Genomic DNA, 144,179 nt, shown 5'->3' with positions numbered 1-144,179 from the left:
CCCTTGCCCCTAAATAAACTACCACCTTTTTCTAACTGCTTTTGTGTGCAAGAGGGTATAATTCTTTAAAGAGGAATTCCTAAGAACCCCACCCCTAACCCAAAGCCCATATCCCATTTCCCCCATAACATTTCCTTCCTTCCTTCCTTCCTTCCTTTTTTTCCTTCCTACAAGAGCTAGACTTTGAACCAAAGTTTTCCAACTCCAAGTTTGGTGGACACTTTATACTGTGCTGCCAATAAATATACATTTATTTCAGTTAAATGGATAACAATAATAGTAATAATAACTAGCATTTATATGGTGTTTAAAGGTTTGTAAAATACTTTACAAACATCAACTCATTTTATCCTCACAAGAATCCCCATTTAACAGATGAGGAAACTGTAGCAGAATGAGGTGAAGTGATTTGCCCAGAGTCACACAACTAGTAAATATTTGGAGCCAGATTTGACCTCAGGTCTTCCTGACTCTAGGCCCAGTGGTCTGTCCACTGCACCACCTAGCTGCCTAAAAAAATAGGAAGTTACCAGGTCATAAAAGATCTTAGCCACTAGACTGAGAATATTAGCCTTTTTGGGGGAGGCCATAAGGTGTTAGTTATTGAATGAGTTCTAGTGTTAGAATGAAATGATTGGATCCATGCATAAGGAAGGTTAATTTGGCAGAGATGTGAAGGATGGGTTGGAGGGAAGAGAGAGTAAATAGAAGCTCAATAAACACTTGCTGGTTAGTTAGTTGTTTGATTTGATGATGGATTTTGCTTTTCAACTTATCAGCTCCACAAGGCCTGATTATTGCATGTTAGTATCTCTGTCAGTATGTGGCATTTAAATCCCCCACTATGGGAAACATGTCAGATGTTCATGCTGCTGTGATAGATTTGTCTGGATCTATAAAACATCTCTTCTTCCTCATCAGTATTTCTCATGGTCTGGTAAAGCTGGGAAAACTCCTAGAATCAAACATGATTAGTTAGAAAATGTATAGAATATCTGCTAGAAGAGGATATCTTTAAAAAATTAATTTAATTTACTCTTAGCACCTGCTTCCCTACTTCTGCTGAACATATTGATCATATCCCTCATTTTCTATCTTCTTTCCATATTATTTTTCTTACCCCTGCACTACCTTTTTTTAAAAAAAAAGTTTTAATGCTGATCATAAATTGACTGGCTTCCTTTCCTCTTCCTCATATAATTCTGACTTTTTATATTTTAACATTAAATCTCTTCCCAAGTCCACCATGGGCAGCTTCTCAGATTTCACCTTCTTTCATTGTTGCAAATCATCTCATCTCATCGATCCTTTTCCAGATATGCTATTTCAACCTTTTTATGTAGCGACACAAGTGTATTTCATGAAAGTGAAACCAACTCTTTTATCACCTTCAAATCCATTCTTTAATACCCACTATCTTCATTAAAAGTATGTAGCAAATATACTAATATACCCTCTTCTTTTCCTTTCTATTTGGGCATGGGATTTTTCTACTACCTCTTACCATAAGAAGTAAACTATCTTAGTTTGTTAAAGATAAAGTGAATTATTTACCTGAGGAGCATTATTTTATGGTTGGTTGGTTAAAGGTATTATAGCACCAGAGGATTTTGGAGTTGAAAAAGATCTTAGAGATCACCTAGTCAAATCCCCCCAACTTTATATATTAAAATTTTTTAAAGTTTTCCGGGGTTCCACCAGGGGTATGCTGATAAATATTTAACAACAATCTCTCTGGGGGGGGGAAAGGGACTTAGTTTTAAGTTAACTTTGCATTATTAATAATTTCTTAAGTCCAGACAATTGACAAAATAATAAATCAAGTTGATTGTACCATGAATGTTTTTCTCCTTTTTTTTTTTTTTGGTAGGGCAACAAGGTTAAGTGACTTGCCCAGGGTCACACAGCTAGTAAGTGTTAAGTGTCTGAGGCCAGATTTGAACTTAGGTCCTCCTGAATCCAGGGCTGGTGCTCTATCCACTGTGCCACTTAGCTGCCCCTTCACCATGAATATTTAACAATAAGCTCTCTAGATGTTTGTTAGTGTTGACTTCATCACACCCCTAGGTCTCATATTTTAGGAGTAACACTGTCAACATGAAGCACATCTAAACAAGAGTGATCAGACTAGAGATGGGTCCACAAACACCTTTTTAGGGGTCCTTTAGAGGTTGTTTTTTTAGGACCAGTTGAAAGAATTGAGGATGTTGGAGGAGAGTAGACTATGGGAAGATGTGATAACTCTTTTCAAGTATCTGCAATATTGTAACATGGCTTTGGTAGTGTAACAATTGGAATGACGCCACCTGCTGGAGACTAACTGTAGAAGAGCTCCACCCATGAGGTGAAGGTCTTTGAGGGCAAGACCATGCGCCTTTTCTTTGGCATCAGGAAGTGACGTCTGCTTGTGGGAGGAAGAAGGGGGAGCCTGGTGCTCTGACTCACTCTTTTCCTGTGGACTCTGGTGGGGAGCGGAGCAAGAAATGCACTCTCCCTTTAATAGATAGATGAATCTAGGCCTTTCTTTCTCTCTTTACCAAATTCTTATCCTCCTTAATAAATGCTTAAAAGTCTAACTCTTGCTAAAGCTTATAATTTATTGGCGACCACTCATTAGATATTTTAGACAGACTAGCTAGAAATTTAGCCTTTAACAGTAGTATACTTGCTAGAGGGCAGAATGAGTAAGTACAAACGGGTAGAAGTTACCAAAAAAGAGTTTTTGGTTCCCTGTAATTAAGAGCTTTGTATAACAGGACTAGCCAATAGTCAATAGGCTGCTTCATGACATGATGAGCTTCCCATTACATCATCCCTGCCAGCTTTCTTCATTTACACTACAACCAACCCTAGTTATGAGCTTTGTCTCCTCCTGGACTACAACAATTGCCTGCTAGATGATTTCCCTGCCTCAAGTCTCTCACAACTCCTATTCCATCTTCCATGAAGTTGCCAAAGCAAGATTTCTAAAGTACAGGGCTTCCCTGCACAGGTCTTCTCCTGACCCTACACCTCTGCCTCTTGAACATCCTAATTTCTTTCAAGGCTCAGTTTAAGGGTCATTCCTCCCTCTCCCCTCCCCTGTTCCCCCCAAATGTAGGCTCTCTGAGGGAAAAAGACTATTTTAGTTTTTGTCTGTACATCCCCCAATCTTAGCAATGTCACTGGCACATGATAGTAGGCCCTTGATATTTGTTGAATTGAATAAGCAGAATTTAGGGAGAGGCTAGATCACTCACTGTCTTTTGGTGAGGTTATAGAGAGGACTCTAGCACTTGAGTGGGTGTACTTAATAACATCTAAGGTTCATCTTCACTCTTCTAAGGGTGCCTTATATATAGTAGGTGCCTAATAAATGTTTGTGGATTAATAAAATTCTTTGATAATTACGATTAGAGCTACTTTAAATCAAGTCAGATAAACAAGCCTTTTCTCTTGCGTGAATTGTTGGCTTTCAAAGTTCTCAAAGCATAAACGTCTTATTATTGTCCTTAGGTAAAGTCATAAATGACTTGACATTTGCATTTCTCATTGTTCTCTTTTAAAGTATACTGACACTTTGGTTGTTTCCCAAGGTCCTAAGTGGACTTTGGAATCTGGACAGATCCCATCTCTTCAGGTTTCCCATAGGAACAATAACACTAATAAATTTTAGTAAGAAGGGAGGCAGGCAGATGGCATTTTGATATGCATTGTTCAAGTTATTTTCTTAATGTATTCACAGTTATATTGTGCTTTATCATTTCTACAGTTCTGCCCTTGCAGCAATGCTGTGAGGTGGGTAATGTGAGTTTGGTATGAGTGCTAGAACTAGCCATTTCTGTAGCCAAGGTAAGCAGCATCAATTGTAAAAAAATAACACAGGGCAGCTAGGTAGTGCAGTGGATAAAGCACTGGCCCTGGATTCAGGAGTACCTGAGTTCAAATCCGGCCTCAGACACTTAACACTTACTAGCTGTGTGACCCTGGGCAAGTCACTTAACCCCAATTGCCTTACTGAAAAAAAAAAACAAAAACAAAACAAAAAAAATAACACAAATTGTGCCCACAAATCAATTTTGGAATTCATAATGTGCCAATAATATGAGGATTAATATAAATGCAGTTGAGTGAGAGGAAGAATTCCTTACTTATGTTGCTCAGGGAATCAATTGAATCTCAGAATTGGAAAGAATCTTGGAATCCATTTATTGTCCCATGCTCATTCTTCCACACCACAGATACCCAGGTGAGGTTCCTTCCTCTATAGTCTGTAGGTGGGAAGGTAGCAGTAGGACTAACTTGGCTTCACTAGAGGATAAGTATCCTTGTAATGGGAGGATAGGCAGGAGCAAGGCTAGCATCCCTGCAAAGGAGAAAGGTAAGGAGAAGCCCTGGGGAGTGAATGGGGGATGAGCTGATTGAGATATTTTGTGAATTGGGAGAACCAGCCCCAAACCTATGTTCTCCAAAGCATATGAAGACTTTCTCCAAGGGAATGAGGGGATAAGAACAGGGGAAATAGGTGGTGGGGGTCCTTAGGTATTCCTCTGTAAAGAATTACAACTCTTGTAACACAGTCCAGTTAGAATCAAATGACCTTTTTTGGGCACTAGAGAAAGTGACCAAGAGGGAAGTCAAAGACTTTGCCTCAAGGGGAGGAGATGGCTTAGAGACATCTTTCTCCCCAAACAGAAGAAAGGCCAAAGATTTTATAGAGGATAAATGGGGTGGCCACCTGAAAATGGAAAGTTCCTTTTCGGGATGGGGTAGGGAAAGATTACTGAGTCAGGAGGATTTGTCTTTTGGAATGATAGTCCTGACCTCTGGAGTTATCTCTGTCTCTTAGATCAGTTAGTAGCCACATCTAACTGATTTTGCTGCCATGGAATTTAATCTCCCCTAACTTCTTAGGTGTGTGCCTTCTGGTATCTAGTTGGCAAGTTTAAACTTTAATAGTCCCTTAATTCCTCGATATGTTTCAAGCCCCATGTCAATTCCAACGACCATGAAGGTGGCCGAAGCAATACTGTGGAGTGTTTAGAGCTTGGTCAGACATGGAAGATGCCAAGGTCACCCACTGCACCCCAGGTTGTCAACAGTCTTGACTTTTCTCCTGCTACTGGAAGAAAGAATAAGGTAGATGACTTTGCCACAACTCTGCCTCACTGAAATCCAATTCACTGGCAAGTCAAGACATTACCTATGATATCACTGGTCCTTTTGGAAAATGGAGGACAAACAACATAAGCTACACACAGAGAAAGAGGGAAAGAGAATAAATGTTGCAAAACCTGAACCTCCTCTTTTCTTTCATACCTCTGAGTGTGATTAAAGTCTGATCCCCTATTCCCCTCAGCTCTTTCTGCCCTGCTAAAGTACTGAATCTTTAATGTTTAATTCAATTAATTTGGATTGAAGTGCTAAAAGTTTATGTTCTATACATTTGTTGTAGTGAGGTAAAACTACAGTGGCACCACACCAGTTCAATCAATCAAGAATGCTTATTGATTAAACATTTATTAAGCACTTACTATACGCCAGGCACTGTGCTAAGTGCTGAGAATACACAAAGAAGCAAGGCAGTTCCTGGTCTTAAGGCGTTTACAACCTACTGGGGGAGAAAACCTGCAAACAAATATATACAAAGCAAGTTATATTCAGGATAAATAGGAAATAATGAACAGAGAGAAGGCACTGGAACTGAAGGGCTAAGGAAGGCTTGTATTAGCATTCCCATTTTAAAGATAAAGAAACAGAGGTTCAGAGAAGTGATGATGTCCAGGGTATCAGAGCTAGTAAGTATTAGGACTCAAACCAGGTCTTTTGACTCCTTGTCCAATTCCCACTATATACCTCAATGCCTTCTTTCCTGAGGGGTTTGTGCATGGTTTTGCTGGTTGGCTCTATTGGTTGAAAATCCTCAAAGGGCTATTGTCTTGTTGAGAGCTCCTTGCCCAAAGAAACAAACAGGAAATGGTTCCCACAGTGGTAACCCCTCTCTGTTTTGAATGGGGCTCCTTCTTGCATTCTGCCACAGGTGACTGAACAGTGTTTAATTTGCTACTGGCACTGAAAGACTGACAGTTCCTTTGAGGGAGGGGAGAGAAGAAGAAGGAAAGATCAAAGGGGCATTTCCTTTAGGTGTCGGAAAAATCAAAACAAAAAACCTTTTTGTTTTGAAGCCAGGTTCTCTCCTACTGCCTCGTGTTTCCTTGTACAGATGGAATGACCCTCATAGTCCTGCTCCCCATGACAACCCAATTTCTTTGTGGTTCTGTCTTACTAGTGAGGAAAATATCAGGTGGAAGTGTATACTTCAAAACCCAGTTGTTGTCTTTTTTTCGGTTGTATCTGACTCTTCCTGACCCCTTTTGGGGTTTTCTTGGCAAAGATACTGGAGTGGTCTGCCATTTCCTTCTCCAGCTCATTTTACAGATGAATAAACTGAGGCTAACAGTTAACTTACTTGCCCAGGGTCATACATTTAGTAAGTGTCTAAGGCTAGGAGAAGTCTTCTTGCCTCCATATCCAGTACTCTAGACATTGTAACACCCAGCTTCCCTGGGCTGTTCCAGCCTACAGAAATTTCTCTTCGGTTTGCCTTTTAGACTTAAGGCATTTACCATTCAGTTAAGTACTTTATGATGGTCTTTCTTTAATTGTACCGGCCAATTATCACTTTACTTAGTTGGTAGATAATGCTGTTATAGAATACTATCTTGTTATCATTACAGGTGTGTCTACCTCCCTGAAACACGGTAAATTCCTTCTGGGCAATGACCACACCTCTTACTTTCTTGTATTCCAGGATATCAAGAACGAGGACATAATTTGTACGGAATAAACATTTTTTGTTTGAGATAATAATCCCCAAAGAAGTTGACTGTCTTTCTCTTTCTTCCTTCCTTCCTTCCTTCCTTCCTTCCTTCCTTCCTTCCTTCCTTCCTTCCTTCCTTCCTTCCTTCCTTCCTTCCTTCTTTCCTTCCTTCCTTCCTTCCTTCCTTCCTTCCTTCCTTCCTTCCTTCCTTCCTTCCTTCCTTCCTTCCTTCCTTCCTTCCTTCCTTCCTTCCTTCCTTCCTTCCTTCCTTCCTTCCTTCCTTCCTTCCTTCCTTCTTTTCTTTCTTTCTTTCTTTCTTTCTTTCTTTCTTTCTTTCTTTCTTTCTTTCTTTCTTTCTTTCTTTCTTTCTCTCTGTCTCTCTGCCTTCCCCCCCCCCCCCCACCTTGTCTTGGTTTCTTTCTTGGTTTCTTTCTCCCTTCCTTGCCCCCCCCCCCCCCATTTTCCGGGGATAATTTTTTTTTAACTATCACAGCCATTTTCTGACATATTGTCCCCTCACTCTACTAAAACCAGCCCTGTAGAACAGAGAAAGAATTAAGCAGATAAAGTGGAAAAGAAAGCAAGTCTGACAGTGGATATGTCATGTTCTGCAACTGTAGTTCCCCACCCATTTGAGAGGATGTATGTTTCATCCTCTGTTATCTGGAACCAATCTTATTCATTACAATTAATTAGAGCTGACTTTTAGTGATTTACATTATCACAATCAATCCTATGTTCTTTTCAGTTCCAAATTCTCTTCTCAACCCACTGAGGTGGCAAGAGGAACAAAACTCATTACAAATATGTATAGTTATATAAAACAAATTTCTGTATTAGCTCTGTTAAAAAAAGGGGGGGGCAAAAAAAGAGAGAAACATATGATTCAAAATGGATGCTGAGTCTATCATTTCTCTATCTGGAGGGAGTGAGCATTTTTCATCATGAGTCCTTTGGAATTATAATACAAATACACACATTTTCAATATTCAGAAATGTATGCCTCTTTTCTGCACCTTGAGTCTATTACCCTCTGTCAGGATATTGGCTAGTGTGCTTCATTATCCATCTTCTGGATTCATGGTTGGTTACTACATTTGCAATGTTACATATTGATCAAAGTTTAAGTCTTTTGAAGTTGTTTTTCCTTACAATGTAGTTACACAGGGTGGCTAGGTGGTGCAGTGGATAGAGCACCAGCCCTGGAGTCAGGAGTACCTGAGTTTAAATCTGGCCTCAGACACATAACACTTACTAGCTGTGTGACCCTGGGCAAGTCACTTAACCCATAGTTACACTATAAATTTTTCTCTTGGTTCTGTTCACTTTATTCTGCCTCAGTTCATATAATTCTTCTCAGGTTTCTCTTAAAAATTCCATTTTATAATTTCTTGCAGTATAATAACATTCTATTCCATTTATATACTATAATTTGTTCAGTCATTTCCTAATTGATAGGTACCCCCTTCCCCCACACCCCTAATTCTTTGGTATAACAAAAAGAGCTGCTATAAATATTTTTGTATATTTGAGTTCTTTTCCTCTTTCTTTGATCTCTTTGGGATATAGACCTTATAATTGGTTTAGTGACATTTGGGGTACAGTTCAAAATGGTTCTTCAGGATGACCCAACCAATTCACAGCTCCACCAACAATGTACTCATCTTCCTATAGCCCTTCCAACAATTGTAATTTTTCTTTTTTGTCATCTTTGCCAATCTGATAAATATGAAGTTAATCCTTGAGGTTATTTTAATTTCAGTTTCTCAAATTATTAAAGATTTGGGGCATTTATTAAAATATGACTGTTAATAGTTTGGATTTCTTCCTTTTATTTCGCTTGACATTATATCTATTAGAGAATGGCTCTTATTCTTATAAATTTGAATTCATTCGTTATATAGCCTTAATGACCTTTAGAGACCTTTCTTGAAGGAATTTGCTATAAAGATTCCTCCCTCCCCAATTATATTTCACTTCTAATTTTAATGGTATTGTTTTGATTGTGTAAAAACTTTTCAATTTAAATAATTTTCAATTTAAGCAATCAAAATGATCATTTTATCTTCCATGTTAATGGATGTCTCCATCTGATCATGAACCCTTTCCTCTTTCCATTGTTGTCACAGGTATTTTCTTCCTTGATCTTTTATATCTAGGTCTGTTTCTCAGTTTCCCCAGTAGTTTTGCTATCTTTGGGTTTATTGAATACTGTGATACTATTTTTGTATAGTCTGTTCCACTGGTTGAATTTTTTAGTTTTAATGAATTACTAGATAGTTTTAAATAATTATTGCTTTGTAATATAGTTTGAGATATGATAATGCTAAGCCTCTCCTCAGTTACCTTTTATTTTTTCCCTTGGAAACATAAACATTTTGTTCCTACAGATGAATTTTTTTTTATAGTTTTCTAATGTAATTCTTTGGTAGTTAGATTAGTATGAGACTAAATAAACAAATGAATTAAGTAATGTCATTTTTATTATATTGGTATAGCCAACCATGAATAATCAATATCTTTCCACTTAGGTCTGTATTTCTATAGAGTATTTTGTAGTTTTAAGTCATATAATTTCAGTTTGTGTCTTGGTAGGTGCACTCCTAAATGTTTTATGCATTCTATAGTTATTTTAAGTGAGATTTCTCTTTCTATATCTTCCTGCTGGGATTTTTTAATAATATAAATTCTAATGATTTATGTGGATTATTTTATACCCTGAAACTTTCCTGGTTATCATTTCAATTAATTTTTAGGGACTCAGAAGAGGTCTCTAAGTAAACCATCATGTATCATTTACAAAAACTGATCATTTTGTTTCCTCTCTGTCTATGCTTATTTCCTCAATTTCTTTTTATTGTCATATTGTTAAAGCTAACACTCTCTAGCACCATATCAAATAGAAGTTGTGAAAACAAACATCTTCATTTTGTCTGTAAACCTTTTAGAAAAGCTCTAATTCCCAACCCCTCAATTCCTCCTCATTCCTGTTGAATACAATACTTGCTCTTGATTTTAGTTAGGTACTGTTTACTATTCTATGCTTGTGCATGTGTGTGTTTTAGGAGATACAAAGTTTAATTAGCATCAGCTGATGGGAAGTTGCCAGGTGGCTAGCACTCAGCAAATGAAGAGAGATAAATATATACATATATGCACGCATACACACATACATGCACATGTGTATACACATATGTGTATACATACACGCATGCATGTGTATATGCGTGCGTGCATACATGCATATGGGCATGATTTTACACAGCCTAAAGACAGCCAGAGAAAAGAGCCTAAGATAGGTTCAGCACTTTGCTTATTTAGGAAGTTGAGAAATAGGGACAGGATGTCAAGTGATTTAGGAGGAGAATGTCTTAACCTTGGGGTTGTAATTTGTTAATCTTGGTGTCTGGGTTTGTAACTTGTTAACCTTGGGTGTTACAAAATATCAGGTCTGTTCCAGTGGGGAAGTTACTCTGTAGTTAATCTCATCAGATTATTTTGATGGAGCAGGAGCTCTCTAGTTAATTTCATTAGCATGTCTAGGTGAGACCAATGGGCTGAGTGTGGAGGCCTGCCTTAGAGGGTTTAAAAAACACCACCACAGAAATGGTTGTTACATTTTATTAGAAGTTTTTTTCTGCTGTTATTAATTGCGTGCTCTTTGGTATTCTTTTTAAATAACATGGTCTATTATGTTGACAGTTTTATTAACATTGAGAATTTTCTTAATATTATAATTCTTAATATTGCATACTTGGTATAAAGTCTACTTGGTTATAGTATACAATATTGTGATGATGTGTTGCTGTAGTTTTTTTCAATAATATTTCATTAAGAGGGCAGCTAGGTGGCACAGTGGATAAAGTACCCACCCTGGATTCAGAAGGACCTGAGTTCAAATCCAGTCTCAGACACTTGACACTTACTAGCTTTGTGACCCTGGGCAAGTCACTTAACCCTCATTGCCCTGCCCAAAAAAAATAATATTTCATTAAAATTTTTGTATCAGTTAGGGACATTAGTCTACAGTATACTTTGTTTTGTCTTTCCCTGGTTTAAGTATTAAAACCATATTTGTATTATAGAAATAATTTGGTAAGATCCCCTTTTTCCTAGTGTACACATTTCCTATATTTACATTATTTATATGATTTTGGAATTCATTATTCTTTGAATATTTGATAGAGTTCATATCTTTTTCTGAGCTTGGATTATTTAAATTTTACATTTCTTATTTTGTTCATTTAGATATGTTGTGGTAAAAAGTTTTAACAGTCGGTTAGATAATGGAGAGACGCCAGTTTTTGGGGAGGAGACCAACAGAATTGCCTGCTGAGCACTCGACTTCTGACTTCCGGGGTGCGAGCTTAAAAGGCAAGGAGAGAACGGAAGTGGGAGCTTTTTCCTGCTCCGCTGGTCTCCTGGCTGTGCTGCACAGACAGACGCGGACTGGAGTTTGACTCGGCCCGGCTCTCGGTTAACAGCACGTGCTTGACTCGGTCTCTCTCCCCAAAAGTGGCCTTGGGTTTTGGTGAGTTTTATACAGAATATAGACTAAGCCTAGACTTAAGACAATTTGTATTGTATTTCTACTTTCCTATCCTTCTAATCAACATCACCTTGTGACTACCATACAATAAAGGCTCTATCTAGAAAAGCAGAAGCTTCTTCCATTTACTAGTCTGGGAGATAAATTAAGGGAAAGGTTAAGTAGGGGAGATTTATGATCTAATATCCAATTTTAATCTCACAGTTTGGCGACCCCTGAAGGGATCTTAAGGACCCTCCCACCCTCCCTAGTTTGGCCATGAGCCACCTAATTTAGTGGACTTTCTCTTAAATATTTTTTATTAAATATATTTTTTTTCATACACACATATATGTATAACACATTCATTTATTCCATTTAAATTGCAAACTTGTTGGCACAGAAGTGAGCAAAATGATTTCTAATAATTTCCTTTTTCTCCTTTGTTGTGAATTCTCCTTTTTTCATTTTTTTATACCAGCAATTTGGTTTTTCTCTCTTTAAAAAGCCATTTTAGCTAATTGTTTATTTATTTTATTTAAAAAAAAAACAACTTCTACATTAACATCAGTTCAGTGGGTGTATGTGTTTGCTTTCAATTTTGTGACCTCTTTGTTTTTTAAATTTCTGTTTAATTGTATAGTTGAGATTTTAACATTTGTTGGTTTATTATTTTAGCTGCATTCCCCTTTATTGAACCGTTTTTTCTCCTTTTTATTGATAAAATTATTTAATAGAGACTACTTTAATTGCATTTCTCCAGTTTTTGTGTGGTATTTTGTCTCATTGTTGTCATTTCCTTGGATGAAATTCTCTATTGTTTTTATAATTTGTTCTTTAACCCACCATTTCTTTAGTGTTAAATTATTTAGTTTCCAATTAATTTTTTTTTTTGCGGGGCAATGAGGGTTAAGTGACTTGCCCAGGGTCACACAGCTAGTGTCAAGTGTCTGAGAGTAGATTTGAACTTGGGTCCTTCTGAATCCAGGGCCAGTGCTTTATCCACTGCGCCACCTAGCTGCCCCCCTTCCAATTTTTTTTTTTTTGCGGGGCAATGGGGGTTAAGTGACTTGCCCAGGGTCACACAGCTAGTAAGTGTCAAGTGTCTGAGGCCAGATTTGAACTCAGGTACTCCTGAATCCAGGGCCGGTGCTTTATCCACTGCGCCACCTAGCCACCCCCTCCAATTAATTTTTAATCCTTTATTCAATTGATCCTTTCTTCAATTAATCCTTTCTTCACTTCTTCATTGAATGCAATTTTAATTCCTTTTGTGCTTGGTAAAATATGTATTTAATATTACTGTGGCTTTGTACTTGTTTGTGAGGTTTTTATGCCCTAGAACATGGTCAATTGTTGTAAAGGTGCCATGCATAGATGAGACTATGTATACTTCTTTCTGTTCCCTTTAGTAATTGCAAGAGATCTTCATGTCCAACTTTTCTAAAATTCTTTTCATGTCCCTACTTTCTTTCTTGTTTATTTTTTGGTTAGATGTTCCTAAGTCTGAGAGAGATGCTTAAATTCCCCACTATTGCAGTTTTATTGTCTAAATCTTCTTGTACATTAACTAACTTTTCCTCTAAGCAGTTAGCTGCTATGTCATTTGGTACATTTATATTAAGCACTAATATTAATTCATTGTCTATGGGGCCTTTAAGTCATATGTAATTTCCCTGTTTATCTCTCTCAACCAAGTCTATTTTTCCTGTTGTCTGAAATCATGATCACTAGTCCTGCTTTTCTGAGATCACCTAAGCATAATAGATTTCCTTCCAGACACTTCGTTTAAATCAATTTCAAGTATGTTTCTTAAAAACAATATATACTGAATTTTGCTTTCCAATCTATTCTGCCACTCTCCTCCATATTATGGGTAAATTCACCCCATTCACATTAACACTTATTATTCTTAATTGTATATTTAGCTTCATCCCATCCTGTTATACCTTTCCCTTCCTTACATTAAAACTGTGACTCATTGGTACTTGAAATTTTTCTTTCTGGATGTTTGGAATTTTAAAAAAGAAATTTACCCAGAAGCTCTAAATTTTGGCTATGAAATTTTTAATTTTAACTTTGAAGTTACTTTCAAGGGATGGCTGGTAGATTCTTTTTATTTTCATTTTTCTCTTTGGTTTTAATAGGTCTGAGCAGTTTTCCTTCATGAGTTCTTTAAATATGGTATCTAGTCTTTTTTTTGTGGACTAAGTTTTCAGGGAGTCTGACGAATGTGTCCTCTCTTCTGCACTTGAGTGCACAGCTACAGGCTTTGGGCTTCCCTGTTGTTGTTGTTCATTTATTTTCAGTCATGCCTGACTCTTCAAGACTGTATTTGGAGTTTTCTTGGCAAAGATACTGTAGTGGTTTGCCATTTCCTCCTCCAGCTCATTTTACAGATGAGGAAACTGAAGCAAACAGGGTTAAGTGACTTGCCCAGCATCACACAGCTAGTGTTTGAAGCCAGATTTGAATTTAGGAAGATTCATCTTCCTGACTTTAGGCCTGGCATTCTCTACTGTGCCACATAGCTGTCCTTGAGCCTTCCCTGACTTGCCCCAATCCCCAAATTGGTAGGCTTTTGTAAGCTGAATTCTTGACCTTGACTTGGACTGATCAATGTGCACTGGAATGGTCCTCAAAGCTATGTGGAGGAGGTAGGATTTGATCTGAGCTGAGAAGGATGCTGATGACTTTTGTGTCTAGACTCCTTTCCAGTGCCCACAAGCTTGTGGCTATCTGTTTGTGCTGATTGGGGCTGGAAAAATACACCTACTGTAGTTTGTTCTTGAATTCCTTGATCATGGCTCAGTCTGGAGCCTTTTTTTTTTCATCCTATGCATTATCATGAGAGAACTGGGCTGTCCATGCTCACTTTGACATCTTGAAAAGAATCCTCTAGAAGGTTATATTATGAAGAAGAATTGAAAATAGGATAGGTCAAAGCTGAGGCAGCTGGGTGGTATAGTGAATAGAGCACTGGGCTTGGAGTCAGGAAGACCCAAGTTAAAATTCAGCCTCGGAACCTTCTGAGCTGTGTGACCTTGGGCAAGTCACTTAACCTCTGTTTTCCACTGGACACAGCAATAGCAAACCACTCCAGTATTTTTGCAAAGAAAACCTCATGGACAGTATTGGTGTGCTATGGTTCACAGGGTCATGAAGAGTTGGACGTGACTGAAATGACTGAATAACAACAACAACGAAGGGCAAAGTAATATAGGATACAAATTGATAAGACCCCTTCAGTTTCTCAGTCCCAGGATCCTCTGAGGCAGCATCTCAAAACTATGGATAGTATTTCATGATAAATGGGCCAGTTGGGCCAGGTGGGAAGACTCAGCCTCTATGAAGCATTAGGGCAGGCCTTATGGATACAGAGTAGAAAGGCTAAGTTTTGTTCTTTCAGAGGGTTGCAAGAAAGTCTTGCCTGGTGTCTTCTACTATACCTGAGATTTTGTCATTGAACTTTTTGTTCTTATCAATTAATCAATGATTTTTACTCTTCCTTTTCCTGTTTTAAACAACTATTTCTGGTAGGAGTGAAATAAAAATAGTAGCTTAGAGTTTATAAATAGCTTTCCTTGTAATCACCCTGTGCAGTAGTTTATACGAGCAGTGGGATTTCAGGAGACTAAAGTTCAAGTTTCTGCTCTGCTTAGTCAAGGATTGTGTCTTTGGATATTACTCTTCACCTTGCTGAGACACAGTTTCCAACTCTAAAAAGTGAAGGAGTTTGGGGCGGCTAGGTGGCACAGTGGATAGAGCACCGGCCCTGGATTCAGGAGGACCTGAGTTCAAATCCGGCCTCAGACACTTAACACACTTACTAGCTGTGTGACCCTGCCCAAGTCACTTAACCCTAATTGCCTCACCAAAAATTAAAAAAAAAAAGTGAAGGAGTTTGACACTGATCTCTAAGGTCCTTCCAACTCAGAATCTCTGATTCCTTGAGGAGGGCCCCAGGGCTGGTTAATTCTGCTGGGTCATGGAGCAGTAATATTAGGTAGCACTGAATGAAATGATTGATTAAAAGTGCGTGTTCATAGAGGGTGGGGTCAAGAATGTTGTGGAATAATGGGTTGGACACTACGTGATTAGATTTACAACTTGTTTCCTGTCTCTCCCAGTGCAAAACAATCAAACCATGTTCTCCAACTATCTGTAGATACATCCTACTGATAAAAGTGGTTGCATTTGCATTTGCTAGTATCTCCATAAAACTCCTACAACTATAATTGCTAGTCAAGGATCTCCTCTAAGATAATTTACAATAGATTCAGTTTATTAGTAGCTTTATATCTGAGAAGTCTTCTCTAGATCTTAATCAAAAGTGAACTCCACCTCAAACCCAGGGCATCCTCTCCATACGTGATTCTGGGCTGCCTATTGAGGAAGGAGCCAAGTGGGAGCCCATGTCCAAGGCCAGGCTTTTCTCCTCTGTACCCTTGTGTTCAGATGAAAGCCTAGGGGAAAGACATTAAAGGGATAAATGAAAAAGGGCAGCTTGGTGTAGGTGATAGCCTAGGTTTGGAGTCAGGAAGATTGAGATTCAAGTCATTTCTCTGCTCCATATTGCCTTTGTGACCAGAGGCTACTCACTTAACTTGTTAATCCTCCAAGCTACTGTTTAACACGATAAAATACAGAGGATGCTGCCTAGGGTGGGTAGAATTTCCAAACCAACTATTCTTCATAGGTGAAAAACAGGTGAGAAAAAAAAGGAAAAGAGGAAGAAAAAGGTACTCCACGACCTTTATCTGTCAAGGAGACTCCATGTTTTGGAGAATTGATACAGTTTAGCAGAGTGCCCAGCACATAATAGGATATGGTAATAAATGTTTACTGACTGAGCTTGAGCTGAGAAACCACAGAAGTCCCAGTCCTCCTAAAGATGCTATATAATGGTAGTATCTTATAATGGTGTTCTCTTCTAACACCAATAGTGATGACAGCTAATGAAATCTTTCCCCATAGCCTTTCTCACTGATTCTCATGATTAGCAGATAGTATAATTATTACTATTCCTTGTTTACAGATGGGAAAGTTGTAGTTCACTGTGTTGGGATATAAGCGATTTCCTAGGAAACCAGGATATAACCCAATGGACATCATCATTATTCATTAGTATAGAACTTTACACTTCTTAAGTGCTGTAATAATTATGAATTTGTCCAGACAGCAGCCCAGTAATGTAGCCTATTAATATTGTTCTCCCTTGGCACCAAAAGGGTAAATAGGAACAGTTAAGGAAGAAGTGTTATGACTGGGAATGGAACCTAGGCTTTCGGATTCCCAGTGGATCACAGTGTCCCCTTCCCTCAAAAGTGCCTGCTCCCACATACACACAAGAAGTTCCTTTCATCTAAGGAATTCAGAGATCTTTACAAATATTTATGACTCTCAATAGCATTCTTTTGCCATGAGGGAGTTTAAATATAATTAAAATTTCTGAGTGGCATTAGCAAGAAGGGTTAGATATCTCTGATTTTTACTAATCTGACTTGAATTTCTTCAGCTAAATTTCTAAATATTTGGGGGGGGGGCAAGGAGAAACTTTTCGAATGTGGTTTTTACTGGGTCCAGAAATTAAGGAAGAAGTTTCCTTTGAAAGTCTCTCACATTGAATATGTTGCCTCAGCGACTTGCATGGTCCATCAGGCAGTCAATCAACAACATTTATGTCCTTACTACCAGCAGGTCATATAATATGGGAAAAGCAGAAGTAATTTTCTCTCCTGCTGATCCAATGTTCATTAAGATGTTGGAAACAGTAGAGGCTTTGTTAACAGCAGGTTTCATCTGATACAGGAGCTTCCTAGAAAGATTAATGTACTCTTAAATGGGGAAAAAATCCCTTCCAGGGATGAAACCAGAAGAACCATGGAGAATTTTTTTTTTGCTTCTGCCAGTCTGTCTGAAGACAAGAATTTCTAGTTCTTACCTGAATCCTTGTGCATGCTGGGTAACCTGGGGGCACAGAGGGCAGTATTGTAGTTGCTTCCTAAACTCTTTTTGAAGTAACTAAGTCACACATCCAACAGACCATAAATGAGGAGTCTAAATTCCACTGTTTAGTTGGATTAGGTGCTGAGTAGCTGTGTTAGATCCTAAGGAGGTCTAATCAAAGAAGTGGAAGAGTAGACCCTACCTGAAAGGAGTTAACTAATTTAGACGGGGAGATAAGGTAACCTTATTAAACACTTAAATGACAGAGCAGAGAGAGCTTGTGAGTAAATGTCAAAATGAGTGGTAAGGATAATTGTTGAAGGGCTTCAGCAGAGGGAGAGATCAGTGTGGACTGGAGTGCTTCTAAAAACTACCTGGAGGAGGCAAGATTGGAGCTGGACTGAGGATGCTGCGGAGGGCTTTAGATTGGTAAAGAGAAGAGGGTGAATAGGGAAGGGAGGCGAGTGGGAAGGATCATTGGGGGACAGTGAGGGGACTTGTCGAGCTGAAGCCATGTTCAGATAGGAAGAAGACTGTTGAATTAGAGCTGGAAGGCTATCTGGATGCAAACTCCTTGTTTTACAAATGAGGTAGCTGATACCTAGAGAGGTAAATGTGATTCTAGTCTGAGAGGCTACCAGTTGCAAACTGGGACTCAAGCAGTGGATAGAATGGAAAGATGAGCTTGGATAGCTAGGGGAAGGTCATTGTTGATATGCTTTTTTTTTTTTAGTGAGGCAATTGGGCTTAAGTGACTTGCCCAGGGTCACACAGCTAGTAAGTGTTAAGTGTCTGAGGCCGGATTTGAACTCAGGTCCTCCTGAATCCAGGACCAGTGCTCTATCCATTGCGTCACCTAGCTGCCCCTGACATGCTTTTTTAATGTATCTTTTCCTAATTGTGGTTTCATGCTTAGCTCCAGATTCTGCTTTGCCACTCCATGTCTTGTGGGCTGGTACAATTATGCCTGGAGCAATCTAAATTATATTAATCTATAAATATAATATAAATCTATAAATGGGTGGATGGGCAAGTCTTAGAATATCCCTTTTAAGATTAATGAATTTGCAAGCTGGAGGACCCTTTATAGATCTGATGCCCTCATTTCATAGAAGAGGAAGCTAAAACTGATAGATTTGACCTGGGTCAAACAAGTGGTATAGCTGGGATTTGAACCCGTGTCCTCTGAATCCAGCTCTCATCCCATTGTTCTTGTAGTACAGGGAAAAGAGAACTGGGTTTGGAGCCAGGTTTGTATATTGGCTCCAACAGTGACTAACTGATGTATTCTTTTTTTTTTTTGAGGACAATGAGGGTTAAGTGACTTGCCCAGGGTCACACAACTAGTAAGTGTCAAGTGTCTGAGGATGGATTTGAACTCAGGTCCTCCTGAATCCAGGGCCAGTGCTTTATCCACTGTACCACCTAGCTGCCCCCTAACCTATGTATTCTTGCCCAAGTTGTTTATCTGTAGAATGGAGATAACCCTTCTTGTACTTCCTGCCTCACAGTGATGCTATGAGAGAAATATACAGAGCCGGGTGCAGCATCTATAGAAAAGAGCCTGGGATAAAGTCTTTTGTGAGGTGAATATTCTATGATCTCATCGATTTGGGAGTAAAGTGAATGACTACTAGCAAATACTCAGTTTAGGCATCTTTCAGTTGTGTCTGATTCTTCATGACCCTATTTGGGATTTTCTTGACAAAGATACTGGAGTCCTTTGTCATTTCCTTCTCCAACTAATTTTACAAATGAGGAAACTGAGGCAAACAGGGTTAAGTGATTTGCCCAGGGTCACACAAGTGTCTGAGGCCACGAAGATGAGTCTTCCTGATTCCAAGTCCAGTGCTCTATCCCCTGTGCCACTTAGCTGCCTGGTATTAGCAAATATACCTGTTGGTGAAACCTGCTTTTCATAGAGTGTCCTTTGCTTCTTCAATAGGCTACACCTGCAGTAATGGGCATCACAGCCCCCCTTCCTCCAAGAACGGCTTCTGGCAGTGGAGGCTGCTAGGCCACTTTCAGTAAGAAACTCAGAGGCCTTCATTCTGTGCTGGGCTTGACTCAGGCCAGTGTCCTGTAGTATAGGTTTGATACTGGAACAAAGGGAGATATCATTTGACAAAAGGAGATTGACTTAGCCAGAGCAGAAGAAAGATACTTAACAAGGATCAGCATTAAGGACACCCTGAATTGATTCTAATGAGCAAAGCTCCTTTGCCTGAGTGGTCCAGCATTTTCAACCAGCCAAGCATCAGAGAGGGAGACTCAGGCAATGATGAAGTGATATCAACACTGAACTGAGTCTTAAGAATCTCAATATCTTTTAAGGAGCCTACTTTGAATGGGGGCAGGAATAGTATGTTGCTCCTACCATAGAGGCCCTGTCCTGGCCATGCTATCCTGACACTTTTCCCCTGCCTGGCTGGGTGTTGTACATAATGCTACTCCATTAGCCCCTCCCCCTGCATCAGCTCCCCATCCTTCATTAGCTACAGAGCCCCTGCATTGTAACAAGACTTTCCTGGGGAGAAATGATTATCTGTACAAAGATTCCTAGCTCCTCTGCTTTCAACTCTACCCCTTCCCCCAGTTCAGGGATCAGATGCATCTCTCCCAAAACAAAACAAATGGTGTTGTCTGGGAAGCCGGGCCTTGCTGGTGCCTCTCTGGTTCTTGGCCTCATCAGGGAAGTAATAGAGACAAATAGAAGGACTCAGGCGCCTGGACAAGGTCATCTCGGGGAACCTTCTACATAACAGAAGCACTGGGGTAGAATAAGATCTTTCTTCGAAGTCTTATTGTGGTGAGACGCCTTTTCAAAGGCTCATTCCTTAGCCTCTTTGCCAGAAAATCAATTGTTAAATTATTCATTGGCTCAGATCGGCTCATTCTGAGAGCGGTCTTCATTGCCAGCGATGTTTTATCAGAGTCGACATTATTCCAGTTATCAGAACAGATTAGGTTTATAATTTAATACTTAATCTGCCCTCCAAACACTGTGATGAAGTAGATGTGGCTGCTACCCTTGGCTATCCAGGGAATTGAAGATCTTCTTGGTTCTTATTCCCTCTTTAACTTATCAAGTGAATAAAACATGAAAGTAATAAAATAGACTCATAAAAATGATGCTCATTTTGGTTTACAGTTCTAATCCCTTAATTATCTCTGGCTCAGCTGCTGCCCCAAATTTGCCTTTCCTATTTCATTTTAAACCACACCATATAGTTCTAGAGTTTTATACCCAGAAAGCACAATACAGATCTTTCAATCCAACCCTCTCATTTTACAGATGAAGAAACTGAGACTTAGTGGGGGGAAGTAAGTACCTTGTCAAAGCTACTGGCAGAACTGGAAACCAGGTATCCTGACTCTTTTTCCCATAAAAAAAGCACACTTATGGGGCAGCTAGGTGGCTCAGTGGATAGAGCACGGGCCCTGGAGTCAGGAGTACCTGAGTTCAAATCTGGCCTCAGACACTTAACGCTTACTAGCTGTGTGACCCTGGGCAAGTCAGTTAGCCCCACTCGCTTCCCCCCCCCCCCCAAAGGAACTGGTTTCTCTTTACACTGTCTCCATTACTCCTCTTTACACCATTCATCTGGATTGTAGCTTCAAGTAAATCAGAGATAATTCATCTGTCACCCATTCATAAAGTCAAAGCATTAAAAAGGTTGGGGTTTTTTTTGAGGGGGGGATGGAGAAATACAGCTTTCTTTTTTTAAATCATAAAAGTATTTTATTATTTCCTAGTTATATATAGATATAGTTTTCAACATTTGTTTTTAATAAGATTTCTACTTCCAAATTTTTCTCCCTCTCCTCCCTCTCCCCTCCCCAAGACAGCAAGCAATCTGATATAGGTTTTATATATATATATATATATATATATATATATATAGAGAGAGAGAGAGAGAGAGAGAGAGAGAGAGAGAGAGAGAGAGAGAGAGATCTCAGAACAAAAGAGAAAAACCTCAAAAAAGAAAAACAAAAAAAGTAGAAATAGTATGGTTCAATCCACATCCAGATTCCACAGTTCTTTTTTTCTGGATTTGGAGAGCATAAAAAAGGGTTTACTTGCAGCTCACGGTAAGTGTGTGTTTGTGTGTGTGTTAACACACCTGTGAACTTTCTTCTTTTTGTTGCCTCAGGAATTTTCCTTGCTAACCTTGGGGTGGTGGTTGGCAGGCCTATTCTGGTGAGCTATAAGATAGGGAATCCAGTTAACTTAGAGCCTGGCCTGTCCCACATCTCACCCTTAATTTGGACAGTTAGAGGAGATGAGAGAAAATTTGTGTCTGTAAGAAAGCTAATTAAAGCGAAATGGAAAAGGCTTTAATGATCTGCAGTAATTCTGTGTTCTGTGGGCAGAGTTAAGTCTCAAATAGCTCACCTTCCCTCAACTGAAGCACTATTTACCAACTTCCTGTATTTTTGTAATAGGTTTTGGGCTGAAGTTGAAGCTCTTGGTAAAATAGTGACCACGTTCATTTGGTCCTTTATTCAGAGAATTCTTCCTGGCAATTACTTTCATGAATGAGAGAAGTCTAGGAGTTCCTATTCTGCCCTGTTAACCCCACTGGTTTTTACCTGGGTGGAAAAAAGACAGGATTCTCTTCGGAGTTGTTGCTAACACAAAGTGATTAGTGACTTCTAGTCAAGAGAGTATTGAACTTGGAGCCAAGAAGACCTGGGTTCAAATCCAACCTCTGTCACTTATACCTGTGTGAGAATAGATAAATCAGGCAAACTCTTCAAGCTTCTGCTTCCTCCTCTGTGAATGATGATTATAATACCTTTCATACTTAACCCACAGAAATGTTGTGAGGTTCAAATAAGCTCTATGTAAAACACTTTGCTAACTGGAAAGGACAACATGGAGGCCAGTTATGATGCTGAGATGTAGTCAAACTGAAATGATCAGGAGGCCAGCAGCTAGCCCCCTGGATCCTCCCTACCCTTGGTTGAAAGGGAAGTCTCTCTCCTTGTTTCTTATACTCCTAAACTCCTTGAGTACTGTTTCTTTTTTGTATTTGAATCTCTAGTACCTTGGCACAGTACTTGGAGCTAAGTAGGAGATGAATAAATGGCTATTGATTTCTTAGTTATCTCACTCTCTCTTGTATTGTAGTTATTTGTACATGTCTTCTCCTTCTCTCCACTTTCCCCTCATTATTGGAGTGTAAACTCTGTGAGAATAATGTCAATGGTATAATGCATTCCCAGTGACTAGCATATCACTTATGAATTTATGAATTCCAAAGCCCAACATAAATGATTTTTAAATTATCTACGCTATTAGTGCAGATGATTTGGGAATGGTAAGCTCTAGAATATAAAAGTAATGAAATTTCTTCTTCTCCTTCTCCTTCTCCTCCTCCTCCTCCTCCTTCATCTTCTTCGTAAATGCACTTGAACTTATAAAACCAAGAAGTCCCCTTGGGAGGCCATCTATTTATTTGAGTGGTAATGTCATGACTCAAAACATTTTTTGGAGCTCCTTTTTGGGAGTCATCTTTAGAAATGACATTATTTTAAGTAACATCAATAGGGACGAGTCTTTTTCCTTTGACATTGCATTTGACTTTTTTTCTTTTTTTTTTCGAAAATAGACAAAAGTAATTTGGAGTCAAGTCTAACCAGATAATATAATCTGGGGTTCAAAATAAGCTGTGGCTATCAAATGGAGAGACTGTTTTTCTTGGATGATTGTTGACCTTGTTCTGAATGCTGTTCCATGTTTTGAATCAAGTTGTTGAAATTATTGGATTAAACTGTTGAAATAAGCACATAGTTCCTGGCAGAGTGGAAAACCTGCTCTGCCTCAAAACCCACCTCTGTCATTCGCCAGCTCTGTGACTATAGCAAGCCCCCAACCACTCTGAAACGCAATGTCTGTGTTTGTAAAATGAGAATAATAATGTTGGCAAAAATTGTTGTGGGGCATAATTGAGAAAATATACATAAACTGCTTTGCAAACCTTAAAAAACTATTTAAACATTAGCTACAAATGCCTATGAAGTTTATAAAAGTATATAAAGGAGGGGCAGCTAGGTGGCGCAGTGGATAAAACACTGGCCCTGGATTCAGGAGGACCTGAGTTCAAATCCGGCCTCAGACACTTAACACTTATTAGCTGTGTGACCCTGGGCAAGTCACTTAACCCCACTTGCCTCACTAAAAAAAAAAGTATATAAAGGGTCTGATATTGTTATTATTGCTTTAAACAATAGCATGTATTTGCATAAAATTCATTCTCCTTACTTTAGAGACATTCCCTTTTTATCTAGATAAGTAGAGATACTTATTTTTGGCTTTGGACTTCATTTTTAAAGTCCTCTTAACAACTAATTAAGCAAATAATTGCTCTGCCGTAGGGGACTTCAAAGCAATTGGTTGAACTTCCACTTCTACTTTCTGGGCCTCAGTATTCTCATTTCTGAGTTTACAGAATCTCAGAGTTAGAAAGGATCTCAGATGCCATCCATCCAACTTGTGCCTGTACAAGCAATCCTGTCTATAATGGTACTCCTGAGATGTGGTCATCCAGCCTTGTCTAATTTTGAAATGACTTAGGTGGGAGCTAGGTGGCACAGTGGATAAATCACCAGCCCTGGATTCAGGAGGACCTGAGTTCAAATATGACCTCAGACACTTGAAACTTACTAGCTGTGTGACCTTGGGCAAGTCACTTAACCCTCATTGCCCCACAAAAAAAAAAAAAGAAGAGTTAGTGGTAAAGATTGGAAAAGGATTAATAACTTTGTGTATAAAGTAGGGCAGGACTTGAGTCACGCTGGTCAGCTCCAAGATGTAGGCCGCAGCCAAACAGAGTCCTGAGGTCTGTATTACAGAGGGATATCTTATGCTGCTGTCATTTTTTTTAATGAACCATAAGAAAATCGTAGAGTGCTGACTTTTATGTTATAGCTGGAACGGACTCTAGCATTGACTTTGAGGCAGAGTCCAAATTAGGAACTCTGGCACTCAAAGATCAAACCAGAAAACATGTTCTGAGTAGGCAAGTGGGATGGAAAGAGCTTATAGAGAAGCTTCAGGCTTTTGGGCCCATGGACCTGTGGGCAGAGAGATGCTAGTGTCCTCCTTTGGGATGGGAAGAAAGGGGATCGAGGATGCTGGTAGGCTGGAGTGAGGGGTAGCTATGGCCCCAGAGAGAGGAAACACATAGGCAACAAATCAGACTACCACCACTCCCTCTCCTCACGTGGAGACAGCCTAGAACCCTGAGCCCCCAAACCATGAGAATAGCAGTGATCCCTAGACTGTGGGCAGGCCTTGCTTTCAGCCCAGCCCTTGCAGCCATCATCCAAACCCTTGTGAAGATGTTACCTGGAAACTGTCTTCTCAGTAGCCGTAGGTACTGAAGACGCCCAAAAGAAAGCTCTCAACACCAAAGTCCTCAATCCAAAAGTCCAAAGTCCTCAACACCAATGACACCAAAGTGTCAAATGGCTCAACCACATTAGAAACAAATATCATTGGATCAGTTAAAGTACCATCAAAGAAGATGCATTAGCATCTGCTTTGCTACTGGACCCTAAGTCTTTCTATCTGACTTGAAGCTTAAGTTTCTGGTATATGTTGTTTTCCCTTGTTAGAATGTGAACTCTTTGAGAGGAGAGATTGTATCTGTTCTCTTTGTACCCTAGTACTTAGCACAGGGCTTATCATATAGTAAGTGCTTGATAAATATTTTTCATCCCTTTACCTGGTAGCGGCTCATATTGACTTATAGTTCACAATAACTAAGTGGTAAACTCAGGTGTTACTACTTTATGAAGGAATACAAATGCTCAGGCTAACTAGGTGCTAAACTCAGTTGTTTCTATCTCATGAAGGAATATAACTGCTGTCAACACCAAGGGACAAATGCTAGTCACCTTGCCCTAGTTATGTTCTACCTTAAGAATTCCTACATCTGGGGCAGCTAGGTGGTGCAGTGGATAAAGTACCAGCCCTGGATTCAGGAGGACCTGAGTTCAAATCCGGCCTCAGACACTTAACACTTACTGGCTGTGTGACCCTGGGCAAGTCACTTAACCCCAATTGCCTCACACCAAAAAAAAAAAAAAAAAAGAAAGAAAGAAATGCATCCCCTTTGACCCAGCAATAACACTATTATGTCTGTATGCCAAGAGATCTCTTCCTATAAACATTTCTTAAGCACCTACTATTTTTGTTTTCTTTTGGTTTTTGCAGGGCAATGGGGGTTAAGTGACTTGCCCAGGGTCACACAGCTAGCAAGTGTCAAGTGTCCTGAATCCAGGGCCGGTGCTTTATCCACTGCGCCACCTAGCTGCCTCTTAAGCACCTACTATAATCCAGCACTGTGCTGAATTCTAGAAATAGAAACAAGAAAAATAAAGCTTTCAAGGACTTAAAATATAATGGAGGAAGACAACAGAACACAGAAGGAAGCTGGAAAGGGGGTGGGGGTGGGGGTGGGGCAGGGAAGTAAGGTACCAGTGGGGAGAAGGAAGAAGCTGGAGTCCAGGCCAAGAGGTACAGCTGGTAGGAAATGAAGAGTTGGCTGACCTGAGAGCACTCCTTTAATGGAATCTTTGGGAGAAGTTCTTTGCTTTGACTTCCAGTTCTCTAATCAGAGGGGCAGAGGGTATTGATGAGGTATGGATCTGATCTCCTAGAACAAAGGGACTTCCTACCTACAATCAGCATCTCAATCCTGAAGATAAGCAGTTGGTTCACAAATGAGACAGTACCTAAGCTGAGCCTTGAAGGAAAAGAAAGATTTCTGAAGGAAAGGAGGCTGAGTTCAGGGAAAAGCCAGTAGTCCAGTTTGCCTGGAATAGAGAATACTATGAAAGGTCTGCAAAGGTTAGCTTGGAACCAGATTGTGGAGAACTATAAATGGCAGGCTGAGGAGTTTGTATTTTATTCTAGGGATGCTACTTATTTCTACACAGAGGAGTACCTTAGGAAGAGTATTTTTGTGGCTTCTGGAGGTTGGATTAGAGAGAAAAGAAACTGGACATAAAGAGAACCATTAGGAAACTCTTGCAAGAATTTAGGCAGGAGGTAAAAGTTTGAATTAGAGTGAATGTATAGAAGGAAGATGGAAATGTGAAGTATTGTGTGTTTGGGCCTTACTCATGACAGTCCCCTGAGAGTTTCTGTTTGGTACTGAAATGAGACATTCAAATGAGATCCTTCAACAGTTACCAAAAAGAGATTTACCTAGCCATAGCAAGAGAAGGAGATTTGACAAGGAGGTGACTCAACAAGGATGCGCCCATTCTGGGATTGCCCATCATGACCCATGAGCCAGGCTCCAGAGAGTTTGGACCTGGAGCTCTTTGCACAGTTTTATATTCAGGTTACCAGGAAGTGGTCTTAGGGTTTAGTTTTCCTAGCCTAGACTTAAATATAGTTTAAATATCTTTAAAGGAAAACTAGTTAACTTTGCAGGGGGAAAGGGTAGGCTATTGCTCCCACCACAGGGTAGAATTAAAAAGATTTGGCAAATAATTGGATAGGATACATAAAGGAAAGGGAAGAAATTCAAGAGGCGACAACCTTGAATAGATAGTGATAGAGGTAGGGAAGATTGGATAATGGACAAGTTTGAAAGGGGATGGGGAGGATAATATAATGTTTTGTACAGCTTAAATTTATGCTGCCAACAAGGCATCCAAGTAGGTATATCCAGAATGCTACTGGCAAAGTTATAAAGGTCGGAGATGGTAACATTTACAAGGAAGAAAGTAGAGAGAGAATGTAGAAAAGAGAATTCAGGCTTGAATCTTTATGGGGGCACCCATGCTCAGCATGTGGGAGTTGAATGATGATCCAGCAAAAATAAAGGATCAGTTAGATAGGCAGAACAGGAGCAGGTATTATGAAAATCAAAGGAAGAGATTACTCACTAGGAGGAGGTGGCCAACATCATGAAATGTTTCAGAGAGGTCAAGGAGGATGAAGAATGAGTGAAGCTGTAATGTGTAAATTGTAGCAGGCTAACCAACCTGGTAAAGACGTGGCAAAGTCTCATTTTATTCAAAGACGATTCCTTCTTCTGAATTTTTGCCTGCTTCATGCTTTTTCTAAAACTTTCTGCTCACCTTTAGGCTGGCTTTTAAATTCTCCATTCCTCACTCCCAAAGAGAACTTACTTTGCTTAAGCTGTGACTGGGAATGAGTTACCTTTCTACCCACCTAGGAAATGTGTTGGGAGACAGTGAACTTTGAATTCTGTTCAAGAGGGATAGGAAGGATGGAGTCAACAGAGAAGGAGATTTAAACAAATTGAAAAAAATCTTGCTGACTCTAAGGTCAGCTCTCCATGCATTATGTCAGACTGCCTTCCAGTGCTAATAACACATTTTAAAATGACCTTAACCTTAATTTTGTGAAAACCAGCAACATTGTGATTTGTCTGTTCACCAGAAGTCAATCTAGTTCTGCTCACTTTCTTCTTGCTCCATCCCATCCCACCTTCTAGCCTGGGCTGCCCCAACTGCTTTGTTTCTAGCAACCTAGCATTCCCTACATATTCCACTTACACCCCATCTGCCCCTACTCCCCACCCCTGCCTCATTTGTCATGGCTTTCCTGGGACTCCTGTGCCTAGATCTTCAATAGTTGCTTTGTGTTCCTGACTGTCCTCTCCTCCTTTTCATGCCTAGAGTTGTTCTGCCTTGTGTCAATGCCTCTGGTTACCCAATCCTTGGTTCCAACTCTTTCAGTTTCATACTTTCCCTAAGGTTCCCCAGTGCCCAGGGCTACACAGATCCTTTACCCAAGTATCTGATGACTTTTGTTTTCTTCTCTGTTCTCCCTCTCAGGAACACATCTCCTATTTATAACATTATTTTTATATATTTGCAATTTTTCTATTCCTATATCTTTGTAATATTTCTAAGTTGCATTATTGCTGATACTGATATTCATTTAAGGTAATCAAGAGTGCTTCTTAGTAGCTAGAGGATATGGGGCAGCTAGGGAGTGGAGTGGACAGAACACTGGCCCTAGAGTCAGGAGGACCTGAGTTCAAATCTGGCCTCAGACACTTACAAGCTGTGTGATTGTGGGTAAATCATTTAGCCCCAATTACAGGGAGGGAAGGGGGGGGGAGAGAAAGAGAGAGAGAGAGAGAGAGAGAGAGAGAGAGAGAGAGAGAGAGAGAGAGGGGAAATGAATAAGCTTTGGAATCAAGGAATCTTAAGTTCGAGTCCTACCTCTGACACAAACTGACTGTATGACTGTGGGCAAATCACTTAACCTCTCAGTGTCCTGGGAAGCTCTCTAAGAATATAGGTTGCAAAGCAAGTCTTGATCAATGTTGGTTGAGGGGGTTTCCTTACTGGCAATTCCCTAAATCAATGGTCTCCAAAGTGGAGGCTGTACACATAGCTGCCAAAGTGATTTTCCTAATAGGTCTGGTCATGTCACTCCCCTACTCAATCAACTCCCCATTGTCTTTATAATCAAGTATTATTCCCCCTTTAAATCTCATCCTTTAAAAATGTCTCTTTTTAAAGTTGGTCAATGTACCCAATTGAGTATAGTTGTACACGCATATTTTTATTAACAAGTACATAAATACACGCTCAAAAATTTTTTGCTAATGGGGATATACAATGAAAAAACTTTAGAAACCATTATCATTACCCTCGACTAATGAAATCATAATTCTTAACCCAAAGAAAAAGTTTTTGAGCTTTTCATGCATTATTTATTTGATCCTTACAACAACTTTGTGAAGTTAGTACCCTTATCCCCAACACCTGACACATAGTAGCATTTATTAAATGCTTGCTGATTTTTATCTGTGTTTTACAGATAAGGAAACTGAGTCTTAGAGAGGTGAATGACTTGCTCATAGTCATGTAGCTAATAAGTGGCTAAGGCAAGATTTGAACCCAGGTCTTCCTAACTCTAAACCTGAAGTTCTAGACCCCCAGGTTAAGAGTAGAAAATGAGAAAGGTCAAGGTTAGAGTGAGACACTGAAAAACTTGATTTTATAGAATTTTTTTAAAGTGACCAATAAAATGTCTTCTATCATTTGACTTGGTCAGTCCCTCGTCCTCACTTAAACCTAGAACTTATTTTGTGTCTTCTAGAAGGAATCAAATGAATGGTTTTGAACAAAACTTGTTCATCTCCCTAATTTGTCCTCAGTGAAATCTCATCAATAGCTCAATAGCCAGTGAGCAGATTCCTCCTTTCAATAGTGTTCTGCTTCTATTCTGACCCCTTTTCTGTCCCATCCTGCTATTACCTTGAGATTGACCTTGGGGCTGAGTTCACAGTTTGCTTCTGGCATGTAATCCTCAGTAACCTTTAGGCCCCAGCCTACAAGCCCAGGGTAAGCTTTTCTTAGACTTTGCCAGTAATAGTTCCAGTTTCTTTATCACTAGGAACTTTGTACTGCACCTGATGACTTCTCCAAACATTTCTAAATTTCCTTTTCCTCTTGAATAATCATTGAACTTCTTTGAACAAATACAAGGGAGCACTGAAGAATTCAAAATGACCCTTTAGCATTGGCAAACTAGAATGGGCATCAGGCAGCATTAAGTGTGGGTTCAATAAACACATAAAGTTATAATCCACTTACTTATAATAGCTACAATACTTTTCAAGTTCACTAATTTTTTTTGTGTGTGAGGCAATTGGGGTTAAGTGACTTGCCCAGGGTCACATAGCTAGTAAGTGTTAAGTGTCTGAGGCTGGATTTGAACTCAGGTCCTCCTGACTCCAGGGCTGCTGCTCTATCCACTGCACTACCTAGCTGTCCCACTAATTTTTTTTTAAAGGTATTAGGGGGCAGCTAGGTGGCGCAGTAAATAAAGCACTGGCCCTGGATTCAGGAGGACCTGAGTTCAAATTTGACCTTGGACACTTGACACTTACTAGCTGTATGACCCTGGACAAGTCACTTAACCCTCATTGCCCTGCCAAAAAAAAAAAAGGTATTAGGGGGCAGCTAGGTGGCACAGTGGATAAAGCACCGACCCTGTATTCAGGGGGACCTGAATTCAAATTTGACCTCAGACACTTGATACTTACTAGCTGTGTGACCCTGGGCAAGTCATTTAACCCTCATTGCCCTGCAAAAAAAAAAAAGTATATGGATTGTGGGAGGGCACTAAGAGCTGAGAGAATAAGAATAGACTTCTAAATGGAGGAGGCATTTGAAATGAATTTGGAAAGAAGCTAGTGTAGCACATCTAGCAACTTCCCAAATCCTTGGAGGGTAACTTAATAATAATAGTTAATATTTATATAGCGCTTAGTGTGCCAGGCACTCTGCTAAGTGATTTACAGATGTGATCTCATTTGATCCTCACAACAACCCTCGTAGAGTCTTAAAGCTGCCTTTCCTTAACATGTCTAGTTTGTCCTTGGCTTCCACACCATGTCAGCTGTTCCAGGGACTCTGCTTGGACTAGGGCACTGACAGCAAGTCCAAAATCCTCCACTCTTCTAAAGTTCATAAAGGTTTTGAGGTGGGGTAATGGGGAGGGGAGGACATGCAAAGCTAAGGCTTTTTCCTCCTCCATCTTCAAGTGATTCCTTTTCAGGAGCTCTAAATGGAATAATTCTCCTCTGTGTTGGTAGATATTTGAATCCTAATTCCAAATAATTGATGGTTTTATATATATCCGACAGGGCATGACCTAAAATAGTCCAAAAGACTTCTTCTTAGACCCAATTGAAGAAAAAAAAATCTCAATTGAAACACCTTTGATTGATTCAGTGTTGATGTTCTCATTTGATAAAAATATTGAAGCTAGGTGGGGTGGGTGATTGATTGACTCAGTTGACCCCCATCCTTACAGTAGGTATTTTATGAGGCAATGGTGAAAGGGGAGTAAATTTCAGGCATGGGGACAGATAGGCAGCTAGGTGATATAATTGATAGGACTGTGGACTTTGAGACAGGAAAAACTGAGTACAAATGTCTCAGAAACTTACTGTGTGGGCCTGGACAAGTCACTTGACTTTGTGTACCTCAGTTTCTTCATCTATAAAATGGAGAAAAAATAGCACCCACATCCCAAGGATATTGGGAGGGTCAATGAGATAACTTCTATACTGCACCTTCCAAATCTCAAAGCACTATGTAGATCATAGCTATATAGGAAACAGCCTTTGCAGAGTACAGGGAGCAGACTAGTTTGGCTGGAACCAAGTTTGTGAAGACAGATAATGTGCAATAAATTCAGAGAAGGAGACAAGAGCAAGAGTGTGCATAAACCCCTCCAAGGCTGCTTCTTTTGTAAAGAAAATAAAGGCGCTGGATCATTGGCTTCAAAAATCCCTTGCAGCTGCACAATACTTTAACCATATGATGCCATGAAATTCAAATGTTTCTATTTTTCATTTAGGTTCATTTTATTCAGTATTTTCTTCATGAACCAAAATGTTCCAGAATTTTAGAAGAATGAAGAAGAGAATACAAGAGCAAATCAAAATATACTTGACTCATCAATTAAAATGCCAAAGTTTCCTTTCAACGTGAAATGGGCTTTTTTTTTTAAAACTTCTATACTATTCTTTGCAAGGAGGAAGCTCTATGATCTTCAAGAAAGGTGGCCTCTTCTGAAAGGAAATTGGAACCTTTGAAAGGTCAGCTCAGGGGCAGCTAGATGGCGCAGTGGATAGAGCACCAGCCCTGTAGTCAGGAGTACCTGAGTTCAAATCTGGCCTCAGACACTTAACACTTACTAGCTGTGTGACCCTGGGCAAGTCGCTTAACCCCAATTGCCTCACTAAAAAAAAAAAAAAAAAAAAAGAGATATGAAAGGTCAGCTCAGCTCTTTCCATGCATGCAGAATTTTAAGAGCAGATGGTATCATATTATTCTGTCATCCCCCCCCCCCCCCCCCCCCCCCCCCCCCGCCGCCTATAGATAGCAGTCAACCTCACTTAGTCATCTATGATTAAGTGAGCTCAAAACATGGAGTTTGCCTGAGTGAATTTGTCGAGATTAATTTCCCATTGACTGATTTATCCCCAGAGTAAATCTACAGCAAAAGCAATAATAACAGCTAACATTTGCACAGGGTTTTTTTTTTAGGGTTTGCAAAACTCTTTGCATATATTAACTCATTTGATCCTCATAACAGTTCTAGAAAGTAGGCATTATTATTGTCCTCATTTTACAGATAAGGAGACTGAGACTTGCTAAGTGGATTGCCCAGGGCCACACAACTAATGAATGTCTGAGCAGCAGCCCAACTCAGGTCTTCTAGACTCCAAGTCCAACCCCCTATGTAAAATGCTACCTAGTTCTGTCTATGTGAGAAGAACCAGCCCCAACTTCCTCCTTCACAGAAGTATGAGGTCCATGGGCTCTATATGCTGTCAGATTTTATTTTAATATATCAACTGGATTAGTTTTGCTGATAGTTTTTTTCTCTTTTTCACTTCTTTAAAGCCTGATACTCCAGGAGGGAAAGAGAGAAAAAATACAGGAAGAAATTTAGGCAATGTCAAAATAAAGGATGTCAATATAATTTGTCTTTGAAAAACCTCTTTTGCATGTTGATGTCTTTTCATAATGTAGTGCTTCTACATACCTGTGCTATAACCAAGAGATTTTTAATTTCAGCAGCAAATGATTTTAACATACTTGGTTAATGCCTATATTCATAATGTGTTAAGATGAATAGGCATGATGAAAATTAAATAGCAATAATAAATGGTAGTGATAATCTACTGTATTTATATGGCTTGTTTCTGCTGGGGAGAATGAAAGACTCTATAGACATTTTTTAGCAGTTCTCTCAATACCTTGGTGAGGTAGCCAGCTGGTGAGTGCAAACATGGGTTCTTTGAATACATGATCTCATTGATGCATATTGGTGTGAATTTGCCCTTCTGGTATAGGGTGAAACCCATTCATAGTTTCTTAGCCTATGTGATTCATGCTCCTTTCTTCCTATAAGTCCTTTGTCAAGGACCTACCCCAAAAGCTAAAAGACCTTCTTCTAGATCTTTAAATCTTTTAGATAAGCCTTTGTAACACTTGAGCTGTCCCTCAGTTATCCTGATTTCTAATTATGGACCTGACTTCTCTCCCTTTACAGGTATTCATACCCTTGTGATGTAACTTGCATATAAGTTGTTGCTGGTAATAAACTGTAGCCTTTGTTTACTCATCTCCAAAATGGTGGTGATAGTGGATGAGAGGTTAGACTAATCTCTAAAGTTTTATGGGGAAAAGTTGTCTTCTGCTAAGCTTTTGAATCCCTCCACAACCTAGTTATCTTTCCAGTCTTATTGAATATTATTATCCTTCCAGAAGATGAGGTCTAGCCAAATGGCCTTCTCTCTGTTCCTTAATACCTGGTACTTTATTTTTCTTCTCCATCTTCATCTCTTCACCTTTGCACAGGTTGTTCCTTATACCTAGAACGTACTCTCTCCTTAACTCTTTCTCATAGAGTCTCTTTCTGCCTCTATGTTGAAGCTCAAGCATCATCTTTTAATTAAAGTCTTGCCTAATCTGCCCCCCCCCCAAATACTGGAATCCTTCCTCCCAAACTCTATATAGCTATTTTGTATATATTTGTCTTTCTTAAGTTTATGTTTACATTTATGCTGCACGTGTTTACATATATACTGGTTTAGAATGTGAGCTCTGTGGCAAGCAGGGATTATATCATTGCAACCTCTCTACACCTTCTCATCCAACCAATCAACAAGTATTTATTAATTGCCTACTCTGTGCCAGGCACTGTGCTAGGTGCCAATCATATAACTCACCTAAAGTTAATTCAATCAATCTTAAATCCAATCAATCGTGTGTGTGTGTGTGTGTGTGTGGGGGGGGGGGGGGAGGCTTTGGGTGTTCCCCAAATCCTATTATTTTCTCACAGTACTTATATCATTAGCACCTAGCACAGTAGTAATACTCTAGTAATAATATATTATAATAGAAAGAGCACTGAATCTGTAGTTATTAATCTTGGGTTCAAATCCTGCTATGTATCCTCCATATTATTTGAATGTTTTACTTTACTCTGAATCTCAGTTTTCTTTTTTCTAGATTTAAGGGATCAGACAGAATGATTTCTAAAGTCCCTCCTATAGAAATGCTATGGAATATTAGAGTTCATATCAACATAATGACCAACCAGGATTCCAGGGTACTAATGATGAAATGTGCTACATACCTCATGATAGAAAAGTAAAGGGCCCAAAATGCAGAATGAGACAATTAAAAAAAATATATGATCAATGTGGAAATTGGGGCAGGCAAGTGGCAAAGTGGATAGAGTGCCAGACCTAGTATCAGGAAGACTCATCTTCCTGAGTTAAAATCTGGCCTCAGACTAGCTGTGTGACCCAGGGCAAGTCATTTGTAAAGTGAGCTAAAAAAGGCAATGGCAAACCACTCGAGTATCTTTGCCAAGAAAACCCCAAACGACATCACAAAGAGTTGGACACAACAGAGAAATGACTAAAAAGCAACAAATGTGGAAATTGGTTTTGATTGTATGTTTGTAATGGGCTTTGTTTTTCTCATGCTTTCAATATGGGGGGGGGTTGGGGGTTCAAGTGAGAGAAGGTGGATCTTAACTGATTTAGAGAAAGAATATTTAAATAAAAATAAAGTTCCTCCTAGCTTTCAGTTCTATGTGACCTTTTAAAATATCAAAACACAATGTGCCCAGATTGAAGCTAGGAGCTATAAGGAATTCAAAAGCATTAAATAGTCTCTGGTCTTGGTGGATGCAAAGGGAACATATAGATTTCTCCATTGCCTGTACCTATGAGTCAGTTCTCTCATGGCTCTTAAAAATTTGACTTTTATATAGTGGATAGAGTGTTGGGCTTAGAGACAGGAAGACCTGATTTTGAATCTTGGCTCAAATGCTTACTAGCTGTTTTATACTGGGCAAGTCAATTAACCTCTCTCACCTTCAGTTATATCTGTAAAATGAAGATAATAATACCACTTACCTCACGGGGTTGTTATAAAAGACAAATGAAATAATATATGTAAAACATTTTGTCAACCTTAAAATGCTATATAAATATTAGCTATTATAACCAAGTTGCCATGCAGAGAGTCCTCTGAGGCCCCTCATGAGTTGGATCAGAGGTTCCAGGGCAAAGGTAATCATGGGACATTAAGGAAGACTCAAGGAAGACCTCATAGAATCCCAAGGCTGGAAGGGACCTGAAAGGCCATTTAGTTCCAACTGTGCTTGAACAAGAATCCTGTTGATCCCATCTCTGACAAGTATTTATCTAGCTCCTGTGCCAATCTTGCTAGTGATGAAGTCCAAGGTCACAGAGCTAGTTAGTGGTAAGAGTAGGGACAAGAAAGAAATCATGTCTGTGGCCATGCTGGGACTATGTTTCTGCTCACGTGGTGCTGCCTCCTTCTTGTTCAGCCCTTAGATTATTTAGGCTCTCATGGTAAACCTGAAAAAAAAGGGGGGGGAGTGGATTGGAGCTTTCCAAAATCTGGGTCCAGCTTTGTCTCTTTTTCCATCCTTATTTTATATGACTCCCTTTAGGTTTACTATGTTCCATCCAAACCGATGGTTTCCTGGTTTTGTCCTGACAACTTTCACCTCCAGGTATCATTAATAAAGGCCATCCCTCGTGCCTGGAATCTACTTTCTCATCATCTGTACTGTTGGAATTGGGATTTTCCCCCCTTGAAAGACCCATCTTGGAAGTGCTTCCTCCTCCATGAAGTTTCTGATTTCTCTAGGTAAAAATGTTCTCTCCAACCTCAAATTTTCTTAGAGCACTTTGTCTGAATGTCTCCTTTGCCCCATCACAATTCTATTTGGTATTGTGCTGTTTCCAGGACATACTGCATTCCCATAGTAGACTGCCAATTCCTTGAGGGCAAGGGTTCTATGCTCACATCACATTGCCTTAGGCATAATAGGTACTTTAAAATGTGGCATTGACTTTCTGAAGGTACCCTGAGGCTGGTCCAAATTCAAAGGTGGTAAAGGGGAGTCCAAGGACCAGGCTTATCTTGTACCAAATCCTTCAGATCTATATGTAGTGTGTTTGTTACACATAGGTGTGTAATGAATGCTTTTTAAATGGAATTGAATGTGTTGCTTCAAAAGCTGGATGACAGGCAGAAATTAAGCTACTAAGACCTACTGAGAGGGTGGACTTTAGTACTGGCTAATTCCTTGGGTAGAAAGGGATATAACTAGGCAGAGTGGTGATTGGGAGATTAAGGAGGTTAAGGAGGTTTCTAAGGAATAAGACCTTACCTAAGGTACAAGAAAAGGAAAATTCAGTCTTATCTGGGGGGTTTGATAGGAGGAAATATAAAGAAGCAACAGAAAAGGGAGAGGGAAGAGAGATTGTGAATAGGTTTTATTCACTCTCCAGAGGGGAGTGGGTGTGATGGAGAATGCCAATTTACAGTGTGGGAGTTAATAAGAGAGAGAATGGACACTATGCTGGACACGGGCACTCAATAAATACTTGTTTATTGATTAAATGGCTTTTCCCCAAGGGCATGCAGAAAGTCAGTAGCAGAGTTATAAATTAAACCATGAATACCTGACTACTGGATCTCTTTTTGGGAAGAAAGAAGAAGCTTGGGAACTGGTGTGCTTAGACACTGGGTGGAGAGCAACTGGAGGTTTCAGAACTTGGAGCAAGCCAAGTCCCAGTGATAATATTGATTGACATAGATACTAGACTTGTGATCTCACTGACATAGGAAACTCCCAGATGAGAAAACTCATTCTTATCAGTTCAGGTCATAATCTTCTCAGTAACTTACCTTCCTAGAGAGTTGCTGATATCCCCTAGAAGTGAAATCACTTGCCCAGGGCCTCATAGGATGTGTCAGAAGCAGTGACATAGGCTTAGGATGACATGGGCTTGGAATCAATTAGAGGGGGCTTCTCCTGTGAGAAGGGGACTCAAAGATGACCAGATAGCAGGACAGACATGCTGAGGAAGTAAGGGGGGGAGATAAAGGTTTGTAGCAGGAATGTTGGCATGGGTATGTCTACAAACTTGGCTGGAGCCAGGAGACAGAGATAACCTCAAAGGTCAGGACCATCATTTAAAAAAAATCCCCCTTGACTCTCAGGAATATGACAAGCATCCAAGCTTCTCCCAGTCCACCCCAAAAGGGAACTTTCCAGTTTTCAAGTGGACATCCCATCTATCCTCTATAAAAAGCTTTGTCCTTCCCTTTGTCTTGGAGGAACAATCCTTTTCTTCCCTGAGAGACTGTTTCTGACTTCCCTCTCAGTCACCTTCCCTAGCCCCAAATAGAGATTACTTTAATTCTGATTGGACTGTGTGCTAGAGTGTCATTCTTGTTTTGTTTTGTTTTTGTGGGGCAATGAGGGCTAAGTGACTTGCCCAGGGTCACACAGCTAGTAAGTGACAAGTGTCTGAGTGAGATTTGAACTCAGGTTTTCCTGATTCCAGGGCCCATGCTCTTGTTAACCTGGAAATTAAGGAAACAATCAATAGAGGAGAAATAAGGTCTTTAATCGGGGCAGAGGAACTATAGTTCGTGGTATAGCAAAGCTCGGAAGCTAGGAATACCCAAAGATGGGAACTGAGGACTGGGTTTTTAATGGGGTAACAGAACAAAAAGGGAACCAAAAGATCGCTCCAGAGTGACATATAGCTAATTAATGTAAATGAACCTTTGACAAAAGAAATAATAGAACTGCTCCCAAGTATAGGCATTACTGACTCTGAATAGAAATCCTTTTTACATAATAACATAAAGTCCAGGGAGTAAGGTGGGGAACATTGGGAGGGGACAAGTTGCTTGGGTCCATAAGTCCATCAAGAGTCTGGAAATGACAAAGACAGGCAGTCCCAGGCAATTCACCTGCCTGGGAAAGAGGGGACTGGGCGGGGAATCAGTTCTTAGTAAATTTTGTAGTTCTCACTCTTATCTACTGCACCACCTAGCTACCCCTAGAGTGTAATTCTAATTCTCTAATGACAAATATCCAAGAACTGCAACCCTACCCCCCACCCCCACCCAAGCAGGAATTCAACCTAGGTCTTATTGCACCATGTTGCTTCTCTCACAATAGTTGATACTTTTGTAGGTTTTCAGACTACTTTAGGAATATTATTAATTTAAGCCAACAACAACCCCATCGGGTAATAACTAGCTGCAATACTTACCATCATCATCATCATTCCCACTTTACAGATGAAGAAACTGAGGATCAGAATGATCCTATGACTGACTCAGTTGAATGTCAGAGGTAGGATTCAAACCTTGTTCTTTCTGACTCTGAATCCAGAACTCCATGGGTTGTGGGAATGCAGTGTGATCCCCAAGAAAACTAAGGATTCCAACCCCCAAGGAGTCCTTAAGACTTTGCCAAGGGAAGAGCAGCTCAGTTTCCCCCGCCTCAGGAATGGGTGTTGCTGGTATGCTGATGATAATGCAAACTATGGATGGATGCTGCAATCTACTGATTTGTAATTTCCTTCTCTTTGTTTTGTAAAGTCCCCAACAGACCGGGTCTTCTCAGATTCCAGAGGGACAGTCACTGTAGTGATCTATCCCCTGGCCATATATTCCTCTCTCCTAATAAATCTCTTTTTATTTTACAAGATTTGTGATGAGCCTCCAATTCTTGGGTGAGCTGGCCCCCCCTCCCCTAATCCTGGTTGCAAGTCCTCCCAACACATCCACTGTGCCACTCTTCAGATGAGTCTCCCTGAGCATGTTTTTTTTCCCCCTCATTTATAATCATGATAGCTGCTATTCAGATAGCGCTTCAAAGTCTGTGAAGCACTTCACAAATATTTCATTTGTTGGGAGGTAGGCGGTGTTATTGTTCCCATTTTACAGTTGGGAAAACTGAGGCAGACAGACTAACTTGTGCAGGGTCACAGCTGGTAAGTGTCTGAGGCTATATCTGAACTCTGGTATCCCTGACTTCAGATCCAGAACTCCATCCCCTCTACCAATTAGCTGACTGTAATACTTAGTTATCACAGCCCATGATGAAGGAAACATCTTCACTTGAGGTACTTTTCTGCCCCAAATTCCCAGGCTCTTCAGTGGTTTCTGTTGATGTCAATCAATGCTAGTGTAGTTTACCCAGGACCTGCAAGATAGGAATAAATCATTGGAAACACCTGGTCAGGTGGGTAGTGTGTGGGGAGGCAGAGGAAGTGCCCCAGGTTATAGTAGATGAATCCTGATAGTAAGTCACACCTGTGATACTTTGCCCCACATTTGTCCTGTGTTACCTTTTGAGCAGGGGTGCCTAAGGTCCAGTGACTGTTTTTTTTTAAACATTTTGATCATTATATTTCCATAGAATTGGTTTCCTTTGTAATCTTACATATTTATTTATTTGTTTGGGTTTTTTTTGTAGGGCAATGAGGGTTAAATGACTAGCTATTAAGTAACAAGTGTCTGAGGTTGGATTTGAACTCAGGTCCTCCTGAATCCAGGGCTGGTGCTCTATCCACTGTGCCACCTAGCTGCCACCATGTAGGCTTTTTGAGGTTTACAAACACTTTCTTCTTCAGAAAACCCTTTTGAGGTAGGTAGTTTGAGGATTTGGGGCAGTTAGGTGACACAGTGCATAGAGTGCTAGGCCTGAAGTCAGTATTACTCCTCTTCTTGATATTAGGGAGGAAATGGGTGGTGGGGGTCCTTAGGTATTCTTCCACAAAGAATTACAGCTCTAACACACAGTCCAATTAGCATAAAATGGTGTTTATTTGGGGATAGAGAAAGGGACCAAAAGAGAAGTGAAGACTCAGCCTCAAGGAATGGCAGGAAGGCCAAAGCTTTTATAGAGGATAGATGGGGTGACCACCTGACACTGGAAAGTTCCCTTTGGGAGTGGAGTGGGGAAAGCTTGAATGAGGGCTGGTGGCCCTGACTTCGGGAGTTATCTCTGTCCCCAGCAGCCCCAGGTAGTAGCCACACCTAAATGACTTTCTTACGTCTTGGGTGTGTCTGTCCTGATATCTAGTTAGCCAGTTTAAACTTTAATAGTTTCTTAATTCCTCGAAATGTCCTGAGCCCCATGTCACTGAGTTCAAATCCAACCTCAGACACTAGCTCTGTGACCCTGGGCAAGTCATTTAACCCTGTTTAGCTCACTTTCTGCATGTGTAAAATGAGCTGGAGGAGGAAATGACAAACCGCTCCAGTAACTTTGCCAAGAAAATCCCAAAGGGGGTCATGAAGAATTGGACACAACTGAAAAAAAGACTGAACACTACTTACTACCAAAAGAATTTACCTTTTGGGTAGCTAAGTGGCACAGAGGATAGAGCACTAAGCCTGGAGTCAGAATGACTTGAGTTCAAATCTAACCTCAGACAGTTGACACTAGCTGTGTGACCCTGGGCAAGTCACCTAACCCTGTTTGCCTCAGTTTCCTCACCTGTAAAATGAGTTAGAGAAAGAAATGGCAGGCCAATGCAGTATCTCTGCCAAGAAAACCCTAAATGGGGTCACGAAGAGTCAGAAATGACTGACTGAACAACAAAGTGTGAGGATTATAAAGAGAATCGTTGTAGTTGGGTGCCACTTGTCAGGTACGGGAAGGCCTGTCATGTACAGGGAATAGCAAGCAGAACAACAACCAAAGTAATGCTCTATAGAGCGCTAGATACCAGGAGCTGTCCTAGGTGCTTTAAAAATTACTGTCTCATTTAATCCTCACAACAACCCTAGGAGGCTGTTATGCCCTTATGAGTAAATGGAGGCAGAGGTTAATGGAGGTAAACAGGACTAAGTGACTTGCCCAGGGTCACACAATCAGTGCCTGAAGCTAGCTTTGAGCTTCCTGACTCCAGGCCAAGTGCTCTCTATCCACCACACCACTTAGGGGGCAGTGTGAAGTCAAACTGGAAAGGTCAAAGTAGGAACCAGAATCTAGAAAGGTTTGCATTTTTTATATTATTCCCACTTTACAGATGAGAAAACTGAAACTAAGAAAGAGAAAGGGCCGTGTTTAGGTTTTTGGTTGTTCAGTTCTATTTGACTCTTTGCGACTCCTTTTGGGGTTTTCTTTCTGGAACAGTTTTGCCATTTCCTTCTCCAACTCATTTTACAGTTGAAGAAACTGAGGCAAAGTGACTTGTGGAGGGTCAAACAGCTGGTAAGTGTCTGAGGCCAGATTTGAACTCAGGAAGGTGAACCTTCCTTAGTCCAGACCTGGCACTCTGTCCACTTCGCCACCTGGCTACCCCATTTAGGTTTAGGCACAGAGAATAAATGGCTGAACCAGGGTCCTGGCTGCTGGTTAGGAGGCAGCTTAGTGGAGGCTCAGTGCCCTGGACCAAGGAGTCAAGAAGATCTGAAATCAAGTACAGCTTCAATCGCTTAACTAGTTGAATGACGCTGGGCAAGTCACTGAACCCTTCTGCCTCATTTTTCTTATCTGTAAAATGAGGCACAATACCTCCCAGGGTTGCTATGTGACTCAAATCACATAATAAATGTAAAGTGCAGGGGCAGCTAGGTGGCACAGTGGATAAAGCACTGGCCCTGGATTCAGGAGGACCTGAGTTCAAATCCTGCCTCAGACACTTGACACTTACTAGCTGTGTGACCCTGGGCAAGTCACTTAACCCTCATTGCCCTGCAAAAATTAAAAAAAAAATGTAAAGTGCTTTGTAAATCTTAAAATTATATAGATATTGGGTATTATTACCATCAGACAACACTTTTTACATGCCAAAGATCTGTAAATAGCCCTGAATAAAGCAAAGATAGTACATCAGTTTAAAAAAACAAACAAAAAAATAAAGCACAAGCAAATGAAAAATTTGTCAGTTTTATAATTAGCCCTGAGTAAAATTCTGAATTGCAAATAGTGAATAGGATTTTTTTCTTTAAGGCAAGAAATCCAAAGCCCTTGGTAAAGTTTCTTTCTTATCTTGTTATCATCAAGGTTTTTATCCTCCTCAGTCTTGAGAACTTCATATATTTCAAGACCTTGTGTAAAGGCTAAATTAGTTACTCATTAGTCAATATTTCCAAAGCAGGTATAACTAGCAAAACCAAGAAGCACCAACTTCCTCCTCGAAAGAGCCAGAAACAACAGCTTAAGGAAACTTAACCTCCTTCCTCAGATGGAGGAAAATGTCAAGTCTAAACTTCTTACCAGTTCAGTTGAGTGATGTAAAAATATTAAAGGGCCAGAGTAGTAATCAAGGTGGTTCAGCTGTTGTATGTATCCTGTCATTAGGAAAACAGGTGTTTATACATTCAAGTGTCTTTCCCCTCTTCTTGCTTTCTGTTCAAACAAGTATTTTTTTTCTCTCCTGTTTGAGAGTGTAATCTAAGGAAAGTTGCATTCAATTCACTTATCATTTAGGGTTTGGGAAGATGCATTATGCTTTCCCTATTGTGTTAATGTGACTTAGTCAAAAGTGACCTGTGTGAGTCTCAGCAAGCTGCTTCCCTTCTCTGAGATTGTTTTCTTCATCTGCAAAATGAGGGGGATTGAACTAAATGATCTCTAAATTTGACTGTCCTGTGAAATACTTTTGTTGTTAAGTCGTTTCAGTTGAATCTGGCTCTTTGTGATTCCATTTGGGGTTTTCTTGGCCAGAATACTAGAGTAGTCTACCATTTTATTCTACAGCTCATTTTACAGATGAGAAAATGAAGACAAACAGGGTTAAGCGACTTTCCCAGGGTCACACAGCTAGTAAGTATAACTCTCGAGGATGTCTTCCTGATTCCAAACTCAGTGCCACCCAGCTGCCCCCATGAACTACCTAGACATTAATTTAAAGAGCTATGCCAGTCTCAAAGTAGGAATTAGATTTGCCAGTCAGTTAACAAGTACTTACCATGCCTAGATGAGACCATTCCATTTTTAGCTTGGCTGAGTAGATATATCCTTTGGACACAGGTCATTCATTCATCAAATATTTATGGTGTCTTTCCTATGCAGGGCATTGTGGGGGATACGAAGAAGAGTAAGACAGAAGCCCTGTCCTTACGGAGTTTACAATCCAGTCTCTTAATTGATACCCTGCAATACCATGGTTTTATTAGTCAAATAAATTTAGCTGTAAAACAGTTTTTTAAAATGTTTTTAAGTTTTCTGAGGTGTCCTGGCAAATAATAATTCATTCATTTCCTCCCTGGCTGTGGATGAAGCCATGACAGCTGTCCCACAGAGAGATCACAGCTTTTCCACCCTGCCTGCCTTGAAGGCAAAGGAACTGGATACAACCCTCTCCAATTGTAATGAGGATCAAATGAGATCACATTTGTGCACTTAGCATGGTGCCTGGGTACATGGTAGACTTATTAAATTCTTATTCCCTCCTCTTTCCCTCCCGCCTCTTCCCAGTAGAATGGAAAGATCATTGGACTTGGAAGCAGAAGAAATCTGGTTTCAAATCTCACCTTTGACACTTATCCAATGTCATGGGGTTGTTAACTTAAACTCCCTGACCCTCAGTTCTAGGTGGCACAGTGGATAGAGTGCCGAGCCTAGTATCAGAAAGAGTCATCTTCCTGAGTTCACATCTGTCCTCAGACACTTCATAGCTGTGTGACTCTGGGCAAATCATTTAACCCTGTTTGCCTCAGTTTCCTTTCTCAGCTGTAAAAAAAATACTCTGGAGAAGGAAATGCCAAACCACTTCAGTATCTTTGCTAAGAAAACAACAAATGGGTCTTGAGGAGTTGGACATGACTGAAATGATTCAATAACAAAAACAACAGCAACAAAAATGAGGACACATACCTACAGAAGAATTGGGTTTAGGATTAAATTGAATAATGTATGAAAAGTGCTTTGTAAGCATTTAAGTGTTATCTAGTTATCTATCTTTTTGGTCCAGCAGTACCTGGGCATTGAGAAATTTGGTGACTTGTTCAAGGTCACACAGCTAGTGTGTATGAAGGGCAAAACTTGAACCCAGATCTTACTAACTCCACCATGCCATGGTATTCATCTCTTTATTTAAATGCTATATAGGGGGGCAGCAAAGTGGCACAGCAGATAAAGCACCAGCCCTGGATTCAGGAGGACCTGAATTCAAATCTGGCCTCATACACTTGACATTTGCTAGCTGTGTGACCCTGGGCAAATCACTTAACCCTCATTGCCCTGCAAAAAAGAAAAAAAAATCTATATAAGTATTAACTATTAAGCATATTGGGATAGTTACACTATTCCCATCCTCTCACCCCCCCACCCCAATCTACAACTCAAATTTTCTTCAGGAAAGTGGGCATAGTACTTATACAAACTAGGGTTGTTGTGAGGGATAAAACGCCTTGCAAATCTTAAAGTATTGGTGAGGAGGGAAATATGAGTTGTCATTATGCTTATTTTCTTGTTTTGTTATTTTGTTTTTTTGGTGAGGCAATTGGGGTTAAGTGACTTGCCCAAGGTCACACAGCTAGTAAGTGTTAAGTGTCTGAGGTCAGATTTGAACTCAGGTACTCCTGACTCCATGACCAGTTCTCTATCCACTTCGCCACCTAGCTGCCCCATTATGCTTATATTCTTTACTAACTCAGACTAATTTTACCCCTAGCTAACTTAAAGCTTAGTTGTTCCATCATCATTGTTTACTTTATCTATTTTGTGGATTATTCAACAAATGTTTAATCTCCTGCTACTCAGGGGGCAAACTTTACTTAATATACCTTCCAGGGATTGTAGCCTTTTTAAATATTAGCTATAAGCCATCCATCCTGGGATCCAGGTCACATTCACTTAATGCATTTTTAATATATGTAAATTTCTCTATTTTATTTTTTATTGTTTTGCAGGGCAATGAGGGTTAAGTGACTTGCCCAGGGTCACACAGCTAGTAAGCACCAAGTGTCTGAGGCCAAATTTGAACTCAGGTCCTCCTGAATCCAGAGCCCCTGCTTTATGCACTGCGCCACCTAGCTGCCCCATGTAAATTTCTCTAAGTGGATGTAACTAATTATATCTTTGATCAGGAGTGGCCCTAAACAACAATGTAAAAGCAGCAAAGTTGTCTTTCAGAAATGCTTCCTTTTCAGTATTCTCTCCTGACCCCTTAATTTTCAGAACTGTCCCTGAGGACTGTCTTCCTGGATTTGTGTCCCATATTCTCTTCTCATGATCCAGGATTTGTCCTTTTAAAAAGGCCTTTCAAACCAATTAGGACTATTAGCTCTGACTTGACCTAAACATACCAAGTCAGCACTTTATCATTATAAAGTGATATTCATCCCTTCTTTCTCTGTCTACCCCCTGCAATTTCCAAAGTAAATAAAACAAATAAGAACAACCTGCAGGCACTCAGCTATAAGAAATGGTTCGGTCCTTAAAGACTATATTTAGGAGAATATTAGTTCACATGTATATGGGTCTTTAAGGTTTACAAAGCACTTGACATACATCATCTCATTTCATCCTTAAAACAAACCTGGAAAGTAGGTATTATTATCCCCATCTTACAGATGATAAGGCTGAAACTCAGAGTTTTAGTAACCTATTCAATATGACATGCTGATTTATGAGTGGCTCAAAATGAGTTTAGAGGAGAAAGAGATTACATGACTTTGCTTTTTTACCTTGTCTTTCTTTGTGCTGACTTGGTACTGAAGGAAGGATATTGGAGAGATTCCTATTCAGGTATGAGAAAGAATAGACCACCACTGAAGCTCTTTTCATATCGGGGATCCTATGATAGGGAGATGGTACAGTACTGTGCTTTCAGTATAGTATTTTGTTATTGGCTCTTTTGTTAGCTTTGTTTAAAAGTTCTGATTTTCTTTTCTTTTCTTTCTGTTCTTTTTTTTTTTTTGCGGGGCAATGGGGGTTAAGTGACTTGCCCAGGGTCACACAGCTAGTAAGTGTCAAATGTCTGAGGCCGGATTTGAACTCAGGTCCTCCTGAATCCAGGGCCAGTGCTCTATCCACTGCACCACCTAGCTGCCCCAAAAGTTCTGATTTTCTATTAAATGTATGATGCAAAAGTTTTTTTTAAAAGTGTGGTGGGGGAGCAGCTAGGTGGCACAGTGGATAGAGCACTGGCCCTGGAGTCAGGAGTACCTGAGTTCAAATCGGGCCTAAGACACTTAACACTTACTAGCTGTGTGACACTGGGCAAGTCACTTAACCCCAATTGCCTCACTAAAAAAAAAAAAAAGGCTTAAAAGTGTGGTGGGGTTTTTCCCCCCGCTTTGTGGACTGATTTCAGGAGAACCTTTTTCCCCCTAGAGGAACACAGACCTACAATCATAGTGTTAATTAAAGGAAAAATAAAATTTGATTTCTGAAAAATTGTTATATACACTCTTTTGCAACATTTAATACCTCCCCTCCTCTTATTGCTCTTGTACTCCCTCCTAACCCCCTTGTAAATGACTCTGCCTTTTGAGATAATGTCATCTTCTATATGGGGTAATTAGGAAAACTACATGATAGTTTAGGGTAAGTCATCTTAAACTTTTTGGTTCTTGAGTTACCTTATATTGCCTCATATTTGACAATATTTATGTAGCTTCAGAGCCACTTTCTTAGAATAAAAGGACATATTCTGAGCGCCACAAGGAAATGTGAAGCCGAAACCAGTTTTTTGGGTTTTAATCACATTTTTGGATTATGGACAGCAGGTGGTGCTATCAGGGAGAAAGAGGGACTGCCTCAGAAAGAAGACTTCTCCAATGGGGACCGTAGCAGCCAGGGCTTGGATTGCCAATCCCCCCTCTAGCTAGGGGTGTATTGGAGTCAACCTAACCCAGTCACCTGCTTGTTAAATTTTCACAGTGAGCATTTGTACCTCGCAAATCCACAAACACTAAGAATGTGGGTTTGACTGTTTTGTTGATTTGCCTAGACCAAAGAAAATGTTAATAATTCAAGTTAAGTTTCTTTTTCTTTTTTTTAAGTGAGGCAATTGGGGTTAATTGACTTGCCCAGGGTCACACAGCTAGTAAGTGTCTGAGGCTCTATTTGAACTCAGGTACTCCTGAATCCAGGGCCAGTGCTCTATCCACTGCACCACCTAGCTGTCCCTCAGGTTAAGTTTAAAAAGTGTGTCTTATGGGAGCAGCTAGGGGATGCAGTGGATAGAGCACCGGCCCTGGATTCAAGAGTACCTGAGTTCAAATCCGGCCTCAGACACTTAACACTTACTAGCTGTGTGACCCTGGGCAAGTCAATTAACCCCAATTGCCTCACTAAAAAAAAGGGAAAAAAAAGAATAATAATAAAAAAAAAGAGTACCTGAATTCAAATTAGGCTTCCAGATACCACTTGACTCTTACTAGCTATGTGACCCTGGGCAAGTCACTTAACTCCCATTGCCCCACAAAAAACCCAAAACAAAACAAAAAAAAAGTGTCTTACGTGCAGTTTTCCCCCCTCAGAGAGACAGTTGTTAAATATTTACCAGCACACCATTGTAGGAACCAGTAACTATCCTCCACATAAACATTAACAAGAGGAAGAACTCTCTGCTAGTGAATTATTGATTGAAGGCTACACTTTTCTGGATTTCCAAAGAGAATTATTGATTGCTTCCATGTGTTCAGAAGGTGTGACAGTCACTTGGAATTGTGGACCCAGGAAATTCCTATTAATTACAATTTTCTTGAGGTTCCCTTCTTGTGTTTCTTTTTATATCAGTTCCTTGTGATTCCTTGAGAGTCTGTACAGCCAGGCAGTGCCCAGGCCACTCAGGGAAAGATGGTTGCCTCTAATATTTCCTTAGTTCTGTTGGAGACAGTAAATAGCTTCCAAACAAGGTTTTGATCATTAAAAACCAGTCTGTGTATGGCAAGGGATGGAATAGAGATTGAGAACATGTATTGTGGTAGAGTAGGCTTGAAGCACTTGTCTGGCCCAGTGAGGTTTTATGGACAGAGTGAATAACTGGATGAGTTAGAGTGAGAGCACAGTGTTGTGAGGGAGTTTAGTGTGAGAGGAATTCAGTGTGTCAAGTGAAGCCATGCTTAAGGGACCTTGGAAAGTGTGAGTAGAAAGTGGTGTCAGGGGAGAGGGTTTAGTTGGTATAGAGCAGAAGAAGAATATGGATTTCTGGAGTTAGGAAGGCCTGAGTTCAAATATGGCCTCAGACACTTACTAGTTGTGTGACCCTGGGCAAGTCACTTAACCTCTGTTTGCCTTAGTTTTATCCACTGTGAAATGGGGTTAATAATAGCACCTAACTCCTGTGGTTGTTATAAGGCCCAAATGAGATAATATTTATGAAGCATTTAGCACTGTACCTAGCAGAGCAGGTGCCATATAAATACTTATTCCCTTTCCCCATCTTTCCTCCTGATGTTCTCTACTCCAGGAAAAGAATTACATTTCTATTGGAGCTATTGTTTTGTTTATATTTTCCATATATATTAATAAAATGTTGGCATTCATTATCATCTTGTCCTGAGGTTCCTTGGTTTCCCTCATTAAGCATTTATTCACTATGATAAGCTAGGGCTACAAAGACCAAAAAAAAAAAGTTTCTGACTTCAGAGAACTTGTATTCTTCTGCTAACATCACTCAGTTCTTTATTTCATCTCATGATATTTCTTCCCCTAATTTCATTTCTTTTCTTAATCCCTCAGAGAAGTTATTATCCAATTTTTTCTCTTCTTTCTTTCTGCAGGGCAATGAGGGTTAAGTGACTTGCCCGGGGTCACACAGCTAGTAAGTGTCAAGTGTCTGAGGTTGGATTTGAACTCAGGTCCTCCTGAATCCTGGGCTGGTGCTCTATCCACTATGCTACCTAGCTGCCCCTCTATTATCCATTTTCTTGTACCTTGAAAAAACTGTAGTTTTATTTTTAGTCTTACTTTACTATATTTTTTCTTCTGGTGTTTCTGCCTCAACTTCTTTTCATACATTTTTTACAATTGTATTAGGGCTTGTCTTGGTTCATTCTCTTTTCTGAGTGGTTTTTAAAGGAAAATTTCTTATGAAGATTTATAGTTTTACTTCTCTTTGGGAATTTCTACTGCTCTTTTTTTGTGGGGGTGGGGCGTTGTGAGGCAGTTGGGGTTAAGTGACTTGCCCAGGGTCACACAGCTAGTAAGTGTTAAGTGTCTGAGGCTGGATTTGAACTCAGGTCCTCCTGAATCCAAGGCTGGTTCTCCATCCACTGCGCCACCTAGCTGCCCCCTTACTGCTCTTTTTGAGAGGGCTAGTGAGGAGATAGGCTCCCTTATGACATCTCACTCAGAAACCTTCCTGGAACAATGTGATCACTTTTCTTATTCTGAGAAGTCTACCTTGGAATCCTTTCAGATGGTCAACAGTATTATTATTAATTACTGAGCATTCAAAGGGTTCCTGGGTACTCTGCATCATTTGGAGCAGTATGTCAATACAGTTGAGCCCCAGTTAGTGTCAATAATGAATCCCCTGAGGGGTTTACATGTATTTGAAAGTACACTATTTGAAGTTGTACTTATGTATGGTGTCGTAATTAGTTCCAACCCAACTGAAATATGCAGTAAGAATTCAAATAATAATACCACTTCATACAATTCATTATTTGCACTAATGGGGACATAGCTGTACATCAAGAATGGGTGATTTGGGGCCAGCTAGGTGGCACAGTGGACAAAGCACTGGCCTTGGATTCAAGAGGACCTGAGTTCAAATCCAGCCTCAGACATTTGACACTTAACTAACTGTGTGACCCTGGGCAAGTCACTTAACCCTCATTGCCCTGAAAAAAAAAAAGAATTGGTGATTTTATCAGTGTTGAAACTCCTTATGCATATCAAGGATTTCAATACATCACGTGTCATTTAGTGGATTAATTTTAGGGAGTTACCTGAGACTTAGATACATCATAATTTATCATCTCACATCTAGTAAGAATAAGAAGCAGGCTTTGAACCCAGAACTTCCCTATTCCAAGTCTATCTACTGTATGACTAATTATGGAGAATATATTAATCCTGTCTTTGAAGTGCTCATAATCTGGTTCAGGGAAAGTAGTAGATTTATATTATGTGTATTACTGGGAGGGGCAGCTAGTGTCACAGTGTGGGGCCTGGAGTCAGGAAGACCTGAGTTCAAATCCAGCCTCAGAAATTTTATAGCTGTGTGACCTGGGGCAAGTCACTTAACCCTATTTGCCTCTGTTCCTCATCTGTAAAATGAGCTGGAGAAGGAAATGACAGCTCTAACCACTTCACTTTAGCTTCCCTAGAGGTACAATGACCAAAAAAAAAGTCTCTTGCTTATAGAATTTACATTGTAAGAGGAGATGACATATATAGTATGAATACCAAATAAACACCAAGTAATTGGGGGTGGGAAGGTGGTGTGTTTCTGGAGAATGCTGGTAAATTATTAACAACTGGCTCTCTGGAAAAAAAAATACACACAATACATTTTATTTATTTATTTACTTTTTTGGTGAGGCAATTGGGGTTAAGTGACTTGCCTAGAGTCACACAGCTAGTGTGACTTTATTAGAGGCTGAATTTGAACTCAAGTCCTCCTGAATCCAGGGCCAGTGCTCTATCCACTGCACCACCTAGCTTCCCTGCCACACAATACATTTAAAATTTAATCTACATTATTCACATTTCTCCATCATTTTCTTAAGTCTAGACAATCAACAGAATGATTAATCAAGGCTTTATTTGTACTGTGGGAAATTTTAACAACTGGCTCTCCTGAGCCGGTTACAGCTGGCTCCAGTACACTCAAATTGGGCAGCAGCACTTTGGGAAGGTCAGAAAGGCTTCCAGTAGAAAGTGGCCCTTGAGGTGGATAATAATATTTGGGGTCAAATACACCCAAAAAGAGTTAGAATTCCTTGTGGAGATGATCAGTGGGCCCCAAAGGAGACAAAAATCAGGTTTATTACTTTATAGTTGTACTTTGTAAAGCTGGGATAGATGAAATAGAACATTATGTAACATACCTCTAACCATCATGCTTAATAAGTAGACATGGAGAGATAGTGAGCTAAATTTCCTTATTGCAAAAGACAGATGTATTTACTTTATAATTCAAAAAAGTTCTTTAAAAACGGGAGTGTGGCCTTGCAGACATTTCATTTTCCTCTTACATTTTCCATTCCAATTCAATTTATCTTCAAGTTCAAATCAAATATTTGGTGTTAGGAGAGTCAGAAGTATAAAATCCTTCATTGAAAATTCTCTGAAAGAAAAAGTTCCCTAAAGTGCTTTGAAGGACCTAGAAAAGGCAAAATAAAGAACCCATATAGGACTTTCCTTTTAGGCTTGTTAATCTGTCTAAGAGGCTAAACTAAGGGAAAGTGGCAGCATATAACTAGCAAGCCACTTAAGGTAGTTCAAAGAATGATTTCTTCTGAGATATTTGATTCATTTGTGCCACAGATGGGAAAGTAGAATTCCAATCATTTCCCCTGTATATTTTCTTCTATCCTCTGACACTGACACCACCTTAGTGTAGACCCTCATTACTATGTCTTTAGAAGATTATAATAGCCTGCTGGTTGACCTTCATGCTTCAAGTCTCTCCCCATTGCAGTCTATTGTCCACTCTGCTATCAAACTGAATTTCTTAAAGTACAGGTTTGATCCATATCAGCCTTCTATTCAATGAACTCCAGCCCTTCCCTAAAGGGCTTCTGCTAGAGTATGCAGCCCTGGATAAAACTTTTTTGTGTGCATATAAACAACTTGGTTAAAAAATATATTATGGGGTCAGCTAGGTGGCCCAGTGGATAAAGCATCGGCCCTGGAGTCAGGAGTACCTGAGTTCAAATCCAACCTCAGACACTTGACACTAGCTGTGTGACCCTGGGCAAGTCACTTAACCCTCATTGCCCCCCCCCCCAATATATATATATATTAAAAAATTCATGGGCCCATGTGAGGCACACTGATTTGTTGATGAATATTTAGAATAATTAGATTATAGCATTCACCTCTTCATAAGAAGTATTCTGATTTAAAACACTGAACTGTACAGAACCAAAATTTGGATTACTATTGTATTCCCCCCATCAAACCACTTGTGCTACAATTCCGTGAAGCTTGAGTGACCACTGATGGTTCAAGATAGAATCCCCCTGCCAAACCTCCCAGCTATTTGCAACAATATTTGTCAGATATTCAAGGAAAATTACAGGAAAATGGTTTATATCACAGTGACTCACCTCATTCATACTCTGTCTGCAATTGCTGAATAACTCAGTCACAACTAGCCATAGCTTAATTTTCAGAAAGTATTTTCAACACTATTTGATAGCTGATACCTGGAAGTGAGAAGTCAGAATACATCAAACAGCCCACTATTATTTCCCAATAATATATATTTCAAGGAAAACCCCAACAGTTTATGTCAAAGAATCCAACACAGTGAATAAAAGCTTTATTGTAGAATTGGAACTCTGTTTAAGTGTGTTTCATGTGAAAAGCAGCCCTTTATAGAAGGCCCTGATAATATTTGTTTTCGTGAAATAAATAATTTTGAGTATAATTTTTGTTGACCTTTATACCAAAGTTTAAATTTTTATTTTTAAAAAATAGCATTTGTTGCATTGATAGTGGAAATGTGGGAATGCTTTGCATGACGACACATGTATAACTTACATTGAATTGCTTGAGTTCTTAAGGAGGGGTTGGCAAGGGAGGGAGGGAGAGACTTTGGAACACAAAGTTTTTTAAAAAATTGATGTAAATATTTGTCTTTAAATGTAATTTGGGAAAATAAAAGTCTAAATTGTTAGTACAAATAAACCAGAGAATGAAGTGTTGGTACTATCTATACATTTCATGGTGCTCTTTTAAAAAAACCTCAGATATAATAATCCTCAAACTTAAAATAATTACTTTGTATTAAACACACAAAACACATCAATGTTATTGTTTAAGAAAATGAAATTTAGTGGAACTTATGTTTTTCTTGTCGATATAAACTCATAATATTTTTATATTAAAAATTTCACTACACCTTGGGTAGTTTTTGCATTTCATTTGCAACAGTCTAAACACACATCAACATGAAAAGTGCAAAATTAAAATATTTTGGTCCATATACAAACTATCCAGCCTTTAACATAACATTATATGACATAATTCACCAACCTCTGCAATATGATGAGCTAATATACAACCATCAATCTGTCCCTTCTTTAGACTGGAGAATCCTAACAATTTAATTTATTATCATTATTTATTATAACGTTATAGCCATAACATTTATGATAACAATATATTTTTTGAAAAATGGTGACTTCTTTTGTCAATCATTAAGGATTGAGGTAAAGCACCCAATGTTCTTAAGCAGCCAATGAGGGACATATTAGGAATTCTGAGAAGCAAAGAGGACATTAAAAGCAATCAACTTCTTAGAACAGAGAATATTCTACTAATATATTTAAAGATTAATATTTTCCAGGGGGCAGCTAGGTGGTACAGTGGATAAAGCACTGGCCCTGGATTCAGGAGGACCTGAGTTCAAATTCAGCCTCTTACACTTGACACTAGCTGTGTGACTCTAGGCAAGTCACTTGACCCTTCTTGCCCTGCCCCCCCCCCCATATATACATATATTTTCCGGTGACAGTGTAACATGATATCCCATCTCCTTTCTCTCTGCTTTTGCATAGGCTGACCTCTATGCCTAGAATTAGTTCACTCCTAGGCATAGCTCCAGACCAACCTCCTTCAAAGACTATCCTGATTCTCCCAGTTAGTACCATTCCAAATCGAATGACACAAAATGTACATAACGATAATAACATAAATATATAGATATCTTGATAGTTGTATTTAACCTTGTATATAATCTGCTGGCTATATTTACTCCTCTGTGAACAAGTTGCCTCTCCACAGTAAAATGTGAGTTTCTTGAGGGCAGCAACTGTATCACTTTAGTAGTAGTTCTCTTCAGCATAGCAGCATAGCAGGCTTAGGACCTGCTTACGGATCCATCCCTGACACTACAAAGATCAAGTTACAATCCCTGCCCTCACAGGATATGCGCACACGTGTCATGTGTAGGTTACATCTGCAGGGTTGGTTGTGTTGAGGGTGAGGTTGAGATACAAAGAGTTGAAGAAAAATTTGGGTGTGAGCAAATGCAGCTGGGAAGATTAGAAAAGAGGTGGCACCTAAACTGAACCTTGAGGGGAAAACAGGCTTTTGTAAGGTTTCAGTTCCGTGAAGGGAGAGGAGGACTTGGGGAAAAACCGACATGCGGAAGAGCTGGTGAATATTTCACACAGGGGGATGAGTGTAATGGGCTCTGCTGTGCAAACTCAGATCTCCTAGGATGGCAGCACCTGTCTGAGAAACTGCAGGAGCTGCCTCTGGATGAAGAAATCCTGGTCTCTCCTACCACATGGATGGGAGCGACCTCTTTTTGTTGACTTTGTAACCAGAATAGGTCTTTACAACTACCAGACTGGGACAATCTCTTTCTCTCTTTACATGGGTGTTCACCTGAAGTGCAGGCATCATGCACTGAGCTATGTGTAGGGGGAGGACTGGTGTTTGGCTTTGCTTTGTCCTTTTTGGTTCTAGTCTCAGGTAATGGGATACTAGGACCCAGGAGCTTGAGCCATAACGTGACCTTAAAGGCAGGATTCCAGACTGGATGTTGCTGCCACATCATCAGGAAGTCCCAAAGAGTCAAGGTGTTGGGGCAGCTAGATGGCGCGGTGGATAGAGCACCGGCCCTGGAGTCAGGAGGACCTGAGTTCAAATCGAGCCTCAGACACTTAACACTTATTGGCTGTGTGACCCTGGGCAAGTCACTTAACCCCAATTGCCACACACACACACACACACACACACACACACACACACAAAAGAGTCAAGGTGTTGAAACTCAAGTGCAGGAGGGCTTTGGATTTGGAACTTGTTGAGACCATGCTATATAGGGACTGAGTAAAGCTGGGAACCTAATCTCCTCCCTAGATTGAGTTGGGGGGTGTGTGTGTGTGTGGGGGGGAATTATACCCCCAGGTGTTGGGAGTGAGGTGTTTGCATGTTTGGTCTTGCTTTATCTTTGAAATGGGGCAGCTAGGTGGCACAATGAATAGAACACTGGCCCTGAGGTTGGGAAGATCTGAGTTCAAATTTGACCTCAGACACTTATTAGCTGTATGACTGTGGGCAAATCACTTAACCCAATTGCCTCAAACATCCAGGGCCATCTCCAGTTGTGCTGATGTATATCTTGCCACTAGACCCAGATGGCTCTGGAGAAGAGAGTGAGGTTGGTGACTTTGAACAGCCCTCCCTCACTTAAATCCAATTTAGTTCAAGTCATGACATCACCCCAATGTCATGGTCCTCTTGGGGAACAAAGGACAAACAACAATAAAACAACAATCTTTGAAGTAAACACTCCTTTGTAAAAGTAGTTAAGTGGAACTGAAGTGCAGGGAACCGCTAAAGTAGGAGGGATGATTTAATTGGTAGGAGCTTGAGTCAATGACACAGACTAGACACCCCCAAACTCTCTTCAGGGTACTGTAGAACCCTGGGAGAGGAATGAAATGTAACATACCTGGTTTAGGCAGTAAGGCCCAAGGTAGGTAATTGTCATATCTTGGAGCCAGTGACAAGGGCTTCCTTGCTATTCTTCCCACAAGATACTCTACCTCCTGGCTCCAGGCATCTTCACTAGGGGTTCCCCATGCTGAGAATTATCTTTCTCCTTATCTCTGTCTCCTGGCTTCCTTTGAATCCCAGATAAAATTGTGCCTTCTACAAGAAAGCTTTTCTGATTCCCTTTAATTCTAGTCCTTCCCCCTGAGATTATCTCCAATTTATCTTGTACATATCTTGTTTGTATACAGTGCTTTCCATGTAATCTCCCCCATTCTACTGTTGGTTCCTTGAGGGCTGACTCTTTGCCTTTCCTGGTATGCTGGGTACTTAGTATAATGGTTGGCACATAGTAGGTGCTTAATTAATGTTTGTTACCTAGTTCTTTTTTTTTTCTTTTCTTTTTGCCAGGCAGTTGGGGTTAAGTGACTTGCCTCAGGCCACACAGCTAGTAAGTGTCAAGTGTCTGAGGTCAGATTTGAACTCAGGTCCTTCTGACTCTAGGGCCAGTGATCTATCCACTGTGCTACCTGGCAGTCCCTTAATTAGTTCTTGATGATAGTGACTGTGACTTGAAGCAATTAGAATTTTAAAGCTGTGTTTGGGGGTTACAGGCCCTGGATTTAAACCCTGACTTTGCTTTGTCCTGTGTGACCTTGGGCAAGTCACTTGACCTCTCTATGCCTCAGCTTCTCCACCTACTAAATGAAGGGGCCATTGTACATATATGTGTATTGTGTATATATACACACATACACACACACACACATATACACACACATCCCTTCCATCTCCAAATGCTATAATTCTAAATTATAGTCTTCATTCAGAAGACAACCTTTCAGCTACTTAAAGACAGTTCTTCTGTGTCTTCATCCCATCAAATTATAGGTTTAGGGCACTTTTGATGGCCACGTTACACTTTTGATTCATATTAGCCACAGTCCACTGACCCGCCCCCCTCCCCCAGGCCCTTTTTCACATGAACTTATTGTCTAATAGCATTTTTCCATTCTGTATTTGTGGAGTTGACCTTTTGAATGGAGTACTGGACTTTACATTTATGCCTATGAAATTTCTTAATCCTATTTGTTTCAATCCATTGTTTATAGCCTGTCAAAATTTTTATGATTCTTGATTATTTTATCTCACATGATAGCAATTTTTCTTAGCTTTTCATCATTCACCAGTTAGATAAGTATACTTTCTTTTATCTCTGTCCTAGTAATTAATAAAAAAAAAATTGAACAAAGTTAAGGATAGGTCCACCATCATTTGTCTTTTAGGTTGACAATAATCCTTGAATTAGCACTTTCTAAATACAGTCATTCAGGCCACTTCCAGATTCATTTAATGAGTCTATCATCCAGTTTATGTCTCTTCATGTTGCCTGCAAAGCTATCACAGAATATTTGATTGATAATCACTGCTCAATAAACATTTATTAAGTGCCTACTATATTCCAGATATTGTGCTAAGCTTTGGGGATACAAAAAGAGGCAAAAAATAGTCCCTGACCTCAAGGAGTTCACAATCTAATGAGGGGAGAAGCCAACAAATATAGACAAACAAATTAAATACAGGATAAACAGGAAATAATCAAGAGAGTAGAGGCACTAAAATTAAGGATTGGGAAAGGTTTCCTGGGGAAGATAGGAGTTTAGTTAGAACTTAAAGAAGGGCAAGGAAGGCAGTAGGTGGACATGGCTAAGGGGGGAGAACATTCCAGGCATGGGGGACAGCCAGAGAAAATACCTAGAGCCAAGAGATGGAGTGTTTGTGTAAAAACCAGGAGGCCAGTGTTGTTGGATTGTAGAGTATATGGTGGAGAGGAAGATGTAAGAACACTGGAAATGTAGCAGGGGCCTAGGTTATGAATAGCATTGAGAAAGAAGATGGATGACGCCAACCTCACTTCAGATTGGGAAGAAGCTAATGTGAAATGAACTGGAAGTCTCCATTATATCCCTGTTCCCAGTTTGCTACACCAAAGACTGCAGGGAATATTTGAGACAACACACATGGGGGAATAGGGCTAAGAGGGGCACTTTGGTCCAGAAAGTTAGATATTGTGAGTGAGGAAACAAGGAAGAAGACCCAGTGGATCTTCCTGCCTCTACTCTCTTCTCTTTCTAAGTCATCCTTTGTCCAGTGTTACATTTACCTTTCTGGCTATGTCACACTAAAGGTAAAGAACACCAGATTTGTAGTCAGAAGAGCTCACTTCGAGTACAATCTCATCCGTAAAATGAGGATAGTAATACCCATGTAGCCTATCTCACATATTTGTTATGAAGTGTAAAAGAGATGCAGTTTGGACACCTTGGGCAAGCAGTACAGCAAGAACCTTCATAATTAATTATACTTAAATAAATACTTATTGAATTGAATTGGGTCATGAAACTGAGTGGAAGCCTGATAGATGGAGACCTTCTTTAGAGAAAACTCTAGAGTTTTATAGGGAAGTCAAAAATGGTATATGGCAGGTGAGGTTAGATCAAGAGGAGGAAAAGAACTGTTGGCAAAGAAAGTTCAAGGTAGCTTATAGTTGTCAGCAGCAGAGGTCCTGGATTCCAATCCTGGATTTACTTTTTGCTGCCTGTGTGACCTTGGACAAATTGAGTAGAAAGCTTAGAATATGACTTTCTGAAAAGATAGTAGTTACAAGGGGCAGCTAGATGGCGCAGTGGTTAAAGCACCGGCCTTGGATTCAGGAGTACCTGAGTTCAAATCCGGCCTCAGACACTTGACACTTACTAGCTGTGTGACTCTGGGCAAGTCACTTAACCCCCATTGCCTAAAAAAAAAAAAAAAAAAAAAAAAAAAAAAAAGATAGTAGTTACATTAATAGCTTGCGGATTGAAAAGTTATTTAGTATAAACTTCACCCCCATAACCACTTATTAATTGCCTGCATGTTACTGAGCTAATAAGCATTGTATAAAATGAATTAAACATATATAATTCCTATTTTCTAGTAGTTTATAATTGAAGGCAGGCACATTGATGTATAGTCATGAATTATGCCCAGTAGCATATGGATTGACAACTGCAGTCACATAAGAAAACCCTTCTCGATCTTTGAGAGGAAGAGACAAGAGGAAGTGACCCCACTGCACCAGGAGTATCTAGTAGATCATTTTATTTCTTAATACAGTGAAAAGAGCATTTACTTTAGAGTTGGAAGACCTGAGTTATAATCCCCTCTCTCTCACTATACTATCTGTGTAACCTTGAGTTTACCCCTGTGTGTCTTAGTTTCTTCTTCCTTAAAATGAGAGAGTTGGGGTGCAGCTAGGTGGTGCAGAGGATAAGGCACAGGCCCTGGATTCAGGATGACCTGAGTTCACTTACTAGCTGTGTGACCCTGGGCAAGTCACTTAACCCCCATTGCCCTGCAAAAAAAAAAAAAATGAGAGAGTTGGGCTAGATGGCTTGTATGGGCCCTTTGAGTTGTAACCCTGCTCTGGAAGGCTGACCTTCATTATACAATCCAAGGTATGAGTTCATATTGATAAGTGGGCTGTGATGGAGGCAGCTATTGGAATCATGTGATTAGTCAAGATTTGACCAAAGGAAATGAAAGGTGATGGGGAAACCAATCTAACTTAGATGGTTGCTCTAGATCTCGGGTTCTTAACCTGGGATCCAGGAACTTAAAAAAATATATACTTATTTAATCAAGCTTTACTTTGATGTGACTGGTTTCCTTTGTCATCTCCTGTATTTAATTATTTTAAAACCATTATTCTGAGAAGGAGTCTGTGGACTTCACTGGACAGCTAAACGGGTCCATGACACCAAAAAGGTTAAGAACCCTTACTCTAGATAGTTCTGAAGAAAAGTTCTTTTGCTCAAATAATTTGCTTTTTGATCCTTTATTGGGCTCCTGCAAACTACTTAGGAGTCCCCTTTTTCACTGGAGAAGTTGTGGAGACTTCACAGTTTTACAAAAGTAAAGACTCAAGTCTAAGTAGTCTCAAGGATTTAGGATGATCTACCTCTTAATTAAATAGCACCATGACTCAATGTTGGGACAAAATTAAGATAGCAACCCTGCTGTGAGTCTGTGGAGGGAAGAATGGCTTCTGAGGGACACTTGACAAACTTGAGAATCTCTAAAGTGAACCAAGAGCTAAAGGTACCTGAAATCTCCCAAGAGTAAAATAAATACTGGTATTTATTTTTCCTTAAAATATTGGTACAAAATGACTAAGGGTCAACATTCAGAAGTGGTAGTTTTTCCTGTTATTTATTAATTTTTTAAAAAGTCTTTGGATGGGAGAGCTGAAGAGATTTCTTAGGCCTCTTTTTGGTTTTCGAAATGTTTAAGTGGTCTATAAACAGTGAAACAATATCCTTTTTGCATTTTCCAGAAATTTCTGGCTAGAACTCAAACTTATTTTTTCTGCACAAGGCCGGGTATACTTTTTTGGCTTCAGTTTACTTTGATAGCTAAAACTTCTTGAACTGGTAGAATTCTTTTCTTGAAACACAAATTTGGAGTAACCCTCCTAGTAAAAATCTTTTAAAATGACTTTTTAACATGTCTCCTATTATTCTCACTAAATATTTAGGTTTAAGTGAGATTAGTAGGAGATTTTTGGAAAGACTTTATTTATCATAATTGAACATTAGCACTCCCTTACCTTGCTTATAACAATGAAAACCCCAAAGGGTCAAGGACACAAGTAGAGGGTTTAATGCTGGCAGGGAGAAAGGCTACATTTTCCTCTGAGCAAAAGGGGAGATTTGGAGAGATAGAACTAAGAATTTGTGGGGATAACTCCTCTTCTGAATCCTACTTTTTATCTTAAGCTCTAGATTACAATAACAAAAGTTTATGGCTAGAATGTCAGGCAGTAATGATCATAATCTTCATAGTTTAATTGAGCTCTGTCCCTTCTTTGTTTCTTCCTTTGTTCTTTCCTTCCTTCCTTCCTTCCTTCCTTCCTTCCTTCCTTCCTTCCTTCCTTCCTTCCTTCCTTCCTTCCTTCCTTCCTTCCTTCCTTCCTTCCTTCCTTCCTTTCCTTCTTTCTTGTCTGGGACCCTGTGTCTAGCAGGAGCTTGGGGTAAAATGATCTTTAGAACAATAAAAAACTACAAGGCTCCTGAACACCAGGTTCCCCAAACCCCAACCTTAATTGTGGTAGCAGGACCACTTGGCAGGGAAAGAGTGACACAGAGGTAAAATAGATGGGTTTTCTATATGTGCTTATTTAACATTCTGGTTTTTTAAAATTGCTTTGGAGATCTAGTAGAAGCTCTGTTCCAGTGTGTTACTGTTGAAGGTTTTGATCATAATTTTCTAACTGGGCATCCCAAGAGAATCTCAGATAGTTACACGTGTGTGTGTGTGTGTGTGTGTGTGTTGCTTGATGGATGATGCAGCCTGGAATTTGTTCCCTCCTCATCTCTGCCTCTTGACTTTCTTCAAGACTTAACTTTCACACTAAAAAAAAAAAAAGACAACTTGAATCCCACCTTCTACAGAAGACCTTTACAAGTGTCCTCCTCACCTTCCTTTCTTCTGGAGATTATCTCCTATTTTCTCTGCATACATTTTATACTTATTTATTTATTTCATGTTGTCTTCCCCATTAGAATGTAAGCTCCTTGAGAATAGTGACTATGTTTTTGCTTAGCACAGTGCCTGGCACAAATATGCCCTATAAAAATGTTAACTTTTAGTATAGCTATCATTAGTATAGCTGAGATGAGGTTATGTTAAGATACTTCCAGCTTTAAACTCCATGATCCTATGAACTTTTAATTAATTTAATTTTTTTTTGCAGGGTAATGGGGGCTAAATGACTTGCCCAGGGTCACACAGCTAGTAAGTGTCAAGTGTCTGAGGCTGGATTTGAACTCAGGTACTCCTGAATCCAGGGCCAGTGCTTTATCCACTGTGCCACCTAGCCGCCTCCATCCTATGAACTTTTAGATAAGAGAAAAAGGGAGCCACAACAATCTCACATGACAGTTCCCTCACTATGAGCTTTCCATACCCTCTTAATTTTTTTAAGTGATCCATAGGTGTGTTGAACTTAGAATTTATCTAGATCCATCCCCTCATTTTATAGATCAGGAAACTGAGGCCCAGAGAGAGGAAGTGACTTGTTTGAGATAAAACTGGTAATAAGTGGAAGAGCCAAGGCTAATTCTGTTTTTCTTCCATACTTTTTTGTTTGTTTGTTTGTTTGTTTTGCAGGGCAATGAGGGTTAAGTGACTTGCCCAGGGTCACACAGCTAGTTAAGTGTCAAGTGTCTGAGGCTGGATTTGAACTCAGGTCCTCCTGAATCCAAGGCCAGTGCTTTATTCACTGCGCCATCTAGCTGCCCCCTCCTTCCATACTTTTTTGTACTTCTTTTTTACCAAGCTGTTAATTTTCTTTTCATGATTTTTTTCATCATTCTCATTTCTTTTCCCAATTTTTCCTCTTCCACTTTTATCTCTTTCTTGAACTCTTCTAGGAATTCTTGCTGGGCTTGGGTCCAATTAGAGTTTTTATTTCAGGCTATTTTGATAACTGTTTCCACATTGTTGTCTTCTTCAAAGTTTATGTCTTAGTCTTCCCTGCCACCCTTGTAGCTTTTTGTGGTCAAATTCTTTTTGTTATTGTTTGCTCATTTTCCCAGTCTATTTCTTGACTTTGAACTTTATTTTTAAGTTGGGCTCTGCTCACTTGGGGGTGGGGGGGGGCATTGTCCCAAGCTTCAGGCTTTTTCTTGCTGCTGTTTTCAGAGCTAATTGTGGGAATATGCAAGTTGGAAGGGTATGGTCACTGTTCTTTTGGTCTATGCTCTGGTCTTTATCCAGGAAGAGCCCTTAGTCCTCTGAAGCCACAAGCCCTACTATTCTCTTTGCCTCAGAATTCTGACCAGGGCCACTGTATCCTAGTGACCAACTCCCAGTACTCCTCTCTGCCCTGAAACTGCAACCCAGAACTGTGTATGGATTAGAGTTGCCAATAAATGCCAGCTGTACCCAGTGATAGCAAAGGGTTCTCTATGATCCAGTGGTCTCTGGGTTGAGAATTCCCCAAGCTGCCATGACTGTTTGTTGACACTGCTGCATGTGTAGGTTCTGGACTGGCCTCTACCTCTCTGTCATAAGCTTCTTCGGCTGACTTTTTAAGTTTTCTTAGGCTGGAAAAATGTTTCACTCCAACCTTTTGTTGGGTCTGCCACTGCAAAATTTGATTTGAGGTATTATTAAAGTTGTTTGAAAGGAAATGTTGGGAGAGTTCAGTGGGATCGCTACCCCATATCCACCATTTTGTCTCCACTGGCAGAGCCAAGCTTTTAACTGGAGTCTTCTGATTTCAAATTCAAAATTATTTTAGCTGCATATTTTCAAAAGGAAAAATGCTATATGGTTTTGGCTTTCTGTTCAGGGCTTCCAGAGCCTAGCAAATATACACCAACTTCATTAGTTATACCCAAACTTCTTCTGGTGAGCTCCATCTGCTCCCAAATTCCTTCTCAAGGAGGAAAACTGCCAGTGCAGAGGTCTCCTGACATATCCCCCCTTCCCATCATCATAAATGTCAGTGTCGAATATTTATTGAACTACTAGTAGACTAGGTAGAGCTGTAAAGAAGGATAATAATACTTATCTCCAACAGAAGCTTGAAGATCAATGAGATAATTTATGTGAAATAGTTTTGGCTCCTTGGGGGGAAAATGCAACATAAATTCAGAATCTTTTCTGGGCTGACACTATCCCAATAACTCATACTGGCTAATGAAAAATTCACTTTGACTGTATAGACAGTAGGTTATTATTAGAATCTGGGAAGGTATTATTTGGCCAAGTAAAAACACAGCCCAACTGTAAAATCCTTTGCCTGAGACTTGTAACAGTTATTAAGAATTAATGACCACTAGAAGGATACCCGAGATAGCCTTTTATTTTGAAATTTGCTCATGGACTTATGTAATATTGGGCTATATAGTTGTCTGTATTATACATATATAACCTATATCAGATTGCTGTTAAGGGTTAAAATTCTAGCTAAACTGTCTAAAATATCTAATGAGTGGTCGCCAATCAATTACAAGCTTTAGCAAGAGTTAGACTTTTAAGCATTTATTAAGGAGAATAAGAATTTGGTAAAGAGAGAGAGAAAGGCCTAGATTCCTATCTATTAAAGGGAGAGCACATTTCTAGCTCCCTTCTCCGCCAGCGTCCAAAGGAAAGAGCACGAGAGCGAGCGCCAGTCTCTTCCTTCCTCCTCCCACTAGCCCGCGTCACTTCCTGACTCCTGGTCTTGCCCTCAAAGACCTTCGCTTCATGGGCAGAACTCTTCTACAGTTAAGTCTCCAGCAGGTGGCGTCATTCCAATCATTACAGTCCCCCCTGTTGTTCCTCAAGAAACAAAATGTTTCCTTGACGGAACAGTAAAAACAATATAATAACTATTGCTAACTAATAATATGTGAACAACAATATAGAAAAGGAAGAGAGGAAAGTTTTGTCCAGAGGGGCGATTTTTTTTTGTCCTCATGAACCGACGCTTTGACATTAGTCTTGCAAAGGGAGGGCCTCTGCAGAGAATACATGTTACAGATGGTGTATATTATAACAGAAAGAGAAAAAAAAACAACAAAAACAACAAATCAAAACTGTTCATTTAAAGTCTCTGAAAGTCTTTTCTCAGATGTCCTCTAGGTGTAGTCGTAGAATGGAAGTCTCTTCAGGGGTTGATGTGTGGATGCTGGTAATCAGCCAGGAAAATTTCCTACAAAATTGAGCTTAACACAACTTTAAAATAGCTTTATCAATAATCAAATCAAACAATGAAAGTTCTCAAAAACATGTCTAAGGGAATACAGAATCTTAGTTGTTACACATGAAACATATAATAAAACAAAAATTGAAACATTCTTTAAAATTATAATATTACTATAGTCCCCCCCTTATGGAGGGTAATTGAGAAGACAAGTGCTGCAATATTAATTATTAAAAATAATTTTTATCTGTTTCATCACTTTTTGCATCATCTGCCTAATTATCCTCATGCCATTATGAGAAATTTTAAAATCTAATATAATTGGTAATAGATGTCAAGGCCAAATTCAACACTGTATTTATCATGACACCTGAGATAATTATGGGGGTTACCATAAAAGAACAGAGAAATGATGGGATATGAGCATTCCCACACTTGAGCAATATGTACTGCCCATACAGTATGCCAGGCTTAAAATAGGTGGATGGAATATATGTCCATGCCACCGAACATATTGGAAGAAACTGAGTCAGACTTAATCAGATGCATGGGATTGAGATGTCCATGGCATCAGGCATATAGGAGGGAGCATAGAAGCCAGGTGTAAAAGTGAGATGGGTGGGATCAATGCTTCCAGCCATCTGTACAATATTGTGGGGAAAAATAAAATAAAATATTAAACCAAGAGAATCCAACCTCAACATTTGTCAAAAGCCGTTCCCTCAGCCATACCTTAACTTCGTGCATGTCTCCCCTCATGTAACAGTTCAATGTCTGCTCTTTGCATGTATTCCTCTTGTGATTGGATGGCATCTTGGCCAACTGGCATCTGATAACTCAGAATAAAGGCAATTAATGTCTTAAATGATAAGTTCCCATAATCCAAGTCTCATATGGATTTAAAAATTGAGGATAATAAATGATTGCAAAAAATGTGAATACATCTTGACTCAGAACACAATATATAATTATGCAACAATTTCAAATAATACCCCTTTTTTAAAAACTTAGTATACAATTACTTTTGTGAAAAATCTGAACATATTTAAATACAAGTTAAAGCACAACAGAATCTCAAAGAAAACTTTTTTTTTTTGAAAAAAGAAAACTTTTACAAATGTTCCCCTCTTTTTTTTTTTGAATATGCTTATCAAAAATAATACTTCTTTACACTTGCCATGGCAACCAATTTGCCAGGGAAATGCTTCAAAGAGTTTGATCAAATAATCAGTTGAGAAAAAATAACAAAAACAAACAACTCAGAATATGGGAGCACAATACTCCTAGAATTAACATTGTATTATGAAATCAAAACCATCTTGCAATGTTTCAAAATTAGATAGACAAATGAATAGAAGAAAATACACATGGAACAATAAAAGACAATGAAATTCAAACTAAGGAAATCTAAATGAATATGAACTTAATATTAATAAGACTATTATAAAATATAAACTTGATCACATGACTATAAAAAGCTTTTACAAATATTCTCCTTGTTTTAGAAACTAAGTATAAAACACAATCTCAAATGCATGAAAATCTCTACGAAAATAAACCCATACCATTAATTTCAAAATGTATATATAATAGCATAGAAATCCTATGTAACCTCTGAACTGATACTATTACTCTGAGTGAATTCAGAACACTTTTGATTCCGATATCTAAAATCCCCAATACTCATATCAATACCTTGCTGTTTACTTCTACATTTCTGTAAAATATATACCCTTCCATGGCAAAAGAAGCGGAGTCTTGAACTATGGTGATGATTGTCATTCTTATTCAGCTTAAGTTTTTCTTCTTTAACCCCTTTATATTGTCTGTCAGTCTTTTCACCATACAAATGCTTTATAAGATTACTAATTAAAGACAAAAGCAGGTTAGCAAAATTATGAACAAAACAAGCATATCTGGAATTTAAAGAGTTTTCTAAGATTGTCTCAAAAGCACAGCCAGGATGGGGAAGGGCTGAGCCTGAAGCTGCAAATGCAGGTAGAAAAAGTTGAGCATGCGCATCAGATCTCTGGACTTCCCAGGCAGGGGAAGCAATGGGCTTGGCCATGTGAGGAGTAGAGGGTGGGGTCTGGAGAGGAGGGGAGGGACCAGAGCAATTTGAATCAGACTTGATTTTGAACTCAGGCCTGGATTCCTCTTCCCCCACTTTGCCTCCAGGTGCTAGGGGATTAAAAGCTTCTAGAGGGTGGGTCATTGCCTCCAGGCATGCAAAATTAAAGCAACAATTACTGTTAGAACTGGGAAAAGCTGCGGGAATCTCTTCAGGCTTCTCTGAAAAAGCATGGTTGGGAGAGGGAGAGATATTTCCTTGTGTGAGTAAGTTGCTGGCTCTTTTAACAAAAATAAAAAGAAAAAAAGAAAGTCCACAAAAACAAAGCATTAACATGATCTTATCTCCCATTTGTCTGGTTAAACAGACTAAAATCAAAAATAGGGTAATTAGGGAGTTTAAAAGGTCCATTCGAAAAAATTTAAAGGAAAACACAGCCAGTACGCCAGTACTTAGCAGTTAAAGGGAGAGGGAGGGGAAATTTCTTACCCAACCAGAAGATCAGAAGACTGAGGGTTAGCTTTCCTCTTCGTGGTCAGCCATCTGTTAAGGGTTAAAATTCTAGCTAAACTGTCTAAAATATCTAATGAGTGGTCGCCAATCAATTACAAGCTTTAGCAAGAGTTAGACTTTTAAGCATTTATTAAGGAGAATAAGAATTTGGTAAAGAGAGAGAGAAAGGCCTAGATTCCTATCTATTAAAGGGAGAGCACATTTCTAGCTCCCTTCTCCGCCAGCGTCCAAAGGAAAGAGCACGAGAGCGAGCGCCAGTCTCTTCCTTCCTCCTCCCACTAGCCCGCGTCACTTCCTGACTCCTGGTCTTGCCCTCAAAGACCTTCGCTTCATGGGCAGAACTCTTCTACAGTTAAGTCTCCAGCAGGTGGCGTCATTCCAATCATTACATTGCTTTCCGTCTTGGGGAGGGGGAAGGGAAGGGAAGGAGGGAGAAAAATTTGGAACTAAAAATCTTACAAAAAACAAATGTTGAAAACTATCTTTACATGTAACAGGAAAATAATAAAATACTTTTATGATTAAAAAATATTAAAAAATAAAATAAATAAAATATAGTTATCTGTAGGTAGACTGTGAGCTCTATGAGGGAAGGGACCATGTGTTGACCATATTTGGTACTTCTCTAGTGCCTCACAAAGCATTCTACTCATTAAGGACGCAATAAACATTTGTTGTGTGAATGAATGAAGTTCATTTCACTAAAGGAAATCCCCTCTTTATTGTAGCCATTGTTTTTGGAATTTATATAATTGCTTTCTATGCTATTTTTCTCCAGTTCTCAAAACTGATTTGTGGCTGACTAATGGGTTAGAGAATTTCTCAAATCTTCCCTATTGCTTTCCACCTCTCAGTGGTTTATTACCAGTTGAGAAGGTCTGCCATCTAATAATTCACTTGGGGTCCCAAGTTTTTTGCTTGGCTCTAGAGTCAAAATAACTACAGGTTATTCATAAACAGTGAAAATGCACAGTTAATGCCCCTGGGTACTTTTCAACCAACAAGAACTGTTGTTGGGTATTTTCAAGTAAATCCAGTCCCAGCAACCTGGATTAACATTCCAGGTGCAGGTGAAGTACAACTTTACATATACTTATACATACAACACTTCTTGCCTACTGTGAACAGAACACTATGCTAAGCTCTGGGGATATAAAAATTTTTAGATAGTGTATGTTCTCTTCCTCAGGAATCTTATTGTTTAGTAGAGCAAGGGTTAAGATACCAACTGTAATAAATGATATTATGTACATTCATTAAAAAGAACAAAATAAATAAATAGATATAGATAAATGAATGAATAGATAAATAAATAGATAGATGGATGAATAGATAGATAGATAGATAGATAGATAGATAGATAGATAGATAGATAGATAGATAGATAGATAGATAGATAGATAGATAGATAAAGGGGGCAGCTAGGTGGCCCAGTGGATAAAAGCACTGGCACTGGATTCAGGAGGACCTGAGTTCAAATCTAGTCTCGGACACTTGACACTTACTGGCTGTGTGACTCTCGAGAAGTCACTTAACCTTCATTGCCCTGCAACAAATGAATGAATGAACGAATGAATAAATAAATGAATGAATAGATAAATAGATAAATAAATGGATGAATAGATAGATAGTTAAATGAATAAATAGATAAACGAATGAATGAATAAAATGAAATAAAAAGTTAAAAAGAAAATCTGACATGTGGTCTTATTAAAAAAAGGCATTGGCAACCAGGAAGATCAGGGGAGGCATCCTGAAGGAGAAAATGTTTGTGTTGAACTCTGAAGGATCAATATGAATTCAACAGGTAAAGAGCAATAATTTGGCAGGCATCTTAAGTAGAAGGAGCAAGGTGAAAAAAAAGACCTGGAGGAAAGAGAGCACAGAAAAGGTTTTAGGGGCAGAGAATTGTCCAGTTTGGCTGGAGTGCAGAGTGGGTGGAACAGAAAGGACTATGTGAATAGGCTGGAAATGGAAGGTGTTTCTGGGCTGCGGAGGACCTTAAATGGCTACCATAAAGGCTTGAGCTTTACATGGGAGACCACAGAAAATCACTAGAGATTTTCCAGCCAAGCTGTGACATCACCAGATCTGTACATAAGAAAATAATCAACTCATATTTGTTAAATGCCTACCATCTGCCAGGCACTGTGCCTGTTGTATGTGAGGAACAAAGAAAAAGGCAGTTTTTCTATCTTTGAGGGAGAGTAACATCAGATGAGGTTGGAAAGATAGGTGGAGGTCAAGCTGTGAAAAGCTTTAAAAAATAAACAAAAAAAAAATCAATTTGTAATTATGCAAATAAAGTGACTGCAAAAGTGTCTATGCCCTTTGACCTAGGGATTCCAGAAGTAGGTATATACCCCAAGGAGGTCATTGACAAAAAGGCGGGCAGCATAAACATGAAAATATTTATAGCAGCACTTTTTGTGTTAGCAAATGGAAACAAAGGAGATACCCATCAATTTTGGAATGGTTGAACTAAGATACATGAATGTGATGGAATATTATTGTGCCATAAGAAGTAATGAACATGAGGAATACAAAGAAGTATGGAAATACCTTCATGAACTAACATAAAGAGAAATATGCAGAATGAGGAAAATAGCATGCACAATGTCTACAACAATGCAAATGGAAAGATCAATCGCCACAATACAATGGAAGTTGGATGTTGCAAAATTACAAAGAACAAATTTGGCTCTAAAGAAGAGATATGAAAGAGACTTCATCTCCACCTCCTTGCCCCTTTCTTTGGATATATGGAACTATGAGTCATCTGCATAGAGATGGTAGGTAGGCCCACTGAAGATAATGAAGTTATCATGAGGGAGGGTTTATAAAGAGAAGACAAGCGGGCTTAGGACTAGGTGAACACTCACAATTATGTTATGTAATGTCGATGATGATCTAGCAAAAGAAAATGAGTAGGGGCAGCTAGGTGGCACAGTGGATGAAGCACCAGCCTTGGATTCAGGAGGACCTGGGTTCAAATTCGGCCTCAGACACTTGACACTTACTAGCTGTGTGACCCTGGGCAATTCACTTAACCCCCATTGCCCCGAAAAAAAAAAGTATTGCTAACTTTGGAAAAAGTAAATGTGGTTGACTTAAAGTCAGAAGCTAGACTGCAAAGGATTGAGAAGTGAGAGGAGAGGAAATAGTAAGTGAAAACCTTTTTTTTCTATTAGTTTGGATGAGAAAGGGAGGAAAGATATAGGATGACAGCTTCAGGAAAGAGAGTCTAGGGAAGGTTGTCTAAGGATATAAGAAACTTAACATGTTTGAAAGTAGTAGGGATGAAACAAGTCAATATGAAGAGATTGAAGTTCTAAGGGAAAGGAAGGATATTTGAGATTGCAAAGGTCTAGAAACATTAAGTGAATTGTCAGAAATTTCAGAGACAGAGTTCTGGTCTTTTTTTCTGACATTGACTATTTGCATAGTCTGGCAAGTAGCTTACTCTCTCTGGAACTCATATATATGAAAATGAGGATAATATCTTAATATCTAGCTTACCTAAATGTAGGTGACAAGGCTGGACTGCCTGTTATCATCTTTTTTTTTTTTGAGGCAATTGGGGTTAAATGACTTGCTCAGGGTCACACAGCCAGTAAGTGTTAAGTGTCTGAGGCTGGATTTGAACTCAGGTACTCCTGACTCCAAGGCCGGTGCTCTATTCACTGAGTCATCTAGCTACCCCCTGTTATCATCTTTAAACCTGTAATTCTAATAAACACACACATATATTCACGTAACTGTCATTTTATTTCTCCCCTTTTGCACCCCAGAATTCCCTCTGCTACTTTGTATGGCACACCTGACAACTATGCTTCTTTTGTCCTCTTCTTCCTCAATTCACATTCCATTGAGCATGAAGCATATATTAGGCACCCTTGTCTCAGGTCCTGCGCTAGATGCTGGAGATACAAATACAAAAGTGAGACAGATCTTTCCCTCGCGGAGCTGACATACTTCCTCCATCCTAGCCTATCCTTGACACAGCCTCTTCCTCTTGCCTCTTTGCTTTTCCCTTTAATCAAGCACTAAAGTTTAGGCATCCAGCTGTCTTATGTTTGTGAAGCCAACCAGTGACTGTGTGTCTATGAACTAGGCTGTCAGCTTTGGATGAAGCCAAACCTGTAACCTTGTTAGCACAGCTCCTTAAGGGAATAATAAACTACCAGCAGTGATAGTAAGTTTAGTACTAATAGCTGCATGTGGCATAATATTGATTCTTCCATGCTCTCTTTCATCTGAGAATCTCTATAAACAAGTAAGCCTCATGAAAGCCCATTTTCCTGATGGAGAAACTTTAATAATAGCAATGACATCACATACACAGCACCTTTCATCTGTGGATCGCAAATGGCTTTCTAAATACTAATTAGGAGGCTGTGATGAAATTTAGCATTTTTTCTCTCTTCCTTGCAGCATGAGAAGCCAAGGTAAAGGAAGAAGTGGCTTGCTTAAGGTTGTTAAACTTAAAATAGTTCATGAAACTCTGCTTCACTTAAATCCAATTCACTCCCAAGTTAAGATATCACCCTATGTCATTAGTCCTCTTTGAAAATGAAAGATCAGCAACAACAAGTTCATGCCCAGTGGTTCTTCTAATAACCTCAACTTGAATACTGTTGGGCCAGGGGTCACATCTATAATTGGAGAGGACAAGCACCTAAGACTGTGTGGGGAGGAAAGGAAGGGATCTGTTAAAGGAGTCAGGGAGACAAATAGATCGTAGAAGATATAAAAACTGATTTTAGTCCCGGCTTCTTGTTCTGGCTAAATTTTTATAGGACAACACTATATTTTACCCCCCGGGGACCTCTGAGGTTGTCGAGTAGTGAATATTCCTTTGATGATAACTTTGGACCACAACTGTAGTGGGAACAAGAACCTTCTGAAAGTGTCCTGACAGCCATTCCTTCAACATGGTACCAACCAATCGTAGAGGTAGCTGTTGTCATGGAAGACACTGAGGTTATCCACTGCATCTAAGACCATTGCCAATGACCTTGATTTTTTTCTTGCCATTGCACTTCAATGAGTTTAGGAGAGAGAGGCTGATGACTTTGTTCAACTCTGCTTCCCTTAAATCCAATTCACGCGCAAGTCAAGACATCACCTGTGATGTCGATGGTCCTCTTCAAAATATAAAGTCTGAACAACAACAATATAGAGATGATAGATAATTAAGCCCACAGGAGCTGCTGAGTTCATAAAATGAAAAAAGCGTAGAGAGACTAGAAGGTCCAGAGGGGAAAAAAAAACAACCCTTGGGGTACGCTCATAGTCAGGTAGGTGGCAAAATAGAGCACTTGTGCTGGAGTCAGAAAGACCTGAGTTCAAATCCAGCCTGAGACATTTACTAACTGTGTGACTCTGGGCAAGTCACTGAACCTCTGGTTGCCTCAGTTTCCTCATCTGTAAAATGGGGATAATAATAGCACCTACCTCCCAGGGTTTTTGTGAAGATCAAATGTGATAATAATTGTGAAGTGCTTAGCACAGTTCCTGGCACATAGTAATCACTATATAAATGTTAGTTATTGTTATTAGCTATTATCAGTCTAAAAGTAGGAGTAAATGTGGGAATAGTGCAGAGTTGAATTTTGTCCAAGCTACTAAAATCAGATAGAAGCCATTTCACAAATGAGAAACTTGCATTAGCAATAGAATCCCCAGAGTTGTAACTAGGGTGGGCAGTCAGAATTTTGTTCCAAGATACCAAAATTTAGAGAATGCAAAAAAAAAAAAAATGAACAAGTATATTCCCTCAGCAGCAGTAAAGACCACTGTAAATAAGTAGTTCCTTCTGCTTGTTTGAATTTGCTTCAATCACGATTTTATTATTTTTTCATCATAAATTACAAAGTTGATCTGAGGGCCCAAATACAGCTGCTGGTCCCAGGACACCAGAATCTCTATTTATAGCTCCATCCTCAGTAGTTCACTGCTCTACAGGCTTCATATCCAGAAATGTAAAGAGCTGTTGGGTTATCAAGTTGGCTTATATTTAAAACTAGGCTAATGATTGGGACATTTGACATTTGGAGCAGAAAAGGGATATCAAAGGAGGGTATATGAGAGCATTCCTGTGAATGACATCATAGCTCTTTGGTGGCTGTATTTTCTATGATTCAGTAACTTGGGATGGCAGAGTAAGTGAACCTTAAGCTCTAGTGACTGATAAACCAGACTTGATTTTGCGAGGGTAGGATGCAGTGTTCAAGAATTCCTATGGAGGCACTGGAATTTTATCTCATTTAGTCAGTGAATTTCCTAATGTCTTCCAGGATGCCAGACTGTTTCCAAGGCTGTAATCCTTCAATAACCTGGTGTAGATTTGGGCTATCTGCTCTAATATATCATATATTAATCAGTGTTTTATCTAAAGGTATCTACCACAGTGGAGTCAAACACGGGACCTGTAAGTCAATGCTGTTGACAATACTGGAAGTACTGCTGAAGCAGATGAATGTGTAATAGGGAAATATTTGACAACAAATAAAAATATAATAGAATATAATGTTAATATATGATTTTCTAAGTCGATATGCAGCTGATGAGGATTCTCATGTACTTGATCGAGTGGCATGTAAATAGACATTTTAAGATGGGACTCAATTAGTCAATAGACAAGTATTTGTTTTGTTTGTTTTTTTGGTGGAGCAATGAGGGTTAAGTGACTTGCCCAGGGTCACATAGCTAGTAAGTGTCAAGTGTCTGAGGCTGGATTTGAACTCAGGTTCTCCTGAATCTAGGGTGGTACTTTATACACTGCACCATTTAGCTGCCCCCTAGACAAGTATTTGTTAAACATTCTACATACCATTCTACTTGATAGGAATATAAACATAAAAGGAAAGCAATCCCTGCCTTCAAAGAATTTACATTCTGTTGTAGAGGAGACTATAGGTTTGTAGATGAGTAAATATAGGCAATATATAAAACAAGAATGAAATTATTGGGAGGGGCACTAACAAGTGTCCTCTTGAAAGCATTTGAATTGAGTCCCAAAGGGAAAGCCATATTGGGAACGACATCAGTGGTACATGCATGTGTCTGGCAGAACTGCCTAGCTGTCAAATGCATTAACTATCAGGTCTGTGACAACCTCTTCCCATCCCTTAGTAGGAGACTTGGCGGTAAACTGGGCTGAGAGCAAAACCAGGAAGCCATTGTTAAGAATATTCAGTTGTAGGGAGTAGCACAGCTCAGTCTTCCTAATGGTAGGAGTTGTGGTACGAAATATGCTTTTCCCATGTGTCTACTCCAAAGGAGACAATGGTATGTAATGGAAATGGTGCCGGGTTTAGAATCAGATGATCTAAGGTTAGAACCCCACCTCTGACACTATCCATGTGAGCCTCCCTTCCCTCATCTGTAAAATAAAAGGGTTGAACTGGGGAGCTTCTGAGACCCCTTGGAACTCTATATCTCTGATCCTAGGATTCTGCTTGTACTCTGCTCATTGGGATGAGTGTGATGGACAAGTGATGGGTACTGAATTCTAAGGGATGTTCTGTGAGAAGCAGCATGTCATGAATCTCAGCCTTATCTCCCCTTTGGAGACTTGATGGGCAGAGTACTAAACTCCTCCCAAAGCCTTCCTTTATAGAGAGCAGAAACTGGACTTAGTTCATTCTGCATCTGCTGCTTTGCCTGGTTTCAGGTCCATAGAACAATATACCCTGGCACCAGGTACCTTTGGATCTCTGATCCCCTCTCCTAATGCTTCCCTGCCTTCTTTTGCATGTCGTCTCCCTCTTTAGATTGTAAGCTCCTGGAGGGCAAGGACTATCTCATTATTAATTGTATCCCCAGTGTTTGGCACAGTGCCTGGCACAATGTAGGTACTTAATAAATAGTATTGGATTTATCAGATTATGAGACCTGAGTTCATATTCTGTCTTTGCTCCATATTCCTATCACAACCTCTTAGTGCCTCCAGGAAACCCTCTAAATTGGTGGTCATGATTTTGGTAAGAGCCTCACATGACCCATTCTCTCTAGCTAACCTTAGCCAACACCATTAACTTTTCCCGAGGCACATTTTCTCCCCTCCCTTTGTTTCCAGCTCCTTTCTATCACTACTGAAAAGAGTGTCATTTTATTCACTTACGGCTCCACTCAGTATCCCCGTGGTTTTTCCAAATTAAAAAACACCCCTCACTGGCTACCACTCTTCTATGTGTTGCCTTGTCCTGTGAAAATGTAAATTCTTGATACTATACTAAGCATTTAATAAATACGGATGACAGAGTGGGTGCTCATTTGAATTGTTAGGAGGAATTTCCTTATCACAGGTTGGGTTGAGAAAAATGTGTTATTTAAATGAAATGTCAATTAGCATCTGAACTCTGATTAGTACAGAGACTTCAGTAGACATACTTCCTGCCTCCTCTTAAGGGGGAGAGAGAGAGAGAGAGAGAGAGAGAGAGAGAGAGAGAGAGAGAGAGAGAGAGAGAGAGAGAGAGAGAGAGAGAACACACTTAAAAATACCATGTGCAAAGATGGTCATTTTAAAAGTGGCTCTTTTTCAGTCACTGCAAGAGGAGATAGGAGAGAGGGGAGACAATCAGGAGCAATGTGGCTGGCTTCCTCATCATGTCTGGCTCCTTTTCCATTTAGCTTCCCGTTAGGGAATGGGTAAAGCAAAGGAGTAAGTGGGTTGGATAACAGGGAAGTGAATCTCAGTTTCTATTGTCCTTTCAGCCTACCAGCCAGAAGAGCACAGACAGAAGTCTCCAAGATGGGCTCATCCATGGCCCCATTTCTGTGTCTTGAATGGTAGCTGACTTGTTCTGGGTCTCTAGGGCTCAGTCCTGTTATGTCATTAGGAAGTAGCTCCTTGATTAGATTAGAATCTTGAGAGTAGGGACATTTCTTTGTATCCCCCAGTGTTTGGCACACACAAGGCACTTAAGAAATGTTTATTGACTGACTGACTCACTTGTGGTTCAATCCACAGTGACCAAGTTCAGCATACAAAGTGAGACTGGGCTGCTCTTCTAGCTCCAGCCTCTGTCAATTCTCCCTTTGTCAGAATTTCTTGGCATCTCTGCCTGTTTGCTCGGAGTGTCTTTTGCCTCACTTACTCAGATGTCTCTACCAAAGTCATGGTCAAAGGTGCTCTGGGTAGTTTGCCCTTAGTTTAGGTACAAAATTCTCTCAGAGGGGCAGCTAGGTGGTGCAGTGAATAGAGCACCGGCTCTGGAGTCAGGAAGGCCTGAGATCAAATCCGACCTCAAACAGTTGACACTTACTAGCTGTGTGACCCTGGGCAAGTCACTTAAACTCAATTGCCTCACCAAAAAAACAAAAAACAAAACAAAATTCTCTCAGATTTGAAGTAATATTGGGAAGAAAATTATCTGACAATTGCCCTCTGTGCCTTTTTGATGAGTCCTAAAAGCTGGGTTACAAGGAAAAACTTAATAATGAGAGCTGTCCAAAAGTGGAACGGACTGCCTATGGCGACGTAAGGTTGTCTGTCACTGTTGATCTTGAAGTTCGGATTAGATTGATTAAATAATCAATCAATATTTATTTAATTTTATTTAATAAACATGTGGAAGATGTTGTATGGGGTGGATTAGGGTACTTCTGAGGTCCATTCTCCACTGAGTTTTTGCTTCTAGAGATCTAGTTGAGCAATGTTACACATGACAGATTTATGTGTAAGGTGGGGAATATGCACATGCATTTTTAGATCCTGTACATTTCTAAGGTGCAATCTCTCTAAAACAGGATGGAACAATGTGCACTATGCCTTGGATATTGTCCAGTCAAGGGTAATGGTCAGTTTCAGTTTCTAAAAATAAAAATGAAGTTTTAGCTATTGAGTGGTTTGGGAAAACATAAATCATTTGTGAATGCCAGTCTGAAAAATGTGTGCATTATCTTAGAAGCAGTAGGTAGTCATTGAAGATCATTAAATCAGGTATTATAAAGTCACCTCTGTGTTTCAGGAACTTTACTTCAGTAGCAGTGTGGAGAATAATTTGGGAAGGCAAGATTATAGGCAGGTCGATCAATTAGGAAACTTTTAAAGTAGTTCTGTGAGAAATAGAACTCCAATAACTTCTGGAACTCAGTGTTGGTGATGTGTCAAAGGCTCATTTATTGTCATTCTTGTGAAATGATTTGAAATTGCACTTTTTACGTAGCAAAGTGTAACATAGTGAGTTTAGTTTTGAGATTCCTTGACAAATAAAATCCATGATTTCCTAATTGAGCCAGTTCTGGAAGTAACACAATTAGATCTGGATCTACCTCCCCCTCCCGCCCTCTTTCCTTGAAGACAACATATTGGCTTTTGTCTGAGTCAAGGTACACACCACGACAGAGAACACAGGAAGGGTTGATTTGGCCTGAGACTTCCTGAGCGATGGACTTCATGTGACTGGAGAGCTTTGCTATTTCCACCAGAAGTCCATTTTGGGGGGTTTGGGACAAAACTCCATCATGGAGGAAGGCTTGGTGTAAGGCTTCATGCTCAGGGGATGTTGTCCCTTCTCTAGGGAGTCAGGGATGACTGAGAATCATTTTAAAATAGGATTATCCCCATTCCTAAGGTGTGTCAGGTGAAATGGGATGTGGAAAGAACTTTACAAAAAACCTATTGATGGTGAAAACAGACCTATTTCTGGTAAGTCTATATAGACAAGGAAATAATCTTTGAGAGGGGAAGGGAGTGGAGGAGGAATGAAGGAAGTTAAAATGTTCCATGGAATCCTACTGAGGCACTTGCTGTCTTGTTTGGAAAAAAACAAACCAAAACAAAAGTGTGACAACTTTCATTTTGACTCATTTCTATCTCATAAATATTAATGAACTTAAAAAAAAAGTTAACAGTTTTGCAGAGTACTTACCATTCATTTGGACAGTTACAAAACAAACTTAATAAAAGCATATTTTAAATGTAAATTAATAGGGGCAGCTAGGTGGCACAGTGGATAGAGCACCAGCCCTGGATTCAGGAGAACCTGAGTTCAAATCTGGCCTCAGACACTTGACACTTACTAGCTGTGTGACCCTGGGCAAGTCACTTAACCCCAATTGCCTCACTAAAAAAAAAAAAAAAGTAAATTAATGTGGTTGGTAAGGCATGCCCGTACTACTAAAGCAAGACTAAACAGAAACCACCTTCTACCTAGCAGAATTTGCCTATTAATGATATGTTGTCTGTCTCTTCCTGGCATAGCCCTTATACTGGATGAAGGTCATGTTTATCCGAGTACTGCAATCATTTCCTTCTTGCAACCAGACCTTAACTGTAGCTAATGAGTTTACAGAACTTTATTGCTAATCCATTGCTGTGAAGCAATGTTGACATATAATTCTCTACTCCCCATTTCAGGGGACTTTGTTTGGTTTTTTCCCTTCCTAGTTATACATTGCAAATTAATCCCTTCCTGCTCTCTAGATTGTGTCATTTCCAGTATGGATTCCAGTGCTCGGTGTGCAGCTGGTCTTGTAGAACCTCTCTTCTCACTTTTGTCTTCTTGAGTGACACTTCTACTTCCAGCAATCTGCTACTGAGGTCTTAGGATCCAAAAGTCTCACTGTCATTGCTCAGGAAAATAACACATTAAAAAAAGAAAGAATGATGGATCTACTCCATTATCTCTTTCTTGTCTTCCTGCTAGGTCGATATGTGAATGTTCTTGGGATTATGAAACGTTGGTGAGTTTTCATATCAAGGTTTATGTAGTTTTGTTTTCATGTTCGTTGCTTTTCCTTGATGCACAATGTAATGCTACTTCTAGTTTTCTGCCATTCTCTTCAATATACATGGACCTGCATTCTAAACTAGTGTAGGCCTTGCCTGCCATTTCTGTCTTATGAACAGTTTGCTGACTAATGGAATTTCTGGGTTCTCTCTTCTTGCTATGACCAACTAAAGGAACACTGGGTCAGGAGACCTGGGTTCTAGGCCTGACTCTTTATACTGCCCTGGAATTCACACATTGGAAGTATCCTCCACTCCTTGGCCTTTTCCCATGATGAGATGGTTCTTTCTTGAACTTCTGTTTAAGAAGGATACCCAGGCAGGCCATAGCTGCATTTCTCTCCAGGCTGCATTTTGTGCTTTCTCTACCATGCCCCATTCTGGGTACCTTCACTTCTCCCCTACCTCCTTTAAAACTCCCTTTTTTGTGTGTTGTCTTCTCTTATTAGAATGTAAGTTTCCTAAGGGCAGGAATGGTCTTTCTTTCTGCTTATATTTGTATTCCTAGCACTTAGCAAAGTGCCTGCCAGATTTCTGTGCTTAATAAATGCTTTCTGACTCACTGACTATTGGTTCAATCTTCCATTCCAGTATGTCCCTGCACTGTTAACCACCAGTGATTAGAGCTCTAGTTCCATTTAAGCAATTAGCAATAGTTCAATTTTACACAGGAATATTTCCTGCAAAGATTTGGCAAGAAAAGAAGTTACACTCACTCCCCCTGGCCCTCTACAAACCTGTGGGCACATTCTCCCCTATAGCACATTGAACCCTGGGGACAGTAGATTCAGATTTAATGCAGTTTCAACATAGCGTTAGCCCCATCAAGGTCACTTTCTTTTTTTTTTTTTTTTTGGTGATGTGATTGGGGTCAAGTGACTTGCCCAGGGTCACACATCTAGTAAGTGTTAAGTGTCTGAGGCTGGATTTGAACTCAGGTCCTCCTGACTCTAGGGCCGGTGCTCTATCCACTGAGCCACCTAGCTGCCCCTAAACATAAATTTTTAACATTTGTTCTTAAAAATTTTGGGTTCCAGATTCTTTCCTACTATCCCTTCCACCCTATACCCTTGAGAAGGCAAGTGATTTGATATAGATTACATATGGGCAGGCATGCAAAACATTTCAGTATTAGCTATATATTCGGACACCATCAGTTCTTTTTCTGGATGTATATAGCATTTTTTATCATAAGTCCTTCAGTTTTGAATCATTGTATTGCTGAGAATAGCTGAGTGATACACGGTTGATTATTATACGATATTGTTATTACTATATACATTGTTCTCTTGGTTCTGTTCATTTCACTTTCCGTCAGTTTGTGTAAGTCTTTCCAGGTTTTCTGAAACTATCCTACTCATCCTTTCTTATATCACAAATAATATTCCATCACAATCATATAACAAAACTTGCTCAGTCATTCCCCAATTGGTAAGCATCTCCTCAATCTCCAATTCTTTGCCATTACAAAAAGAACTGCTATAAATACTTTTGTACATGTGTGTCCTTTTCCTTTTTTCTTTGCTCTCTTTAGGATACAGACCTAGTAGTGGTATTGTTTGGTCAAAGGGTACATAGTTTTATAGCCTTTTGGTTGTTGTTGTTGTTGTTGAGTAGTGTTCAACCCTTTGTGACCCCATTTAGAGTTTTCTTGACAAAGATAGTGGAGTGGTTTGCCATTTCCTTCTCCAGTGGACAGAGTGGGTCCATTCTATCAGGCAGTCAGAGGTTGTGACTTGCCCAGGGTCACACTGCTAGGAAGTGTCTGAGGCTGGATTTGAACTCAGTTCTTTCTGACTTCAGGTTCAGTGCTCTATCCACTCAGCCACCAGCTGCCTCAAAGCTCTTTGGACATAGTATCGGATTACTCCCCAGAATAGTTGATCAGTTCACAATTCTACTAAAAGTACATTAGCGTTCCAATTTCCCCACGTTCCCTCCAACATTTACCATTTTCCTTTTCTGTCAAGTTAGCCAATCTGATAGATGTGAGGTGGTTGTTTTAATATGGATTTCTCTAATCAATGATCCATCTCAGCATGGACTTGAGTGCCTTATCTTCTGGAGGACTTCCTCTCCCAGCCTTTTGAAGATCACAAGGTCATGTGCATCACCTAAAAGCAGGAAAGACCAAACTCAAAGAGACAAAAACTTCATGGGGCCACATGTTGGCATTAGACGGGGAGGATCCAAGTTCTTTCCTCATGCAGAGTCTTTTAGCATTGTATCTCCTGAAACACAGGGCAGGGAAGGTATGGTGGAGATCAAAAGTGAGAGAAAGGACCCCTTTGCTTAATGACTTTTTTTGTTTGTTTGTTTGGGCAATGAGGGTTAAGTGACTTGCCCAGGGGTCACACAGCTAATAAGTGTCAAGTGTCTGAGGCCGGATTTGAACTCAGGTCCTCCTGAATACATGGCTGGTGCTTTATCCACTGCACCATCTAGCTGCCCCTTTAAATTTTGTTTTTGTTTTGTTTTGTTTTGTTTTGCTTAATGACTTTTTATAATACCTTAGTTTAAGTTCCACAGCTAATCAAAAAGGCTCCTCTTTGCCACATGTCTGTTGTACTTGAACCAATGACTGAATGTTTTTACATGCTTCAAAGTTTATATGGGGATTGCATCTGCTGAATACACTACGTATGCTCATAAGGAAGAATCCCATTGGTCAATTTCAGGCCCCAATTTCACTGTATTATCCTGGGTGAGTCATTTAATTCCCCTGCACCCCAGGTTCATCTATAAAATAAGGGGTTAGATTAAATGATCTATAAACTGCCTTTTTACTCTAAATCCTATGATCTCAAAGTGAAGTCAATTCCAGCTCCTGCATTTTATGGTTCTTCACATATGGATTGGGTCACTCAAGTGTCTAGTATTCTCATAGTTTCTAGAATATACCATGGGTTGCTATTCTTACTATTATAAATCACAAGTCCCACCATGGTATGTCTCATTAACAATCAGCCAGTAGACAAAATTGACTCTTAGCAAAGGCATTTATTAATGTGACATAGTAAAAATAACACTTATAAAACACTGCATCCTTGTAGTGTTTACATTCCTGACAGAGAACATTGCTTTTAAGTGAAATGTTCTCCCCAATTTTTTCCACTCATACTAATCTTACCAAATCAAACATAATTCATGCCAAAGGGTTTGAAAAAGCCTTGTTATACAAATATAAAAGATAATTGCTTTTATTTCATTTATTCATTCATACAAAGTATTTTTCAAATTTATTATTTCCTGTCTTTTAAAAATATTTAGTTGGCAGCTAGGTGGCGCAATGGATTCAGGAGGACATGAGTTCAAATCCGGCCTCAGACACTTGACGCTTGCTAGCTGTGTGACCCTGAGCAAGTCACTTAACCCCAAATGCCTCACCAAAAAAAAATTTAATGGAAGATTTTTTTTTTTACATTGCTGTTGCTTTTCAAAGACTTCCCAAACTCTCTCCCCATATAATTCTCTCTTGTAACAAAGAAATACAGTTAAGAAAAATACATCAACACACTGGACTTGTCTGACAACATATACCTCATTCCATACCTCTAGCCTACCACTTCTCTGCCAAGAGGTTCAAGGCTTCACCATCAATCTTCCAAAGCAATTAATGTTTGTTTGGAGCATTGATTAAAGTTCTGAAGTCTTTCAAGGCAGTTTTCCTCTATATTATTGTGACTATTGTATACATTATTTTCCTGGTTCTATATACTTTGTTCTACAAAATTCATGAGCCTTCCCAACCTTCTCTGAATTCTTCACATTTATCAATTCTTCTGGTAGAATCATATTCCATTATATTTCTATGCCACAATGTGTTCTGTTGGTTTTTTACAGGTCTTAATTTCTACAGTCTCTCTCTCTCTTTCCTTATATATGTATACACACACATATATATAACATATACAATATATATGTAAGACCATCTATACCATCTATAACATCTGTACCATCTATTTAACACCAACAACCTTCTCTAAATCAGCAGGAGCCTAAGTAATGGGGACTATAATGTATTATTTTGACCCATTCTTTTTTTTTTTTTTTTTTTAGTGAGGCAGTTGGGGTTAAGTGACTTGCCCAGGGTCACACAGCTAGTAAGTGTTAAGTGTCTGAGGCCGGATTTGAACTCAAGTACTCCTGACTTCAGGGCCGGTGCTCTATCCACTGCGCCGTCTAGCTGCCCCCATTTTGACCCATTCTTAATGAATAATTCTTAGCTAATAATTAAAACCAATAACCAATTAATTAAATAAATGATTGATAATAAAGATAATCAATAACAATAAAATAATTGATGATAATAAAACAGATAAATAATTAAAGTAGTTAATTAATAGTGCTTAATTTTAGAACCTATGAATATAACTGGAACAAATTCCTAGCAATGCTGATATTTTGATATGCATATGTACAAAAGAATTAGAATAAACTTGATATGCATAAAAATCGCAGTTTTAAAAAATGTAGTTATTTAAAGTAGACAGATAGAACTAAACGGGTACTTAGAGATGATCTCATTCCATACTTTCATTTTACAGAGGAAGAAAGCTAGGTTCAGAAAGGATGATTGATTTTGTCCAAGAATATAGAGCTAGTTAGTACCTAGATTAGAACTCAGTCTTTTGATTGTGTCCAAAATACTTTCCATTATATTATACTGTCTCTGATTAGTGACACCTGTTCCTACGAAGATGAGATGCCATACTTTAATGCATTAAAATGTTCTCAGGCCCTTTAAAATTACAGTCATAGCTCTAGAGCTGAAAACAACATCAAAGACCATCCAGTCCTACTCTCTCACATTACAGATGTGTAAACTCAGTCCTAGGGATGTCAAGGGAGGTGCCCAAGGTCACATAGGTGGAAAGTGTGAGAGCTGAACCTTATTCCTCTGAATTCAGATTATTCCACTATTACACATGAAACAACATTTTTTCCTCTGTTCTTTTCCATATCTCACAGGAAACCTTAGAGCATAGGCTGCCAATCTAGTGTATGCATAGTGAAAATGAAGTGCTGTCTGGTCATCTTTTCTGTTTTGTTTTGTTTGTTTGTTTTTTTGTTTTTGCAGGGCAATGAAGGTTAAGTGACTCGCCCAGGGTCACACAGCTAGTTAAGTGTCGAGTGTCTGAGGCTGGATTTGAACTCAGGTCCTCCTGAATCCAAGGCCAGGGCTTTATCCACTGCACCACCTAGCTGCCCTAGTCATCTTTTCTGTAGCAGAGAATTTAGTCACTACCACACAGATGGCTTAGAGGCTTCCCTTGCTATCTTCCCTCCTCTTTCCCACTTAAAATAGAAAAAAGGTCAACATCTTGGGATACTATTTCTAAGAGGTTGTTAACCTCCATTTTATAGTGTGTGTTCACACTAAAGTAGACGTCACACACCTCGCCCTAACTCCTACCACAAAATCTTGTAACATACACTCACTTTTTCTATGCTCACTTGTATAATAGTCAGTGGTTCACATGGCAACATTGAGCCAGACAATGGACTTCATAGAACCCAAACTGAGTTCTTGATGTGCTGTAGACTTCCGCTCAGAGTCTGGTAACCCTCTAGGGTTTGATTTTATGCTAGTTTCCTTAGCTCTGTATTTGAATACTACATCCAACTTTTATAGGATTTTAAAATTTAGTGCTCAGGCATGTCCTAATGGAATAAATACCCCAAATTTGTACACTTCATTTCTAGCCAAAGGGACCACAGGCCAGAGCTAGAAGGTTCTGGGAGCAGCCAGAATGAACCCAGGTCACTGCCAGTCCAGGGTTCCAGGTTTTGCAGCTGGCTCTAGCTGCCTTGTTAAATTTACCTTGGAATTCAGGTCTTGATTTATTGTTTTGTTGACTGTCTAGACTTGAGAAAGGGAGAGAGGAAAATGTTAATAATGTAGATTAAATTTAAAAGCATGTCGGGTAATTTTTTTTTTTTCTTTTCTGCTTGGACAGCCAGTTGTTAAACATTTACCAGGAGGTTTATTGGGAAGGAATGACACAAAGTTGGTAGGAATATTTCATATACTCTGCAACAGAATCAGGATCCAAAAAGGAAGTGTCTTTGCGAGACAAACATGATGAAATTAAACAGGGATAAATGTAAAGTTTTTCTCTTGGGTTCAGAAAGCCAAATGAATAAATAGAAGATGGCAAAGATGTAACTAGAAAGCATTTCCTGTGGAAAAGATCTAGGGATTTTAGTGGACTGCAAACTAATATGACTAAGCAGTTCAAAACGTCAGCCAAAGAGGCTAGTGTGACCTTGGACTGCAGTGATTGATATATTACAGGCATCCCTCATTTTACTTTATTGTGCTTTTCAGATATTTTTTTTAATAACAAATTGAAGGTTGTATTGAGCAAGTCTATTGGTCCCATTTTTCTCACATTATACTTCTGTGTCACAGTTTGGTAATTCTTGCAATATTTCAAACTTTTTCATTATTATTATATCTCATATGGTAATCTGTAATCATTGATCTTTGATGTTACCATTGTAATTGTTTTGAGATGTCACAAACTGAATCCAAATAAGACAGTGAACTTAATTGATAAATGCATGTGTTCTGACTGCTACACTGACCAGCCATTCCCCATCTCTCTCCCTCTCCTTGGACCTCCCTATTACTTGAGACACAACAATATTGAAAATATTACATAAATTTAGTTGATAAAGCAGTTTGAGAGGATTGACTCCAATTCTTTTTTGTTTGTTTGTTTTTGTTTTTTTGTGAGGCAGTTGGGGTTAAGTGACTTGCCCAGGGTCACACAGCTAGTAATTGTTCTATTGTGCCACCTAGCTGCCCCCCCCCATTCCAATTCTTAAAGAAGTTCTATTGTGGGTAAAATGCTATCAAACATCATCAGAGAAATTTTTCATGAAAAGTAAGAGTTAATCTATGGAGTAAACTTCATCGTTGTCTTATTTTAAGAAATTGCCACAGTTAGCCCAGCCTTCAGAAACCACCACCCTGATCAGTCAGCAGCCATCACCATTGAGGCAAGACCCCCCACCAGCAAAAAGATTATGACATGCTGAAGGCTCAGATGATAGTATTTTTTTTAGCAATAAAATAATTTTAAATTACTCTCTCTCTCTCCATATATATATGTATATATATATGTGTATATATACATATATATATATACATTATTTTTTTTGACATTGTGCACTTAAACTACTGTATAGTGTAAACATAACTTTTATATTCACTGGAAAACAAAAAACTCATGTGACTCACTATTGCAATATTCATTTTGTTGCAGTGGTCTGGAACTGAACTTGTAATAACTCTGAGATATGCCTGTATATAGAATCAAGATAGGTTAGAGTTTTGCACGCTGTTCTGGTTAAACCAGATATGGAATACTGCATCTAATTGTAGGTACTATATTTTAGGGTAGAGATTGACAAGTGGGGAGTATCCAGAGAAGGGTTACCAAGACAATGAGGATTCAGGAAAACAAAACAAAAACAAACCCATACCACTCAAGCATGCTTGAGAAGATTTAAGGGGAATATAATAGCTGTTTTCAAATATCTGAAGTGTTATTTTGAACAATGGGTTATATTCTGTAGAATGTAGAAGAGGGTTTACATTTGTTCTCTTTAGCCTCAGAGGTCAGACCTAGGCTAGATGAAAAGTCACAGCACAGCAGATTGTAAGGTATCATAAGAAAAAAAATTCTAGACAATTTGTGTCTCTCAAAAATGGAATGGGCTGTCTCATAGGAGTAGGAAATGCTCAATTACTTGAGGTCTTCAAGGAGGGATTGTTGTGGCTAGAATAGAGAGAGAGGTAGAGGGGAGAAATGTCTTGGTAAATCATTAGATACTAGAATAGTCAAGGATGTGTGGAGCAAGAAGAGGATGACTTTGGAGTTATAAATTTAGGTGAGAGGGGCAGCTAGGTGGTGCAGTAGATAAAGCGCCAGCCCTCGATTCAGGGGACCCTGAGTTCAAATCCAGCTTCAGACACTTGACACTTTTAACTACCTGTGTGACACTGGACAAGTCACTTAACCCTCATTGCCCCACAAAATAAATAAATGAATAAATGAATGGATGGATAGATAGATAGATAGATAGATAGATAGATAGATAGATAGATAGATAGATAGATAGATAGATAGATAGATAGATGAATGGACTTAGGTGATCAGAAGGATAGTGAGAAGAATGGAGGGGATGGAGGGAGAGACTGTGGGGAGCTAAATTGTTTCTGACATTCCAGATGACATTCCTGAGGTAGTTAATGGGGTGGATGAGGCAATGTGTATGCAATTTAATGTTTCATATTTTCTGAGAAGTCATGCAAAAGAAGAAGGCATTGTCCTCTCATTGCCTATATTGTCAGACTCAGCTGATGTGTGGTTTACTTTTGAAGAATTGTCTTTCTTAAAGACCTATTTGTGCAAAAATATTTATAGCAGCTCTTTTTGTGGTGGCTAAGAATTAGAAATCAAAGGGATGCCCATCAATTGGGGAATGGCTAAATAAGCTTCAGTATATGATGGTGATGGAATATTATTGTGTTATAAGAAAGGACAAACAGGATGATTTCAGAAAGGCCAGGAAAGACTTGTATGAACTGATGAATAGTGAAGTAAGCAGAACCAGGAGAATGTTGTGAACAGTGACAGCAATATTGTTAGATGAAGAACTGTGAATGACTTAACTATTCTCAGCAATACAATGATCCAAAACAGTCCCAAAGGAATAGTAATAATGCTATCTACCTCTAAAGAAAGAACTGATATTGATTGACCACAGACTAAAGCATGCTATTTTTCACTTTCTTTATTTTTTTCTTCTTTTATTTGAGTCTTCATTCTTTTATTTGGCTTCTCATACAAAATAACTAATATGGAAATGTTTTACATAATTGCACATGTATTACCTGTATCTTATTGCTTACCACCTCAGGGAAGGGGGAGGGGAGGGGAGAGAGGGAGAGAGGGATAAGGTTTGGAATTCAAAACTTTAAATTAAAATATTTATTAAAATAAAAAAAACTATTCCCCCCTAAAAAAGAATTGCTTCTCTTTTCCTCTTTTTATTATTTATTATCAGGAATAGCTCTTTGGAGAAGGAAGGAGAGAAGGATATATTTGGTAATGAAGATGCTATAAAAACAAAACATACCAATAATTTTTTTAAAAAAGACCACCATACTGTTCCTGTGCTCTGGAAGCTCATCATGCTCCTTACACTACAAAGTAATTGGAATTTTGTGTCCTAGAGGTTCAAAATGAAAGCTAAGCCTTCTGGGCCAAAAAAAACAGATCAAGGACTGTTTCCCCAGCTGAAAGTGATGGTTCCCTTATTCCTGTCTCTTTAGCACTCTTTGAGGAAGAAAGCTAGTATAGAAGTTAAATCAGAAAACCTGTGTTGGAGCCCTGACTCAGGCCCATTACCTGGGTGACTATGGAGCAGCTGCATCATCTGTTTGTCTTCCTTTCTTCATATGAAGAGTGGAATAATGGGAAGCCATATGACAGTGGTTAGGTTGTGGGGCTTTGAGTTAAGAAGACCCTTTCAGGTACCAATGTTTGGTGATTCTGTCTGGTTCATTCTTTTGCCCCTACAACATCTGTCTTTTTATTACACTTATTCTTGATAATGTCATATATACCCATTTCTGTAAGTCCCTTTATGACATCTTTGTATCCTCATCACCCAGCATAGTGTCTTATACCTAGATGATGCTTAAATTGGGCATCATTGAAAGAGACAAAGGGTTCAGGACCCCAGTGACATGATGGTCCTACTGGACTCTGCCTTGGTCAGATAATATCTAGAATATTATGTTCTGCTCTGGGCACTATATTTCAGGAAAAATTCTAGAGTGTCCAGAGGAGACCACAGGAAGACAGCATGCATGTGTTTGTTATAAAGGCAGTGAAGAGAAATCTTTTTGCTAGCTCTTGAAAAGTATTTAGGATTTCCTTTCATTTCAGATTTCTGAGTTGAACCAGGAAACTATTTGTATGCCTCAGGCAAAGGAAACTATACTGGTCCACCAAGGAAGACAGAGAAGAAAGGAAAAATGTGAAAAAGCAATTGGGTGGGTAGGAATAAGTGCTAAATAGCTTTCCCCTTTCTTAGAACCTATCTGCTTCTTTACTTTAACCCTTCCTTTACCCCAACAAAAGAAAAACAAATGTTAGCTTGAATTGAAATTTTAAAAATTATCTATTTTTATATATTTTAGTTCCAAATTCTCTTTTTCCCTCCCATCATCTCCCATACCCACCGAGAAGTCAAGCAACATCAATTATATATGTGAATTCATGCACAACACATTTCCATATTAACCATATTTTTTAAAAAGCAAGAAAAATAACGTGAGAAAATTATACTTCCATTTGTACTGAGTTCATCAGTTCTTTCTTTTTTCATTATGAATTCTATTGGATCATTATTGTCATGGGGGGAAATGGTGTGGGGGTCCTTAGGTATTCCTCTATAAAGAATTATACTCACACACAGTCCAGTTAGAATTAAAATGGTCCTTTATTGGGAGCTAGGGAAAGGGACCAAGAGGGAAGTGGAGGACTTAGCCTCAAGGGGAGATGGCTTAGAAACATCTTTCTCCCAGAAGAGAAGGAAGGCAAAAGCTTTTATAGAGGGTAGGTGGGGTGACCCCCTGAAGATGGAAAATTCCTTTGGGGGCTGGAGTGAGGAAAGCTTGGATGTTTGTCATTCTTGAGAGTTGAGGAGGATTTTTTTTTTTTTTTTAGGAATGATGGTCCTGACCTCTAGAGTTATCTCTGGCTCCTGGCTCCCCTGGTAGTAGCCACGCCTAATTGGCTTTCCTGTTATAGAATTTTATCTTCCTTTACTTCTTAGGTGTGTCCGTCCTGATATCTAGTTGGACAGTTTAAACTTTAATAGTCCCTTGACTCCTTGATATGTCTGTCCTGTTATCTTGTCACCTTGGTTTTGCTTCTCAAAGGAGAAACTTCTTCTGAGTTATCCTAATGTCCTAATTTATCCTAATATCCTAATTTAGCCCATGTCAATTATATTGATCAGAGTAGCCAAGTTTTTCATAGTTGGTGATCATTACAACATTGTTGTTCCTGTACACAATGATCTCCCAGTTCTCACTTCACTGTGTATCAGTTCATATAGGTCTTGCCGTGCGCATGTGTGTGTGTGTGTGTGTGTGTGTGTTTTACAATTTTGAGCTCCAAATTCTCTCCTGCCCTCCCTCTTCTTCCTCCTCCTTGAAAAGGCAAGCAATTTGATATAGACTATGTATGGACAGTGATGCAAAACATATTTCCATATTAGTCATGTTGTAAAAGAAAATACAGACCAAAAAAAAATCAAGAAAAACAAATCTGTATTCAGATTCCATCAGTTCTTTCTGGGAAGGCAGATAACATTTTTCATCCCAGGTCCTTCAGAATTATCTTGGATCTTTATATCACTGAGAATATTTAAGTCATTTACAGTTGATAAAATATTGCTTTTACAATATTCTCCTGATTCTGCTTACTTAACTTTGCATCAGGTAATGTAAGTCTTTCTAGGTTTTTCTGAAAGCATCCTACTCATTGTTTCTTATCATATTCCATCACAATTATATTCCACCATTTGCTTAGCCATTCCTCAATTGATGGGCATCCCCTCAATTTCCAATTCTTTGTCACCAGAAAAAGAACTGCTATAAATGTTTTTGTATATAATGGTCATTTTCCTTTTCCTTTTTTAAAAACCTCTTTGGGATACAGACCTAGTAATGGTATTGCTGGATCAAAGGATATGCACAGTTTTATAGGCCTTTTGGCATAATTCTAAATGGCTCTCCAGAATGGTTGGATAATTTACAACTCCACGAATAGTACATTAGTGTCCCAATTTTCCCACATACCCTCAAAAATTTTTCATTTTTGTTTTCTGTCATATTAGCCAATTTGATAGGGCTGGGGTAGTACCTCAGTTATTTAATTTGCATTTCTTTAATAAATAGTGATTGAGAGCATTTTTTTTTTTGGTATGACTATAGATAGCTTTGCTTTCTTCTTCTGAAAACTGCCTGTTTATATACTTTGAGAATTTCTCAATTGGAGAATTGGTCTCATTTTTTTATAAAATTAACTCAGCTTTATACTCAGTATGTATTTGAGAAATGAGGCCTTTGTCATAGAACCAGCTATAATTTTTAAAATATTATTTCATTGTCTATGGTTTCTTTTAGCACAATGTAGCTTCTCTGATTATCTCTTTTAATTAGGTCTATTTTTGCTTTTTCTTTGTCTCAGATCATGATTGCTACCATTGCCTTTTTTTTTTTTTAAACTTCAGCTGAGGCATAGGCAATTCTCTACAGCTCTTTATTTTAACTCTGCATGTGTCTATTTCAAGTGTGTCTCTTGTAAACAACATGTTGTTAGATTCTGTTTTCTAATCCATTCTGCTGTTTCAGTTTTATGGGTGAGCTCATCCCATTCACATTTAGTTACAATTACTAGCTATTTATTTCCCTTCATCCCATTTTCTTCTGGTTTTTTCTTCTCTCTCCTTTTTTTATCCTGTCCCTTCTCAAAAGTCTTTTTTTGGTTCTAATCATTGCTTCCTTAATTTACTCTTTTATTTTCATGCCCTTCCCCGCAACTTTCTCTTATCTATTTCCCCTCCTATTTCCCCGTCAGGTAAGTTATATTTCTACATACAACCAAGTGTATGAGTCAATTCCAATAAGAGTGAGGTTCAAATATTGCTCCTCTCTCCCCCCCTCCATTTTCCTCTCTATTTTAAAAGTTCTTGCTTGTGTTCCTCTTTTATGTTAGAAAGTTTTCCCCATTTTACCTCTCCCTTCCCCCAGTACATCTCTCTTTCTCATCCTTTCATTCCTTTTTGGAGATCATTCCAAAATAATTGACTCACACCCATGCTCTCTGTCTATGTGAACTCATTCTAACTGCCCTAATAATGATAAAGTTCTTAGGAGTTACAAGTATCATCTTCCCATGTAGGAACGTAAAGTTTAATCTTATTGAATTCCTTATAATTTCTCTTTCCTGTTACCTTTTTATGCTTCTCTTGAGCATTGTATTTGAAAGTCAAATTTTCTATTCAGCTCTGATCTTTAATTAGGAAAAAGCTTGAAACTCTTCTATTTCATTAAATATCCATCCCCTTCTCCCCAAAAAAGGATTATATTCAATTTTTCTAAGTAGGCAATTCATGATTAAAATCCTAGCTCCTTTGCTCTCCAGAATACTCCAAGCCCTCAGCTCCTTTAACATGATCCTGACTATGGCTCCACAATATTTGAATTGTTTCTTTCTGGCTGCTTAAACTATTATTTCTTTGACATAGAAATTCTGGAATTTGGTGATAATATTATTGGACGTTTTCATTTTTGGATCTCTTTCAGAAGATGATCAATAGTCTTTTAATTCCTATTTTACCCTCTGGTTTTAAGATAACAGAGAAGTTTTCCTTGATAATTTCTTGAAATATGATGTCTAGGCTCTATCTTTGATCTGGCTTTCAGGTAGTCTAATAATTCTTTTTTTTTTTTTTTAAGTGAGGCAATTGGGGTTAAGTGACTTGCCCAGGGTCACACAGCTAGTAAATGTTAAGTGTCTGAGGCTGGATTTGAACTCAGGTACTCCTGACTCCAGGGCCGGTTCTCTATGCACTGTGCCACCTAGCTGCCCCAGTCTAATAATTCTTAAATTATCTCTCCCCAATATATTTTCCGGGTTCATTTTTTTTTCTGATGAGATAGTTCACATTTTATTGTATTTGTTCATTCTTTTTGACTTTATTTTGTTGCTTCTTGATGTTTCATGGAGTCATGAACTTCTACTTCCTTAATTCTAATTTTTAAGGAATTATTTTCTTCAGTGAGATTTTGTACTTCTTTTCCCATTTGGCTAATTCTACTTTTTGAGGAGTTCTTTTCTTCAGTGAATTATTGTATCTCCTTTTCTATTTGGCCAATTCTTCTTTTTAAGGAGTTCAGCTCAGGTGGATTTTTGTGCTTCTTTTATCATTTGACCAATTTTGTTTTTTAGGGTGTTATTTTCTTCAGGGTTTTTTTTAGGGGGATGCCTCTTTTTCCAAGCTGTTAATTCTTTTCATAATTTTCTTGTGTCATTCTCATTTCCCCCCCACCCCAATGTTTCTTCTTCACTCTTATATCTTCCTTTAATTCTTCTAGGAATTTTTGTTAGGCTTAGGTCCAATTAGCATTTTTATTTCAGCCTTTTTTGGTAGTTGTTTTTACATTGTTGTCTTTTCCCAAGTTTATATCTTGATCTTTCCTGCCACTCTTGTAGCTTATTATGGTCAATTTTTTTTGTTGATTGTTCATTTTTCCAGCCTATTTCTTCATTTTGAATTTTATGGTACTATTGGACTCTGTTCACTGGGGGTGGGAAAACACTGTCCCAAGCTTCAGGCTTTTTCTTGCTGCCATTTTTCAGAGTTAGTTCTGGGAGTCTGCAAGTTTTTGATGCTTCCAAGGTGGTTACTCTTCTCCTGGTCTGCACTCTGTCTTTATTCAGGAAGGACCCCTGCTACCTTAACAGCCTCAAGCACTAGGGCTCTCTTTTCTTTGAAACTGTGACTCATGCCCCTACCCCCTTGTAACCAACCCCCACACTCCTCTCTGCCCTAGAGCTATGACTCATAACTTGTATGGGCAATAGAGTGGCCAATCAGCACCAATTGTACCCAATGCCAGTGTCCCTTGTTATCTCTTTCTGATCAGTTGTCCATGTGTAGATTATAGGCAGTCCTCCCAGACTCCTGCTAATCTCTTAAATTTCCTTAGGCTGAAACAATGTCTTACCCTGACCTTTTGTCAGCTCTACCACTCCAAAACTTGATTTGATATTTATTTTAAAGTTGTTTGAAGGGGAATGTTGGTACAGTTCACCTGGGTCCTGATATCTTGAATTTAAAAAATATTATTCTGAATATTAAATAAGATGACTATTTTCATACATATATATATGTGTGTATGTAGTAAAACAGAAAAAGTTGGTTATACATGATACCATAGATTTCTATTATATATATCTTGCTTAGCCTTAATTTTAAGTGTGAAATTAAGTGGAAAACCAAATATTTACATTGGTTTTCCTCTCCAAATGTGTGTATGTGCATGTGTCTATGTGTGTAAATATATGTGCATTATATATAAAAATAATGGGAGGGGGAATCTATTATCTTCCCTAGGAAAAAAAAAATAGATGGCGTCTTTACTTCTTCATGGAGTTGGCTTATTGTGACTGTTATTATTGAGTTGTTTCAGACATGTTCAACTCTTTATAACCCCATTTGGGTTTTTTTGTTTGTTTCTTTTTTTTGTTTGTTTGTTTTTTGGGCAAAGATATTGGAGTGCTTTACCATTTCCTTCTCCAGCTTATTTTATAGATGAGGAACTGAGGCAAACAGAGTTAAGTGACTTGCCCAAGATCACATAGCTAGTAAGGCTGTGAGGCCAGATTTTAACTCAGGAAGAGGAATCTTCCTGACTCTAATTCTAACATTCTATCCACTGAACTACCTAGGTATTATAACAAGTAACAAGCAATTATGAGGTTCAGGGATTATTTACTGTTGATTTGATGCTTCTTTTTATATCCATTTTAGACTCTTTTGATGATGTTATTGAAACAAGTTTCCTCAAAGTGATATATATATATAAGTGTCAAGAGAGAGCAGGGAAAGAATGGATCACTTTTGCCTAGGATGACAAGGCAATTATTTTGTAAAAGGTAAAATAGTTGAGCTTTGAAAGAGAGACAAAATTTTAATAATAATGATAACTAACATTTATAAAGTGGTTACTGTGTGCTAGGCACTGTGCTAAATGCTTTACAATTATTATCTCACTTGGTTCTTACAACAACCCTGGGAGGTGGGTTCTATTATTGTTCTCATTTTTCAGATGAAGAAATTGAGGCAAACAGAGGTGAAGTTACTTGCTGAAAGATGAAAGGGAGAAAGTGGGGGGGGCAGCTAGGTGGCACAATGGATAAAACACTAGCCCTGGATTCAGGTGGACCTGAGTTCAAATCCGGCATCAGCCACTTGACACTTACTAGCTGTGTGACCCTGGGCAAGTCACTTAACCTTCATTACCCCACCAAAAAAAGGGGAGAAAGGAATTCTTGGGTAGGAGATACTGATTTGTGTTAAGGGCTAAAACTCTAGCTAAACTATCTAAAATATCTAATGAGTAGTTGCCAATAAATTACAAGCTTTAGCAAGAGTTAGACTTTTAAGCATTTATTAAGGAGAATAAGAATTTGATAAAGAGAGAGAGAAAGGCCTAGATTCCTATCTATTAAAGGGAGAGCGCATTTCTAGCTCCCTTCTCCGCCGGAGTCATCAGGAAAGAGCCCCAGTCAAAGTGCCCAGCTCTTCCTTCTTCCTCCCACTAGCCAATGTCACTTCCTGACACCAAAGAAAAGACTCATGTTCTTGCCCTCGAAGACCTTCCTTTCATGGCAGAACTTTTCTACAGTAAGTCTCCAGCAGGTGGCATCATTCCAATCATTGCAGTTGGAAACTGATATATAATAGAAGTGATAATTGAGATCTCCAAAAGAACAGTGAAGACTGAGGAGAGAACAGGGACAATGAAAGAATCTTGGAAAATGTTTTTATTTAAGGTGCTGAAGGGGAAAAGAGAGACAGGAAAGGAGAACAAGAAGCTATCAGAGAAGCAGGACTTCCAGGACAGGGCAGTGCTGAAGAAGTCAAGGCAGGAGAGAATTTCAGGAAAGAGGAGATGGTAGACAGTTAAATAGACTTTCAGGTTTCATATTTAAAATTTTAAAACCAGGGAAGCATTTCTACCTCTCTCTGTAAACAAAACAGAATAAAAAACAAACCAGCCTTTCACATGTAAGGCCTTTGGTTGATTTTATTTCCTGAGAGTTAGCGATTCAGTAAATAAAACTAGGGGCAGCTGGGTGGTGTAGTAGATAGAGTGCTGGGCCTAGATTCAGGAAGACTCATCTTTCTGAGTCCAAATGTAGCCTCAGACACTTACTAGCTGTGTGACCCTGGGAAAGGAAATGGCGAACCACTCCAATATTCCTGCCAAGCAAACCCCAAATGGAATCATGGAGAGTTGGATGTGAATAAAACATGACTTAACAACAACAAAAGACATAAACTAAGTGAACTAAAGTTGGTTATTCACAACAGGTTTCTTTGATTTACAAAAGGGCATACCTTAGACTTCTTCAAGTTCTTATAAAATATCTACTTAATGGAGAGGGCACAGATCTAGGTAACCTGGGTGGGGATCTAGAGATATGTAAGACATCTGGTCTTTAAAAAGTTTATAATCTTGATCAGAAGATGGGATAGGCAAAGCTAACTAAGAAGCCAAATAGAATAAGTGCAAATGAGGGATTGAATGGAGAAGGGTCCATTGGATGGAGCCACACCTCCAGGAAAGGATATCTGCTGTGCAGACTTGTGAACACTCATAGTTCACCTTCTTTGAGTAGTTCATAGCCTAGTGTCTTGTAAATATCATTTCTCATTGACCCAGGTTCTCCTAGTGTGTGTATTGTTCCCCAAGAATAGGAAGCTGGGTTCTTTCTAGTAGGCCATTAGGGCTTGGCTCTGTGCTTGAAACAGTAAGCCAGTTTTCCTGTTGGCTTTACTCATACCAAGTACGAATGCCAAAAAACTAGTCCAGATAATAGGGCCACCTTACCTCTAAGTGACTAATTTAATGAATATTTGTGTATTTTTAATGGCTGACAGCTTTGTAGTTTGGGGTCATGAAATCAAACTCCTATAATCCTTTCTGATCAATGTACACTTCACAAGTTACCCTCTGTTGAATTGATTATTGTCAAATGTGTCATGCATTTTCTAAGCCTTTGTCCCTCAGGGTAACTAAGAACCAGCCAGGCACCCTGTAATGTACATTATGCATAATGACAAGCAATAACATTGTATGATATTTATGCTTCTGTGAACAAATTGAGTTCAGATTTAATTAGCCAACTAATGAGCATTTATTAAGTGCCTACTATGTGCCCAGCCCTATGCTAAGCACTGGGGATGCAAAAAGAGACAAAAGACAATCCTGGCCCTTAAGGAACTTACAGTCTAATGGGGAGACAACATGCTAATAAATATATGCAAAGCAAGTTATATACAGCATAAACAGGAAGCACTAATACAGCACAAGAGCAAGGCACTAGAATTAAGAGGGGTTGGAGAAGGCTTCCTGTAGAAGTTGGGGTTTTAGATGAGACTTCAAGGAAGCCAGAGAGGTCAGTAGTTGGGGAGTGGAGGAGAGAGAGCATTCCAAGCATGGGGAACAGCCAGAAAAAATGCCTGGAGCCTAGGGATGGAATGTCTTGTTTGGGGGGAGGCCAGTGTCACTAAACCACAGAGTTCATGTTGGGGAGTAAGGTGCAAGAAGACTATGATCTCTCAGAGTCCTTCCAGCTCTAAATTTATGATCCCATAGTCCTATCTGGGCATTCAAAGTCATCGTTTTGTGGGGGGTAGGTACTCCCTTCACCAACACAGATAAGACCCTCTCTACAACTTGGTTTTTGAGAGTTGTTATGGTTGAAACATCCTTCATCCTGAGTGACTTGGTGATCAGTTTCTGCTATATTTGAAGACTTTCTAAACTGGGAGAGCCTACCCTGTTGGTTGCCTTCAAGAACACACAGTGATGAGAAATCAGAGTAGGACTTCAGTGGAATTTATTAAATTAAAAAGAAACAGTGTCCTATAGATACCATAATTCCATGGGCTAAACAAATTAATAAAATCCAATAGTCCTCAGTCCTGCTCAGTCTCCCTGGGAATACACCTCTGAGGCCCTCAGTTTCCTTATCTATAAAATGAAGCAGTTAAACTAAGTGATTTGTAATACCCCTTCCATTTTCCAAAATTCCATGATCTCTTTTAACATGAATTTCAGATGACCTGAAAATATAAGTGGTAGGTCTACAGACAAAAGAAAGTATAGGGGATAGACAATCATGGCCATGAGCACACATCATAGCCCTTGGTGAGGTGGGGAAGACAATGGGTGTTTTAGAGGGATTTCCTGAGCATGGGGGCAATTTCTCTTGGGCTATCTGGGAATGTGCAAGTCTAACTGAATGGAAGCCAGTATGCTATTGTGGAGAGAGCACTGAATTTGGAGTGAAGGGACCTGAGTTTGGAATCCAACTCTGCCATGTAAACTTTCTTTAACCTCTTTAGGCTTTGTCTTCTTCCTCTATAGAATGAGGGGACACAACCAGATGTTTTCTAAGGTCTCTTCCGGTTCCAAATCTGCTGTTCTTTGGCAGTCTAGCAATTTTGAAGCAGGGTAGAACCGCAGCTTGATGGAGGGATTGGGAAGGGCTTGTTACAGCTGAGGGGAATGATTTGTGCAGTGACTCAGAAAGAGGACAGGTCTTCTTCCTGAAGTAAGGTGTCAGGGAAATTTGATTATGTTTGCACCACTGTCTCTGTTTAATCAACATTTCCCAATTTGTCATGGTCAAGTTTTCAGCACCCCATCACCCTAGTGTTACAGGACATTGAAACAACACAAAAGTTAAAAATTGTCAGGTTTCAGCAGTCCTTTCTCAGGGGTTATAAAGTTACCAGCAAAGAAGGAAAGAAATTACAATTTTATGTGGTTATTTTGAGCACAATGGGCCTGTGTTTCTTGGCTTACTCAGAAGCACCAGTTCCCAGCCAGTAGCACCCTTGTGCTTAGCATGATACCAACAAGTCAGATCCTTCTCCCATGCCAGTCAAAGGCATATTTTCTGTCCTTCCTTTTCCTGTGCTTGCCCAAAGCGCTAGGTCCCAAATCTGTGATCCTGTCCATTTTAACTCAATTCAGCACACAGCATTTACCAAGCAACTGTGCTAGACACGGGGGTGGGTGGGTGTTTCAGACAAAAATGAAAAAAATTCCTTCCCTCAAGAAGTTTAAATTCTTTTGGAGGTGAGAGGTTGTAACCTATATGCAAGGAAATTAAGACAAAGCATATAGAGAGTGATAACAAATGATTTTGAAGAGGGTAGGGTCAGGAAAGGCCTCATATGGGAGCTAGTATATGATCTGAGCTTTTGAATGAAGCCAGGGATTCTAGGAGGAGAGGGGGGGGTAGTGGTACATTCCAGACATGGGTAGGAGGCAGAAGAGTAAATGTCATGTAAAGAGAACAGATCAAAGTTTCTGGCATATAGTAAACACTCAATCAGTGTTTCTCTCTCTCTCTCTGTCTCTCCATCTATCCATCCATTCATCCATCCTCCCATCCATCCATCCATGTTTCTGGCCATTTTGACTGACATTGAGGGTGCATGAAGGGGAGTAATACTGAATAAAACTAGAAAGATAGATGGAGCTGCAACTATAGAGGGCTTTAAATAATAGGCTCAGAAGTTTGTGTCTTATCCTAGAGGCAATGAGAAACCATTGGAGATTTCTGAATAGAGGAGTGAGATCATCAGATCTTTATTTTTATAAATATCAATTTCACAAAATGTGGAAGTTGAATTGACTAGGGGAGGTTAGAGTCAGGGAGACTATTATTGATGGTATAAAGGTTGGGAAAGTAGAATCAACAAGACCTGGCAAGTATTGGCAGTCCAGGTTAAAGGTAATATTGTAGATGACTATGCGGTAGTGAACCTGGGTTGCTGGAATTGGTATTGGTGCCAGCAATGGAAATAAGCAAGTTTGGAAGAAGGATGGGTTTTAGTACTACCAAAAGAAATGGGCAAGTTTGGAAGAGAGGTGGGTTTTAGTACTACCAAAAGAAATGGGCAAGTTTGGAAGAGAGATGGGTTTTGGAGAGAATATTATATTTCTTTTTGGACATGTTGAGTTTGAGATGCCTTTGGGATATCCAAACATAGATATCCATTAGGCATCTGCTAATGCCAGATTAGAATTAGAGCTTTCCTTCAGTCATAGTAATTAATCACCTTTTTCTGTTGCTTCACCAATGACAGTTCACCAGTTTCTCCCAATAACCCTATAAGATTGGTACTACAAGTATTAATATCTCCAAAGGTAAGAAAACTGAGGCACAGAGAGGTTGTGACATATGCCTAGATACTGTTTAGAGGTTAGTGGTACAGCTTATAGATGCTTCCAAATTTTTACTTCCCTCTACTTGATTAGGTTGCCCTTTTAGGTAATGAGCTCTCCGTTACTGTGGGTGTTTAAGTAGAAACTGGTTAACTATTTGTGGGAATGTCATAGAGATGATTCATACTTCAGAAAAAGGTTGGGCTAAAAGAGTTCTGAAGCCCCTCCCATCTCTATAATTCTATGATACCCACAGCCCCCAACCTCTCAATCTTTCAGTCTCTGGATACTCCTAATGAAAGGTTGTATTGGGTATAGAGTGAGAGCTGTCCCTATTGAGTTTGGATTGACCACCTCGGGGCATGTTTCAGGGATGTAAATTCTGATAAGCACCTTGCAGGGATGTTGTGGCTTGACCTTGGAATCAAAAGATCCTTAAATGGTAGTTCAAGTGAGAAGGGACCTTAGAGAACATCTGACCTATCCCCCTCATTTTACATCTTAGGATACCGAGGCTTAGATTGATGAAGTGCTTTGTCCAAGATAACACAGGTAGTAAGGGCACAGAGTAGTATAGCAGAGAGACAGCTGGACTTGGAGTCAGGAAAACTTGGTTTCAAATTCTGCCTTAGGCATTTACTAGCCAGGTCAAGTCAAGAGAGGATTGGGCTTGACCTTTAAGGTTCCTTCCAGCTTTAAGTCTATGATCCTATGAAGCCAGGTTCTTCTGAATCCAAATTCAGGGCTCCTTTCACCTCTTCTTCATCAGTTACTCAGGGGAAGCTCCTAATTCTACATGAGAGGTATCAAAAACATAGCCCAGCAACTTTCTCTAGCATTGCCCAAACCAGATTAAAATGCAATTAGGAAATATTTGACAAAATAAGAAAATAAAACAATTAAATGTAGATAATGTTAATATGTGGTTTTCTAAGTCAATATGCAGCCACAGGGATCCTTATGTACTGTTTAGTGATCCCCTGTTTCTGTTTGAGTCTGACAACACTAGTCTACACTCCTATGGCCAGGACTCACCTTTACTTTCTCTATGACTTCCCTTTGTATTGCCTTTTGCTCTTTTTCTTCTGTTGTTGGTAGGGAGTTGCTCTCTCTTCCAGTCAGACTGGTTGCTTCTTATTTCAGAATCTAGTATGGTAGCAGGGACAGGATGGCTGCTTTCTGAATTACTGTTAGTGATGATGGTGATGGTGACTTAGATGATAAAGTGAAAGCAGATATCTTGGGTTTGCTTTGTTGGGTAATAAAGTCCTCATATGCAGTGAATTGTCTCTTTAGAGATGGTTGGCAAAAAAAAAAAAAAAGAGAGAGATGATTGGCCCTGAGCTTTTATAAATTGACCTTTCTGAAGATCTCACAACTTTTGCTGCCACTGTCTGGATTCATTTTCCTTGATTATGCTTATTTGTTATGAATTTTTTTCCTCTCAGTTTTTAATTGGGAAGAGGAGTAGTGTTTAGGGAAAAGGAAAATTTAGCAATAGTGATGTCCAGAGAGAGAGAGAGAGAGAGAGAGAGAGAACTGAAAATTTTTTAAAAAATGCACAATAGAGGGGGCAGCTAGATGGCGCAGTGGATAAAGCACCAGCCCTGGATTCAGGAGTACCTGAGTTCAAATCTGGCCTCAGACACTTGACACTTACTAGCTGTGTGATCCTGGGCAAGTCACTTAACCCCCATTGCCCTTCCCCCCCCAAAAAAATAAATGCAGAATAGAAAGCAGAAGGGAATTTAGAAGCAGCACAGAAAAACTGGACAGTTTTGAAAGTAAGGTATGAAGTTGATTATATTCCCCCCACCTTTTTTTTTTTTTAATGTATGAGGTATTTTATTTTTTCCGTTACATGTAAAGATAGTTCTCAACGTTTGTTTATACAAGCTTTACAATTTCAGATTTTTCTCCCTCCCTCCCCTCCCTCCCCCCCTCCCCTAGACAGCAGGTAATCTGATATAGGTTATATCTATATATCTCTATACATATACATATATATATATATACACATAATAACATTAATCCTATTTCTGCATTAATCCTGTTACAAGAGAAAGAATCAGAGCAGTGGTGCAAAACCTCAAAATAGAAAAAAAAAAACAACAGCACCCAAAACAAAAGAAATAATATGGTTCAATCAGCATCTATACTCCACAGTTCTTTCTTTCTTTTTTTTTCTTGGATTTGGAGATCCTCTTCCATCATGAGTTCCCTGGAATTCTTCTGTACCATTGCATTGGTGAGAAGAAAATAGTCCATCACAGTAGGTCAACACTCAATGTTGATGATACTGTGTACAATGTTCTTCTGGTTCTGCTCATCTCACTCATCATCAGCTCACATAAGACCCTCCAGGTTTCTCTGAACTCTTCCTGCTCATCATTTCTTATAGCACAAAAGTATTCCATTGTATCCCCCCACCTTTTTAAAGGAAGTAGTATGAAATGGAGATTCATAGTTTCACATACAATACTCTTTTTGTGTTGTGCTATTCTTCTGTAAATGCTCTTTTTTGGTGTTTAGAATTTTTTAAAAAATGAATTACAAATATAAAATAAAATAAAATTTTAAGGAAGGCGGGCTAGAAAGAAATCTGAACAAAAGAGCCTCCTTTCTAGAAGATCAAGCTTCTAAATCCTTGGGCTCTGGGGTGAAGTGTGAAGGGTACTGAAGATATGGATTTAGAAAACAGGTTCAGTTATTAGTGCTATTACTTAGTACCTGAGTGACCATGGGAAAGTAATTTCCCTTTCTCTTTCCCTTTTTGTTTTGTTTGTTTGTTTTGTTTTTTGTTTTTTGTAGGGCAATGAAAGTTAAGTGACTTGCCCAAGGTCACACAGCTAGTAACTGTCAAGTGTCTGAGGCTGGGTTTGAACTCAGGTCCTCCTGAATCCAGGGCTGGTGCTTTATCCACTGTGCCACCTAGCTGCCCCCAATTTCCCTTTCTCTTGACTTCAGTTTCCTTATGGGTAAAGCTTCTAACCCTCAGACAGTTTTGCACCCCTCCCCTACCTCCACTCACCCCATGTGGAATAAACATAAAGAAAACTGGGAATGTTGTAGAAGCATCTTAGACTTGGAGTGTTGAGAAACCTGGGTTCAGAGCTTGGCTCTGTTAGTGAGTAGATGAGTAAAGAGCAACCAAAACTCTGAGACAAAGTTTCCCCATTTCTAAAATGGGCTTGATGATACTTGGGCAGTTTACCTCTTGTTTTTTTTTTTTGTGTGTGTGTGTGTGTGTGTGTGTGTGTGTGTTTTGTAACAATTGGAATGACGCCACCTGCTGGAGACTTACTGTAGAAGAGTTCCGCCCATGAAGCGAAGGTCTTTGAGGGCAAGACCAGGAGTCTTTTCTTTGGCATCAGGAAGTGACATTGGCTAGTGAGAGGAAGAAGGAAGGGACTAGCGCTCTGTCTCGCGCTCTTTCCTGAGGACTCTGGCAGAGAAGGGAGCTAGAAATGCGCTCTCCCTTTAATAGATAGGAATCTAGGCCTTTCTTTTCTCTTTACCAAATTCTTATTCTCCTTAATAAACGCTTAAAAGTCTAACTCTTGCTAAAGCTTATAATTTATTGGCCACCACTCATTAGATATTTTAGACAGACTAGCTAGAATTTTAGCCCTTAACAGTGTGTGTGTGTTTTCAGGGTAATGAGAGTTAAGTGACTTGCCCAGGGTCACAGAGCTAGTGTAAAGTGTTTGAGGCTAGATTTGAACTCAGGTCCTCCTGAATCCAGGGCCAGTGCTTTATCTACTGCACCACCTAGCCGCCCCCACAAATGTGAATTCTTAGGATTAATCCCTTCTGAACCGGATCAACCACCAGGCAACTCTCTTGACATCCTTGTATGCTATTTCTGATTGTAAAAGCCTTTGGGCGGGGGGGGGGGGGGGGGGGGGGGGGGGGGGGGGAGGAGAAAAGAATGTCTATTCAGGGATTAAATATGCAAAACCTCAATATGCATGTACACATATTCACACATACACACATGCACATGTGGTAGAATATAGGCTTTCCAGATGTCCCTGCTTTATCTTCTTCTATGATGAAATTAATTTCTCCCATGGGAGACCTAATCATGATACATTGGGGAGCCCATAAATCTTCATGAATGTAAATCATTGGTGAGGAACTTTCTGGCAATTTTTACAAGCATGTAAAATGAAGTACATGATATTGGAAACAGAGTATTCCATTTAGAGATAGAGAAGCTGGGTGCGAATCCTGATTCTGACACTACCTGTGTGAATTTGAACAAATGGGGGTGTAGGGGGGCAGCTAGGTGGCACAGTGGACAAAGCACTGGCCCTGGATTCAGGAGGACCTGAGTTCAAATCTGACCCCAGACACTTGACATTTACTAGCTGTGTGACCCTGGGCAAGTCACTTAACCCTCATTGTCCCACAAAATAAAAGAAAATAAAAATAATAGAAAGAAAGTCTAGACCTACTTAGCAATACCCTACTTCTATGCAGAGAAGCAGGCCTAGAAATCAAGAATCATCAGGACCCTATACATAAATGACTGGTCTCCCTTTATGACCTCCAACCTGCCTCTAATCAATCAGTCTGCAACACTGGGTGCTTGCTTTTGTGCTGAGCTCTAAGGAAGTGGGACTTAATAAGGAGATATGGAAGGCAGATAAGAACAAGTCTTTGGCTTCTTAAGGGAAAAACACTAGACTGATGTATGTGCAGTTAACATGGCTGTGTGTGTGTGTGTGTGTGTGTACAGAACAGAATCTAAGAATACTGATCAGGTGGTTCAGTGGATAGAGCACTGGGCCGGGAGTCAGGAAGAACTGAGCTCAATCTAGCCTCAAATGCTTAGTAGCTATGTGACCCTGGGCAAGTCACTTTATCTCCTTTTGCCTTAATTAACTAGAGAAGGAAATGGCAAACCATTCCAGTATCTTTGCCAAGAAAACCTCTTAGACAGCACAGGCATGTTATGGTCCACAGGGTCATAAGGAGTTGGACGTGACTGAATAACTGAATGACAATATTGGTCAGAGGTAGGTGCAAAGTGAATAGTGAGATTGTTAGCTTGGTTTTAACCCTGGGGAAGGTGGAATTTTTTATCTGGTTGTAAAGTTGTATAACCCTCCCTATCTTGCTACTACTGCAGAACATATTTCATCGATCTTAAACTACATTTTTTTTTTTACATAAGATACTTGAATTTGATGTCTATCTGCAGATCTTTAAGAAAAATAGGAGGGGGGAGCTAGGTGGTGCAGTAGATAGAGCACCGGCCCTGGATTCAGGAGGGCCTGAGTTCAAATCCAACTTCAGACACTTAACACTTACTAGCTGTGTGACCCTGGGCAAGTCACTGAACCCCAATTGCCTCACCAAAAAAAAAAGTATCTGCCTGTCTCGTCTTGGGGAGATTGGTATCTCAGAGCCATGCTCTGTACTATGCCTTTTCCCCATGAGAAGAAGTCCAAGGATTTCTCTCTTGGTTTCCCTTCCCCAGCCCCTAAATAAACTATTATCTTATTCTATTGGTTTTGTGTGCAAGAGGGTGTAATTCTTTAAAGAGGAATTCCTAAGAACCCCATTCCTATCCCAAACCCCAACTGAGTCTCCGTTTCCTTATACATAAAACAGGGATAATTATTCCTGTAGTATTTAGTCCATTGACTTGTTATGAAGGTCAAATCAGATAATGTATGAAAAGCACCAGATTTGTGGCAGATTGAGCTTTTGGACCGCAGGTGCATTCAGGGCTGGTCTTCTGGCCTTTCCCAGGCCAGAGGAAGTTCCTGGAATTAATTTCCCAAGAAATGACTTACCTATAAGTACACTACTGCTTTCAGTAGCCAGGTATAGACCCTGAACTGCCTTGTGGGCCCATGTAGTACCAGCAGCTGCCAAAGTCTTCCTCTAGTCTCAGGTAAATACTGGGCTGGATCTCTTTTCTCATGAGAGTGACAAAGAATCATAGGATCCCAGATTGAGAGTTGGAAGGGACCCTGGAGGCCTCCAGTTCCATCCCCTCATTTTACAGATGAAGAAGTAAATTAACCCCCAGAGAAGCTAAGGGATAACTCTGGGCCTTCTAAAAAACCGTCTGGCTCCAAATCTCTGATCCCACGATGCCTTTCCTTCATCCAAATGTACCTGCCAGAAAAAAGGGATCCACTCTTCTCTGTAAATGGCTTCTCTTCTTTTCTAGGCAACGTGCTTTGGTTTGGTTTGGTGGTTTTTGCTTTTTTTTGGCAAGACAACGTGTTTTAGCAGATTCCTTAACCCCAAGAAATCATTGCTGCAGGTGCAGACGAATAAGGGAAATATTTCTCTTTGAGCAGGGGTCTGGAAGTCACCTCCTATTCTTGAGAAGCCAAGCCTGGAGAAAATCGTGAATGAAAGAAGACTCATACCTGTGGGATCTCTTCTAGGCCTACGCTTAAATTCACTTTGTCCGTCTTTTAAGTAATAAGTAAAGAATTTGAGCAGTCACACAGTCTGATTTCAGACCTCTTGCTGAGAGCCCTCAATCCCCATGGTTAAAAATTTTTTTAAAGCTGGGGGCAGCTAGATGGTACAGTGGATAAAGTACCAGCCCTGGGTTCAGGAGGACCCGAGTTCAAATCTGACTTCAGACACTTGACATTTACTAGCTGTGTGACCCTGGGCAAGTCACTTAACAACAACAAAAATTTTTTAAAGCTAAAGCAAAAAGCCACATTTCACACATACACCCCCCAGTCAAAAGTGTTAGATTAGATGGAGCTTTTCTTTTTTTGCCTAAAATAAAATGTCTGTCTGCTGGAGGTAGGAGCTTCAGGGGAGAGAATGTATGAAGTTATTCAAAAGCTTTTCCTTCTGACATCAGACAGAAAGAGTAGAGACCAGGAAGTCTGCTGTTTCTGGGCCTCAGGCCTAGAGGTTCAATACACAGGGAGGCTCTCACTGAAAGGAATCCCTCCGCTGACTTTGGACCCCAGCTATAGAAAAGGCAAGGGATCGTTTGACACTGAAATAATCAAGTACCAATTCTGACACCACACCCTGTTTCATCAACTCCAGGAGAGGCTCTGGCTTCTTTGAATTCTCTATATTAATGAGAAACAAGTAACAGAACACTTGGTCTAAAGGACGTGTACATATGGACTGGGAGGTGGGGAGGGTAGACAGGAAGGAGAAGATGGAGGCAGCTTTATCTCCATTGCCTCAAGATGGAGATAAGATCACCCACAGTATCCTATACATCCAAGCTTCTCTTCCACCCTTCTCTCCCAAGTCACAACCCAGCCATCAGATGAGAACAAAATGGGGAACGTATTCAGATTTTTGTGATCTCTGGAGATATTTCATACACAGACCCTCTGAGTTATAAGGGATTTCAAAGAAACAATGAGCAAGTGGATTTCAGAGAAACCTGGAAAGACTTACATGAACTGATGCTGAGTGAGATGAGCAGAACCAGGAGAATACTGTACACGGTATCAACAATATTGTGTAATGATCAACTGTGATAGACTTGACTCTTCTCAGCAATAAATACAATGGTCTAAGATAATTCCAAAGGACTCATGATCGAAAATCCTCTCCACATCCAGAAAAAAATAACTGTGGAATCTAGATGCAGATTGAACCGTACTGTTTCTACTTTTTTGTTTTTCTTTTTTGAGGTTTTTCCCTTTTGTTCTAATTCTTCTTTCACAGCATGACTAATGCAGATATGTGTTTAATGTGACTGTGCATGTATAACCTATATCAGATTGCTTGCTGTCTTGGAAAGGGGGGAGGGAAGGAGAAAAATTTGGAACTAGAAATTTTATAAAAACAAATGTTGAAAATTATCTCTAAATGTAACTAGAAAATAATAAAATACTATTATGATTAAAAATAAGAGCTATTCAGTCTTTGCTTACCTCTCAGGGCATCTTCTATTTTCCAATAACTCTAATGGTTGCTTGAGATTGGAAAATATACTATACAGATGTACCCAAAGGAATGACTTGCAGGGAGAAGATGCTAGGGGTCAGATATTGAATAGGAGACAGGACCAGGGAATGTTTGTCTTGCTTCCTGTTCTCTTCATCTCCATGCCTCACTTCCTACCCTATTTCTGGAGCCCATGTATTTCCAGTCTTACTTTTGGAGTATAACATGGGGGTGAAGCTTAGAGCAGAGTTGGGATGGAGAGAAACAGTTTAGGCAGCTAAATGGTACCATGGATAGAGCCCTGGGCCTGAGTCAGGAAGACCTGAATTCCAATTCAGCCATAGATACTTATTAGTTTGACAGAAGTTAAGTGACTTGTCCATTAAGTATATGAATCCAAATTTGAACTCAGGTCTTTCTGACTCCAGGCCCTGAGCTCTATCCACTTCACTATCAAACTGCCCCTAGAGAATAGACACGTTTTTTTAGCTGCCCCTAGAGAAAAGACTCTTTTCCACAGGGGACAAATTGAAGAAGTGTCTAGCCTCTTCTGCATTTCAGGAGATCAATAGAAATCAATCAACAAACATTTATTAAGTGCCTACTAATGCCCCTGAGTTAAGTGTGGTCCCTACTTATATCATGGCAAGGGAAACAATATGTAAATATAGGACACACAAAATGAAAGCAAGGTACTTGGGGTGAAGGAATAAGCAAGAGTAGCTGGAGGAGGGAGCAGGAAAGGTGTCATATAGAAAGTGGAAGGAAATTAGGGATTATGTGTGTCAAAGGTGAGTAGAGATTACAGTCCAGTTACGGGGGACAGCCCGTGCAAAGGCATGGAGATGGGAAAGTAAATGTCCCAGTTTGGCTGCAACTAGAGTATGTGGAGTAGAGTGATGATGCACCAAGTTGGGTAGAGCCAGAGTGTTTCTCCCCCACTTCTAGTCCAGGGCTCTGTATATAGTACACACTTAATAAATGCTGTATAAGGATAAAGGATCCAAATGCAATTATAAAAATAAAATACAGCATTCTTATACTAGCCTGGAGGTAATACTTCCCTTCCTCTTCCCTGGTGGAAGGAGAAGTTGAACTTGGACACATAGGACGAGCCTTGAATCTTGAGTCATCCACTTACTGTGTGACTCTAGGCAAGTCACTGACCCCTCTGTAAAAAGAGGAGATTAGATAAAATATACTTCTAGTGTCCTTTTTAGCTCCAGGGCTGTCACCCTCTGCTTATGCTTCTGAGTTTGAAGGAAAGTGGGAAAACATATGCTGGGAAATGATACTGACCCCAAAGGCAAACAAGAATGGAAGCTTCTTGAAGACAGGGAGTAAATGATTGACTTCTGTCTGCATAGCCCTACTTCTTAGGGCAAATTAGGTGTTTGAGGAAAGGAAACAGGAATTTATTAAGTAACCTGTATGTGCCAGGCACTATGCTAAGCACTTTACAAATATTATCTCATCTGATGCTCACAACAACCCTGGGTAGTGGATGCTAATTTTTTGTTTTGTTTTGTTTTTTCTTCTTTCTTTCTTTCTTTCTTTCTTTCTTTCTTTCTTTCTTTCTTTCTTTCTTTCTTTCTTTCTTTCTTTCTTTCTTTCTTTCTTTCTTTCTTTCAGGGTAATGGGGATTGAGTGACTTGCCCAGGGTCACACAGCTGGTAAGTGCCAAGTGTCTGAGGTCAAATTTGAATTCAGGTCCTCCTGAATCCAGGGCCGGTGCTTTATCCACTGCACAACTTAGCTGCCCTAATGTTTTACAGATGAGAAAACTAAGGCAGACAGAGGTCCAGTGACTTGGTTTTCCCCACCTAGCTGCCTCTGTGCAATTCATGGTTATTGATGACTTACTCTTTGACTTTGGCACCATCTTTCTGGCCTTCACCCTTTAGCCCTGAAGCCCCTTCTCCCATGGGGGAGTTCCTCTGAGGACCTTCATTTTAAGAAAGAGTCTGGAGCAGATACTATTCACTCTGGGAATTCCCCCCCCCCCAGTGTACCTTGACACCCCAACCCTTTCCTTCCCCCACTCTCTTCCTTTCAGTTTCTTTTCCTGTGTTCTTGTCTCCCTTCTCTCCCTCATTGGACCATAAGCTCTGTGGGGGTAAAGGCTATCTTTTCTTTACTTTACTTTTCTTTTCTTTTTTTTTTTTGAAGGGGAAACTTGTATTCATATCCCTGGGTCATACCAGAGTAACTGGCACATAATAACTGTTTAATAAATTATTGTTGACTTGATTAATTCATGGGGAAAAAAAGTTACTCTAGCATAAAAATGAGAATGTAATTATCTTGAAGGCAGGGACTGGTTCACTTGTGTTTTTTGTGTCCCAGTGCCTAAACCAGACTAGGGGTTTTAATGAATAGCTCTTGACTGATGATTTGGTTCATACTTTAGCCCATAAACTCAACCTACCTACCCTTTAATTTTTCTTTGTTCTTCAGGTTTCAAGGATAAAGACTGATTCCAAGTCAAATCCTCCAATAGAACAAAAGTAGGATCAATCAAATTCTCTTCTTAATCTTATAATATGATGTAGCCTTTCTGTCTGTCTGTGTGCCTGTCTGATATTCCAGACCCATTCCAGGCCCACCAATTCAACTAACTGCGTAGCAATGCTGGGTAAGGGCTACTACCTGAGTGAACACCTGAGCATTAATTGCGGTAAGCATTCTTTGTTTTGAAAGGATTTGTCACAGGATTTCTAATTGGCTTGCCTTTTTTATCTGACTCTTCCCGCCCTTTGCTTTTAAATTACCCCATAAATACCGATCCCCACAGAGATTAAGCATAGAAAAGAGTCTGGTAGCCACAGTGTCTTCCCCATCCCTTCTTCAGAAGGAACTTTCAAGGACTCGGAAAGAGACTCAGGATGCAAAGCTCCCAGAGCCTCTAAAAGTGTGACTGGTCCGGACTCGCATTCAGGGCTCCTCCGATCTAGCTTACGGATGGAATGAGAAAGGCCCCTGGTGTCTGAGAACCCAGAGCGTAAGAGCAGGTGGGCATTTTTCACCAGGCTGCCCGCTCGTGCCCTGCCCTGCCCTGCCTGGGAAGCGTGGCTGGAATCTCCCCGCAGACGGCAGGTAGGCTGTGTCCCGGTGGGCTGGCCTGGTGAGGGATTGGAATGTGGAGTGCGAGCTGACAGCAGCAGGAGTTGCTGGAGCAGCCGTACCTTTGCGCAACACCTTCCTCTATATATACCCCGGGCTCAGGAATACCTGCTGGAGTCATTCCTTTAGTTCTTCAGCCTGGGAGGGGAAAAAAAAGGACTGGTGAGTACGGGCAACTCTGAAACTAACACAGAGATTCTTCTTTCGTTTATTTACAAATCCCTCAAAAGTTTGTTTCTCCTCCTTTTTTTCCCCAGACAGTTCTGGTTCGTGGAAAGGGGGACATCCTTAGAGCATCTGGGGGGAGCACTAAGGAAGGTCTAAGAAAAAAGCCAAACTTTTTTTCACCAGATTTCTTCTTTAAATTAATCATTAGGACTTCAGATTGAAGAAGTGTGGATGTTTAGAGACCCAAATGATCTTTTCTCTGTGCTGTCCTCTAGACAGACTGGCCACACCAGAATGCCTGAGAGGATTTCAAAGGGTTACCTGCTGGAAAAGGGGTCCTGCCTAAAAGTGCTTGTGAGGAAGGGGTGACTGCCTGTTACCCCTGCAAGGAGGGTTTTCTGGGTGGAAGAGTGGAGGCTAAGATAGCTGTCACTTTTCAGCAGCTACAGGAAAATGATGTGGGGCAAGTAGTCAGGGTTGGGGGAGGCAGTGTTTATAGGGGAATATACCTATTTTAAGGGTTGGTCCATTTGGAGGTTAGAAGAATGCAGCATCTTCTGGGAGTTATCCTAGGGTCAGGAAGTGAGGGCAGTAGGCTAATTTGTACCAACACAGAAAGGAACCCAAACTTTTAAGGCAATGTTGGCGACAAGGATGGCCAGAGGACCTAGGAAGTTAGTTAGGAGTAGGAAGAGGGCTGGCTTGGGAGGCAGAGGACCTGCTACTTCCCACCTGGGAGACATTGAGATTTCTCCTTAAGCAGCCTCAGTTTCCTCATCTGTAAAATGATGCTATTGAACTGGGTGATCTTTAAGATTCCCATTTTTAGATCCTGTGGGCTCTTTGCTTAAGACCACTGCTGGAAACTGCCAGAGAGGTTTGGTCACTTGCCCCAGGTAGTGTTAGGGTTGGGATTTGAACTCAGCTTGGGTGGCTCCTTATCCGGTGTTCTTTCTGCCACTGAAGTGGCTTTACCTGCTTGTATCCCATCTCCCATTTAAAAGAAAATCATTTCTGCTCCCTGATAGTAGGTGGGTTGATCCAGTTGGTGGTGTCTTGAGCTAGCTGTGTATTTGTCATTGCCTAATGCCTTCCAGCAGTTCTCTCTCCTCTCCTTCCCCTCCTCCCATTGTTTAGTTTGTTCTATGTTAGTTTCTTTAAGGGAAGTCAAGGTGGCCAGGAGGAACACCATACTACTGTTTTAGATCTATAGATTATCTCCTTAACTGTGCCGACTGCCCCCTTCATAAAGATCTTACAAAAAACCCCAACAACCTTAGAATTTGGGGCAAGTAAAGTGTGTTTTGCCAAGTTGTCTGAGAATCTCAACTAACTGAATTTTCCTTTGCTCTCATATTTCATTGTAATATATGCTTGGTAGCGTTAGTATGAGCCTGTTAATGCTGTTAAAAAAGCTGATATTACTCATTCCTTCAATTTAATGAAGATAGAGGCCTTGTAGCTATGAACCCCTAGTAGGTTTCTGGGATTTGGAATAAACTAGGTGCTATGTGGGTTTTCTCTGCCATGCTAAGTAGAAATAAAAACATCCTCAAAATCAGATGAAATTAGACACCTTTGAACTACATTTTGGGAAGGAAGGCCTAAAAAAATCTATTGTCCTTGTGATTCAGGGAAAAGTATTGGTGATTTTTCTATTGTGGGCATCTTTCATCGCCATCTTTCCTCTCCGATGCCTGTGCTATCACAAGACTCCCTTTTTGTAGCTTGGCTCTTTTTTTTTTTTTGGCAGGGCAATGAGGGTTAAGTGACTTGCCCAGGGTCACATAGCTAGTAAGTGTCAAGTGTCTAAGGTTGGATTTGAACTCAGGTCCTCCTGAATTCAAGGCCGGTGCTTTATCCACTACACCACCTAGCTGCCCCTGTAGTTTGGCTCTTTTTAGAGCTGAAGAGATCCCTTCATTCCTATATCTCTAGTACTTATCCTCTTGCTGTTAGTTTGCAACCCTAAGCAGCCTGGGCTACCCTGAGACTAGCTCGGCATTCCCTAGATAACTGAGTTTATTCTTGTTTTACCTATTCTGGGTGGTTTTTCCTACACGAAGCAGTTCCCTCAGTGATGGTCAGGCAAGAGTAAAGGAGCCCTTCTCTTTGGTCTACTACAGGGTAGAATTGGAGACCCACTCTTTCTCTCCTGTATTATAAGAAAAAAATTACAGTAAGAACCGATATCAAATCATAAGGCTATAAATGGTAACAAATATTAGTTTGCTTACCTTTCCTCATGACCTAGGTAGGGTAAAGATTTGTCTCCCTCCTTTACAGACTTGAAAACTGACTCAGAAGTAAAGGAGACTTGCCTAGGGCCACATGGCTAGCTAGTAAGGGTTGGAGCTGGGACCTAGGTCTTTTGACAATTATCCAGAATAATTTGGGCAGGAGAGGAACAAGAATAATTAGAATTCAAATCATCATGAAACTTAGTCTTGGCTCATCTCCTTTTCCCCACACCTTTTCCTTGGAACTGAAAGGGCAGGTCTGTGCCTTGTGAAGGTAAGGGAGACCAGAGTGTGAGAGAAATTCTGGAGGAGGGGCATACTTCAGGACAATCAGGATTTATTGAAGGGGAGATCTCACAGCACTGAAACTACCCAGTTGAGTTTACCCTATTCTTCTGACACTTTTGAATTATGCCAAAGAGTCTAGTCCAGGTCATTAAGCATTCCCCTCTCCCCGAGTTGAGGCAGTTTGATGGCCTTTGAATCAGTCAATCAGCCATAATTTATCAAAGACCCACCAACTAAATAGGAGGCAGCTAAGTGGCTCAGTGGATAGAGCACTGAGCCTGGAGTCAGGAAGACCTGAGTTCAACTCTGGTCTCAGACACTTTTCAACTGTGTGACTCTGGACAAGTAACTTAACCTCTGTTTGCCTTAATCTATTGGAGAAGGAAATAGCAAAACACTCCAGCATCTTTGCCAAGAAATGCCCATGAACAGTATTGGCATGCTATGTTTCACGGGGTCATAAATAATTGGACATGATTGAATGACTGAACAACAACAAAACAATTCCTAAAGAGTTTACAAACAAGGTTCCTAATTTGCCTTAACTAAACAATATTGGAAATGGGATAACACATACTGTTACCTAACTCTTTCTTAGAACTTCAAGCAATCTAAGTGATTTGGCCATAATAACTTGTGCCACTAACACCTATACTCCCTATTCTCCCATCCCAGTCACACCTAATGGCTCCATCTTTGAACTCTGGCTTTTCTTGAAGGGAAGACAATTCTGCCCTTGAAGAACTGTTGTAGAGCTAGAGATTCCCTCATCCCTGCATCCCTAGCACTCATCCTCTTGCTGTTAGACCCTAAGTAGTCTGGGCTACCCTGAGACTAGCTCAGCATCTCCTAGATAACTGAGAGTTTATTCTAGTTGGGCCTATTCTGGTTTTACCTGGGCCAGGCAGAAGATAAATGTAGTAACTGGAGCTTCCAAAGTGGTTGGATTCCAGAGAAGTCTGTTGGATTGGGTAAATGGGTCTCTGTATGTCTGCCTGCAAAAGGGTGTTGGTTAGGTGCCAACATCCTTCACTTACCTTTTGTTCTGAAGCTGCCAGGTGCCCTACTTTATCACCTGGCTCTCTCATCCACAGGAGCTTCTTTGGCTCTGGGGGTGGAGAAGGCCAGAAAAGGTAGAAGGGAGTGGCTCAAACAACTGAAGCAAATGTTTGCCTGTTCTTCTGGCTTCTGGCCTCATGAGTATTAAAATGGCCAGGCCCCATTGGTACTGAAGCCTGCCTAAAATTCAACTTACTTAGCAATGCTTGGGATTCCTGCCTAGGTGGATTGGGGTTTCTCTGGAACTACTTCAAGCAAATGCTAAAATGTTGCTGAAATAAACTCCAGTGGGCTTTTCCTTCTGAACACTTTGAAAAGTATCTTGGAATCTTAAAAGAGAAGGGCAACCTTGTATTTCAGCTCTTTTTGCCAGTTGCCCCAGTTAAACCACTGACCAGCTTCCTGAGTGAAAAAGCCCATGAAGATAATCTCTTGCAAAGCTGTACTTACTCTGACCTGATGAAATAGGTTAAAAGTTGTTTCTCCCTAAACAGACAAGTGGAAAGGAAAGTGAAATCTTCCCTAAATGACCATCTACCACTTACTGAGAGAAAAAGGTAGAAAATGATTTGTTTTTCTTTGAACCACCAGTGACTAACAGGTGACTTGGGAGCTGACATTTCTTCATTTATTCTTCAAATATTTATTTTTTGCGTCATCTCCCTATGTGTTTCCATCTGGAACAAATCTTTTGTTGAGCAGGTTTTCTCAGTCTCCTAAGTTTATTGTTTTGTTTAAATGGACAAAAGTGAGGAAGATCTGAGAAATAATGCTTGTGTGTGGCAGGAAAGAAGACTGCATCTCTTAATTTTTTACTTAAAGAACCTTGGCTTGACCAAAAAATCGTGCATGAGTCCTTCCTCCAATTATATAGCCCAAGAGCCTACCCGACTGAGGTAGTAATAAAGTTCAGTAAATATAATGAAAATGATTAGACCTTTTGGTGAGAGTTGACAAACAGCAGACTTCTCTCTTTATTGTATTCCAGTTTGGAATTTTGAGGAGCATGGAGTAGGTATGTGACTCAGTGGAAAGAGTGCTGGGCCTGGAGTCAGGAAGACATGAGTTCAGATCTGGCCTGAGACACTTACAAGCTTTGTGACCCTTGGCAAGTCACTTAACTCTGTTTGCCTCAGATTCCTCACCTATAAAATGAGCTGGAGAAGGAAATGGCAAACCACGTCAGTATCCTTACCAAGAAAACACTAAATTGGGTCATGAAGAGTCAGACATGATTGAAATGACTGAACAATGATGGGGTATCTCAGGTATCTCTCAGTTTATCGGGATTTTTTTTAAAGAAAAGTCTGGTCTGGGAGTCAGGAGACCTGAACAGTCACTGATTCATTATATCCTAGGAAGATGACATTCTCTCTAAGGCTTCAGTTTTCTCAACTATTTGGCTAAGGTAACTTCTACCTAATGTCTTGTGACTTCCTTTTGACTTGATATTTCAGTGAAGAGGTCAGATTATTCTAGTTTTACCTGTAGGGGCAGATAGGTGTTATGGGGATGGCATAGTTAGATGTCATCATTGTAGTATTCCAAGCAGGTAAACGGAAAATTGCTGGGCTGACATCCTTTCCTGACTAGGAAAATCCTCTCCAGAAGGAATAGTAGAAGACCCTACATTTTAAGTTGATTTTTTTTAAGTGAGGCAATTGGGGTTCAGTGACTTGCCCAGGGTCACACAGCTAGTAAGTGTTAAGTGTCTGAGGCCGGATTTGAACTCAGGTCCTCCTGACTCCAGGGCCGGTGTTCTCTCCACTGCACCACCTAGCTGCCCCTTTAAGTTGGTTTTTAATAGGAAGTGTGGATCTGTTCCCTGAGATGATGTCGGCTCCATACCCGGACAGGTCGCTGTGGTTTGGAGAGCCTTGTTTTCTTTTGCCACGTAGCACCTGATTTTCAACTGAAGGTTGAGTAATGGGCTCTCTCTTTGAAAGGGGAGGTGGGCAGGAATCCCGACTGAAGTGATCAGGTTGGGTGTGTTCAAATCATTCGTCTGACAAACTTTTCTTAAGCACCAAATATATAACTTCGTTTTGTCAGGCAAGAGAAGGCAGTGAGGCAGCCCAGAGGGTAGAGGGCTGGTCTTGGAGTCAGGAAGGCTTGAATTTTAATCCTGGATCAGACAAGTACTAAGTTTGTGAATGTGGGCAAATCACAGCCTCTCAGTATCCTAAAATGAGTTAGAGAGAAGTTGATTGTTTATTTTTTATTTTAATTTTTTTTTTGCAGGACAATGAGGGTTAAGTGACTTGCCCAGGGTCACACAGCTAGTAAGTGTCAAGTGTCTGAGGCTGGATTTGAACTCAGGTACTCCTGAATCCAGGGCTGGTGCTTTATCCACTGTACCATCTAGTTGCCCCAGATTGTTTATTAAAGGAAGAATTTCTCCTTACTGGTCTGACATCAAAACAGTGATTAGAATGTTCCATAAGATAAATAAGACAGTATCCTAATGCTGTTTATGAGTGGTGAAATGTATAAAGTTGTGGTTTTCATGCAAACTATAGGATGAGTACAATGTGCTCTGAGATCAAAGGAGAGAGATCACTTCCAGGAGTGAGGCCTCATGAAGGTGATGGCACCTGAGTTGGGACTTGAATGATGGGTGGGCTATTTGGAGGTGGAGCTGGGGCAAGAGAGCAGATAACTAAAGCCCAAGGTCAGGTGGGGAGGGTCATTGATAATCCTGTTTGGATGGAATGTTGAGCATACAAAGGAGCATAAATCATGAGATAAACTGGTTTTCTAGCTTTTTATAGGTTGAGAAATACAGTCCTAGATAGGAGTACTCTATCATCCAGGTTCTTCACTTGGTTCATTTACAGAGTAATCAATATCTTGGATATAGACTTACATAAAATGGGAAGGGATCCCACCCTCCTTAGCATTTGTGTTTTAAAATATCCTGTGGTGTAGGGGTGAGATGAATGAGTGAGTGAGTGAGTGAGTGAGTGAGTGAGTGAGTGAGTGAGTGAACAGACACACAAACCATGGGGACTGAACCAGCTGAGAAAATCTCACATATGTACAACTTCTCACCAAGGCTCCTGAGGAAGTGATTACTACACCAGTAGTGGGTAATAGGACTTGAAGAGGCAGGAGACTAGGGGACAGAACATGATTGCACCATTTTACGCAGGAGATCAGGACAGCCTGAATCATGCTGATGGCAATGGAAATGAAAAGGAAGGGGGTAGTTATGTGGAAGACTATGAAAGATGAATTGAGAGGACTTTGTGACTGATTGGCTATAGAAGAGGGAGAGCAGGGAGCAAAACTCACTTAGGTTTCTAATCCAGTGAGAGTGGGGTGGGAGTGGGAATGGTGGGATCAGTGGTAGAGGCAGGAAAGGTGAACAGATGTGCATAATCAGAGATGGAGATGCTGAGTCCAATTGTAGATAGGTTGACTTCAGTCATCTATATCTGAATGAACAAATGCAAGTTATTATAAGCGCAGGACATTCAAGTGAAAATGTACAGCAGACAATTGAAGCTAGAAGGCTATAGCCCAGAAAATGTAAATTTGTGGGTTATCTCCTCAAACTCATTCCTTATTCACTGCAGGTAACTGGCATTGGAGACATAACATAGGCTATAGAACAGAGTATCTATCCCTTTCTTTTCATCAGCCCACTGATGAGGCAGAATCTTGTGTTTTCCATATGAATTATGAGAGCTCATCCTTATTGCCCCAGTATTGGGGGTTTCTTTCTAAGATCATGGGGTTTTTCTGTGCTAGCTATACCATTAGGGAAGGACTTACTGATTCCTGCCACATGACTTCAACATTAAAATGGATGGAACACTGGGCTTGGAGTCAAGGTTTCAAATCCTATCTCAGACATTTATTAAAAGTATGACCCGGGGACAGCTAGGTGGTGCAGTGGATAAAGCACTGGCCCTGGATTCAGGAGGCCCTGAGTTCAAAGTCAGCCTCAGACACTTGACACTTACTAGCTGTGTGTCCCTAGGCAAGTCACTTAACCCCCATTGCCCTGCAAAAACAAAACAAACAAACAAACAACCAAACAAACAAAAAAAGAAAAGTATGACCCAGAGTAAATAGCTTTAATCTCTCTGAGCCTGTTTCCTCATCTGTAAAAATAGCATAAGAGTGCCTATCTCACAGTTGTGGGGATCAAATGGGAAATTATCTGTGAAACATTTTATAAACTTAAAAAAAAACTATTTTATGATTAAATAAATATTCAGGATTGTGTTCATATAAAGATGTCTTTATGAGGAAAACAAGCCAGATACTAACCCATACTCTTAATGTGGAAAAATTAACACTTTCAATCTATAAAAAAATTGAAGTGCACAGGATGTATCTTGTTCCTTTAAAAAACAACAACAAAAAAGATCTCTCTAGCATTTTAGGTACAATTCCCTAACAAAAATACTTACCTGGCAAAGTCACTCAGCTACCAGTTATGAGGCACCTACCTACTATGTGCAGGTCCTGTGCTAAGTGCAGGGAGTTAGAATTGGGAGTCTCCCAGGATGAATACGCCAAGGTGAACCTCTATTCCCTCACTTTTCCTTTCCTCCTCTTCCAAATTAATCTAAGCTTGCTTATTCTCTCTCTCTCTCTCTCTCTCTCTCTCTCTCTCTCTCTCTCTCTCTCTCTCTCTCTCTCTCTTTCTCTCTTTCCTGGGAACACTAGGCTCACTTTGCAACCCATTTGATTGTTGGATATAAATAAAAAAGCCTTTCTTGGACCCATTTGAAGAGTAAAAACAACATGGGAGGTTAAGGCCACTTCTTGAGGCATATTCATTTCCAGAAGCAATATGAGAAAAGGAAATTGAACATGGACTGTTAACAGCAAAGCACTTGAAACCAAAGGGTGATCCCACCGAAGTTTCCCAAGAAGGAAGCGAGAAAAGAGAACTGTGATGTGACATCAGCTGTGCAAGAAATTAATGGCATTCTCATTATTATCCCCATCCCAAATAATAATTCTCAGGGTTATAAGGGACCTACCATGCTGAGTAGCCTCTGTACTGTTGCTCAAGATAAGCATTCTTTCCACACTTACAACATGAGTCCATAGAGCTGGCGATTTTATTTTATTTTATTTTATTTTATTTTTTTAGTGAGGCAATTGGGGTTAAGTGACTTGCCCAGGGTCACACAGCTAGTAAGTGTTAAGTGTCTGAGGCTGGTTTTGAACTCAGGTACTCCTGACTCCAGGGCCGGTGCTCTATCCACTGCGCCCGAGTTGGTGATTTTAAACCTTGAGGCAAAACACTACTATATTTATGGAGGAAAGGAATAAATGAATGTGTGGTAAACATTTCTACCACTTTGTGATGTAGTCAGCATGTATTTTCCAACCCATGTATGGCATGATGTATCTTCATCTCTGAAAAAGTGTATTATCAGGAAGTCTTAAAAGTCTCAGAGGTTGCTGGGGAGCTTGCTTTTCATAGATGAACATTATTCAATTTGAGGACAGTAGAGAAGTCTCAGAAATAGTAGGAAAGAAGATTGGGAAGAAGAAGAAGAAGATTGGAAGCATTCCAGTGTCAGGTGGGAATTTAATTCCTAGGAATTAAAAGAGATGAAAATAATGGATAAGTTTGAAATAGAGATCAATCTTGAAAAGGGCTGCAGGGGCAGCTAGGGGGCGCAGTGGATAGAGCACTGGCCCTGGAGTCAGGAGGACCTGAGTTCAAATCCAGCCTCAGACACTTAACACTTACTAGCAGTGTGACCTTAGGCAAGTCACTTAACCCCAATTGCCTCACCAAAACAAAACAAAACAAAAAACAAACAAAAAAAAAGGGATGCGGAGCCATTGGAGGAAGAGCCTTTACTGAGGACAAAGTTGACATTTGTTCAGCTGGTGACTAGGACACAGGGTCTGGATAGTTGAATGAGACAGCTACAATTTAGAGGCCAATGAGGAAGAGATTCGAGAAGTCCAGGAGGGCAATGAGCAAGACTAGGATTGGTGATTTAGTTATGAAGTTGGGGCAGGGGGAGAAAGACTGAACCCAGGGAGGAGGACATGACTTGATAGCAGGCTGGACATGTGGTTGGGAGAGTAAAGTTGGAAGTTGGAAAAATGACCCCATGATGTCACACATAGAAGAAAGAAAGAAATTGGTTATTTTTTTTAATGAGCTAGTTCTACTGATTTTCTGTTTGTTCTATTGGGGCTGTCGTTGTATATCTAATCTTTTTGGGTTCCTTGTTGAAGTAAAATCCAGCTGATGCACATTTTAAGTTTTGAATTTTATTATTCACAGACCATGGCACCTTGGCCTGAATTGGGAAACTCCCACTCTGATCCTAATAAGTACATTGAAGAGGCTCCCACCCACCAATCTATGTCTGAAAAAGATAAAGAAACCCCCAGCAGTAAGTATGATTCTCCCATTCATCTTGAAGTAACATGACCTTGCTATCTTCTACTCCTCCCCAGGAGAAATGGCCCCATTCCTGATGGGTTTTTCTGTTTTCTTTGGCAGACAATGCCCATTCTCCTGTAAGCAAGATAGAACTCCTGCCATCTTATTCTACTATTGCATTAATCGAAGAGCCAGCAGTAGAGCAAGACCCATGGGACATGCCAACCTTGAAGGACTCTGGGGTCAAGTGGTCAGGTAATGGCAGTTCTCTTGGAGGGACATGTGACCTGATGCTGTTTCTGTGGTTTAGTCTATTTCTGGTAGCCATTTCCTTCTTAGGTATCAAAATGGTGTGTGTGTATTAAAGAGAGACAGACAGACAGAGAAACTCAGAGAGTGACCGAGACAGAGAAACAGAGAGAGAATATAGGCACGTGCATGTTTCTCTTTCTGGGAGATGACAGACATCTTGTCATTTCCAGGTAATATGATATAGTAGAAAGTATCCTGAATTTGTATTTAAAAAATAAGGTTTGAGTTTTGGTTTTTGACACTTGCTGGATGTGTGACCTTGGACAAGTCACTTCAACTCCTCAGAGTCTCAGTTGCTCCTTTAAAATAAGGACAAAAAAATTCACATTTAGAAATGTTAGTATATTTGTATTCCCTTCCTTACAAGGTTGTTGTGAAGAAAACATTGAGTCAATCTTAAAGCACTAAATAAATGTTATCTGGTATCATTTTTCTGATGCCCCCAAGCCTCTGGTTAGGGCTCTCTTCCTGCCACCACTGCAGGGGTTGAGGAATTTCTTAGCTAAGGCCTTGTGAGCATTTCTTTCTTATTATTATACTATATCTCTCAGTGTGGGTTGTTTTGGGGTTTCTTGAATTCAATTTTTGCTTAGTCTAGGTCTCTGGCATAATACTCCTCATTGTTTTCCACTTTCTCCTTTTTCATTCTATCTCTGGTTTTCCATTCTTCCTTGGACAAAGACCAGTGGGAATCACTGAATTGTCCCTACCTCCTTTATGAAAATCCCATGTAATTTTTCTTTTTTTTGGTGGGGCAATGAGGGCTAAGTGACTTGCCCAGGGTCACACAGCTAGAAAGTGTCAAGTGTCTGAGGCCAGATTTGAACTCAGGTCCTCCTGAATCCAGGGCCGGTGCTCTATCCACTGTGCCACCTAGCTGCCCCTAAAATCCCATGTAATTTTGTTCCTACAGATGTTATTACATTTATAATTAACTAGTATATGATGAAGAAGACTTGGGATTATAGCAATCCATGTAAAAATCCATGTAAATTAATCTTGGGGGGCAGCTAGGTGGCACAGTGGATAAAAGGACCAGCCCTGGATTCAGGAAGACCTGAGTTCAAATCTGACCTCAGACACTTGACACTTCCTAGTTGTGTGACCCTGGACAAGTCACTTAACCCCCATTGCTCCTCAAAAACAAACAAACAAAAAACCAAAAAAAATTAATCTTAATAGGAACCAATAGTATGCCATGTCTGTGTCTTTGAATTATTATTTTAAAACCAACGTAATCTTTTTATTTTTGGTTCAAATCTTATTCCTCAGGTTCAACAAACTCTTGGTATACAAATTTACTCTGCTGATACAGATTGGCAATTCATTTATAATTTATAGTTTGAGAGAGTTGTCTGGGCTACTGAGAGGAAAATGTTTTTGTCCACAATCATTCAATTAGTATATGTGAGAGAGGGATTTGAACTGAAATCTTAGTGACTCCAAGGGACAGCTAGGTAGTACAGTGGATGGAGCAGTGACTTTGGAATCAAGAGGACCTGAGTTCAAATCTCACTTTAGATACTTACTAGCTGTGTGACCCTGGGAAAGTCACTTAACCTCAATTGCCTCAAACATCAGGGGCCATCTCCAGTTGTCCTGATGTATATCTTGCCACTGGAACCAGATGGCTCTGGAGGAGAGAGTGAGGCTGGTCACCTTGCAGAGCCTTCCCTCACTTAAATCCAATTCAGTGTAAGTCATGACATCACTCCAACATCATGGTCCTCTTCGAGAAAGAAGGACAAACAACAACAACAGTGATTCTAAGGAGAGGCTTCTTTGCTTCCTAATGTGAGGCTGCATTAACAGAAGTAGAGTGTCTAGATCCTGTTAAATGATCATCCCATTATATTCTTTATTACAGCACAGCTGAAGTAGTGTGTTCAGTCCCAGCTGCTGCAGTGAAAGGAAGGGGCTTGGATTGGATAGAATCAGATAAAAGTGCATCTAGGAGAGGGCCAGCAGGTTGGATGAATTGTAGTGAAGGAACTAGGAAGGCTTAGATGGAAATGAAAAGACTGTCTTCAAATCCATGAAGGGCTGTCATGTGGAAGAGGGGTGGAGTGGTCTTGTTGGTAGAAATTACACAGAGGGTAGATATTGGCTCTAGAATAAGGAGGAAGCATCTAATGAAATCCAAGGATTGTCTCTAAGTGGAATGAGCTCCTATTAGTGCAAGTGTACAATCAGACCTTGAATGACTGGGGATGTGGGACCAGGGATTCTGGGAAAGGAAGACTAAATGATATGAGGCTCCTTCCAACAATTAATATACAATGATTCATTCATTCAAAAAACATTTTTGGAAGCCTCATGTGTGCAAGACACAGGTATGGCCTTTGGGATATACAAAAATGGCTAATAACCCAGATCCTGCAGAGAACTGGCTCTCATCTCACTGGTCACCAGTACTTCTGGTTCTAGCCCTCCATGCCTTCTTGCCTTAACTTTGGGAGACAGAAGTGGGCCTGAGCCAGTGGTGGGTCATATTTTGTCATCTGCTGTCAGCCAGCTACATGGCTGGGCACTGTTGGTAGCTTAAAGATGAATTTCCTTATCACCATCATCAATAACAAATACAACGGATTAAATGTGTCCATGTTTATGACTGTGTGCTCAGGATGCTACAAAGCAGGTGAGACTAATGTGAATCTTGTCCTGGGGGAAGGTGGCAGCTCCACAGGGTCAGTAGGAAGAGGGAAGACAATGGGCAAATGCATAGCATGGGAATATCAGATGAGATGACCCTCTGGCAATAATGTAAAGCCAAAGAGCTCCCTCGTGCATTCCAGATGGGCTCATGGAAGTTCTGGGCATGATAATTTCTGAAAGTGGGAGGGAAGTATATACAGGCATCCCTCAGAGATATTGTGACTTTGGTTCCAGACCATCACAATCAAGCGGGTCTGACAATAAAGTGAGTTACAGGAATTTTTTTGGTTTCTCAGTGCATATAAAAGTTATGTTTATTGCTGTATTGTAGTCTACACAGTATGCAATAGTATTATGTCTTAAAAAGCAATGTGCTTAATTAAAGACAATACTATTATATCTAAAAATATATACTTAAATTAAAATTCTTTGTTGCTAAAAAATGCTAACCATTACCTGAGCCTTGAGCAAGTCCTAATGTGTGTGTGTGTGTGTGTGTGTGTGTGTGTGTGTGTGTGTGTGTGTGTGTGTGTGTGAGGCAATTGGGGTTGTGACTTGCCCAGGGTAACACAGCTAGTAAGTGTCTGAGGCTATATTTGAACTCAGGTCCTCCTGAATCCAAGGCCAGTGCTCTATCCACTGTGCCACCTAGCTGCCCCTAAGTCCTAATGTTTTTGCTGGCAGAGGGCATTGACTCAATGTTGATGGCAGACCACTGATCAAGGTTGGTGGTGACTGAAGGTTCAGGTGGCTGTGGCAATTTCTTAAAATAAGAGAACAATAAAGTTTGCCTTATCTATGGACTCTTCCTTTCACGTGAACACTTAGAGGCTATGGTAGGGTTATCAGTTGGCCTAATTGCAATATTGTTTTGCCTCAAAGAATAGGGAGGCCCAAGGACAGGGAGAGAGAGAGAGAGAGAGAGAGAGAGAGAGAGAGAGAGAGAGAGAGAGAGAGAGAGAGAGAGAGAGAGAGAGAGAGAGGAGAGGGAGCAGGTCAGAGAACACACTACATTTATTGATTAAGTTCTCTGTCTTATATGGCCTCAGTTTGTGGTGTCCCCAAACAATTACAATAGTCACATCAAAGATCACTGATCACAGATCACCATAACAGATATAATAATAGTGAAAAAGTTTAAAATATGTGAGAGTTACCAAAATGTGCCTCAGAGACACTATGTGACCCCATGCTGTTGGAAAAATGGTGCCAATGGCCTTGCACATCTGCAAAGAGCAATAAAAGGAGGGATACTTTTAAACATCTTCCTACCTTCTTCTCTCTGTGTACAGCACCAGGCACACCACTAGGTGGTACAGTGGATAGGATGCTGGATCTGGAGTCATAAACACCTGAGTTTGAATAGGCCTCAGACACTTCCTAGCTCTGTTACCTTAGGCAGGACACCTAAGTTCTCAGCCTTACTTTCCCTAGCTATAAAATGGGGGTAATAATAGCCCTTACCTTACAAGATTAATATGAGGATCAAATGACATGAAATGTGTGAAATGTTTTTTCAACTTTAAGCACTCTGTACGTGTTAGCTGCTACCATTACCCCTTCCTTCTTTTCTTCCTTAGCACTTTCTACCTCTCATATTCTTGTGTAGTATTTCATATTTGGGCATATTCTCCATCCCTGTTACATCACAACTTCTCAGGCCGAGGAACGTATCTCAGTGACCTTTGTGAGCCCCTAGCACAGTGCTTTCTACATAACCGGTTCCTAAAAAATGGTTACTGAATAAGTGAATGAATGCTTATCTCACCAGGCTGCTGAAGGGGACTAGCTGGGCCTTTGGAAGGCAGATGTTGCTTGTGGACAATGAAGGAAGGCAGAAAAGTGGAAATTGGGTGAAGGAATACTGGGTGAAAGGGGCAATCTGGCATGGCGCTTAGAGGCCGGTGAGAAGGGGCAGGTGCTCTGAATCTCCATGAGGTGGGAACCATTGCTGGGCCCTGGGGAGGGGGTGGACCAGGAGTAATAGCACCTAAAGGCTAATTCTCCTAGGGCTGGCCAATAGCAATAGCAATATGGGGGAGGGGGTGGGGCCAAAGATTCTTTCCAAAAGCAAAACTGCCATTTCTGTTGTGAAGCCCAATACTTAAAAGTAATGCCTAATGTCCTCCTGAAGAGCAGCACTAGGTGCTTTGGCTGGTCACCCTCTCAGGACCCCTCTGCCTGGAGGTGGCTGATATTATTATCGGCACCACTTAGCAAGCCTGTGGTTCAGCTAAGAATGCAGCCTTGATGTGCTTATGGCTCCTCCTCCCTCCCCTCCAGACCACACTGTCTTTGGTGCCAAAAAGCTTCTCCACAAATGTGGCTTTTTTATTAAGAAAGAAAGAAAGAAAGAAAGAAAGAAAGAAAGAAAGAAAGAAAGAAAGAAAGAAAGAAAGAAAGAAAGAAAGAAAGAAAGAAAGAAAGAAAGAAAGGAAGGAAGGAAGGAAGGAAGGAAGGAAGGAAGGAAGGAAGGAAGGAAGGAAGGAAGGAAGAAAGAAAGAAGGAAAGAAGGAAAGAAAAAGAAAGAAAGAAAAAAGAAGAAAGAGGGGGCAAAACTGGGGGGCCGGGGTGGCTAGGTGGCGCAGTGGATAAAGCACTGGCCCTGGATTCAGGAGTACCTGAGTTCAAATCCGACCTCAGACACTTGACACTTACTAGCAGTGTGACCCTGGGCAAGTCACTTAACCCTCATTGCCCCGCCAAAACAACAACAACCAAAAAAACCCCAAAAAACAACTGGGGGGGGCACTTCACATAAATGGTATACTTCTTAAAATGCAGTTTCTAATGCATCTCCAAAGGTGATAACCCAGGCTGCCTACTCCTAGCTAGAAAGAGATGGGAGATTCTTGTACAAAGTGCTATATCCTCTGTCTGCATGTGTGTGTGTGTGTGTGTGTGTTTGTATGTGCGTGTGTGTGTTTTGCTTACAACAAACAAGGCAATATTTGTAAACGTGCTCAACACATGGTCTTGCACATAGTAGGTGTTTCATAAATGCTTATTCACTTCCCCTTTGCTATTGCAGAGAGAGACACCACAGGGAAAGTAATTGCTGTCTTACAAGGATTTGGAAAAGTGCTTCTCCTCCTGGGCTTTCTCTACTTATTTGTCTGCTCCTTGGACATTCTCAGCAGTGCCTTCCAGCTGGTTGGAGGTAGGAAAAGCAACTTCAGAGAGGGTCTGAGGTTTCTGGGTGGGTTGGGCGTTTGTTTTGGGGTTCTTTTGTTTTTGCTTTGTAATTGATTTTAGTTCAGCCAATAGCCAATCCACAAGCAGTCTCAACCCAAGTAATCTCCCTTCTTTTAAACTATTCTCGGTGGCTAGATGGCACAGTGGATAAACCACCGGCCCTGGATTCAGGAGTTCCTGAGTTCAAATGTGGCCTCAGACACTTGACACTTACTAACTGTGTGACCTTGGGCAAGTCACTTAAGCCCCATTGCCCTACCAAAAACAAAAAACAAACAAACAAAAAAACCCCAATAAACTATTCTCTACCTGAGGGGTCTTACCTTTTTATCCACTCCAGATATATGTTACTGGATGCATCTTGACTCATACTTTCCCCCTCTCCATCCTCTCCCCTTTGCAGCACCCCACCCACCTTACTTAGACTCCAATCTCTGGAAATGAGACAGTTTAAGGGTTAAGTTTCAAGAATCTTTATGAGAAGACTGTGATACTTCCCTTGCCCAGTGAGTTTGTGTGTGTATGTATATGCCATCAGATTAAGATTTGGGGTGAGAATGAGGCTGTGCATTTTGATCCCCCTATTGATGTCTGAAACATAACCTCTTGTTGCAGAGACTAGACTCTAAGATACGTGTGTGTGTGTGTGTGTGTGTTGTGCTGTCTTGGCAGCAGGATTGGGTATGTGTGAGAGAAGTGAAATAGGTCAGATCGACACTAAGAAAGTGAAGAGGAGAATTAAGGTCATTTCGTCCAAGTTTCCCCATCCCACTCTTCCATATATTCTCTCCACAGATCCTTCCAGTTCAAACTCAAAATAATCTAGTAGTTATTTTTAAAAAATCATTATCATTGCAGGGAAAATGGCGGGAGAGATTTTCCGTGATGGTTCAGTGTTGAACAATCCTCTGGCCGGCTTGGTGATTGGTGTACTGGTGACCGTCATGGTTCAGAGTTCCAGCACATCCTCATCGATCATTGTCAGCATGGTGTCCTCTTCATGTGAGTTAGCCCTGGTACACTCACACACACACACACACACACACACAGATACACACACACACACATACACCCTTGTTGATTAGGCAAGCTTGAATCCATTCAGAGGATTTCGTTCCATATTTTAGAATTATGTATTTATTCACACCATGGCCTGGTCTTTAATCTTTGTCTTCCTGCTTTTCTATCCTTCCAATCTTGGGAAAGAACTATTGTTACAGGCTCCACTGAAGCAGAAACCCCAACTGCCAACATTGCTGCTAGTGATCTCTAGTTTTCAGGCCATTTCTTGCCGTTTCATGCCCTAGTTACAGTGCTGGGCACTTGGTCTCAGCTATAGTGACCTGTTCTTCGAAACAAAGGAGATTTTCAGGCAAAGGCTGAATGAGTGACTGGCTGGGGACCTTGTAGAAAGGATTCCTATTCTTGGTCATGGTTGGACTCGATAGCCTTCCCAACTTTTTTTTTTTAAGCTGATTCCTTAACTTGTTTAAGTTTTTTTTTTTCCCTGTGAATTTCCGTATTTTTTCTTCCTCATTTACCTTTTTCCTTTGACAGTGCTGACAGTAAAGGCAGCAATTCCCATTATCATGGGAGCCAATATTGGGACTTCAGTCACCAATACTATCGTGGCCCTCATGCAGGCTGGAGACAGGGATGAATTTCGAAGGTAGGAAGTTTTGTCTCACTTGTTTGCTAGTCATGTTCTATCCATCACTGCAGTAACTGTCTTTGATTAACAAAGTTGAGAATCTTCACTCAGCTCCACAGATACCTCCCTGGCTCTTCCAATGGACCTTGTGCAGATTGTGGGATGAGCATATAAACTGAGCTTCTCAAATGACTCAGCTTAGGCATAAACAATTACAAGTTGATAATGATTTCATTTTTGGTACACATTTTGATCTTCTAGAATCGTAAAAGGAAAACACATATCTAAGAATATGATCTGGGAATAGGTAACAGTTATTGGTGGGGAGGAGTGGTAGTGCTAAACAATGGATAAAGGGAAACCTTGTCTCCCTAGTGAAGGCAATATCATCAGCATTTCACCTTCTGAACTGATTTTCAGTTTTCCTGACTCCTATAAGGGGATAAGGGCAAGTTAGAAAGTGACGACAACTTAGAAGTGATGATCATACCATTTTTGCCTTTCCTGTTTACTGTAATCAGTGTGCTGTACTCAGAGCCAGAGCCAGATAGGGAAACTCAGAGAGGACTTTATGTTGAAATTGCACTGTTCCTTGACAATAAATGTCATACCTTGTTCTTTAGTCAATAGCCTTATTCAACAGACAAGCGAGGAGGAGAGCCCAATTGGGTGTATACATACTTTGGCCATTCTATCCCATATTTGAACCCCACTGATGCTTGTTAATGCATCTTTTGGGGTAAATGTCCAGTAAATGTTGAAGTTAACATGATAACAGTTGCTTTGTCTATCCCAGCAGACTTAAGTTGGTCACAGGAGAGACACTTTTTTACTGGCACGAAGAACATTCCCATGACATCCTCCTTTAGATTAGAAAGCTTCCCTACAGCTCCCATTCTTTACAGGAATAATAATGGAACGGAACAAGAATTTATTAAGCACCTCTTCTGTACCAGACATTGTGCTATTTTTCATTTTACAGATGTCTCTCACTTGATCCTCACCACAATCCTGTGAGATATTTAATACATGGTCCCTATAAATAGGACACTTGAAGCCAGGTATTCCTAACTTTCAAGCCAGTCTTTCTCACCATGTTCCCACCATGTCTTCTCACCGTGCACACAGCAAGCACTTAATGAGTGTGACCAGACAGTAGTACCATAACATTCAGTGCTTTGGGTTTTCTCCTTCCTCTAGAGCTTTTGCAGGAGCAACTGTCCATGATTTTTTTAACTGGTTGTCAGTGCTGGTGCTGCTGCCTGTGGAGGTGATAACAGGCTACCTCTACCACCTCACCAATGTCATAGTGAAATCCTTTAACATCAAGAGTGGAGAAGATGCCCCTGAACTCCTGAAAGTGATCACAGATCCCTTCACAAAACTCATCATCCAGGTGGGCATGAAGATTCACTCTGATTTTCAGTTGAAATAGCACTTATGATGAACTTGGTACCCTGGGAAGGGGAAGGAAAACTCTCTACCCCCAATCTAGTGGTAGTTGGATCTTTCTCCTACTTTCTGTGATTCCCCCATTTCATTGCCTGGGTAGGTGGAGCTAAGGAGCAAGCACTGGGTTGCTTCGAGTACCACCTTGGCAGAGTTTTGTTCTGCACCCCCACTCTGGCCAAAGCAAGACTTAATCATTCCACCATTTTGTGCCTGGTGACTCTTTTTTTTGGATGATGACATCATTCTATTTATTACCCTTAGGTCAGTGTGATGTACCTATCCCTAGAAAAAACATTGTAATTCTGCATATGCTTTGCTATTCATCTGGCCAAAGAGGAAGCTCTTTCCCAAGGGATGCCTCATAACACAGAAGTATTCATTAAACCCCTCCCATGGACCAGGCACTGGGGGATACAATGTCAAACATGAGACCCTCATTGGCCTCAGGGAGCTGGTGGTATACTGGGCCCCCTGGAAAGGGGCAAAAGGGTTTATCTGGCCTGATCCTAGTCAAACTAAGATAAAGCAGGGGTTCCTGTGAGGGTAGTCCTCTGGAAATGAGGCCAGTCTGTGTCTCCCTTTTGCACACATCCTGGTTTTCTCTTCTGTGTGCTGGAGCCCCTAGGAGAATAACTAATTAACTTTTCAGTCACAAATCATAGCTGAGGCATAGGCTAACTTTTCCTCGTGTCTATTGCTTTCCCCAGCTGGATAAAAAAGTCATAGATGAAATTGCTACAGGAAATGAAGCAGCAAAAAACAAAAGCCTGATAAAGATTTGGTGTAAAACTTTTAAAAATGTGGTAAGTATCAGAAAATGATTTAAAGGACATAGATGGGGGATTGAGAATTTCTTTTCTTTCTTTCTTTCTTTCTTTTTTTTTTCTGCTGGGCAATGGGGGTTAAGTGACTTGCCCAGGGTCACACAGCTAGTAAGTGTCAAGTATCTGAGGCTGGATTTGAACTCAGGTCCTCCTGAATCCAGGATGAGTGCTTTATCCACTGTGCCACCTAGCTACCCCCAGATTGAGAATTTCTGTCCCTCTTGTGATGTTGAGGGACTGCAAATGCTATTGGTTTTCTATAAATTTAGTGTCCTAGACCAAAGCTCTAGTCACCCTGCCCTAGTTATACCTCAGACTATGGGGCAGACAAGGATAAAGCAATTGACCACCCAGGTCCCCATTCTGAGATAACAGTGCTCAGTCTGAGTGCAGCTCAGCCAGCCTTCAGAAGTAATACAGATGTTCTGTAGGTTCAGCAAATGGTTGGTGGATCACACATGAAGGCTGAAGGTCTTCTCTGGGGATTATGAGGACGGTGAAGTAGAGAAAAGGGGGAAAGTGGGGGTCTTGTTTTCAGTGCTGTAAATTGCATCTTCACATAATACTATTCTTACTAACAGCTTTTCCCCCCTATATTGTGTCATCTAGACTTTAAGCAACATTACCATTCCCTCACCAGAAAATTGTACTTCTCCCAGTCTGTGCTGGACTGATGGGAACATGACCTGGACCTCCATGAATACAACATATGAAGAGAACTTTGAAAAGTGTGAGTAGGAAATCTTCTGGAAGGTCTGCTGAGTGAAAGTCATTAAAGAGAAATTCCTTACCCTATTTTCTACATGGTTCCATCAATTTTACCAATGTCCTCCTCATAATGATGTAGTGGGTAGAGCTCTGGACCCAATATTCTATAGAAGCTTCAGAGAGGAACTACCTACCTCTACCTAAGTAAAGTCTGTAGTTACTATCAAGGAGTCATTTAGGAATTGAAGCTCAAACATCAAATCTAACAGTGTCCTCCTCATGATGGGGCAGTGGACCCAGAGTCAGGCAGACCTGGTCCAAATCCAGTCTTAGAAACTGAGTAAACCTGAACAAGTCACTTACCTGCTGTTTGCCTCAGTTTCCTTATCTGTAAAATGGGGATAATAATAACACCTATCTCCTAGCAGTTTTGTGAGGAACAAATAAGACATTTGTAAAGTCCTTTACAAACATTAAAGCACCATATGAACATTAGCTATTATAATTATCCTTATTATTATATTTCTAAAGCACTTTCTGTGTTCAAAGCACTTCATTATATTTCCTGTATAATTAAACTGAAGTGGCAAGTAAGTAGTACAAGCTCAGGCAGATCCATTCCTGGGAAGAGAGACATGCCATCCGTGATGCAAAGATCATAGATTCCATGAGGTCATTTAGTCCAAACCTCTCCTCTTACAGAGCAGGAGACTGGACATCCAGATAGGTGAAGGAACCTACCCACTGTCACAGCAATAGCAAGCTTCAAACCCAGGAGGCATCTAGGTGGTACAGTGGATAAAGCACAGGTCCTGGATTCAAGAGGACCTGAATTCAAATCTGGCCTGGGACACTTGACACTTACTTGCTGGGTGACCCTGGGAAAGTCACTGAACCCTCATTGCCCTGTACAAAAAAAAAAAAAAAAAGGAAGATCCTCTAACCTTAAATACCTTTCCAGGTGTTTTTGTGTTTTGTTTTGGAATGTATGAACTCTTGCTGAATTAGAATCACTTTATACAAGACATGGTGCTGGAGATAACACTATGTGCCAGGTTAAGCGATGAGGAGGAAGAGAAAGATGATGATAAGTGGTTCCTCTGGTTCCTACAGGCAAACATGCATTTGTGAATGTCAGTCTCTCAGATCTTGGAATTGGGCTCATCCTTCTAGCCCTCTCCTTGTTGGTCCTGTGCACCTGTTTGATCTTGATCGTCAAGGTCCTGAACTCTGTGCTCAAGGGACAAGTTGCTGCAGTGATTAAGAAGACCCTCAATACAGGTAGTCATTTCACCTTCCCTTGGCCTTTCAGTGGGCAGAGTCCTTATGAGAAAGGAGTGTCCTGGCTCCCCTCCCATTGTGCTCCCTGAGCTCCACATCTGAGCCAAGAACTGCAGATGCCCTTGCCCTCCACTTGTGTTCTCTCCTTCCAGATGGGCAATCCTGGGAATCCATATTGTCTCTTTTGTTTAGAATTGACATTATTGTCTTGAAAATTTTCCTGAGCCCAACAAAGGATTTACTTATGTTGTACCTAAATGAGAAGAAACCAGTCCTGGAGAGATCTCCAAGCTCTAGGCAACTCTTGAAGACTATAAATTGTAGAGAACCTGCTAGCTTGCATTGGGAAAGGGAGTTCCCTCACCTGAGGGCATTTTTATAATGCCTACTATGTGCTAGGCACTGTGCTTAGTGCTTTTTACAAATATTAACTGGCTTCTACAAAGACGAGCATAAAAGTAATTTTTAGGATGTTGGCAGAAAGCTTCTGACACCCCCCCCCACCATCCACACCTATATCCCACCCCTCCCCACGCACACCCTAAATCTCTTTGCTGACTGCCTTTAGTTGCCTTGGAAAGTATTTCTGCTTGAGGTTTTGAAATGAATTTTTAGTAAAACAACTATTTTTTTAAATTGATCTTAGAAATGTTTGGGGAGGGCCTCATGACTTGGATCGGGCGGGCTAGCTCACCCAAAGAATTGGAGGCTCATCATGAATCTTGTAAAATAAAAAAGAGATTTATTAGGAGAGGAATATATGGCCTGGGAACAGATCACCTTGGTGACTGTCCCACTGGAGTAAGAGAAGACAGGGCTTTTGTATTTTTACCAGACAAAAGGGTGGGAAGGGCTTTACAAAGAACTGGGAGGCAATTATCAAGCAAGAAGAATCCCAAAATTCCCTGAGGCCAGATAACTAAGAGGGGGTCTTTGATAATGGGGTATCAGTAAGATATGGAGCACCCATCCATATCTCGCATATCGGTGGGGGACATTCTTTGGGGGGGTTGGGATCTTTAGGTTTCTTGGGGTCCCACTGCATTCCCATAACAATCTGTTGCATTGGATATGAAATGCTGACCAGGACAATTGTAGAAATGGTGCCTTTTTCTTCTCCTGTTTCCCAGATTTCCCCTTCCCTTTTGCCTGGCTGACAGGCTACCTTGCCATTCTTGTTGGAGCTGGGATGACCTTTATTGTGCAGAGTAGCTCTGTGTTCACCTCTGCAATCACTCCTCTGGTTGGTAAGTGTTCCCTTCCTCCCCTTTCCCTTTGTACCTCCCCATGTCTCCGTTTTTACGTTTGGTCATGCCCTGCTCAATCATTCCCACCCAGGATGGAATCCAATGTCTCTTATTTTTCCCTTAGGCATTGGTGTGATCAGCATTGAGAGAGCTTACCCTTTAACCTTGGGCTCCAACATTGGTACCACCACCACTGCCATCCTGGCTGCATTAGCTAGCTCTGGAAATACTTTACAAAATTCACTCCAGGTAAGAATGCACACTTGTGAATCATTGTCTCTTTCCATTAAGCTCTTTTCTTAACTTACTACTGAACCCATCAAATAAGCACCCTGGTTTATTTCTTATTAGATGCTTCATATCACAAGGAGACATTTATTGGTCCTGAGGTCTTATGTGCTTCAGAATGGAGATCTGTGGGCTAGAAAACTGTCCTCAACTATTCTTCACAAAAGCTGAACTTCTTTAACAATGACTAGCTATCTGAATAAACAAGGGATACAGGGCAAAGTTAGGTATAAAATGGATAACTTAGATTACATTAAATTAAAAAGGCTTTGTACAAATAAAACAAATGTAGCCAAGATCAAAGGGAAAGCAGAAAATTGGGAAAACATTTTTATAGATAGTTTCTCAGATAAAGCTCTCATATCTTAAATGTATAAAGAACTTTGTCAACTCTACAAGAATATGAGTCAATCCCCAATTGTTAAATGGTCAAAGGATATGAACAGTTAGTTTTCCAATGAAGAAATCAAAACAATTTATAGTCATATGGGAAAAAATGCTCTAAATCATTTTTGATTAGGGAAATGCAAATTAAAACAACCTTGAGATATCAATCTATCAGATTGGCTAAAGTGATTAAAGGGAAAATTGACAACTGTTGGAGGGGATGTGGAAAAATTGGGACACTGATTCATTGTAGGTAAAATTGTGAACTGATCCAACCATTTTAGACATTTTAGATATCGCTAACTTGCGTCTATAAAAAACAAATTAGGATGGTGAACAGTTACACTCACCAAGTCTCCCAGGTTGTTTCCCATCCCCCACATAAAATGATTGAAAAAGGCAAGGATAATGTCCCCCTTTGTGCCCTCCTATCAGTCACAAAAAGTGGTATGGTAAGAAGCACTTATGATTTGGATGTCAGAAAACCTGAGCTTAAATCCCAGCTCTGTTACTTGCTAGGTGACTGGTCTAGACACATATTTTGTGTTTAAAGAAGGAAGGGATGACTATTGGGTTCATGGAGGGAAGAGAAGCCTCTTCCTTGAAGGATGCTGAGGATCTGTTAGGGCAGGGAGAAGAAGGAAAAGTTTTCTGAAAAGGGATGTGTCGAGTAAACAAGCATCTGTGAAGAACCAGTTTCACTGGAATGGATGACGATGGTTGTAGCAGTCATTACACTAATAATGATAACAGGACTTGTAGAGACACCATCTCCCTTAAACAGCAGGAGGTATTGCTGCCAAAGGCAGATGAGGATCAAGTTCTAGAGGGCCTTGAAAGCTGAACCAAGGATTTTATTGTCAGGATAATAGATATTGGATTTCAAGGAAATGTGTGTGGGGGATATATTAGAGCCCAGAGACCATCCAGGGAGAGCCTTTCAGAATAGCCCATGTCATAGAGCTAGAGATGGATGACCTTTCAGAAATCATCCAGTCCAATGCCTCCCTTCCCCCCCCCCAAGCACCTCATTTTGTAGATGAGGAAATGGAGACTGACATTTTGCCCAAGGTTACACAAGTAGTACTAATCAGGAGGAGCAGAATTATTTCCCACCATTCTACAAGTCTAGGTACCAAAGAAGAAGATCTGGTGATGTCCTGAGGAATCAAAGGAGGGGATGAATACAAGAACTACTGCAGAAGGACTTGGAGAGTGATCCCTTGGAAGTCAAGAGAGGGAAGGGTCAAGATTAAGATTTGCCACCTAGACAAGGCAGGATTAACATTCTCCAGTGTAAATATTGCCTCATGAGACCCCTGTCTTCTCCTCTTCCTCTCCTCTCCCTGGCAAAGGAGGCCAATTGCACCTGCTGGTATTTAGGCAGGGTGGGAGGAAGGTGACAGAAGAGGTATGGGGGGCAGGGTGAGGAGTAGAGCCTAATTCAGAGCACAATAGGACAATGAAATTAAATTTGTAAAACAATGAATTCCAAAACTGATTTTGAAAACAATTATAATAAAAATCTCCTTGGTTCTGGAATGCAATAATTTTTTTTATTAATTTCATTGCTTTTTACTCACTGTTACTTAATTCCATTTGGAATGATGTTTTTAATTACTTAAATTGTGTTTTAAATCACTGTTTTGGAACTCAGTAAAAGTGCCTTAAAATATCAACTTTGTTTTGTAAGCTAGGACTCCAGCTCTTCACGGCATTTAGTTCCTCCCTGCATGCCCATTTACAGAGAGGCCCACTTTCATAGGACTTTTGAGATCATCCAGTCATGCTTTTGTAGATAAAGTGTTTTGCTGAAGGCCAAGGTCATGCAGGTAGTTAATGGCATAACCAGAATTCAGAAGAGTAGAATGTAAGTTTATTGGGGGCAGGCACTTGTCCTTTCTGTATCCCCAGCACCAAGCTTAGTGCTTTGCATAGAGGAGGCACTTAATTAATGTTGATTGACTTAAATTGTAGTTTGGTCTTCAGACTGCCATATGCATTGTTATTTTCATGACATCCTGATAAGTATTCTTATAGAGGGCATTAAAGTTTCCAAAGAACTTTACATAATCATCTCATTGGATGTTCAGAATAACCCAGTGAATTAAGGGCTCTATTGCCATCTTCACAGATGAGCAAAGTGAGGCTAAGCAAGGTTCTAACCCAAGTCTTCCCAACTCCAGATCTAGTGCTCACCTAACATAACATTCATCCAGCTGCTGCTGCTCTATATTCTTGCAAGACTGAATAGACTGGACTAAATGACTTCTGGTGTTCCTCCTGGCTCTTAATTTATGAACCCATGATGAAAATATTTTTGGTGATAGTTTCTGTGACACCCTTGATCTTTCTCTTCCCTTCTCATCGCCACTTGCCACCTGATCTCCCATCCCTCTCTCTGATTCATTTCATTTTATCTTTTTGATTTCAGATTGCCCTGTGCCATTTCTTCTTCAACATCTCTGGGATCCTTCTGTGGTACCCAATCCCATTCACACGCCTGCCTATACGCCTAGCCAAGGGCCTGGGAAATATCACAGCCACCTACCGTTGGTTTGCCATCTTCTACCTGATCTTCTGCTTTTTCTTGGTTCCATTGACCGTGTTTGGCCTCTCCCTGGCAGGTTGGCAGGTGTTGGTAGGCGTAGGGGCACCCATCCTATTCTTGTTGTTTGTGGTACTGGTAATACGGGTCCTGCAATCCCGCTGCCCTCAAATTCTTCCTAAAAAGCTTCAGAATTGGGCCTTCTTGCCCCTCTGGATGCGCTCTCTTAGGCCCTGGGATGGGCTGGTGTCTATCATCACCGGCAACTGCTGCCAGCTACCATGTTGCTGGTGTTGCCGTGTCTGCTGCCGGGTGTGTTGCCTGCTATGTGGATGCCCTCGGTGTTGCCGCTGTAGTAAGTGCTGTGATCTGCTGGAAGATGATGAAAATGTCAAGGAAATCACCATCTCAGGTTCTGAGGTGTATGAGAATACCGCAGCCATCACTAAGGAGACTCAGCCCGGGTCCAAGACACAGGAAGAAGGTCAAGACATAAAGACCTTCTCTAGCAGTACGGCTTTATAATAGAACAGCAATTGGAGAGGAGGAGAAATGATGGACTATTTCTTGTTCTGCCTGCCCTTCCTCCCTTGAAGCAGGGCACAGTGGGGCAGATGGTTAACTATCCATTGGACCCCTCCACCTGAACCCAAAGCAATGTCAGGTAGGGCTGCCTCAGCATTGGCAGAAACAGTGACCAAAGCACCATCCTTACCAGAGCCCCAATTCTCTCTCACACGATTTCTGGTTCACTCAAAGGCCTGGGACAAAAATTGACTAGGCCAGTTGTTCACACTCTCTCCAGAAACACAAGTGCTACTGACCAATAGGACTTGTTTTAAAACCCTAAACTATTTTCAGAAGGAAAAATCCTGCTGCTCAAATACATAATTATACTTCCATTTTGTTTTTAAATAAGGGTCAGTTTGTTTTCTGAGGCTCATGGCTCTTCCCAGAAATGACCTGACTGTAAATAGGAAATCAATACTTCCCTGCCCCCACAAAGCTGGCAGGCAGGGCAGGCCTGGGTAGAGAAGATGCCAGCTAGTGATCTATACCACCCAGCCAGTCTTAGGAAGCCACATGTCCATCCATTCCCTGCCACATGGAGAACTGCAGGAAGGAAAAGGTTGAGGACTGAGCTTTTTGTACAGCAAGCTGTGTGGACCCCCTTCCCATGCCTGGGTCAGCAGTATGTGCTGTGGTGGCTTCTCTGGGAGGTAGCGTTGGGCTGCCTCTACAGGCTGATGCCCATGGTGCCCAATACCAAAGATAAATTCCAGTGAGGTAGCTCACTGCAGAGGCCCATGCCCCATCTTTCCTGATCTTTCCCCCGCTTACAGTCTATACAGTTTCTCCTGGGCAGTCTATAACCAGGTGATTTCTAGAACATTCAAAAGGTATTTCTGAAGGACAGTAATTTCAGAAGGAAAAAAAAAAAAGGTTACAGATGTGTTTGTGGATCTCTTAGCACTGCAGGTATATCAAGGTGGTAGTGTTCCCAGGGCAGTTAACACTTCAGTTGCTTGTTGGTCAGCAGCTTAGACCTCTGCCATGGGTCATTTCCCAGAAGGTGATCCAGAAGTCTGGATTGGCCAGTCAGCCTTGGTCCCAAGCCTCTTTGGATGTATGTGCATGTGGATGTGGCTGGGGTGAGGGAGCCTATGCATTCTAACAGCTCAGGTGTCCTCTCTCTGCCTTTGATGGGCCCTTCTTCTAAGAGAGAGCAATCTTCACTTGCCTTTCTACCAACCACATGCATCTAATACACCCTCTCCAATACTCCCACCTCATCCCACTTAACTAGGCTCTACCAACAATTTTCTAGCTCCAAAGAGTATGTAAGATAGGGGAATATAATTTGAGGAAGAAAAACAACCAGCCCATTCCCCCAATCCCACGTCACCACATTTGGGGTCGTATGAAGCCTTGCCCTGATCTTCCACCATGTACATAACTCTTCCTAGAAAGATACCAGCATAATCCACATGTATAGTCACTGAATTGTACAGCTTTTTCATGTTATGTAGAAAATAACCTATATGATTCTGGTTTTATATTTTTCACCCTTTAAAATAATAAAATGTTTATCTATGAAGTATATGCATATATGCACACATATAAAAAGCCAACATAAGCAAAAACATTTGTATATTTTGTAATATCTTTTAAACTTGTCCACACCACACTGTAAATACGTACATTAAGCACCTCAGTAGTCCCATTTCCACTTTGTATGCTTTTCTCTAGTTGGATTATTCATGTGATCTGTTTATATGGTGTGATTTTCATATTTTTAGAAAGAAAAAAACAATAAAAGATACTCAAACCCAAAGGGGATGCATTTTTTAAGGGTATGGAATGGGTTGCTTTAATTCACACTAACATTTAATCTTCAAGCTACTTTTTGTTGAGATGAGCCTTTATGCCTTTCACCCCACCCCAACCCCACCCAGTTAACAAAATAAGTATCAGACTCTGATTCAGAATCTTAGAGCTAGAATTAGGGTCCACCCTGCAAGATCATTTATTTTTTCTTTTTCCAGTGCCTGGGTTTGGAAGCCTGAAGTTGATCTACATAATTATTGTAGAAGGTACCAGTTCTTGTACCTTTCTTTCTAATTGAACATTTCCAGGTTAAGGAGTCAGGTCAGAAAGCTGCTGTCAGCTCAAGCCAGAAATCTTGGAAATGTAATTTAATTAGTCAGTATCCTGACAAGCATCATGTGACTGATTTCAAAATGGAGGTGGGGTCTGACAGATGATGGGCCAGAGGCTGCCCTTTGGAAATTCTCCTAATTGTCCTGTTCTTCTGCAGTCCACACTAATTAAAACAGTGGAGTACATTATTAAGTATCAACTTTGCCATCAGAAGATAATAGTGTGTGAATAAGTCACAATCAGCAGTCTAGCCTGGGTGGCTGGCTCTTCTACAGCATGGGAGAGCATCCATTATGCTGTCAGGACATTTCTCATTTGGCCGGGGCTAATCAAAGGAGCTCAGAGGTTCTCTGGGGCCAGCTCTGTTTGTGCTGAGGTTAGGGGATTCTTCCTCTTCCCTTTGCAACAAGGCATCTCCCCTTTCCATAGCACCATTCCTCCATGGCTGCTCAGCTGTGGGGTGCTAGAAAGTGCTGAACTTGGAGCCAGGAAATAACACGCCTAGTACTTAAGTCCCAGGGTTATCTTAAGAAGGGAATGAGAAAGGGCTTCCCAAGTCTTTCAAATGCTATGTAAATATCCACTCTGGCCAATGCTATGTATCTAAGGTTCTCTACTCTCAGAGGCTTCAGGGATCATTGGAGTCAGCAACACTCAGCCATGTGAGAGAAGCAGAGAGACTTTAGCTCTAGGAGGAGATGGCTTGAAGAAGAATAGGAACGTTGAGAGGGGAGCCCAAAACAGCCTAGAGAACTGGCTGTAGGCTGTGAAAGCCCTGGAAACAGTCCTGGCAGTCTGAGAATGCTGGGTTGGCAAAAATGGCTCTTCCTACCAGAGTCCACCATTTTCCCAACTTGCCCTGGATGCAAGACCTTAGATTGCAGATGATTTGAACAAAGGCTGTGAAGGTAGCCATCTGGTATCAGGAGCCACCTTGGCCTGTCTTACTTTTAAAGGTATTCTCCTTTAAACATTTTGGTGGTTTGGGACTTCAGAGTCAAGTTTTCAGGCAACCAGTAGTTATGGTACCAGGGGAACAAGATGATACTTGTGAAAAGGAAGTAGGCAAATGCTTACCCTTGAGGAATTGGGTAGTTTCAAGAAAGACACCAAAATAGTCAGATAGCACTTAAAGGATATACACAACAGTGGACAGAGGGGAGCTTTCAAGGAAGGGAAGGGAATGTCTGGAGCTTAGAACACAGAGAAGTTAGGGAGGTCTTTGAAGGACTGCCTTGAAAGGACTAGAAAATCTGATTAGTTTAACATACCTAAGAGGAAGGAGGGACCAATGGGTTTTTGGCACCAACCTAACAGACGCAGGGTCACGTGAAATAAAAGCTAAATAGAGTGACAGGGCTAGAGAGATGAACTCTGTAATCTTAGTGGGGAGAGGGGGGAGACAGGTCAGATACAAAAGTGACTATAGGGAAGGATCTCCTTATTATTTACTTGGAGATCAAATTCCTCAAAAGCCCAAACTCACAATCAGCTGATTGTCAAAGGTGCCATTAGCCAAGCCCATTCTGTGCTATCATTGACAACCTCCATGGAGAGTTTATCTGTGGTGCTTTGCTCAGACCACAGTGTGTCAGCACTCTCTGGGGCCCCCAATCTCTCTTCCAATGCACCAATTCCCAAATAACTAAAGTGCAAAGTGGAGAACAAAAAAAAACTATATCCTAAAGAATTCCTTTGGGGATTCTTGATCTTACCCCCCAAAACTCACCAGAAAATTTTGAAATAACAGCTCATCTTGCGACAGCTAGGGGGTGTTCCTGGAGGCAGAAAGATCTGAATTCAAATCTGTCCTCAGACACTTACTAGTTGTATGACTCTGGGCAAGTCACTTAACCCTGATTGCCTCCCAAAAAATGGAAATAACAGCCCATTTAAAAAAAGATATCAATAACTTCTCAGAAATGTTGGGTGACTTCAGGAAATGGAATATCATAAAGTCTTCAAGAAAATAAATTTGCATGTAAAAGGTAATAGAAAGGTGAGTATGAATAGGCATTACCATCCCCTCCCTTCCTTTCCCCTCCCCTCCCATCCTACACAATATTAAGAGATCTAAGGGAAGTCTCACAACTGACAGTATGGGGGAGTTATGGGAGGACACAGAAAAGAGCTGTACAAAATGAAAAGGCATGAATGGGATTCAATCTGCCCCACTAAAGGAAGTAGCTACAGCAGTGTGATAACAGTGTTGAAGTCCAAATGTTAGCCATTATATTCTGTTATTTTTGACTGTTTCATCAAGGAAACGTACCGTTTCTTGAGGAAACAAAGCGGGGAACTGTAACGATTGGAATAACGCCACCTGCTGGAGACTTACTATAGAAGAGTTCCGCCCATGAAGTGAAGGTCTTTGAGGGCAAGACCAGGAGTCTTTTCTTTGGCGTCAGAAAGTGACGCAGGCTAGTGGGAGGAGGAAGGAAGAGACTGGCGCTCGCTCTCAGGCTCTTTCCTCTGGACTCTGGCGGAGAAGGGAGCTAGAAATGTGCTCTCCCTTTAATAGATAGGAATCTAGGCCTTTCTCTCTCTCTTTACCAAATTCTTATTCTCCTTAATAAATGCTTAAAAGTATAACTCTTGCTAAAGCTTATAATTTATTGGTGACCACTCATTAGATATTTTAGACAGACTAGCTAGAATTTTAGCCCTTAACATTATTAAGGAAGTTTTTTGGTTTTTTTTTTCAGTGATTTTTTTTGTACCTCGTTTTCCATTTTTGTCTATTCTACTTTTTATTGATTTCTTTTAAAAAATGATTTAACATTTTCCCCAATTACATGTGAAAAGATTTTTAAACATTCATTTAAAAAAATCTTTTTGAGTTCCAAATTCTCGCCCTCTCACTGAGAAAGCAACCAATTTGATATAAATTATACATGTGCAGTCATGCAAAACATATTTCCATGTTACTCATGTTGTGAAACATAACTGAACTCCCCTCCCTGCCCCCCACCACCCACAAGAAAAATAAAGAAAAAGTATGTTTCAATATGCATTCAGACTCCACCCATTCTTTCTCTGGAGATGGATAGCATTTCTCATTATAAGTCCTCTGCAATTATCATGGATTGTTGTATTTCTGAGAATAGCTTAGTCATTCACAGTTGATCACCATACATTATTGCTGCGTATAACATTCTCCTGGTTTTACTCATTTCACTTTGCATCAGTTCATATAAGTCTTTCCAGGTTTTTCTGAGAGCCTCCTGCTTGTCATTTCTTATAGCACAATAGTGTCCCATCATAATCATATATAACGTGTTCAGCCATTTCCCAATTGATGTATATCCCCTCAATTTCTAATTCTTTGTCATCATCAAAAGACCCTCTTACCATTTCTGGGCCAAGAGCTGCTGCTGCTCTCAGGACTACCTCCAAAGCTAGTGCTGCCTCTGTTATGTTACAGTCTGGCCTTCAACCCAGTTTCATAGACCTCTCCTGCTGCCCTCCAAAGTTGTCTTAGACTGGAAAACTGCGATGACCTTTTGTTGGCTCTGCCACTCCAAAATTTGATTCAAGGTGTTATGGGGCCCCTGGGTACCTCAGAAGTTTTCTGGGGTAAATCAAAGAATCTTCTCCTTGAGAAACTAAACCAAAGGACAGACACACCTAAAGAGATAAGTGGCACCAGATCGGGACTGAGCTAGCTCCAGGACCACCATCCTTCATTCCAGTCTCCCCCACCCCTCGGGGAGATAAGATTAGGTGTGGCTGCTGCCTTTGTGGCATGAGGAAGACAGAGATGGCTCGAGACATCCACAGCTGCCCCTCACCCAACTTCCCCCAGCCACCACCAGTGAGGGATGATCCTCCTCCAGTAAGGGAACTTTCCACAGTCAGATGATCACCCCCATTAGTCCTCTATAAAAGGTTTTCCCTGTCTCCTGCTCTAGGAGATTGGTATCTCAGA

The 144,179-nt window shown here is 40.2% G+C and overlaps 1 protein-coding gene across 3 annotated transcripts; it reads left to right on the top strand.

Annotated features, from left to right (window-relative positions):
- The first annotated feature begins 78,536 nt into the window (after positions 1 to 78,536).
- LOC122732809 (sodium-dependent phosphate transport protein 2B-like) lies at positions 78,537 to 139,914 on the top strand. Of its 3 annotated transcripts, XM_043973201.1 has the most exons (15): positions 78,537 to 78,770; positions 109,424 to 109,464; positions 110,249 to 110,468; positions 120,941 to 121,052; positions 121,163 to 121,297; positions 127,041 to 127,169; positions 128,063 to 128,206; positions 128,762 to 128,873; positions 130,056 to 130,251; positions 131,015 to 131,110; positions 131,741 to 131,861; positions 132,953 to 133,120; positions 134,251 to 134,367; positions 134,492 to 134,616; positions 137,477 to 139,914. In XM_043973201.1, the coding sequence occupies exons 4-15, from the start codon at positions 120,944 to 120,946 to the stop codon at positions 138,113 to 138,115; spliced, it is 2,091 nt and encodes a 696-aa protein (XP_043829136.1). In that variant the 5' UTR covers positions 78,537 to 78,770; positions 109,424 to 109,464; positions 110,249 to 110,468; positions 120,941 to 120,943; the 3' UTR covers positions 138,116 to 139,914. The 3 variants fall into 3 exon arrangements, with proteins under 3 accessions (XP_043829136.1, XP_043829137.1, XP_043829135.1); XM_043973202.1 differs by lacking the exons at positions 109,424 to 109,464; positions 110,249 to 110,468; XM_043973200.1 differs by lacking the exons at positions 78,537 to 78,770; positions 109,424 to 109,464; positions 110,249 to 110,468 and having other exon boundaries at positions 120,446 to 121,052.
- Positions 139,915 to 144,179: the final 4,265 nt, after the last annotated feature.

The sequence above is a fragment of the Dromiciops gliroides genome, chromosome 6 (assembly GCF_019393635.1).
Source record: "Dromiciops gliroides isolate mDroGli1 chromosome 6, mDroGli1.pri, whole genome shotgun sequence".
Lineage (NCBI taxonomy): Eukaryota > Metazoa > Chordata > Mammalia > Microbiotheria > Microbiotheriidae > Dromiciops > Dromiciops gliroides.
This window is presented reverse-complemented; position numbering and strand designations above follow the sequence as displayed.

Coding starts and splice junctions, on each gene's coding strand:
- LOC122732809 (XM_043973200.1), top strand. CDS start 120,905: ATGCACATTTTAAGTTTTGAATTTTATTATTCACAGACCATGGCACCT. Junction 121,298..127,040: donor CTCTGGGGTCAAGTGGTCAG/GTAATGGCAGTT, acceptor TTGCTATTGCAG/AGAGAGACACCACAGGGAAA. Junction 134,617..137,476: donor CTTTACAAAATTCACTCCAG/GTAAGAATGCAC, acceptor TTTTGATTTCAG/ATTGCCCTGTGCCATTTCTT.